General features: G+C 36.2%; 9 protein-coding genes, 1 long non-coding RNA gene, 1 other non-coding gene and 2 pseudogenes across 18 annotated transcripts; 4 read left to right on the forward strand and 9 right to left on the reverse strand.

The window, feature by feature from the left end:
* Window positions 1-29526: 29526 nt before the first annotated feature.
* Window positions 29527-29608, reverse strand: Trnas-aga (transfer RNA serine (anticodon AGA)). Its single transcript has one exon. It is a non-coding gene; the product is annotated as a tRNA-Ser (tRNA).
* Window positions 29609-56829: 27221 nt separating this feature from the next.
* Window positions 56830-58353, reverse strand: LOC143465527 (uncharacterized). The gene is made up of 3 exons (XM_076963865.1): window positions 58173-58353; window positions 57431-57677; window positions 56830-57297 (listed from the first exon to the last, which is right to left on the reverse strand). Exons 1-3 carry the CDS (start codon window positions 58314-58316, stop codon window positions 57185-57187), a joined length of 504 nt encoding a protein of 167 aa, XP_076819980.1. The 5' UTR covers window positions 58317-58353; the 3' UTR covers window positions 56830-57184.
* A 5961-nt stretch (window positions 58354-64314) lies between these two features.
* LOC143465529 (relaxin receptor 1-like) lies at window positions 64315-67432 on the reverse strand. The gene has a single exon (XM_076963869.1). It carries the CDS (start codon window positions 67223-67225, stop codon window positions 66095-66097), a length of 1131 nt encoding a protein of 376 aa, XP_076819984.1. The 5' UTR covers window positions 67226-67432; the 3' UTR covers window positions 64315-66094.
* On the reverse strand, window positions 67299-78037 carry LOC143465528 (uncharacterized). 2 transcript variants are annotated; one of them, XM_076963868.1, is made up of 6 exons: window positions 77902-78037; window positions 76257-76736; window positions 73439-73591; window positions 73197-73343; window positions 72949-73101; window positions 67299-68556 (listed from the first exon to the last, which is right to left on the reverse strand). In XM_076963868.1, the coding sequence occupies exons 1-6, from the start codon at window positions 77987-77989 to the stop codon at window positions 67460-67462; spliced, it is 2118 nt and encodes a 705-aa protein (XP_076819983.1). In that variant the 5' UTR covers window positions 77990-78037; the 3' UTR covers window positions 67299-67459. The 2 variants fall into 2 exon arrangements, with proteins under 2 accessions (XP_076819983.1, XP_076819982.1); XM_076963867.1 differs by having other exon boundaries at window positions 73439-73624.
* Window positions 78038-79079: 1042 nt separating this feature from the next.
* Window positions 79080-81914, reverse strand: LOC143466047 (uncharacterized). Of its 7 annotated transcripts, none has more exons than XM_076964624.1 (10): window positions 81672-81914; window positions 81472-81571; window positions 81215-81265; window positions 80968-81093; window positions 80749-80826; window positions 80542-80604; window positions 80178-80388; window positions 79813-79978; window positions 79530-79646; window positions 79080-79403 (listed from the first exon to the last, which is right to left on the reverse strand). In XM_076964624.1, exons 1-7 carry the CDS (start codon window positions 81886-81888, stop codon window positions 80238-80240), a joined length of 786 nt encoding a protein of 261 aa, XP_076820739.1. In that variant the 5' UTR covers window positions 81889-81914; the 3' UTR covers window positions 79080-79403; window positions 79530-79646; window positions 79813-79978; window positions 80178-80237. The 7 variants fall into 7 exon arrangements, with proteins under 7 accessions (XP_076820739.1, XP_076820743.1, XP_076820745.1 ...); XM_076964626.1 differs by having other exon boundaries at window positions 79082-79403; window positions 80749-80787; XM_076964625.1 differs by having other exon boundaries at window positions 79084-79403; window positions 80968-81075.
* Window positions 81915-82182: 268 nt separating this feature from the next.
* Window positions 82183-84365, reverse strand: LOC143466046 (uncharacterized). Its single transcript, XM_076964623.1, has one exon. It carries the CDS (start codon window positions 84015-84017, stop codon window positions 82191-82193), a length of 1827 nt encoding a protein of 608 aa, XP_076820738.1. The 5' UTR covers window positions 84018-84365; the 3' UTR covers window positions 82183-82190.
* An 8205-nt stretch (window positions 84366-92570) lies between these two features.
* LOC143464822 (nuclear migration protein nudC-like) lies at window positions 92571-98410 on the reverse strand. Its single transcript, XM_076962830.1, has 8 exons — window positions 98221-98410; window positions 98035-98112; window positions 95485-95577; window positions 94283-94408; window positions 93954-94154; window positions 93583-93777; window positions 93126-93328; window positions 92571-92746 (listed from the first exon to the last, which is right to left on the reverse strand). The coding sequence occupies exons 1-8, from the start codon at window positions 98299-98301 to the stop codon at window positions 92695-92697; spliced, it is 1029 nt and encodes a 342-aa protein (XP_076818945.1). The 5' UTR covers window positions 98302-98410; the 3' UTR covers window positions 92571-92694.
* A 1439-nt stretch (window positions 98411-99849) lies between these two features.
* On the forward strand, window positions 99850-103232 carry LOC143466045 (transmembrane protein 170B-like). The gene is made up of 3 exons (XM_076964622.1): window positions 99850-100026; window positions 100593-100763; window positions 102550-103232. Exons 1-3 carry the CDS (start codon window positions 99990-99992, stop codon window positions 102678-102680), a joined length of 339 nt encoding a protein of 112 aa, XP_076820737.1. The 5' UTR covers window positions 99850-99989; the 3' UTR covers window positions 102681-103232.
* Window positions 103233-106286: 3054 nt separating this feature from the next.
* Window positions 106287-107355, forward strand: LOC143464823 (alpha-(1,6)-fucosyltransferase-like). Its single transcript, XM_076962831.1, has 3 exons — window positions 106287-106461; window positions 106668-106860; window positions 107150-107355. The coding sequence occupies exons 1-3, from the start codon at window positions 106287-106289 to the stop codon at window positions 107337-107339; spliced, it is 558 nt and encodes a 185-aa protein (XP_076818946.1). The 3' UTR covers window positions 107340-107355.
* LOC143464824 (uncharacterized) lies at window positions 106377-107177 on the reverse strand. The gene is made up of 3 exons (XR_013118542.1): window positions 106891-107177; window positions 106653-106805; window positions 106377-106507 (listed from the first exon to the last, which is right to left on the reverse strand). It is a non-coding gene; the product is annotated as an uncharacterized LOC143464824 (long non-coding RNA).
* A 4161-nt stretch (window positions 107356-111516) lies between the features above and the next one.
* On the forward strand, window positions 111517-112313 carry LOC143465161 (phosphatidylinositol transfer protein alpha isoform pseudogene; annotated as a pseudogene).
* A 1893-nt stretch (window positions 112314-114206) lies between these two features.
* On the forward strand, window positions 114207-115007 carry LOC143465163 (phosphatidylinositol transfer protein alpha isoform pseudogene; annotated as a pseudogene).
* Window positions 115008-117378: 2371 nt separating this feature from the next.
* LOC143464825 (uncharacterized) lies at window positions 117379-118994 on the reverse strand. Its single transcript, XM_076962832.1, has 2 exons — window positions 118222-118994; window positions 117379-117953 (listed from the first exon to the last, which is right to left on the reverse strand). Exons 1-2 carry the CDS (start codon window positions 118617-118619, stop codon window positions 117776-117778), a joined length of 576 nt encoding a protein of 191 aa, XP_076818947.1. The 5' UTR covers window positions 118620-118994; the 3' UTR covers window positions 117379-117775.
* Window positions 118995-121637: the final 2643 nt, after the last annotated feature.

Below are 121637 nucleotides of genomic sequence, written 5' to 3' on the forward strand. Positions count from 1 at the left end.
ATCAAGCAACTTAGGACTGAAAATCGCTTCAATGCAGTGAATCAGTGGATGGAAATGTTTGGAACATCAAAGTAAAATGGAAACATTCTAGTGCAAAATTTCGGCAAAAGTTGTTACATAAAAGTTAAACTATTATATTGGAGAAGTAGCACTGAAAACTTCAAACCTTTTTCAGTCGATTTGAGGTTTTTTTAAAAGATTAAATCGGTATCTTAGAAAGATCAGAGAATAATTAAACACACAGAACGTATTAGGCTTGTGAACTGTTTAAAACTCAAGCAGAAGATTCTGTATCAATATCAGCTTACAAACTGAGGCTTATATGTTTGTATTTCATCCTGAGCGATGTTGTATTTAGACGTTTTATCAACGATTGTATTGATGTCGCTGAACCAATTTTCAATGCTGTGGAATGTTTGTTGGAAGTTGTCTCGCGTAATCGCGCGTAATTTGCACCAGCATGAGGGGTAAGCATTGTTTGCAAATGTCAATGTTAAGTCTTGTAAGGGTGTAGTTCTCGTGAAATGGCGCGCTTGGGACACGGTATCCATGAATGAACCGATAACTCTAAATCTGCCGCCTCGACGCGGTATAGAAAGGTTTCGTTGAAAAGTTGGTGTAAGCTTTAACTTGAGTGATTATATCGACAGACAGTCATAATCCTCTTTAATGTGTCATTTATAAGTTAAAATACTTCCCGTTTGGCAAAGTCCTTATGTCACATGACACGACAAAATATAGAGGCGAAAAACGTAAGATTTGACTTTGCGTGTCTTTTCCTGCCGCGTCGGGTGTCAATGTCGTTTCTGTTCCGGCAATCGGGAACTTTAAAGCGCTGCTTCCGCCATTTTGTTTCTATTGGTCTCAAAATTCTTTATCGCGTGCTCAGTTCATTCTAAGTTTGCGTTTTAGTCTTACGGTGTCACTGCAATCTCGTGTAAGTGCCCAGCCGACGGCGCTATATGGGGGAGGTAACGATGGTAACACATGTAAACGCTCAGGTATTGTCTTAAATCTTTGCATGTTTTGGACGATCCCATTTCAAAATTGCGTTTACCCACTCTTTCGTGGGCTTGATACCAACTTTACTTACCCGAGATTATGCGAAAATGTTCGAAGACTTGCTCTTGTATTTCACTGGATATAAATATGTGGCCTGAATAAAACCCACAAAACGATTCTAAAGGCTTCCTACAAACCATTCACTCTTTTACAAATTAAATATATTTCTATTTTTAGACATTCGACTTTCTATTTTTCAACTAAAGCACATTTTTGCAGAAAAGTCTATGATTTGCCATTTGTAGAAAAATCAGTTTTGATTTTTTTTCAGGGGATATACTGGCGTTATTATAGCAAGGGCTCTCGTCAAATTAAGAGTGGAAAAAACTTCCTTGTTATGTAAGTTATATTTGTCTAAATACCCTGTCGGCAGTTTAGGCGCGTGAATGCATTTGTGTAATGAGCGGAAGTCATTGCAAAAACGATAAGCGTCGACTTCCTTTTTAACCAACACGACAGGTTTGTTGTAAGACAATTGAGTTTCATAAATCGTATCATGGTCAAATCATTTTTTAACTTCTGGCCGATCATGCTAGTTTATCCGGTGATATATTGCCTTGCGTTACCAAATTGTTCCACTGTTAGCATGTAGTAGTTACATCTGCGTGTGTTTGTATCATAGTTAATGTCGTTATCGTTCTCGAAGTTATCGCTAGTTATTACCGTTTGTACCGGTAAGAAGTAGCGGCCAGATGGAACCGTCATTTTGACTCTCTGAGAAACTGTGATGACAGACTCCAGTAGAAGGGAACCTATTCTTAATATACTTAAATAATACAGCTTGGGTCAGCTATTCTCGGCGACGGGGTATTCCCTAAATATTATTAAATACACTTTCAAACAAAAGCAACTTTCTAACAACTCCTCCATTTTTACGGAATACTGAAGCTTAGGACAACTTTAGATGAATTTAGTCATAACATACTCTACATAGAAGACCTGGTTCTTTAACATTTTAGCTTTGTTATAAATTTCAAATCGAAACTGTGCATTCGTTCAACGAAGGCCACAAGTCATTGGTCTTCAAATTGTTAGACCGGGTCAATTTTCAATAAGACAATATACATTTGTGTTGTGGCCAAATTGTATTGATTGGTGCAGAAACAAATTTTTCCGAAATCTTTGTAATAATTTTTTCGAAGAATAAATGCGTGAAAATGAAAGCAAACATTTAAACAAGGGTTTACCTGATCACCAAACATGCTATCTGCGATAGCGATAACATAATTACAGTTTGTGATAAAACACACAACTAAATCATAGAAATGTTCATATCATAGGATCTTCACCAGAAGAGCGACATCCGATGGAAAGCAAAGCAACGTATTCACAGGTTTTCTAACAAACATCTTACAGCAACAAATTAAATATACAGTACATTGTACAACGAATACATGATTGCAGATTTAATTAACTTTCTTTGAATTTTTTTTAATATTCTTTTATGTTTTAAAATTGTTTAAACAAAATCCGATTAAATAAAGGGCAAGGCAAGTAAGAGCAACAAAGCATGAAAAATAAAACAATTTGTTATAGAAGTGACGTCTCTAATATAAACAATCTCCATAAGTTTATATGATGTAGCTTAGTTGTCTATGCTTCTGTTTGATTGGTTACTTTAAATTATGCGCATTATTATGATTGTTTTATGAGTCATTTAAAAGCAATTTTTAAAAACCGCAACTTAACTTAAAAAGTAAAGCGACGTATTCACAGGTTTAATAATAAACATGTTACAGCAACAATAATTGTTAAACAATTATACTCCAAAGCAAACATAATAAAAAATGAACATATTTTTGCAAACAATGATTTAATTATTTATTTTTTATTTTTTGGTTTAATACTTTCTAAATAATATTTTTGTTATATTTGTGATTTAAATTGTTTTTGTTATTTTTCAATTTTTCAATTTTTTTTATTATTTCATTTTTTTGTGCGAAATATATACAATTATAACGCAATGCACGCCATCTGATAAATCAAAAACGATATACACTATCTTGTCAATCCAACATATCGAATACCAATAAACAATCTTCTTACATTTCAATACAGACATCATATGTCGTTACTGAACCACTTTAAAACCGACACAAACCATTGTTACGTTGAAAGTTTGGCATCCATATTATCTTGAATAAAATGATTGTAAATTTAGGAGAGTATGGAAGAAATATAAGAATGGGGAATTATTCAACCAACAGCACAGATGACAACGAAATAATAGTAAGTCCAATCACACCAACGTATTTTAATGATAATAATTAAATAAGATATTTAAAAAATGATAGAAATGTTAATAACATAAGATTTTCACAAGAAGAGCGTTATAAGATGAAAAACAAAGCAACTTATTTACAGGTTTTCTAATAAAAGGCTTAGAGAAGCAACAATTCAAACGGATACAATGTAGTGTTAATATGAATATAATATATAACTTACTTAAGTATACTTACTGTACAAATATACTCCACAACAAATACTGCATATTTGATACGCTTTTCCTTGCTTTTTTGTTTTTTGTTTTTGATTAATTTTTTAATTTTTTTATAAATCTTTTTGACAAAATCTGATTATATACACGACAATACAAGTCATCAGTCAAAGCAACAAAACATAAGACACAAAACAATTTGTTAAAGAAGTGACATTAAAACATTTTGTGAATGTAAAAGGTTTTGTTAAATGATTTCCTCCGGCAAATAATCTCTACCAAAGAAAAGGAGCAGTTGTCTGGAAGTTTAAATTTACATATTTAGACCCTGGTAAAGAAATCAAGTGCAAAGAAGATGTTCAAGAGTCTGCCTGGTGGAATTGATCCAGTAAACTCAATACTTAGGAAGTTACGTGAAGCTCGATCGTATTTCTGTTGGGGGTTTGATTGCAGTTGGGTCGAATTCCTTTCCATAAGTATACCACTTTCGTTTCGATGTAGGGCGAGTACAAGATGGGGTTGAATGCACTGTTGGTGGGGAGGAGCACTCCTGCAGTGAATATTTCAACTTCATCTGGAAGCTTCACTCCACTCACGCTTATGTAAGCCATTATGCAGATTGGAACCCAACAAAAAAAATCAGATATAATGATGCGAGCGATTCGTTGATTCATTTTAGCATTTTGTTTCTGGGTGTTGTTACTTTTTATCGGACGTATCTTCATTTTCCAAGCGATTAAGCCGAATCCAGAGAGCACAAAGAGAAAGGAAAGGAAATTGAAGGTTATCATGACAATGGAAAAGATCCAGAAACTATCACTGCGATTTACGTACAATCGTGGCATGCACACACTTGTAGTACCATAGTAACCGATCTCGCCTATTGGGGCATATTGAGGAAATTCATCCATCAAAAAGCTTTGAACACTTTCCCAATTACTTTCATCGATATCCTGAGAAGTGTTTGTAAGAATGGCCAGACGACAAGCAAAATCTGTGACGTAATCATGAGTGGTACTACGACACCTTATCGAAAGACACTTTATCGAAAGACACTTTATCGAACGACACCTGATCGAAACGACAGTTGATCGAAAGACACTTTATCGAACGACAGTTAATCGAGCCGACAGTTGATCGAACGACACTTTATCGAAACGACAGCTGATCGAACGACACTTTATCGAACCGACAGTTAATCAAAACGACAGTTGATCGAACGACACTTTATCGAACCGACAGTTCAAGCAAGATTTTTGCGTGTTTCTCAAACATTGAAACAATGAGCCATTGTGATGTGCGGTCTTTGTAATGGTGTGCATTAATGAATTGTGATGTATATATCATAAAGTTGACGATTTATATTTTATATCTATATTTTATATTTGTATCATAAAGTGTACGATTTCGCATGGCGGCCGGCCCGCCCACATATTAATAAGATATCACAAGAATACGCACGAGAATTACTAAGTACGAGATTGTCTGTACAGTAGACTAGACTAGTCATTATAGATACAAAGAGTAAGGAATTGAAGGCAAAATTTTATAGCAAGGGGCATGTCGCTGCCTGACTTTTACACAAAGTAGCTTCTTGAAAGTAGTCTTTATCCCAGCTTGACCGACAGCGCAAAATAAATGGCTTCGATGCTTGGTAGCACGTACACATGTGAACAAATATTTTCAACAATGAAATTCACGAAAAGCAAGCTAAGATCACGCTCAGCTAATACACCGAGGGGAGAAGCCTTCGTTATCGAGGAAGACGATGAGAACGAATTCTATATGTTTGCATCTCAAAAGAATCTGGATATACTGAACAACTGCGCTAATTGGTTTTGTGACGGTACATTTGATGTTGCCCCACTTGGATACCAGCTGTACACGATACACGCGCTGGTCGATGAAAATCGCACGGTGCCACTCGTATACACCATTACCGAGAACAAATCTGAAGCTGTGTACAATCGCATCTTTTGTTTATTGGAACAACAGCGACCAGAAATAGCCCCAGAAACCGTAACAATAGACTTTGAAATGGCAGCATATAATGCTCTTTCTTCCAGCTTCCCTCGGGCAGAAATTCTCGGCTGCCTTTTCCATTTTGGCCAATGGCCAATTCCGCTTCCTTCCAAGAACGAATAATAGCATTGAAGGATGGCACAATGCGTTCAGCAAGCGTGTCTCATTATCCCATCCGACGCTTCGAAGACTCGTCAAAAAAATTAAGCGGGAACAAGGTTCCAACGAAATGTTAATTGAGCAATTGAGTGCTGGAATCGATGGCCCACCTCGGAAGAAGCGCTACGACGCTGTCAACCAACGGCTGAAGAGCATAGTTGAAAATTATGACTCAACAAATATGGACATAAAAAGTTATCTTCGAGCAATTGCACACAACTTGTAATTAAATGAATGCGATTGAAATGTGCACTTCGTCAGTTGTCGTGCTTTTAACAGTGCATGTTGTCAGTTCTTTTAATAAATTGTCGTTCTTTTAACAGTGCATATCGTCAGTTGTTTCAATAAATTGTGGATCTTTTAACCCTATCCTAACCAGGCTCGCGAGTTTACTAAAAAAACTAGGTGTGGCCAACCCCGCACACACATTTGCAATCGTTAATTACTAGAAACCTATGCGTCGTAGACGATGAGATTATTACAGGTTAGTAGAAACATCATCTGGCTTCCTGTATACATCATAATTGTAAAACTAAAGAAAGTGAATTTAGTGTAAATTAGGTATTTCTAAAAGTGACACATTTCTATAAATTCTTCTTGTTACGCCGCGCCCCCGCTGTGAAAAGAGAACGAAAAAGAATAGTTAGTCAAGTTATTGGTGCGTAAATGAGTAATACGTTTCAATGCGGAGAGAGAGCAAAATTATATAAATATCACAATATCTCAAAAATTACAAAATCCAACTTTATCAAACAAACATGGACAGATAGCTGAACATCACAATGACCCATTGTTTCAATGTTTGAGAAACACGCAAAAATCTTGCTTGAACTGTCGGTTCGATAAAGTGTCGTTCGATCAACTGTCGTTTTGATTAACTGTCGGTTCGATAAAGTGTCGTTGGATCAACTTTCGGTTCGATAAAGTGTCGTTCGATCAACTGTCGTTTCGATCAGGTGTCGTTTCGATCAGGTGTCGTTCGATTAAGTGTCTTTCGATAAAGTGTCGTTCGATTAAGTGTCGTTCGATAAAGTGTCTTTCGATAAGGTGTCGCGTCACGATCATGAGTGACTGTATCAGATGAAGAAAAATCATTAATAAAAAGAACTTTAGATTTAAAGTAATGTGTGGTGTTGGATACGACAGCAATGATGATGGAAATTATCCAAGAAAATATTGCAGCAACAATCCAGGGTTTTGCAGAAGCATGACGAGCTTTGAATGGACAGTAGACAGCATACAAGCGATAACTGGTAAGAATAGCCATGAGAAAGCAGGAAGTTTGACTGGAAATCACGCACAGACTTCCCGCCAATGAGCAAACCGTACTCGATCTCCACTCATAATCGAATACGGAATATCTACCTGCAAACTGAACATCTTTTACTAAAATAATCATCAAATATACACCCATTAAGCAGTCAGAGACAGAGAGGTTGATGATTAAAACATGGTTGCATACAGAAGCATCTTTGTTTTTCCGTTCGTTGAGATTTTTAACAGAAATAATGGCGACGTAAAAGTTACCCACAATGGTAAGTATAGTGACAAACCACAGCCATATTTTTAGACCGAGGTTGTCAATCATATTACTAGCGGAAGAGAATAACCCAGGAATAAATTCATCCGATCCATCAACACAGTCTTGTTTACCATTGAGAACTGAAGACTTTGGTATCGATACCAGATTTCCTACCTTTGTTGTGCAGTAGTACCTGTTGGTACAGTTTTTTTCGTCAATTCCATCATCACAGTTTTCCCTACCATCACATTTTTGTAAGATGTCGATGCTATCCTTGTCATCAGCTTTGCATTGAAATCGTTTTGGACAGATTTTTTCATCAAATCCTTTAGAGCAGTTTGTGTCTTGTAAGTACTTCCATGCCTCATCAATGTAACCATCACAATATCGATCTCCCATCGGGAAGTAAGTGCGGCAAGTATCATTGCAAAATGCTGGAGGATTGGGACACGATTTGCACTCATCAGAGAAGTCCAGGCATTCTGGTCTTCCATCGCACTGGACAGCAAGTGTGTCGCCCTGTTTGTTCTTGCAAATCATTAAATCTTTGTCAACTTGCAAAGAAGGCAAAATATTAAAAGTGTCATCTGACTCAATGCTCCAAAATTTGAAGAAGTTGCATTGCGATGACCTAGAAAAGACATCCAGACACTCCGGCAAAGATGGATTTTCGCAGAGACATTCGTCCGAGAGGTCAAAACAATCAATAAAATCATCACAGACTTGCTTAGACGAGATGATCAGGCGATCGTCCAGACACTTAAAGCAATGAAAGGAGCCATCACTGCTAAAACAAAGATCAGAATTATCATAACATTGTGGGATGTCGTCGTATAGATTCCATTGAGGAAGGACGCATAGAATGGTGGAGAACTTGGCAGAACACTTAAATCCAGGTTGAGAAGTAATTTCATCACTTCCGTCATTGCAGTCCTTCTTTCCATTGCAGAAGTTTTGGTCAAAGTTTATAGATTGGTCAGTACATTGGAATATCCTGTTAGGGTTGCTAAGTGAAGTTCTTTTTCCAGAACAGAAAGAAAAGCAAACCGCGTCAGTCATGTTGCAATCATAATTACTACATTCTAATGATTGTACATTTGTACAAGTAGATTTGTCACACCAAGGTGGGACACAAAACCTTTCATTTTCGAACCTATTAACATTAAAATTGCAAGAACCCAGACTTCTTTTGTCCCATGACTTGATATACTGTTCATCAATACGACTAGGGCAGTCAAGCTTTCCGTCATTGACGTACTCCATCGGGATACATCCTTTCTCCATACTGCAAGTAGGAAGGTTCTTATTGAAGCAGGAACAGGTAAATTTGTCTTTCGGACAAGAGCAGTTCATTTCATCTGATGAGTCTGGGCAATTCTTTCTTGTATCACATCTTTCTATAAAAAAGACGCAAAATGGTGATACACAATGTATTAGTTTTATTAAAATTTCTTCATGTTAAAAATATTCCAACAAATTTTATATGAAAACTGAACAAATTGTCTTTTATTGATTTGTTCTTAAGCACAATGACATTCGATCCACACATTGAATTTTAACTCATATTCTTTCTATTTGTACACAAAATGAATAAGTATGCTTGATGTTCTGGAACCATCATATATTCAGAAGTGTAGGCTGCACGTATAACTTAATATTACTTACTTACTTCTTTATTATTTGCCTAAAATTGTAATGCTTGGCACTTTTTCATCGTATTTATGGAATGATTTATAGTTTAGACTAAGTGGAGAGGAAGCCGAGTGAAGTCAACTTCCATGCTCATCTTTAGTCACGTTTATAAGTGTCTTGCCAAGACACGTCATTATTTTCTCGGTGATCGTCAAACCGACAACTTCTTGGATGTAGGTTTTCCTCTTCATTGCAAGATCACGCAGCCGACCCTGATGCACCGACTTTGAGCCGAAAAACGACACAGGAAGTGAAAATGTAAGGTTCTAAGTACATGCTTCACATCGCCCAAGGTCAAAAGCGTATTAGGTCCATCGTTGGTCAGTAATGTCGATGTTGTTTTAGACTGGAAATTACCCCACCAAACGCTATGTTCAAAATTTCCACATCGCAAAAATAAGTTAGGTGATGATGTATTTTTGACATTAATTTGCTTCCAGCAAGCTCTTACAGAAGATTTATTATCCTATAAAGTTGAATAAAGTTTGCTTAGAAACTTGCTAAGCTTAAAGTTCACTAACGGCAAACAACCCGTGACAAAGAGAAAAAAGCCTACTGTATAACTGGCGATCACTTCAGTTTGGAGCGGTGTCAAGGGTTAAAAAAATGGAGAAAGTGATTGGTTGAACGACGGATAGATTATAATTATCTAATGACAAGTTTCTAAACATCTCTATTTACATTCAAATCTCAAATAAATTTTGTTGACCCGGACATTTTATCCGTGACGCGACACCTTATCGAAAGACACTTTATCGAACGACACTTAATCGAACGACACTTTATCGAAAGACACTTAATCGAACGACACCTGATCGAAACGACACCTGATCGAAACGACAGTTGATCGAACGACACTTTATCGAACCGAAAGTTGATCAAACGACACTTTATCGAACCGACAGTTCAAGCAAGATTTTTGCGTGTTTCTCAAACATTGAAACAATGGGTCATTGTGATGTTCAGCTATCTGTCCATGTTTGTTTGATAAAGTTGGATTTTGTAATTTTTGAGATATTGTGATATTTATATAATTTTGCTCTCTCTCCGCATTGAAACGTATTACTCATTTACGCACCAATAACTTGACTAACTATTCTTTTTCGTTCTCTTTTCACAGCGGGGGCGCGGCGTAACAAGAAGAATTTATAAAAATGTGTCACTTTTAGAAATACCTAATTTACACTAAATTCACTTTCTTTAGTTTTACAATTATGATGTATACAGGAAGCCAGATGATGTTTCTACTAACCTGTAATAATCTCATCAGTCTACGACGCATAGGTTTCTAGGTTACTCTCGTACTTAGTAATTCTCGTGCGTATTCTTGTGATATCTTATTAATATGTGGGCGGGCCGGCCGCCATGCGAAATCGAACACTTTATGATACAAATATAAAATATAGATATAAAATATAAATCGTCAACTTTATGATATATACATCACAATTCATTAATGCACACCATTACAAAGACCGCACATCACAATGGCTCATTGTTTCAATGTTTGAGAAACACGCAAAAATCTTGCTTGAACTGTCGGTTCGATAAAGTGTCGTTCGATCAACTGTCGTTTTGATTAACTGTCGGTTCGATAAAGTGTCGTTCGATCAGCTGTCGTTTCGATAAAGTGTCTTTCGATCAGCTGTCGTTTCGATCAGGTGTCGTTCGATAAAGTGTCTTTCGATAAAGTGTCTTTCGATAAGGTGTCGTAGTACCCATTTTATCAACAGGCTGTCATCGTCGGACACTGTATATAAAACAAAGTCCACAATTCATTAGCCTTTAACCTTTGCTCAGCTTAAACAACTAATATTACTCAGAAACCAAACTGGGAATAGTGGGCAAGTTTAGTCTTTAGTCAGGCCCACTAAAGCTTGATAAAAAAAACATCGAATTAAAGATGAACGATGAAACTGCAAGGTCAAGAAACGACATCTGACGGAATTGTGATTGCTTATATCTACCTAGTTACAACTTAGTTTGAACCACCAAGGCCAGGAAATGACATGTTGTCATTCGTGATAAAAAAAGGAAATGCGCTGAAAGACTCCAGACTGTACAGCATATCTGTTGAAAGAAAACCGGCGACCGACAACAAATATTTACTCAATTCAAAGAAATATTTTAAAAGCACTCGTCCAATCTAAGTTCAAAAGAAAATAAAACGTCCGAAAGTGGCATTTGCTGGCTCGTAAATAAAAAGCAACTCAACCGGAAAGGAATTCATAACAACATCGACAACTCACAATAGAAAAGACAAAAGGAGAGCAAAGAGATGATTCTCCGACAACACCGGAAAACCACCAGACCTGATTAAATATTTTTTCTTCAACTCTCGCTTTTGCTCCGGCACAGTGATAACAATAATTTGATTTGAACAGAATTAGTTTCCTCTTTTTCAGAACTTAGCGTTCCATTCTTTTGGGTTAGGCCGCCATTAACACTTCTTATAATGATGAAACCTCTGCCTCAAATCTATCCACTGAGGTCGTCATACCTAAGGCTGAGTTATCGCTGATTGGCTGGTTTATGAAGACGTGCATTTGAAACGCGTTATTGTTCACCAATCCTAAGGTATTCTGAGATAGCCAATTGTGACATGGTCCTTTGGAGAATACGAGCATATGTGACGAAATGAAGCAACAATTACGTGTTTTACTGCATGTTTATTGAATGTTGATTTTATCTGTGATTAATTGATGTATATTTGCGTTATGCAGCTGTATGACGACATAAAAACAAGTCTATGAATGAACAAATAAGAGTAGCAATAAACATGAAATAATAGCTAAATATTTTCAAAGTAAATGAACCTAGTTTCTAGCTATTTATAAAGTGTGTCTTAATAAATCATTTAAAAACAAGAAATTAAACATCGTTAAAAATTAACTAAAGTTAAATTCCGTCATGTCTAAATGTTCATTATTATTTTGTCAAAATAAAGCATTTTAAAACAGGTAATTAAACATCGTTAAAATATAGCTTAATATTAAATATCGTCACGTTTTAAAACTAAAACTTCACCTACCATTATCCTTATAACATGTATCTTTTCTTTCTTTACAAGAATAATCATTAATCTTATTACAAGCGCAATTTAATGGCCGCTTTGAGGGACATGATGAACAATTCCATTCGTCGCTCCCATCTGGACAGCTTGGAAATCCATCGCATCTTTCTGTACGATGTGTTTTTAATTAGTCAGGATAATGTGAAAATATGTTTTTGTAATAAATCATAAAACTATTAATACTAGCAATGAATTTCACCCACAATCGTCCTTATAACATACAAGTCCACCTTCTTTACAAGAATAAGTATCATTGTTATTACAAGCGCAATGATATGGCCGCCGTGAAGGACATGATGAACAATTCCATTCGTCGCTCCCGTTTTGACAGCGTGCATATCCATTGCATCTGTCTGTACGATGTGTTTTTAGTTAGTCAGGATAATGTGAAAATATGTTTTTGTAATAAATCATAAAAATATTAATACTAGCAATGAACTTCACCCACCACGGTGCGTATAACAAACAAGTTCGTATCCTTTACAAGAGTAATCATCAACTTTACTACAAGCGCATTGAAGTGGTCCATATGTGGAACATGATGAACAATTCCATTCGTCGCTCCCATCTGGACAGCTTGGATATCCATCACATCTTTCTGTACGATGTGTTTTTAATTAGTCAGGATAATGTGAAAATATGTTTTTGTAAATAATCACAAAACTATTAATACTAGCAATGAACTTCACCCACCTGCACAAAGTATTTTTAATAAATCAAGATAATTTGACAAGCAAATTAACTTTTACCGTTAAGGCATAAAATATTTTTTAAATATTTATTTTACCGAAGAGATTTTATTTGCCGATTTAAGACTGTGTAGCAGCCAAGTCATTATTTACCTTAATGTGTTGCAAAAACAGTTTCACCGCATTATATGAACATAGTGTTACATGCTTTGGTCTTAGCTTTTCTAACATAATAAATTATGTCACACATTTTGTTTGACTTTTACCACTAATCTGTAGATACTGTGTTGACATTAGCGCTTTATACGTATTGGTCACAAAATGTGTCTTATTTGTGTGTTAACTGGTTTCTTCTCTGGCAGCAGGTGCGAAAGTATCTTTCATATTTCCTTGGTTTCGGCACTACAAACATTTGGAATTCTTGACCTATTTGCTTTGGAGCCAAGTCATGCACAGATACAGTTGGTTCTTTGCCCTCTGTGTGCCAAATGCAGGTAGATAGCGTTATCTTAGTGGACTTTTAAAATCGAGTGAAATATTTTCCAAGAGCTTTGTTGCTTTTATGAGATTGCAAAGAGACAAGGCAAAATACGTCCGTATATTTACAAAATTGAACAATTCTATTGTAATTAGAATCCATGGTCTGACTTGGAACCCAGCGAAATTAGGTTGGTATTCTTATTAATGAGTTTGGATTATTTCGGCGCAGGAGAAACTGGTTTGTCTTTACACAGGCTGGAAATGAGTGGAAAAGAGTACACGGCAGAGCATGTGACTTAGTTTTACCGAACTTAAACAATAAAAACTTAAACCGACTTAAACAAACAAACTAAAAATATACTTTAACATAAGTTTAATTCACAATACTGTGTTTAACTAATATTTCTAGCTCTTATCATTCTGACGTCACAATGTAGTATTGCAAAACAATGTAAACAAACGTTGTTTCAACTTAAAGCAAAAAGTAATACCGGCATTTTCATCAACATTCTTTTAAGTATTTATTCTTTCATTAAATAATCTCGTTTGACCATGCAGTTAATAATAAGTTTAATGCGTTATTGGTGAGTTAGCGTCGAATTTAAAATGTGATTCAAACAAAACCTAACTAAGCGACACATAGCTTTCATTTTAATTCCAAGTAAACAATTTAAATCTCTGCACAGAATTTAATAATTTTGTTTAATCAACGACAACAAATTCAACTTACCCTTATCACGGTAGCATCTCGTTCCATCCCCGCAAGTGTCGTTTCCTTCCTTGTAACAATCGCATGTGTGTTGTGGGCAACCATCGCAATTATCTTCATCGCTGTTATCCTGGCAATTATCATCTCCATTACACTCCTGTGATGCTGATATATATTGACCATTGCTGCATTGGAATCCTTTCCCGCACTTCTCATTATACTCATCTCTCAAATTCACGCAATCCAACTCTCCATCACACACTCTGCTGTCATTGATGCATTGATAAAATCTCACACCGACTCCATCAAAGCACTGATACTCGCCAGGATCGCATCTACAATCAATTTCGTCAGCTCCATTCGAGCAATCTAGTTGCCCGTCACAGACCCATGATTGTGGTATGCATTCTCGGGGTTTCCCTGTTGCTTTATCCTGACACCTGCAGTTGAACTCGGATGGTTGACAGCGTGGAAAGTAATAATGGCAGTAACCTAAACACAAACGAAATATTCTTGCAGGAATATCACCATGCATCGAATATTTCCTAAGTTATATTTTACTATCCTTTATTACGTCACATGTCATCAGGGCTAACGGACAAGGGAAAGACAGACGCACACCGCCTATTACGACAGTCAGTAATATGTGACGTCACATGTAGACGTTTGTGCAGATGTAACTGACAAACCGGCCTAGTGCTATCAGGAAGATATAGTTACGTTATAGATAAGTTACGTCCAATTCTTGATGTCTTGTCTTTAACAGACAGCCAAAACACGATCACTCAGCATCAAGTGAAAATGTGAAAATTTATAAGAAAAGCAAACAATTGCCGTGATAATAAGTCCTCCTGATTAACCGCCATCCCCACCTGCCCAACCAGTATGAGGTGTTCATGACGTGATCATTCTTAGTCAGCTATACGGGTTAGACGTCACATAACACTGATAATGATTACAAAATGTTGCTCCTTACACCGAACGCTAAACATCAAAATCAAGTTCGATTTATTATTACGTCATAGTTTCTTTCCTTTCAGGCATTCATTTTGTAGCACAAATTATGTACTTTACCCAAATTTAAAAAACAACAAAACAATCATAGTCATAAATTGAAATAACCATGATGCGATATACGAAAGCAACGGTACGCTTGAAATTCCAGCAAGATATACTGAAACCGAACGTATCAATTTTGCTATTTTCGACGTCGACATCTTAAATGTCATCGTCACAATTGCTACAGATTAGTCAGTGACTCAATATTCACCATCACAGTAGGCTGGTTTAAAGTATTTTATAAGTAGACTTATATACTGGTCTACTCGGAAGGTTTCTTACGTGATCCTTATATTAACCACCAATGATCCACCAAGAATATCTCGTGGTCAAAAAACATTTGAACAAATTTACGATTTAAAACAAATTACTCACGTAAATATCTAAGTTTTTCCGATGAAAGCTGAGGTCTTGCTTGTGCCGAGGCCAGAAGCATCATCAGCAATAAAAAGATCATTTTTAATCTTACCTAAGAGTAAAACGTTTTGCACCTGCACAAAAAAGATATTACTGTCATGTTGATAATGATCTTTGTAATAGCCGCTTTGTGGAGTAGCGTATACCATATGACGTGATAATCGAGATACCACGTGACCACACTTCACAGAAATGGACAAGAGTTGGCAAAGTTTCATACCAATGAGGAGACAGCAAAGCGAGCGGGTTTACAAACAGGGTTGTCAAAAATGCTGGTGTATAAAGGTCATGTAGAGTTCATATTGTTTCGTCAACGCGACTCCTCAGGACTGACTCAGCACTGACTCAGCATGGAGGTAGGACCCATCTTACCAGACATCAATAGAAACATAAGCGAAGCTAAGAAGCAATAAACTGAGAACAAAACCAAAGCATTCAGTCAATGGACAAGTTTAAGAACAAAGAAAATGTTACATTAACATCATTATATCGCACTCACACTTATACAAGTAAGTTAAAACTTCTTAAAATCTTTCTTTATCTTTTATGAAAAGCAAAGAAAATCAGAACAAAAACAGACAAAAAGTAAAAAGTAAAATATGCTCATTGACGAAAAAGTAAGTTCCAAGGACGACCTTATTGTGTTGTGCTCAGATGGTTGATTGTTTGGTTTTTCTATTCGGCTTCTGTTATAAGGAGATTATTATCGATTAATCGATTAAAAGCTAACTAAAAGCTAAACTAAATAATAACGCACGCTCATATTACAAAAGCCATACTTTAAATTAAAGTCGCCTTGCAATGTCTTTAAAACAGAAAATAAATGGCTGATCGAGAAACTTAGTCGTACTTTGGTAGATTTTCTTGTAGATATCCGTCTAACAATGTAATCTAAGTAAATATGCTTAACATGACATGTGTAAATTATAAGTGCAATAAACTTTCTAAGGCTTCGTACGTTACCTTGGTTCTTAAGTATCCATTTTTAAACAACTGAGTTTGGGTTCAATGGCGCTCATTCGAAAGGTCACAAAGTTCGTACTTTCTTACCCAATGCAATAGACGTTGTTTAATAAATTTAGTCCTTGGTCTCAACTGATTTCCAATTTAATAACGAACGGTTCATTAACCGGCGCACAGGGCCTGCCTTAGGTCAATGCAAGCGATGCGAATGCGTTGGGCACCGGGCTGCTTAGCAGCAAAACAAAAATTTAGCTTTCATTTAGCGCAGATCACACAAATATTTTTCATATATTTATGTTTCATTTATATTTATATTTATTATTAATATGACAATAAATTATTTAAAATTGGCAAAATCCAGGTCTTGCATTGAGCTCCGCGCTTGCTAAGACCGGCCTTGTTTGCAAAGCATATGACAGATTTTCTGCAAATTTCTGCGACCATTAATGCTAATTAGCGCATTAATCTAAATATGACAGAATAAAAGTAAGCAAATAAGAGTGAGCAATATTGATCATGGCTAAAATACTGTAGGCCCTGTCGAGCAATATACAACGACACAACGACAACATTCAGATTCAGCAGTATGAAACGACGCATTTATTTATGAGTTTTATGTGCTTTCTAGTTTGTCTTCGATGTTTAGATTCTGCTCGTTTTAGACGATTGACGTGAATCATCTACATATTGCTTTAAGGCGTCAAGACATTTTAAATACAAATTAATTTTTTATCATCTAAGGTCGAGTAAACAATAGTTTTGCATAGCCTTTAATTATCTAACCTAAATATTTGTAGATGATTGTTTGTATTATTGCTAGCTTGCGGGAAACACAGTTTTACGACTGTTACAATTGTTTTTACAGTTTTACAAAATTTTACGACTGCTGACAAATGTTGCAGCTGAATTTTTTTAATTTTTTGTAACGCGGTCATGTTGGCATCGTTTAAGCACAGTTTAAAACTATTAAACGAGCGAGTTTAAATTCATTTCGATGTTTTACCGTATACAACAAAAAGCATTAGCCGAAGAGTGAGTAAAAAGCGGGCAACCTTGACCGTAACAAGTGTATCGGTCATTCCACTTGGGAAGGGTCGTAACTGATGCAGTGCATCAAAGTGTTGCAATGAGCAGAAAGACAACAGAAAGATTCCAATGTTCTTTATTTGCGAACAAACACTGACATGTTTCAGACACATCTATTGCCCATCTTTAGATTAACGCGGAAGTGACGAGGTGCTTACATTTTATAAATTACAAAACACGAATCAAAATATTTCGCCGTTTATACGACAACAGTGACATTATACCAAGAAGCTGATGACGTTAAAGATTGCGATGACATAAGAAATCTCGCTTCTGCTCAATGGTCCTGGGACACAGTTTCAAATTCAGATGATGCGACACAAAAACGAATATATACAACCTGGGTTTATCAGAATTTACAGCGAGAAAGTTCGTTAACTGGGGTTCGAGTGGTTGGCAATCATCGGCTGGTAAAAGTCGAGCAAAGACTTTACCAGGCCCAAAAATAAAGGTTCTGATACCATATAAATACGACAAAAACACCTAATGCTATTTCAAATGCAATGATGTTCGCACATTTAAGTCAAACCTTTCTTTGAACACAAAAATTCATGCAAATTTTGGAACAAGGTCCAAGCTTTTCTATTGCTCTGTTTACAAACGTTTAAGGCATCTGTGCAATTTCTTAAAAACTGGCAATATTTCATCTGAATAGAATTGCTCCCTAGGACTACCACAGGGGTCAATTGACCCTTTTGCAATTTTATTTTTTAATTTAACAAGAAGTGTTTTCTGCTAGGAACCTCAAACTTTTTTACTTTTATTCTTTCTGGGTATTTGACACATCATCAACACGACAATCGAAATTTTTTTTCAATACAGGTGTTTTGGAATGAAAAACGGTGAATTACCACAGGGGTCAATTGACCCCTAAGCCGAAAATATTCATTTGTTCAGTTACATTTCGAAACAACTTTTACACACAGGTGTACTACACGTTCCACAAACAAACTTTGAACAGTTAGAACATTGTACCCTTGTTTTGTTTGACTGGCATATTTTACATTTGGTTCTTTTATTGAGTGGTAATTATTCTTCAGCATATTCTCGTGTGCGTTTCAGATGAAAAACTTGGGGAACTGTACGTCTTCTGTTTTTCTCTGCTAGGCACAGCTTTTCAGCCAGTTCGATAATAAAATCCCTTCTCTTTTTAATTGTTATTTGCACATCTATGCATATTACGTATGCATCCAGTGTCACAATGTCCAACAAGTTGAAAAATGCAGCAAGTGGCCATCTTCGTTAACCATCTTCGTTAACAGTTAGAACATTGTACCCTTGTTTTGTTTGACTGGCATATTTTACATTTGGTTCTTTTATTGAGTGGTAATTATTCTTCAGCATATTCTCGTGTGCGTTTCAGATGAAAAACTTGGGGAACTGTACGTCTTCTGTTTTTCTCTGCTAGGCACAGCTTTTCAGCCAGTTCGATAATAAAATCCCTTCTCTTTTTAATTGTTATTTGCACATCTATGCATATTACGTATGCATCCAGTGTCACAATGTCCAACAAGTTGAAAAATGCAGCAAGTGGCCATCTTCGTGATGCTGCCTTAGTAGAGTAAGCGCGGAGCATTTCATCAGCGGTATCCACCCCACCCTTACTAGCGTTGTATTCTAGAATAGCCCTTGTTTTCTTCTTGGCTTTATCATCTACCTCCATAACATTGTGAAGTGAAGAAAGTAGATACACTACTTTATTCTTCTTCGCTTTATAACTGAGAAGCATAATATTTTCTTGGGAATGTGTGAAAACAAATTTTGAAGTGTACAGTGGCGTATTTTTTCCAAGCTGAACATCAGAGGGAATTTCTCGGCGATGGGATCTGATAGTGCCAATAATTGTAGTGTTCCTCTCAAGTAACTTCCTAGCAAGAGCCAATGATGTAAAGAAGTTGTCAGTAGTTACATTGAGCCCACAGTTCTTGTAAGCTTCCATCAACGACAATACCACATGCTCCCCAAGTCCACCTTCCCGGTCTTCTTTTCCAACATAAGGAAAAGCTTGCAAAACGTAGTAGGTCGTAGCATCGCACAACATCCAAAACTTTATACCAAATTTCGCTGGCTTTTGGGGCATGTACTGTATGAATGAGCATCTAAATGTTGATACGAATATAAATTGATACAGAGAGTACAGATATGGTAATTGTATGCAACAACAAGTATATGTAGCCTTACCTTGATCTGCAAGGGAAAAGTTGCTCATCGACTGTAACATGTGAATGAGGAAAATAAGACTTTTGGCAGTTGTGCATCACTGCATTCTACAAATCTCGAATTGCCGCAAACTTGTCAGATTGTCGGCGACGCTGCCTTGAAGTTTTGTCATCAAATCGTATGTATCGAATAATTGATTGAAATTTGCTCCTACCCATAGTCTCCGAAAACATAGGTCGACCATATTCTAAATCCCAGAAACTTATTAGCGGTTCATCCCTCTCTTTCAAAACTCCTCGAAGAAGACACAGGTCAAAAAACGCATCCAAATCTTCTTTCCTGAGGGAGAATTCGCTATCCCTTTGTCGCCGAGCTTCGGCTATTGTGAATTCCATAATGTGTTCAATGTTTCTATGACCCCATAACTCTTGAAACACATCTTTTGTATTGTCTACCCGTGCAAGAATGAACTGTTTAGTACCTGGCCTTGTTTTAATTATATTTCGTTTACTTGCACGTCCATTTTGTGTTGGAAACTCAGGTGCCCAAATGGTACCATCTCTACTGACTATCTTCTCTCTGTTTGGCGAAGTAGGGACATCATTTTCCGAACTACTTTCTTCTTGCACAACATCTTGCTCTATGTCAAACTCTTTGTCAATCTCACGTATGCTTGGTTCTGGCTCATCAAAGTCTTCTTCATCTGAGTCTTCATCAACTCGAAGAATTCGAAGAACTTCTTGTGAATTATACCTTCTATCTGCTGTAAACCTAGACATAGTAGATAACTGCACACTACAAATTACAATTTAGCATTTGCCCTAACAGTAGCAACAGCGTTAAAGTCTGAAACAAAAACCGGTGTCTGAGACTAATAGCTACAGAATGTCTGTAGAACACAGTAAAGGCAGTTATCTAACGCTCAACTATGAAATTTCAGATACTTGCTGGCTAGGACTGCTGTAAGATTACTGGTATCCTTCAAGCAACTTTACAAGGCTATCAACTAGATTAGTTTCTTGCTGCTTGTTATCAATGACAAATTCCTTGTCTTCCGCAAAGTTTGCGCCGTCAAAAAGTCACTGCATTTATCTCAAAATCACGATAATCACTTCAAAAAACTAAACAAATTATTTAAATCCAGAGAACATTGACTTCACACAATGATATTGTTAGTGTGCAAAGCGAAACAATTAAAACAGTGTGAGGTCATTAAAGACAAAGGTCACAGTGTCTAATCTAATTTCTATAAAAATATATGAGAAAAATGGTGATATTTCCTTAAAAAGCCTTCATATTAAACGCAAGGGTCAATTGACCCCTTTGGTAATTCTCGAAGTAAAAAATTCTGGTAGTTCTAGGGTTGTCGGCCGACGCTTTGTAGTTGAGTTTATGAGTCTGGCAAATGTTGTTTGTCAGTTCAAAAAACCGATTGTGACTTAACTGTGCAATCCTAGAGCTAAACAGGATGTTCGTTAATGTGACTCCGATGATGTCACATTTCTTAGACCGCTAAGGCTGGTTAAGCATCACATTACGTTAACCAAGCTCACAGCGTTGATGTTGATGTATTAGTTATTCACCTTATTGCAATCACCGCTTTCAGGCCACATTTAAAGATATTCTTCAATGTCACTGCAACACTAGACTCTGATCCACAGATAGAAACTCATTGTGTGTTGTGGTAACAGCTTCAGTAACCCGGATGTAATTGGAAATGGTAAGCATCCTAAACAAGGTCCATAACATAGCACGGCGTTTGATATAATAAATTGACGTAATATATCACTGATAGTTTAAAAATATTATTAGATCTGCACAAGCATTACGTAAAAATAAAAGGACAATTTTTTTCCAATATTTTGGTTTAAAGCCACATTGATGTTCCATACAGTGTTCCCTCTAAAAATTCACACTGAGCAACAATTTGTTTTAATAAGCATAAATATTGGATACTGAATATTGGATACTACACATTGAATATTGGATATTGGATACGGATAATAAGCATATATAATCTGGATTCGTGGTCAACAAAGCATGCAACGTAATGATCAAAGTGGGTCGACAATTTGCATTGTTTAGTAAAGGCGATAAAAATATCATGAATTCTTTTCAATTTCTTTGCCAGCTTATATTTGGAAGATTTTTATCCACAAATTTTCTGAACATTGTTAACAGCGGGGAGAATTAACTGAGTGCTATCTGAGAAGGACAAGATGTACCTGAGGAGGACAATTAACTTGCCAAAACGTTTCCTCTGTTGTTTGCGTAATTACAAATCTGATTAGTTTGCAAATAATTCCTGCTGTTTTCACCAAAGTTATTTCTATCGAAACTCCAACTTTGTATATATAAGTTTAAGGTCCAAAGAGGCTTCGTCACAGTTTAATAAAAGTTATAGCCACAAAGTGTAACACTTGCATACGAACTAAAGCGAAATGTTTCAATTTGTAAAGATTGTATCATTATACCCATTCTTTTATCAAGCTGTTGCAATCGATACTATAATTGTAATAATGTTCATAGTTTTCATTTTACAAACAAGCCCATTTCCAACAATCAGCAAAACCACAATGAATACAACAGCTAAACAGAAACCCAACAACAGAATAAATTTGGTTAAGGCTTTGGTTAAAAGCAACTTGTTTACTTATATGCCGTCAGCATACTTGATGAGAAAGTTAAAACTGAACCAAAAACTTATCCTTACCTTAAGCTTATCAAAATTTATCCTTATAGTTAGAACTTATCCAAAACGATTTGGAAGCCATGTCAGCCATCTTTGAAGTCGTCTTTCGCAATGCAGGCATAGCTCGTTGGATGAAATTACGGAAAGACTCATCTGTTAATTAACTGCATTTTATAACCTAATAACTCATCTGTTAACTGCATCTTATAACCTAATAACTCATCTGTTAACTGCACCTTCTGCAAAATACCACAAACGCATTGCTTTAAATCGACTCGAGTTAATCAGTAATTTGATTGCTTTGACACTAAAATAACAGGGCTTGTTTCAGAGATGTATATTTCTAGGCTTAAGCTGGTTCCTCACCGACCAGATAAACTGTTCATGTTAACTTGTGGCCTAATCATCTTCGAAAAGCTTGAAAGCTTTAAAAAAAAGCTGTACAGTTGAACCGTTACCCGTATTTCTAAAACCGTTACTACCAATTCCCTATTGGTCACTACAAATTCAAATCAAAAAACGCTATACAATTTAGTTATATAGTGCGTGAGGTAAACAAAATGTGAAAGTTATTCTTATCGCATTCTGCGCAACTCATTCAGTGATCCCAGTAAACAACCACAGTTGGACCATTAAAGCCGCATTTGAAAAAACTGTTATCATCAACTGTTATCGTCAACAAACCGTGAAGTGCGATCTTCAATGGTTACCAGTTATTCATAAAAACTTACACTAAATGTGCTTTAATAACCCTATAACTCAAAACCACTGAGTAATTACTATTAGTGACCACACTGAAATAACAAATTACACATTTATATAACTCTTCGTTCAATTGTCTCTGTTCTCTCATAACCACTAATGGTCGTTGTAAGGGAAAATGTCGCAGAAGAATATGCCTTGTCTACTAACAACTACGCTATTAGTAGAACTTGAATCACTTTAACTTCAACAACCTACTCTCGATCATTTTGCAAGTCAGTCCACTCAAAGTGTTTGTATTGTTTGTTGGACAACCCGGAACAAAACGTGAAATTTCACGGCGGAAACTCGGCACAACATCAAACCAGCGGAAATCTGGTTCTATAAAAGAATGCTTTGGTTTTTCTACATAGACCATGTCATAAACATAAACGTCGTAAACTGCTCCCACTAGAATAAAAACTATTTAACACCAATGAAAAAAAACAGCTCAAATATCTTGGACACCTATGGAAAGGAAACTCGAAATATCTATAACTAGGTAGTCGACTACGTCGTGAACGTGCTCGCGGTGACAACGAATGACATACTTTAATAATTCCCAAGTCACAAGGGTAAAATATAGAAAATTATGGGACACCGCAAGACAACGAAATCACTGGCGAGAGTTTGAAATGTGGCAGCAAGTTCGTTATCGGTTATACGTGTGACCAGTGTGTCGGTGTATCACGTGATCAAAGCATTATGTTATGAAATACTTTCTGGCAACTTTAGAACAACAAAGTCAATGTCATAAAACTGCAAAGGCAGTCGAGCAAACATGACGATTAATCAACTCGCATCATAAAAGACAATTTCATATCGTATTAAAACTTGCCACAACTTCATAATACAACGAATCGAGTAAATCATTATTTTATGAATTACATTTTTGTCACACTATTAAGATAATATGATTGGTCAGAACGATTTAATGGATACATTTCAAGTCTATAAACAACGTCTATTCGATTCAACTATGCACAAAAACATAAACGGTTAATGCCCTTTTTTTATCGATCAGCAAAGCGTTATAAGCATCATAAACATTAAACCTTTTCTGTGTTAACAAAACTAAAAAATGAAAGCTTACAGGGACTGCAGTTTTCTGTTCTCGATAAGAAACATGCTGCTTTTAACACCATGATATTAAAGTTAATTTGAGACCATACATGTGGGTCTATCCACGTATATGATGTAATTTACATAAACAGACCAGAAAAAATAAACAAGTGTTTGTTCTTTAAAAATGATAGACGTTAACTGATTGACGGGTATACATGGACAACACCAGGTAATAGAAGAGTTAAATCAGATAAATCAACTAAAGTCAGAAATATCTGCTCCTTTCTATGCTGAAATGTCATTATACGAATTTCTTTGAGTCCGACGATAATATCTCAGTCTTTACAATATCAAAACTTGCTCAATTTTTAGGCTAACCGCTTTCTGTTATCAAAGGAACATAAAAAGTAAAAAGATAGTTACATTTAAAGCTAACTCTGAACATTCTAAAAAACAAAAAATTTAAGAATTTCAACTCGGATCAATAACAAGGAAAGTACAATGTTTTAAGCATCATATAAAAACATTAATTTACTCAAATCAAGCCAATGTAAAATTAGAATTGCTGCTGCTGCACCAACTATACTGCTCTCTGTGTAATAGAATTTTTAAAAACATGTACATAAAGCTGTGCAACATTTTCAAGCAAACCTTAAATCTTGACCCTTAGCCTTTGACCTTTGACCTTTATAATACATTCCTAATTTTTTACACAAGAAGATGCTATCAGAAGATATAAAACCAGTAGAAACACTAAAACGAATAGATGATTCCTTAAATTTAACTCTTGAAATGGAATTGATTGGCACCGAACTTTAACCAGGGTGGAAACCCAGTAAACTTTCACTCACGCGCTCTCTCTGCGAGTGAAACTTTGCGGTCGGTAACAAGCAAGCTTGGCCGACGGTTGTTATTAAGCAATCATATCCCGTTATAGTCAGATCTCATTCATGCTGTGTATTGTTTACTTAAACTAAACCAAGCACACGAGCGATATAAAAATGAGGCGCAACGGTAAAGCACAAAGCAAAGAAAATGCTCAAACCACGTTTTGTTGCTTCTTCAAATTAGTCAGACCTCGGAAAACCGAACCACTTTAATTCATGATAAAATTTCGGTTTAGGCATGACTGTAGTCGACAACTTCCCTTTCAGTCTGAGAGTGAGGTCGGTTTTCTATATTATTCTATAGGCCTTTAAAATATTCTTTTCTTAAGTCTACAATTTGGTATTACTCAGTAGGTATGTGCCGCGAAGAAGATTATTCGGGTTCGCACGAACCCGAATATCATGAAGGTCGACACGAACGAATCCCGAATCTATTCGTATTAGAACCAAGCCATAAAATTTCGTCCAAAAGTTGTCAAGTCTTGCTTCTGATCGGTAATCGGTAAACAAATCGCTTTCTTTCGAAAAATAGTGTTTAAAAAAACGATCGAAAAAGAAAAGTCGTTAGGAAAATTACCTTCATGGTAAGTACTGCTGACACTAGTTTAGCATTGTCGGAAAACTAGATCATCATTTTTAACAAAAGTCATTAAATTTATAAGTAATATTGTATTCGGGTTCGCCATTGTTGGTATTCGTGTTCGCCCAAATCTTCCATAAAGGCGATATTCGGCGAATCTATTCGGGTTTGGGTTCGTATCGGCCCATCCCTATTACTCAGTGCTTCGAATGATTTGGTATTCAAGTTTCTGCCTCTTAATATGTGACTTGTAATGCAACGTCATGTCTTTAGCGAAACTGAAATTAATTACAACTATCATGGAATTAACGTTTATATGATCAAGTCCTAGCAAATCAAAACCGACTATGGTGATATCAAAACCCTGGCGAACGATTTCACGCCTGAGATGACGCATATACACTGCAGACTGCACATCGCATGCTTTAGACTTGCAACCACGAACATCAGTCAGCTGCATGGTGCAATCTGGGCGACCCGACTCACACTTTCTGATGAATTGACTTCAATCACGATGTGACGGAGCAAAGAATAAATCTTGTGATATAAAGCGAATGTTGTCCTCAGTTTTCTGCATAATTCTGGTCAGTATGTAGTTAATTCCTGTTGTTTTCACTAAAGTTTTTCTGTCGAAACTCCAACTTTGTAAGTGCTGATACAGGGCTATAAGTTTAAGGTAAAAGGTTTAAACGCTTTTAAACTAAAATAACAGTGCTTTTATCAGAGATTTATACTTCTAATCTTAAGCTGGTTCCTCGTCCACCAAATAAACTGTTCATGTTAACTTGTGGCCTAATCAACTTAGAAAAGCTTAAAAGGCTTTAAAAAAAGCTGTACAGTTGAACCGTTACCCGCATTTCTAAAACCATTATTATCAATTTCCTATTGGTCACTACACATTGAAATTAAAAACCGCTATAGGCCTACAATATAGTTATATAGTGCTTGACAAAAGCAATATATGAAAGTCATTCTTATTGCTTTCTGCGCAACTCATTCACAGATCCCAGTAAAAAACCACAGTTGTACCAGCCGCATTTGAAAGAACTGTTATCATCAACAAGCAAACGTTACAATAAGTTCATTGTATACCTACATTTCAATGACGTAAAGGAAATAACGATATCAGTCGTGACAAACAAACATGGAAGCCACGGATGGATCATTTTTGTGTAATTTGAAGTGACTGTGTTGTACAGCGCAAAACCGTGAAGTACGATCTTCAATGGTTATGGTTTATTCACAGAAACTTACTCTAATACTGTTTCAATAACCCTATAACTCAAAACCATTAAGTAATTACTATTATTAGCGACCAAACTGAAATAATGCACCACCTCTGATGCATTTATCATGATTGAAGGCTTTACCCATTTAATTCCGGTTTCACATTGCAATATGTAGTTCAGTGTTTATAATAAATAATCGTATCATAATCATATCTTTTTCATATGAACGATTCTTCTATTTCCGTGATGTATTGTGTCAATCATTTCCTCAACTCGAAGCGACTCACTCACGACACCAGACGGTTGTTACATCGCGATGCACAGCACGTGGTAAAGTGCTTTAACTTTTGTTTGTTGTGCTGACGTCATCATCGTTTTACTGCATTGTTTAGTGATTGCCGAAAAGCATGACGTAACTTTGTGAGGATGGTTACTGCTGTGGTTTATGCTTTGCCGAATGACCACGGCTTGAAGCGCTGTGGTGTCTCTGGACGCTTGTTTTTTTGTTCCGTTGGATGAGCGTTCAGGAGCCGGTGCGGATGCGCATTAATGTTGGTTGTTTGTCACAAGGTGAAGGTTTCTTTTATATCGAGAAGATATAGATGAAGAAGAAAATAGATGTTATTTAGGTTTAAATTACTCTGTAAATGAAGTTAACAAGGAAAGGCCAGTTGAATTCGTCATCATTATTTTCCTGCGTTGGCTGTAGCATACAGCCACAATTGCTAGATTTAAAAAAAAAACACAAGAACAGAGTCATCAGGCGCATTTTCTGAGTTTGGGAATGCTGAACCTTCCAACAAACGCTCAAATATGACCAGTACCGGAAATTTTAAGGTCAGTTTAATGACAGAAGGAAATTTACTGCTTGTTTGACGCAGCAGTTTTTGAGTCTAAGGCTCCAAGTATGACAAAACATTGACATCTTTAAATGTAAATCTGTCGGCAAAGTTCCACAAGAAATGAATGCATTAGAACGAAAACGTTCATAACTTTCTAGACGGTCTTGCGGAAACATGATCATGGTGGCCTAGACGTGAGCCTGGCCAGCTGGTGGCCTAGACGTGAGCCTGGCAAGCTGGTGGCCTAGACGTGAGCCTGGCCGGCTGGTGGCCTAGACGTGAGCCTGGCCGGCTGGTGGCCTAGACGTGAGCCTGGCCGGCTGGTGGCCTAGACGTGAGCCTGGCCGGCTGGTGGCCTAGACGTGAGCCTGGCCGGCTGGTGGCCTAGACGTGAGCCTGGCCGGCTGGTGGCCTAGACGTGAGTCTGGCCGGCTGGTGGCCTAGACGTGAGTCTGGCCGGCTGGTGGCCTAGACGTGAGTCTGGCCGGCTGGTGGCCTAGACGTGAGTCTGGCCGGCTGGTGGCCTAGACGTGAGTCTGGCCGGCTGGTGGCCTAGACGTGAGTCTGGCCGGCTGGTGGCCTAGACGGGCCTAGCTAGACTCCCCGTCTAGACCACCGACCGACCCAAGTCCACCGAATTTTCACTGGGTTTGAACCGTGAACCTTCGCCGTGCTGTTCACTGAATTCTCCACTTAGCTAGTGTGTGTAACCACTCACCCGGGGGATTTCTATCTTTTAACATGAAAAGTGCGGGACTGAAATATTTTTATGTGAGTAAATTTTTACTTACTTATTACACTGACTTTCAAAGTCTTTCAGGAATACATCGTCGTATCTTAAGATAGGAACACCAGCGCTTGCTCCGGGATTTGATCCCAAAACCTTGAGTTACCTAACTGGAAGTTGGAACTATGCGACTGTATCTTCTTAGGCTAGACTTGGATGGACAGAGGTTTGAACCGAGAACCTTTGATTTGCTGCTAGCAGATGTTTTCACTGCGCCATCGTTTACTTCACTAACAACTGGTACATTTATACCTTTTCACCTTATTTTATGGTGGGACTCAAATTTTTTTATGTGAGTTAAAATCTATTTTGTGGAGTCCTATCACACGCTTCGACTTTCAAAGTCTTGTAGGATAATTTCGTTTTATTTCCTAAGAAAAGAAGACCAGCCCTTGGGCAGGGATTTGATCCCAAAACCTTCAGTGGCCTACCTTCGAGTGGGAACTATGCGACAGAATCTTCTTGCACTAGGCTTGGATGGCCAGAGGCTTGAACCGAAAACCTTTGATTTGCTGTTCTCCGCTATTTTCACTGCGCCATCGCTTATGTCCAACCTTATCGGTAGATTTATACCTTTCGACCTTTTTCATTGTGGGACTAAAATTTTTGTGTGTTACTGAACTTCAGTTTCCTAGAGTCTTGTTGCACACTTCGACTTTCAAAGTCTTGTAGGATAATTTCGTTTTATTTCCTAAGAATAGACGACCAGCGCTTGGGCAGGGATTTGAACCCAAAACATTTAGTTTCTAGGAGTGGGAACTAACTGTGACGTTTGTACGAACCTTGAGAAATAACGCCATTAACATTGCTCTATTCCATTCAAGTTCGCTTGCTGGCTAAGACTAGACGTTATGTCAGCGTTGTCGGCAGGATTCGAACCTACGCGGGCAGATGCCAACAGATTTCTAGTCTTTCACCTTAACCACTTGGCCACGACAAATGTGCTTAATGTTCAATGCAAATAGATATAATCCAACTTTTCTCGAATCACTTATGAATACGTAATTTTATGTCAGCGTTGTCGGCAGGATTCGAACCTACGCGGGCAGAGCCCAACAGATATCTAGTCTGTCGCCTTAACCACTTGGCCACGACAACTGTGATGAATGTCAAATGCAAATAAAAAAATGTCACACTTCTCGAATCAATTATGAAAACGAAAGTTTATGTCAGCGTTGTCGGCAGGATTCGAACCTACGCGGGCAGAGCCCAACAGATTTCTAGTCTGTCGCCTTAACCACTCGGCCACGACAACTGTGCTTAATGATCAATGCAAATTGATAAAATGGCACACTTCTCGAATCACTTATGAAAAAGAAAATTTATGTCAGCGTTGTCGGCAGGATTCGAACCTACGCGGGCAGAGCCCATCACATTTCGGTCAATATCACGGTCAATATCACGGTCACGGTCAATATCACGGTCAATATCACGGTCAATATCACGGTCAATATCAATATCACGCGGGCAGAGCCCATCACATCAATATCACGGTTGTTTTACTCGTGGCTGTATAAAATTCACAGATCCAAGCAACGATGTTTAATCGAGGATAAATACAACGCACCAATCCAGATTGTTTCATTCTAAATTTACTTTATAGAAGCCGTAGACGATGATGTTAACGGTTTTCTCAATTTAAGATGAAAATATGTAGAGTTAAGTGATTAGCTTTTTAAAATATTAAACAAATCATCCCTGCCGGGACTCGAACACGGAACATCTGGATTAGAAGTCCAGCGCGCTAATCCGGCTAAGCCGAGGCTAAGGTGAGTCTGGCCAGCTGGTGGCCTAGACGTGAATCTGGCCAGCTGATTTAGAGATCACTGGGCTACGGGATTACCACGGAGTGTAAATAGAACCGCCGGTGATGCTATCGTGTCTATATTCCATCTTCCAACTCCATATATTCATGTAAAATCTTCACTAAGTAAATCAGACAAGTGAGTGTAATCAATTCTTTGTGGATCATTATTCAGTGCCCTCAAGCTTGATTAATAATGGAGTGGATATCAAGTGAAATTCTTTCATCTTTTTCTCGGCCGTCAGATGTCGCCGACTCTGTTTTCCAACTTGATCATTTGCGTTAATGTTGTGGCTTGACGCCATCAACCATTTCAAGATCACAATTAACTAATAAGTTTTATAAAATAATTCTAAAAACTATTGAAGTTTGTTTTTTAAATTAAAACACTGTTCAACCTGCCCCAAACAACTTTGTGTAAAATAAGATATTTATGCACGATGTATGACTATAAAGCACTTAAAGAAATATTTTTTGTAATGTATCTGTGGTTGTTGTTTTTATTTTGCAGCGAGTAGAAAAATAAAAAATTGTTTTGTACTGAATCACAATGTTGCGCAAATCGCACAACCGAGCGTCATTTCCAGGGTGACCAGTTAACGAGTGGGTATGCGACGTACAATTTGTGCGTTTCCCCTGGGTTCAACGAACCAAGCCAACACTGGGATTTTGCGACTGCGAAAAGCGAAGTTTAAGCTAAGAAAGAAATAAATGTAATAGGACTGGTGTCACGTCCGAAATATTGTAGTTGGCGTTTCTTGTGAAATAAATATTTCGCTATGAGTCAAATGCCTTATATTTTATGTACTGGCAACTGCATGGTAAATAATTAATACACCAAAGAAAGTGTTACTGTTGTTCCTCATAGCTTAGAGAATGCCCGCCATATTCCAATGCGCTGTTTGGATTCGAGTCCAAAATCCAATTTCCAGTTTTTTTCTTGAAATGGTGTTGTGAAGCTTATAGCTTCCTGTTAACTTAAATCGTGTATTCAAGCTTTGGCTATGCTTTGTGTAGGCGGTTGAACTTTGATTAGTATGAAACAGAAAACAATCACAACATTAGCCAGGTTTATGAATTTGCGGTTGCCCATGGTTAAAATCTCGGGTCACAGAATCAATTCTGTATCGACAACTCATGACGGTCAGGGACGACAATGACCAAAATCTTGTCAGCTTTCTTTCAACCTTGCCAGCTCTTAATTTTCATATTCCGTAACTGCTAGTACTAACATTTTATTTGAAATGCTGGTTACTATATTATTTGTATTTCTTTGTATTTCTTTCAGGCCGTGTTTAATGATTCGTCGATGAATAAAAAGTGACAAAGACAGAAAGTTCTGTAACAATATCAGTTTACAAAATGAGGCTTATATGTTTCGATTTCTTCCTTAACGATGTTGTATTTAGATGATATCAACGAGTGTGTTGATGTCGCTGAACCAATTTTCTGTGCTGCGGATTGTTTGTTGAGAGTTATATAAGGTGGTGATTTTTTTCAGGCGCTATAACAAGGGCACTCGTCAATTCAAGAATGGAAAAAACTTCCTTGTTATGTAAATTATGTTTGTCTCAATACCCTGTCGGCAATTTAGGCGCGTATATACGTTTGTGTAATGAGCGGAAGTTCTTGCAAAAACGATAAGCGCCGACTTCCATTTTAACCAGCACGATGGGCTTGATGTAAGGCAATGGAGTTTCATAAATCATGTCATGGTCAAATTATTTTTTAACTTCAGGCCGATCATACCTGTTTGTCCGGTGATATATTGCCTTGCGTTACCAAATTGTTCCACTGTTAGCATGTATTAGTTACATCTGCGTGTGTTTGTATCATAGTTAATGCCGTTATCGTTATCGAAGTTATCGCTAGTTATTGCTGTTTGTACCGGTAATAAGTAGCGGCCAGATGGAACCGTCATTTTGACTCTCTGAGAAACTGATGACAGACTCCAGTAGAAGGAGACTTACTCCTAATATACTTAACCCTTTTGCAATTTTATTTTTTAATTTTACAAGAAGTGTTTTTTGCTAGGAACCTTAAACTTTTTTATTTTTATTCTTTCTGGGTATTTGACACATCATCAACACGACAATCGAAATTTTTTTTCAAAACAAGTGTTTTGGAAGGGAAAATGGTGAATTACCACAGGGGTCAATTGACCCTAAGCCGAGAATATTGATTTCTTCAATTGCATTTCGAAACAACTTTTACACAAAGGTGCACTACACGTTCCACAAACAAACTTTGAACAGTTACAACATTGTACCCTTGTTTTGTCTGACTGGCATATTTTACATTTGGTTCTTTTATTGAGTGGTAATTTTTCATCAGCACGTTCTCTTGCGTTTCAGATGAAAAACTTGAGGACCTGTACGTCTTCTGTTTTTCTCTGCTAAACACAGGTTTCCAGCCAGTTCAATAACACTGGCCAAGAAAAAAATTATGGCATAGAAGGTAATAGAGTATATCAGGGGCGCTGAGCTCGAAAATGCCATTAGTTTTTGCAAATTGGCTCTAGTTTTTAAGATATTAGCGAATTTTGATATTTTTGGTATCTTTTAATTTTGAAGCTAGGTTGCATTTTATCTTAAGGAACAGCCTTTATTACATGTTGTTGTAAGTCTGTCAGCACTAAAGACACAGTGAGATTAGCTAAATGAAGAAGTGCTGCATAAGTCTATTCTTTTCCATATATTCAACACAAAAAATGCCCCATTTAGTTGTATTTTCAACAGATTCTCCTAACATATTGCAATGTGTGAGACTAAGCTTCTAATACCACATTAAAACTTGCTTGAAGTGAACAATAAATAGCAGTAATTTGGTAATAACAAACCAAATTTGTAAAAACAGACGAAATAAACAAGCAATCAATTTTTTTTATTTGCCACGGAGTATTCAAAGCAAAACACTATACGAAGAAATATACCCATCTCAGGATGTGCATTAGTGAAGTTCTTAGATGCACTCTAGTTAATTACTCAAATTAGCTTAATGTTATCTACAGGAAAGTTTATCTTGTACGACTTTCGCCTGTAGTTTTGTTGTGGACAGCTTCGCATTAGGCGCCAGCAGTAATCTGCCATCATGTGAGTATCACATCTACCTTGATATCTCTCTTCCGTTAAATTGATATTTTGGTGAAACCTTTCGCCTTGTTCCTCACTCATATTTCCGAGGTTTTCAGGGAAGCGATCCAAGTGACTCAATAAATAGTGAACTTTTATGCTCATCCTTGATCCAAAAGCTTGAAAGTTTGTAAGCTTTACTTATATGAGATCCATTCAGTTGCTTGCTTTTGTGTTTCCAAGAAATCCTTTTACAACTGCAATGAAAGAGTGCCAGGCTGCCTTCTCAATTTCAGTCATATGTGATGGAAAAACTTAATTTTAAATTCAAAAATCAAAAATTCCTGCTTTCAGCTTTTCAATACTAAGACCAGGAAATACTTTGCACAGGTGATCAAAACAAGCACCATCTTTATCTAAGGCCTTGACAAATTGTTTCATCAAACCCAATTTGATGTGCAATGTGGGTAAAATGATGCGATCACGGCTGACCAAAGGTTCATTTACAACGTTTTTATCTTCGTGCACAAGCTGTTCACGTATGGGCCATTCCTTTTTAATCCAGCGTTGATCAGTGGCCCGACTATCCCATTAAAAAACAAAGCAGGGATACTTGGTGTAGCCGCCTTGTTGTCCTAAGAGAAAGTTGAACATTTTCAAATCAACGCATATCTCCCAGTTATGCTCAGTATAAGAAAGTTTCTTCAAGATCATCTTTACACTTTGGTAGTGTTCCTTTAAAACGACTTTAAAACGAATTGGAACACAGGCAAACTTGTTTTCGTTGTGAAATAGCACGCATTTCAAGCATTTGTTTGGAGCTGTCAATGAATAACCTCCATTCTTTTGTTTTATACTCAAGTAGACATATAGATGAAAGATATAGTTGGTCCTTCGATGTTTTTACAGTACACAAAATTATCTTCTTGAGAGAAAAATTGCATTAACATTTCTTCTTTGCCCCGGTAAAACGTTATTTTTGTTTCCGAATCAAGAATGTTATGCTATTTGTTGATGTTAAGGCTTATGTTAGTGCTTGATGGGAGATGATATAAACTAATATAAGGTCTTATTTACCTCCCAAGCGAGAAATTTGTGCCAGACAACTCAACATTTGGGCAAAACTAAATAGCTGCTTCACATGACTTCAGTTTTTATTAACCTATGTTACTCACTAGCATACATTTTTAACTTTTCCTGGTATAAGTAGGAAAAAGCAATATCTCAAAAACTAGACCCAATTCAGCAAAAGTAATGGCATTTTCGGACTCAGCGCCCCTGATATACCCCTAAATCGATCTAACATATCATGTCTTTTGAAAACATTTTTTTTTTGTTGGCCTGTGTAATAAATTCTTTTTAATTTTTATTTGCACATCTTTGCATATGACGTATGCATCCAGTGCCACAATGTCCAGCAAGTTGAAAAATGCAGCAAGTGGCCATCTTCGTGATGCTGCCTTAATAGAGTAAGCGCGGAACGTTGTAGTCCAGAATAGCTCTTGGTTTTTTGGCTTTACTATCTAACTCCATAACATTGTGAAGTGAAGAAAGTAGATACACTACTTCGTTTTATAACTGAGAATCATATTATTTTCTGGTGGTTGTGTGAAAACAAATTTTGAAGTGTACAGTGGTGTATTTTTTCTAAGCTGGACATCAGAAAGAAATTCTCTGCGATGGGATCTGATAGTATCAACGATTGTAGTGTTACTTTCAAGTAACTTCCTGTCAAGTGCCAATGACGTAAGATCTACCTAGATCTGCAAGGGAAAAGTTGCTCATCAACTGTAACATTAAAATGAGGAAAATAAAACTTTTGGCAGTTGTCCATCACTGCATTTCGCAATTTTCGAATTGCCGTAAACTTGTCAGATTGTCAGCGAGGCTGCCTTGAAGTTTTCCCATCAAAACGTGTGTAATGAATAATTTCTTGAAATTTGTTCCTAGCCATAGTTTCCAAAAAATAGATCGAACATATTCTAAATCCCATAAATTTGTTAGTGGTTCATCTCTTCCTTTCAAAACTCCTTGAAGAAGACACAGACCAAAAAACGCTTCCAACTCTTTATTTCTGAGGGAGAATTTGCTATCCCCTTGTCGCCGAGCTTTGGCTTTTGTGAATTCCATAATGTGATCAATGTTTGTATGACCCCATAACTCTTGAAACTCGTCTTTTGCATTGTCTACCCGTGCAAGAAAAAACGGTTTAGTACCTGGGTTTGTTTGAATTATATTTTCTTTATTTACACGTCCATTTTGTGTTGAAAACTCAGGTGCCCAAATGGTACCGTCTCTACTGACTATCTGCTCTCTGTTTGGCAAAGTTGGGACAGCATTTTCCGAATTACTTTCTTGATCTTGCACAACATCTTGCTCCATGTCAAAATCGTTGTCAAACAAATCTCACGTATGCTTGGTTCTGGCTCATCAAAGTCTTCTTCATCAATTCAAAGAACTTCTTCTGGATTGTACCTTCTAGCTGCTGTAAACCTAGACATAATAGATAACTGCACACTACAAATTACACTAAAGCTTTTGCCCTAACAGTAGCAATAGCACTAAAATCTGAAACCGGTGTCTGAGACAAATACCTACACAATGTCTGTGGAACATAGTAAAGACCGCAATCTAACGCTCAACTATGAAATTACAAATACTCGCTGGCTAGGCATGCTGTAAAATTATTGGTGGTCTTCAATTAACTTACTAAACACGGCAATCAACTAGATTAATTTCTTGCTGCATCATTTCAATGACAAATTTTTTGTCTTCCGCAAAGTTTGCGGTGTCAAAAAGTTTCATACTCACGAAAAGCATTCCACAAAATAAGCAAACTATTTGAATCCAGAAAGCAGTGACTTCACACAATGATATTGTTACAAAGCAAAACGATACAAGCACTGTCCAAATTAATTTCTATGAAAGAAATATGACAAAAATGGTGTTATATCCAAAAATTGCAGTCATATTAAACGGAAGGGTCAATTGACCCTCTTGGTAATTCTCGTAGAAAAAAATTCCGGTAGTTCTAGGGTTAAACAATACAGCTTGGTTCAGCTATTCTCGGCGACTTGGTATTCCTTAAATATTATTAAAGACACTTTCAAACAAAGGAAAATTTTTAACAATTCCTCATTTTTTACGGAATACTGAAGCTTAGGACAACTTTAGATGAATTTAGTGATAACATACTCTACATAGAAGAACTGATTCTTTAAAATTTTAGCTTTGTTATAAATTTCAAATCGAAACATTGCATTCGTTCAACGAAGACCACAAATCATTGGTTTCCAAATTGTCAGAGCGCGTCAATCTACAATAAGACAATATACTTTTGCGTTGTTGCCAAATTGTATTGATAGGTGCAGAAACAAGTATATTTTTAAAAATTTTTTCGAAGAATTAATGCGTGAAAATGAAAGCAAACATTTAAACAAGGGTTTACCTGATCACCAAACACGCTATCTGCGATAGCGATAACATAATTAGAGTTTATGATAAAACACACAACTAAATCATAGAAATTTTCATATCATAGAATCTTCACAAGAAGAGTGACATCAGATGGAAAGCAAAGCAACGTATTCACAGGTTTTCAAACAAACGTCTTACAGCAACAAATTAAATATACAGTACATTGTACAACGAATACATGATTGCAGATTTGATTAACTTTCTTTGTTTTTTTTTAAATATTCTTTTATGTTTTAAAATTGTTTAAACAAAATCCGATTAAATACAGGGCAAGACAAGTAAGAGCAACAAAGCATGAAAAATAAAACAATTTGTTATAGAAGTGACGTCTCTTATATAAACAACCTCCAAATGTTGAAATGATGTAGCTTAGTTGTCTATGCTTCTTTTTTATTGGTTACTTTAAATTATGCGCATTATTATGATCGTTTTATGAGTCATTTAAAAGCAATTTTTAAAAAGCGCAACGTAACTTAAAAAGTAAAGCGACGTATTTACAGGTTTAATAATAAACATGTTACAGCAACAATAATTGTTAAACAATTATACTCCAAAGCAAACATAATAAAAAATGAACATATTTTTGCAAACAATGATTTAATTATTTATTTTTTATTTTTTGGTTTAATACTTTCTAAATAATATTTTTGTTATATTTGTGATTTAAATTGTTTTTGTTATTTTTCAATTTTTCAATTTTTTTTATTATTTCATTTTTTTGTGCGAAATATATACAATTATAACGCAATGCACGCCATCTGATAAATCAAAAACGATATACACTATCTTGTCAATCCAACATATCGAATACCAATAAACAATCTTCTTACATTTCAATACAGACATCATATGTCGTTACTGAACCACTTTAAAACCGACACAAACCATTGTTACGTTGAAAGTTTGGCATCCATATTATCTTGAATAAAATGATTGTAAATTTAGGAGAGTATGGAAGAAATATAAGAATGGGGAATTATTCAACCAACAGCACAGATGACAACGAAATAATAGTAAGTCCAATCACACCAACGTATTTTAATGATAATAATTAAATAAGATATTTAAAAAATGATAGAAATGTTAATAACATAAGATTTTCACAAGAAGAGCGTTATAAGATGAAAAACAAAGCAACTTATTTACAGGTTTTCTAATAAAAGGCTTAGAGAAGCAACAATTCAAACGGATACAATGTAGTGTTAACATGAATATAATATATAACTTACTTAAGTATACTTACTGTACAAATATACTCCACAACAAATACTGCATATTTGATACGCTTTTCCTTGCTTTTTTGTTTTTTGTTTTTGATTAATTTTTTAATTTTTTTATAAATCTTTTTGACAAAATCTGATTATATACACGACAATACAAGTCATCAGTCAAAGCAACAAAACATAAGACACAAAACAATTTGTTAAAGAAGTGACATTAAAACATTTTGTGAATGTAAAAGGTTTTGTTAAATGATTTCCTCCGGCAAATAATCTCTACCAAAGAAAAGGAGCAGTTGTCTGGAAGTTTAAATTTACATATTTAGACCCTGGTAAAGAAATCAAGTGCAAAGAAGATGTTCAAGAGTCTGCCTGGTGGAATTGATCCAGTAAACTCAATACTTAGGAAGTTACGTGAAGCTCGATCGTATTTCTGTTGGGGGTTTGATTGCAGTTGGGTCGAATTCCTTTCCATAAGTATACCACTTTCGTTTCGATGTAGGGCGAGTACAAGATGGGGTTGAATGCACTGTTGGTGGGGAGGAGCACTCCTGCAGTGAATATTTCAACTTCATCTGGAAGCTTCACTCCACTCACGCTTATGTAAGCCATTATGCAGATTGGAACCCAACAAAAAAAATCAGATATAATGATGCGAGCGATTCGTTGATTCATTTTAGCATTTTGTTTCTGGGTGTTGTTACTTTTTATCGGACGTATCTTCATTTTCCAAGCGATTAAGCCGAATCCAGAGAGCACAAAGAGAAAGGAAAGGAAATTGAAGGTTATCATGACAATGGAAAAGATCCAGAAACTATCACTGCGATTTACGTACAATCGTGGCATGCACACACTTGTAGTACCGTAGTAACCGATCTCGCCTATTGGAGCAAATTGAGGAAATTCATCCATCAAAAAGCTTTGAACACTTTCCCAATTACTTTCATCGATATCCTGAGAAGTGTTTGTAAGAATGGCCAGACGACAAGCAAAATCCTTGACGTAATCATGAGTGACTGTATCAGATGAAGAAAAATCATTAATAAAAAGAACTTTAGATTTAAAGTAACGTGTGGTGTTGGATACGACAGCAATGATGATGGAAATTATCCAGGAAGAAACTGCAGCAATTATCCAAGGTTTTGCAGAAGCATGACGAGCTTTGAATGGACAGTAGACAGCATACAAGCGATAACCGGTAAGAATAGTCATGAGAAAGCAGGAAGTTTGACTGGAAATCACGCACAGACTTCCCGCCAATGAGCAAACCGTACTCGATCTCCACTCATAATCGAATACGGAATATCTACCTGCAAACTGAACATCTTTTACTAAAATAATCATCAAATATACACCCATTAAGCAGTCAGAGACAGTGAGGTTGATGATTAAAATATGGTTGCATACAGAAGCATCTTTGTTTTTCCGTTCGTTGAGATTTTTAACAGAAATAATGGCGACGTAAAAGCTTCCCACAATGGTAAGTATAGTGACAAACCACAGCCATATTTTTAGACCGAGGTTGTTAATCATATTACGAGCGGAAGAGAATAACCCAGGAACAAATTCATCCGATCCATCAACACAGTCTTGTTTACCATTGAGAACTGAAGACTTTGGTATCGATACCAGATTTCCTACCTTTGTTGTGCAGTAGTACCTGTTGGTACAGTTTTTTTCGTCAATTCCATCATCACAGTTTTCCCTACCATCACATTTTTGTAAGATGTCGATGCTATCCTTGTCATCAGCTTTGCATTGAAATCGTTTCGGACAGATTTTTTCATCAAATCCTTTAGAGCAGTTTGTGTCTTGTAAGTACTTCCATGCCTCATCAATGTAACCATCACAATATCGATCTCCCATCGGGAAGTAAGTGCGGCAAGTATCATTGCAAAATGCTGGAGGATTGGGACACGATTTGCACTCATCAGAGAAGTCCAGGCATTCTGGTCTTCCATCGCACTGGACAGCAAGTGTGTCGCCCTGTTTGTTCTTGCAAATCATTAAATCTTTGTCAACTTGCAAAGAAGGCAAAATATTAAAAGTGTCATCTGACTCAATGCTCCAAAATTTGAAGAAGTTGCATTGCGATGACCTAGAAAAGACATCCAGACACTCCGGCAAAGATGGATTTTCGCAGAGACATTCGTCCGAGAGGTCAAAACAATCAATGACATCATCACAGACTTGCTTAGACGAGATGATCAGGCGATCGTCCAGACACTTAAAGCAATGAAAGGAGCCATCACTGCTAAAACAAAGATCAGAATTATCATAACATTGTGGGATGTCGTCGTATAGATTCCATTGAGGAAGGACGCATAGAATGGTGGAGAACTTGGCAGAACACTTAAATCCAGGTTGAGAAGTAATTTCATCACTTCCGTCATTGCAGTCCTTCTTTCCATTGCAGAAGTTTTGGTCAAAGTTTATAGATTGGTCAGTACATTGGAATATCCTGTTAGGGTTGCTAAGTGAAGTTCTTTTTCCAGAACAGAAAGAAAAGCAAACCGCGTCAGTCATGTTGCAATCATAATTACTACATTCTAATGATTGTACATTTGTACAAGTAGAATTGTCACACCAAGGTGGGATACAAAAGCGTTCATTTTCTAACCTATTAACATTAAAATTGCAAGAACCCAGACTTCTTTTGTCCCATGACTTGATATACTGTTCATCAATACGACTAGGGCAGTCAAGCTTTCCGTCATTGACGTACTCCATCGGGATACATCCTTTCTCCATACTGCAAGTAGGAAGGTTCTTATTGAAGCAGGAACAGGTAAATTTGTCTTTCGGACAAGAGCAGTTCATTTCATCTGATGAGTCTGGGCAATTCTTTCTTGTATCACATCTTTCTATAAAAAAGACGCAAAATGGTGATACACAATGTATTAGTTTTATTAAAATTTCTTCATGTTAAAAATATTCCAACAAATTTTATATGAAAACTGAACAAATTGTCTTTTATTGATTTGTTCGTAAGCACAATGACATTCGATCCACACATTGAATTTTAACTCATATTCTTTCTATTTGTACACAAAATGAATAAGTATGCTTGATGTTCTGGAACCATCATATATTCAGAAGTGTAGGCTGCACGTATAACTTAATATTACTTACTTACTTCTTTATTATTTGCCTAAAATTGTAATGCTTGGCACTTTTTCATCGTATTTATGGAATGATTTATAGTTTAGACTAAGTGGAGAGGAAGCCGAGTGAAGTCAACTTCCATGCTCATCTTTAGTCACGTTTATAAGTGTCTTGCCAAGACACGTCATTATTTTCTCGGTGATCGTCAAACCGACAACTTCTTGGATGTAGGTTTTCCTCTTCATTGCAAGATCACGCAGCCGACCCTGATGCACCGACTTTGAGCCGAAAAACGACACAGGAAGTGAAAATGTAAGGTTCTAAGTACATGCTTCACATCGCCCAAGGTCAAAAGCGTATTAGGTCCATCGTTGGTCAGTAATGTCGATGTTGTTTTAGACTGGAAATTACCCCACCAAACGCTATGTTCAAAATTTCCACATCGCAAAAATAAGTTAGGTGATGATGTATTTTTGACATTAATTTGCTTCCAGCAAGCTCTTACAGAAGATTTATTATCCTATAAAGTTGAATAAAGTTTGCTTAGAAACTTGCTAAGCTTAAAGTTCACTAACGGCAAACAACCCGTGACAAAGAGAAAAAAGCCTACTGTATAACTGGCGATCACTTCAGTTTGGAGCGGTGTCAAGGGTTAAAAAAATGGAGAAAGTGATTGGTTGAACGACGGATAGATTATCTAATGACAAGTTTCTAAACATCTCTATTTACATTCAAATCTCAAATAAATTTTGTTGACCCGGACATTTTATCAACAGGCTGTCATCGTCGGACACTGTATATAAAACAAAGTCCACAATTCATTAGCCTTTAACCTTTGCTCAGCTTAAACAACTAATATTACTCAGAAACCAAACTGGGAATAGTGGGCAAGTTTAGTCTTTAGTCAGGCCCACTAAAGCTTGATAAAAAAAACATCGAATTAAAGATGAACGATGAAACTGCAAGGTCAAGAAACGACATCTGACGGAATTGTGATTGCTTATATCTACCTAGTTACAACTTAGTTTGAACCACCAAGGCCAGGAAATGACATGTTGTCATTCGTGATAAAAAAAGGAAATGCGCTGAAAGACTCCAGACTGTACAGCATATCTGTTGAAAGAAAACCGGCGACCGACAACAAATATTTACTCAATTCAAAGAAATATTTTAAAAGCACTCGTCCAATCTAAGTTCAAAAGAAAATAAAACGTCCGAAAGTGGCATTTGCTGGCTCGTAAATAAAAAGCAACTCAACCGGAAAGGAATTCATAACAACATCGACAACTCACAATAGAAAAGACAAAAGGAGAGCAAAGAGATGATTCTCCGACAACACCGGAAAACCACCAGACCTGATTAAATATTTTTTCTTCAACTCTCGCTTTTGCTCCGGCACAGTGATAACAATAATTTGATTTGAACAGAATTAGTTTCCTCTTTTTCAGAACTTAGCGTTCCATTCTTTTGGGTTAGGCCGCTATTATCAATTCTTATAATGATGAAACCTCTGCCTCAAATCTATCCACTGAGGTCGTCATACATAAGGCTGAGTTAGCGCTGATTGGCTGGTTTATGAAGACGTGCATTTGAAACGCGTTATTGTTCACCAATCCTAAGGTATTCTGAGATAGCCAATTGTGACATGGTCCTTTGGAGAATACGAGCATATGTGACGAAATGAAGCAACAATTACGTGTTTTACTGCATGTTTATTGAATGTTGATTTTATCTGTGATTAATTGATGTATATTTGCGTTATGCAGCTGTATGACGACATAAAAACAAGTCTATGAATGAACAAATAAGAGTAGCAATAAACATGAAATAATAGCTAAATATTTTCAAAGTAAATGAACCTAGTTTCTAGCTATTTATAAAGTGTGTCTTAATAAATCATTTAAAAACAAGAAATTAAACATCGTTAAAAATTAACTAAAGTTAAATTCCGTCATGTCTAAATGTTCATTATTATTTTGTCAAAATAAAGCATTTTAAAACAGGTAATTAAACATCGTTAAAATATAGCTTAATATTAAATATCGTCACGTTTTAAAACTAAAACTTCACCTACCATTATCCTTATATGTCGTTTCCTTCGTGGTAACAATCGCATGTGTGTTGTGGGCAACCATCGCAATTATCTTCATCGCTCTTATCATAGCAATCATCATCTCCATTACACTCCGATGATGCTAGTAAATATTGACCATTGTTGCATTGGAATCCTTTCCCTGCACTTCTCATTATACTCATCTCTCAAATTCACGCAATCCAACTTTTCGTCACACACTCTGCTGTCTTTGATGCATTGATAAAATCTCACACCGACTCCATCATAGCACTGATACTCGCCAGGATCGCATCTACAATCAATTTCGTCAGCTCCATTCGAGCAATCTAGTTGCCCGTCACAGACCCATGATTGTGGTATGCATTCTCGGGGTTTCCCTGTTATTGTATCCTGACACCTGCAGTTGAACTCGGATGGTTGGCAGAGTGGAAAGTAATAATGGCAAATACCTAGAAACAAACAAAATATTCTTGCAGGAATATCACCATGCATCGAATATTTCCTAAGTTATATTTTATTATCCTTTATTACGTCACATGTCATCAGGGCTAACGGACAAGGGAAAGACAGACGCACACCGCCTATTACGACAGTCAGTAATATGTGACGTCACATGTAGACGTTTGTACAGATGCAACTGACAAACCGGCCTAGTGCTATCAGGAAGATATAGTTACGTTATAGATAAGTTACGTTCAATTCTTGATGTCTTGTCTTTAACAGACAGCCAAAACACGATCACTCAGCATCAAGTGAAAATGTGAAAATTTATAAGAAAAGCAAACAATTGCCGTAATAATAAGTTCGCCTGATAAACCGCCATCCCCACCTGCCCAACAAGTATGAGGTGTTCATGACGTGGTCATTCTTAATTGGCTATACGGGGTAGACGACATATAATACTGATAATCATTACAAAATGCTGCTCCTTACACCGAACGCTAAACATCAAAATCAAGTTCGATTTATTATTACGTCATAGTTTCTTTCCTTTCAGGCATTCATTTTGTAGCACAAATTATGTACTTTACCCAAATTTAAAAAACAACAAAACAATCATAGTCATAAATTGAAATAGCCATAATGCGATGTACGAAAGCAGCGGTAGGCTTGAAATTCCAGCAAGATATACAGAAACCGAACGTATCAATTTTGCTATTTTCGACGTCGACATCTTAAATGTCATCGTCACAATTGTTACAGATTAGTCAGTGACTCAATATTCACCATCACAGTAGGCTGGTTTAAAGTATTTTATAAGTAGACTTATATACTGGTCTACTCGGAAGGTTTCTTACGTGATCCTTATATTGACCACCAATGATCCACCAAGAATATCTCGTGGTCAAAAAATATTTGAACAAATTTACGATTTAAAACAAATTACTTACATAAATGTCTAAGTTTTTCCGATGAAAGCTGAGGTCTTGCTTGTGCCGAGGCCAGAAGCATCATCAGCAATAAAAAGATCATTTTTAATCTTACCTAAGAGTAAAACTTTTTGCACCTGCACAAAAAAGATATTACTGTCATGTTGATAATGATCTTTGTAATAGCCGCTTTGTGGAGTAGCGTATACCATATGACGTGATAATCGAGATACCACGTGACCACACATCACAGAAATGGACAAGAGTTGGCAAAGTTTCATACCAATGAGGAGACAGCAAAGCGAGCGGGTTTACAAACAGGGTTGTCAAAAATGCTGGTGTATACGTGACGCGACACCTGATCGAAAGACACTTTATCGAACGACACTTAATCGAACGACAGTTTATCGAACGACACTTAATCGAACGACAGCTGATCGAAACGACACCTGATCGAAACGACAGTTGATCGAACGACACTTTATCGAACCGACAGCTGATCAAAGCGACAGTTGATCGAATCGACTGTTGCTTCTCCCGCACACAGTCATAGCAAAACGTGGCGTACCGTTGCATTGTTTGCTGTAGAAAATTAAAATTTGGTGACTTTTCATAAAAAATGTTCAGCTATCTGTCCATGTTTGTTTGATAAAGTTGGATTTTGTAATTTTTGAGATATTGTGATATTTATATAATTTTGCTCTCTCTCCGCATTGAAGCGTATTACTCATTTACGCACCAATAACTTGACTAACTATTCTTTTTCGTTCTCTTTTCACAGCGGGGGCGCGGCGTAACAAGAAGAATTTCTAGAAATGTGTCACTTTTAGAAATACCTAATTTACACTAAATTCACTTTCTTTAGTTTTACAATTATGATGTATACAGGAAGCCAGATGATGTTTCTACTAACCTGTAATAATCTCATCAGTCTACGACGCATAGGTTTCTAGGTTACTCTCGTACTTAGTAATTCTCGTGCGTATTCTTGTGATATCTTATTAATATGTGGGCGGGCCGGCCGCCATGCGAAATCGTACACTTTATGATACAAATATAAAATATAGATATAAAATATAAATCGTCAACTTTATGATATATACATCACAATTCATTAATGCACACCATTACAAAGACCGCACATCACAATGGCTCATTGTTTCAATGTTTGAGAAACACGCAAAAATCTTGCTTGAACTGTCGGTTCGATAAAATGTCGTTCGATCAACTGTCGTTTTGATCAACTGGCGGTTCGATAAAGTGTCGTTCGATCAGCTGTCGGTTCGATAAAGTGTCGTTCGATCAACTGTCGGCTCGATTAACTGTCGTTCGATAAAGTGTCTTTCGATCATCTGTCGTTTCGATCAGGTGTCGTTCGATAAAGTGTCTTTCGATAAAGTGTCTTTCGATAAGGTGTCATAGTACCGGTGTATAGAGGTCATGTAGAGTTCATATTGTTTCGTCAACGCGACTCCTCAGGACTGACTCAGCACTGACTCAGCATGGAGGTAGGACCCATCTTACCAGACATCAATAGAAACATAAGCGAAGCTAAGAAGCAATAAACTGAGAAAACCAAAGCATTCAGTCAATGGACAAGTTTAGGAACAAAGAAAATGTTACATTAACATCATTATATCGCACTCACACTTATACAAGTAAGTTAAAACTTCTTAAAATCTTTCTTTATCTTTTATGAAAAGCAAAGAAAATCAGAACAAAAACAGACAAAAAGTAAAAAGTAAAATATGCTCATTGACGAAGAAGTAAGTTCCAAGGACGACCTTATTGTGTTGTGCTCAGATAGTTGATTGTTTGGTTTTTCTATTCGGCTTCTGTTATAAGGAGATTATTATCGATTAATCGATTAAAAGCTAACTAAAAGATAAAATAAATAATAACGCACGCTCATATTACAAAAGCAATTCTTTAAATTAAAGTCGCCTTGCAATGTCTTTAAAACAGAAAATAAATGGCTGATCGAGAAACTTAGTCGTACTTTGGTAGATTTTCTTGTAGATATCCGTCTAACAATGTAATCTAAGTAAATATGCTTAACATGACATGTGTAAATTATAAGTGCAATAAACTTTCTAAGGCTTCGTACGTCACCTTGGTTCTTAAGTATCCATTTTCAAACAACTGAGTTTGGGTTCAATGGCGCTCATTCGAAAGGTCACAAAGTTCGTACTTTCTTACCCAATGCAATAGACGTTATTTAATAAATCTAGTCCTTGGTCTCAACCGATTTTCAATTTAACAACGAACGGTTTATTAGCCGGTGCACAGGGCCTGCCTTAGGTCAATGCAAGCGATGCGACTGCGTTGGGCACCGGGCTGCTTCGAAGCAAAAAAAAATTCAGCTTTCATTTCACGCAGATCACACAAATATTTTTTATAAATTTATATTTATTATTAATATGACAATAAATTATTTAAAATCGGCAAAATGCAGGTCTTGCATTGAGCTCCGCGCTTGCTAAGGCCGGCCTTGTTTGCAGAGCTTATGACAAATTTTCTGCAAATTTCTGCGACCATTAATGCAAATTAGCGCATTGATCTAAATATGACAGAATAAAAGTAAGCAAATAAAAGCGAGCAATATTGATCATGGCTAAAATACTTTAGGCCTTGTCGAGCAATGTACAATGATACAACGACAACATTCAGATTCTGCAGTATGAAACGACGCATTTATTTATGAATTTTATGTAGTTTCTAGTTTTTCTTTGATGTTTAGATTCTGCTCGTTTTAGAGTTAGACAATTGACGTGAATCATCTACATATTGCTTTAAGGCGTCAAGACATTTTAAATACGAATTAATAATTTATTATCATCTAAATTGGAGTAAACAATAGTTTTGCATAGCCTTTAATTATCTAATCTAAATATTTGTAGATGATTGTTTGTATTATTGCTAGCTTGCGGGACACACAGTTTTATTGTTCGTTTGATGCTGCACAAAATTTTACGTCTGCTGACAAATGTTGCAGCTAAATTTTTTAATTTCTTGTAACGCAGTCATGTTGGCATCGTTTAAGCACAATTTAAAACTATTAAACGTGCGAGTTTAAATTCGTTTCGATATTTGGCCGTATACAACAAAAAGCATTAGCCGAAGAGTGAGTAAAAAGCGGGCAAACTTGACCGTGACAAGTGTATCGGCCATTCCACTTGGGAAGGGTCAAAACTGATGCAGTGCATCAAAGTGTTGCAATGAGCAGAAAGACAGCAGAAAGATTCCAATGTTCTTTATTTGCGAACAAACACTGACAGGTTTCAGACACATCTATTTCTCATTTTTAGATTAACGCAGAAGTGACGAGGTGTTTACATTTTATAAATTACAAAACACGAATCAAAATATTTCGCCGTTTATACGACAACAGTGACATTATACCAAGAAGCCGATGACGTTAAAGATTGCGATAACATAAGAAATCTCGCTTCAGCTCAATGGTCCTGGGACACAGATTCAAATTCAGATAATGCGACAAAAAATGTATAAATACAATGTAGGTTTATCAGAATTTACACCAAGAAAATTTCGGTAACTGGGGTTCGAGTGGTTAGGAATCATCGGCTGGTAAAAGTCGATCAAAGATTTTACCAGGCCCAAAAATAAATGTTCTGATGTAACCAAGATTTTCCTTAGCCAGGAAACTTCCCGCTTTTACGGCTAGTCAATTAGCTCCTTTTGCTTTTCTAACTTGAATTAGCATTTCTTTGATAAAAACAACCATCTATCTTCTATCAAATCCAAACGTAAACTGCCCCAACACTTCCTAGCACTTCCCAGCCGAGCGCAACACCACACAAACACAGATTCCAGCGTTGTCACGCACTGATAAAATAAACGCGGGCGCTAAATACCAATTAGGCCATAGGGTTAGCGATGTAAGATGTCACAGACTAAAAACATGTGTACATATGAATAGGGTAAATACGTCAGCACGTGAGCAAACATAAGGAAACCTGACGAGCATGTATACGAATGAGACAATGCACAACGCGAATAAAAACAGAAGTTTACCCACACATCGGACTAAATTAACCTCCAAGAGTGGTGCGAACAAACCGTGTACAGTGTGAACAATTGACTCCCTAATTGGGTAATTAAAATGCAGTCTATCTAAAACAGGTAACAACTCACCGTACCGTAAACAAGTGACTTACAAATTTGGTGATGCAATATTAAAATGTGTTGGTTCTAAAACGGGTGCGTAAAAATAATCCCGTGACACTGATAGCATATAAATACGACAAAAACACCTAATGCTATTTCAAATGCTACTATCCACACCAGAATGTTTGTATCCTTTGGTTCATTTAAATCTTATCCGCAGTCGTACTCCGCATCTATTTTACGAAAAGCATATCATCAATGCATCTTATTAACACACATTTGATACCAGTCTCACCAAACTGCTATATTTTTAAAAATCCACGTCAGAGCCTACGTTCACTTTGTAAAAATTCTATTTTTGGGCAGAGTTATTTCACATGACTTTGGGTGTCCAGGTAGCTTAACTTATGTGGGTGCAGTCAACACTGGAAGGTTGGAAACATACCTGCACAAATGTTCGCACATTTAAGTCAAATCTTTCTTTGAACACACAAACTCATGCAAGGTTTAGAACAAGACCGAGGCTTTTCTATTGTTCTGTTTACAAACGTTTAATGCATCTGCGCAATTTCTAAAAAACTGGAAATATTTCACCTGAATAGAATTGGTTTAATGTCGGCTTAACTTTGTAGTTAAATTTATGAGTCTGGCAAATGTTGTTTTTCAGTTCAAAAACAACGATTTTGACTTAACTGTGCAATCCTGATGCAAAACAGGAAGTTCGTAAATCTGAATCCAATGATATCACATTCCTTAAACCGCTAAAGCTGGTTAAGCATCACATTACGTTAACCAAGCTCACAGCGTTGATGTTGATGTATTATTGATGCAAGTCAATGCAATCACCGCTTTCAGACCACATTTAAAAAGATTCTTCAACCTCACTGTAACACTAGACTCTGATCCACAGATAGAAAATCCCTGTGCGTTGTGGTAACAGCTTAAGTAGCCCGGATGTAATTGGAAACGGTACGCATCCTAAACAAGGGCCATAACATAGTACGGCGTTTGATATAAAAAATAGACGTAATATATCACTGATAATTTAAAAATATTATTAGATCTGCACAAGCATTACGTAGAAATAAAAAGGCTAATTTTTTCCAATATTTTGTAAAAAATATTAAATAAACAATTTAAAGCCACATTGATGTTCTTTGCAGTGTTCCCTCTAAGAAAATTTCACACTGAGCAAAAATTTGTTTTAATAAACATAAATATTTAAAGGCTGAGTTAGCAGAGTTTAAATGAATTAGAAACTTTGTGAGTTATTACAATAAGTACAATTCTTTTTAGCTATAAAGAAAAAGTTTGAAAATATGTTGCGTAATTGTGACTTTACAGCGCTTTTAATCCTACGCACTGAACTTGTTCAGTTTGATCGAAGCATGCGACGTAATGATCAAAGTGGGTCGACAATTTCCATTGTTTAGTAAGGGCGATCAAAAACATCATGGATTCTTTTCAATTTCTTTGCCAGCTTATATTTGGAAGACTTTCATCCACAAATGTTCTGATTATTGTTAACCGGGCGTAGAATTAACTGAGTGTTATCTGAGAAGGACAAGATGTACCTGAGGAGGACAAATAAATTGCCCAAACGAACTCTTTGTTGTCTGCGTAATTACAAATCTGATTAGTTTGCAAATAATTCTTGCTGTTTTCACGAAAGTTATTTCTATCGAATCTCCGAATTTGTATACATAAATTTATGGTCCATGTTAATCATGTCATGTCATGTCATGGTCATGTTAATCTTCTACCTGCAGTAATATTCGCTCGTTTTGGTCAAACCTTTCTTTAAACACACAAACTCATGCAAGGTTTAGAACAAGGCCGAGGCTTTTCTATTGTTCTGTTTTACGTTTAATGCATCTGCAAATGTTCTCAAAAACTGACGATATTTCCCCTAAGTAGAATTGCTTTATCGTCGGCCGACACTCTGTAGATGAGTTTAAGAGTCAGTAAAATGTTTTTTTCAGTTCAGAAAACAACGATTGTGACTTAACTGAGCAATCCTGATGCAAAACAGGAAGTCGGTAAATCTGAATCAAATGATATCACATTCCTTAGACCGCTAAAGCTGGTTAAGCATCACATTACGTTAACCAAGCTCACAGCGTTGATGTTGATGTATCATTTACTCGCGTCTATGCAATCACCGCTTTCAGGCCACATTTGAAGAGATTCTTCCATGTCACTGTAACACTAGACTCTGATCCACAGATGGAAATTCCCAGTGCGTTGTGGTAACAGCTTAAGAAACCCAGATGTAATTGGAAACGGTACGCATCCTAAACAAGGGCCATAACATAGTACGGCGTTTGATATAATTAAAAGATTGATTGATTGAAGATTGATTGATAACACTGGTCTACACAAAATTTCAGGTTTGGGTTTTGACAACTCATTTTAGCTAATTTTGGGGCGCTGAATCCGAAAATGAACTCAGATTTTTTCTATCACATCACGTTTTTGAGATATGAAATATCCCTAATTTTTGAAAAAAATCAATTTTTGCCCCCCCTCTGTTGTCAAAACAAGGAATTCTGATGCAATAAACACTGTTTTACCTGCAATAATCTAGCTTTAATTAGAAAACAAGCATTCTATATTATATTCACACAAATTTGCGTTGTCTTTATTAAAATTTCATGTTTTGGAATAAAAAATAGGCATACAAAAGAGCAACCATAATAACATCAAACGCTACATTATGCTGACGAACCTGTCGATAGGACAGTGACAAGGTATTATCGAATTATAGCCTACAGTTCACACAATATGCACATAGACAACGGAGTGCAGAAATTCTGAAGACACACACAGAAATAGCAAAGTGCCAAAATAAAGATTGACTCAAAGGGACTTGGACAGGGCGAGTTCAGAAACAGTCAACAAAAGAGCTTTCATAAAATATGAACTCTTCACTTATAAGCTTAAAAATGCTCTTTTGAGGGACTTTCTTTTATGAGCAGCATCTGGAATTTCTCTTTTCAAACTCCAGCAATAGTCGGCCATCATATGACAATCCCACCGACTTTGATAACGTTCCTCCATAATTTTAATATCCTGGTGGAAACGTTCACCCTGTTCTTCACTAACTTTCCCAAGGTTTTCTGGAAACTCATCCGCATGGCTCTTCAAGTAGTGAACTTTGATGCTCATCCTGCATCCCAAATCTTCAAAACTAAGCAGTAGCTCCCTTAAGAGATCTTTATAATTTTCTGCTTTTCTGTTTCCCAAAAAATGGAAGGATATAAGTATAGTTATAGTTCTGGAAGTGATATAAATACTGGCAGTGGCTTTTCATCACTGTGAGGAACTGGCCGCAATGCCGAATCCAGATTTGGATATTTCAAACGATGTTTACTCTTTTTGTTATACCCTTTCACACTAACAAGACAAAAATAACAATCGTCAACATGATTTCGTTGCTCTCGCCAAATCATGGGTATTCCAAATTTCATTTGTGAACCTTTTCCTTGCGACCAACTTCTCAGACATTCAACGCAGGTCTTGCACGCTTTATGAGGAGCCCAGCTTTTGTCCTGGTCCCCTAACTTGACTTTAAAGTAAGCAAGATATGCCCTTTTTACAAACGTGGTAATATTGCATTGTTGAGACTTCAACATGAAACATCCACAAATGTAACAAAATATATCCGGATCATTACAACATTTTCTTCTTTTGCTGGAAGCAGACATAGCTTGAGATCAAATATAAGCTTTCTTTGTTAGTAGTTTTCTAAGAGCAAGTTTTTCCACAGAAACACCACTATACCAAAAACTCTAACCGACTTGAACTCAAACTTATATAGTATGAAAATACCTTTTCCTTCTACAAACCACTTTTCAGCTTGAACTCTGATGTTGGTCTGTACAATGTACATGTGCTTTATGAAACTTCTAAATAAATCTTCCTTACTAAGCAAGAATTTATTACTAAGTCAAATCTACTCCCACCAGCTGTCTTCCTACGATATTCCAGCTGCACAGAGATAGCAGCTGACCCACAGATAACGCCTGAGAAGCCAAGACAGGGAGTTCAAGCCAGCATGGAAAAACTCTACGCGAGCAATTTCAACTATGTCCTATTATGATATCATAACAGGATGTTTTTTATTTTAGAGGAAATCTGAACCAATTTATGAATTTAGTGCAAAAATATCTCTATGTTTGAAAGTTTATAGCTGTCAGAAAATAATTATATTTGACATTTTACTGTAAAAAGGGTAAAATTGGTCAATTTCATAAAATAATGACACCGATAGAAAGAAAACTTGATGTGATAGAGAAAATCTGAGTTCATTTTCGGATTCAGCGCCCCAAAATTAGCTACAATCAGTTGTCAAAACCCAAACCTGAAAAAAAAAGTTGAAATTTGTAGACCAGTGTAATTAAAAGATTTGATAAAGACTGTAAGTTTAAAGTCCAAGTAGGCTTCGTCACAGTTTGATAAAAGTCATAGCCACAAAGTGTAACACATGCATACGAACTAAAACAAAATCTTTTAATGTTTAAAGATTGTATCATTATACCCAATCCTTTATCAAGCTGTTGCAATCGGTACTACAAGGGTAATAATGTTCATAGTTTTCTTTTTACAAACAAGTCCATTTCCAGCAATCAGCAAAAGACCAATGAATACGACAGCCAAATAAAAACCCAACAGCAGAATAAATTTGGTTAAATCTTTGGTTAAAAGCAATTTGTTTACTTAAATGACATCAGCACGCTTGTTGAGAAAGTTAAAACTGAACCAAAAACTTATCCTTACCTTAAACTTATCAAAATCTATCGTTATAGTTAGAACTTATCTAAAACGATTTGGAAGCCACATCAGTCATCTTTGAAGTCGTCTTTCGCGAAACATGCATAGCTCGTTGGATGAAATTACGGAAAGACTCATCTATTAACTGCATCTTATAACCTAATAACTCATTTGTTAACAGAATCTTCTGCAGAATACCACAAACGCATTGCTTCAAATTGACTCGGGCCAAACAGAAATTATACTGATTTGACACTAAAATGTCAGGGCTTTTATCAGAGATGCATACTTCTAGCCTTAAGCTTGTACCTCGTCTACCAGGTATATATTTCATGTTAACTTGTGGCTTAATCATCTTCGAAAAGCTATAAAATGAGCTGCACAGTTTAACCGTTACCCGCGTTCCTATAACCATTATTACCAATTCCTTATTGGTCACTACAAATTAAAATGAAAAAACGCTATACAATTTAGTTATATAGTGCGTGACGTAAGCAATATTTGAAAATTATTCTTATCGCTTTCTGCGCAGATCATTCAGTGATCCCAGTAAACAACCACAGTTGGACCGTTTGAAAAAACTGTTATCGTCAATAAGCAAATGCTACATACAGTTACAGTCACAACGGTAACCAGTTATTCACAAAACTTACACTAAAAGTGTTTCAATAACTCTATAACTCAAAACTACTAAGTAATTACTATTAGCGACCAAACAGAAATAATATATCCTACCACTTCTGCTGCATTTATCATGATTGAAAGCTTTACCCATTTAATTCCGCATTCTCATTGTAGTAGGTAGTGCAGTGTTTATAATATAAAATGTGTTTAGTTTAACACATATAGTCTTGTACAAGCAACTCAACCCTTTCGTGTTTTTCATATGAAAGATTCTTCTATTGTCGTGATGTATTGTGTCAATCATTTCCTCAACTCGAAGCGACTCACTCACGACACCAGACGGTTGTTACACCGCGACGCACAGCACATGGTAAAGTGACTTTAACTTTTGTTTGCTGTGCCCACGTCATCATCGTTTTACTGCATTGTTTGCTGATTGACAAAACGCATGACGTAAGCTTGTGATGATGGTTACTGCTGTGGTTTGTGTTTAGCCGAATGACCGTTGCTTAAAGCGCTGAGGTGTCTCTGGCCGCTAATTTTCTTTTGTTCCGTTGGTTGAGCTTGCAGGAGCTGGTGCGGATGATCGCTTTCATGTCGCCTTTTTGTCACAGGCTGAAGGTTTTTTTCACAGCAACAAGATATGATTGATAAATTGGTATCTCAAAGACTACGTAGTGTGAGTTTCGACGTAATAGACCTGTCAAAAGGCGTAAACCCGAGATGTAAGACATCTCTTCACTTCCCTCAAACAAACGCTTTTATGATTTCCCAAAGTTTTAGTATAAGCACGTTAGAAGAAACTTAAGAAGTGCACACATGAAACATTAAAAGTTACCAATAAAACTATAGTTATAGTTAAAAAATATCATAACTAACGGTTATACTAGATTACAACTACAGTTGCAATATGATAAGATAACAACGCATTAATAATAAGTTAAGCGCTGCCCGTGTCTGCAGGTGTGTGTGGAGTGTGATGTCTCACAGATAGATCATCGATAAATAGAAACTTATTGTGGGTTGTAGTAAGAGCTTACGTAATCCGGATGTAATTGAAAGGTATCGCATCCTCAATAAGGACCGAAACATAGCAGGGCGTTTGATCATATACGAACGAAATATATCATTGATAATATTAAAATATGATTAAATCTGCTCAAGAATTACGTAAAAAGACAAAAACTAATTATGAAAATTGGAACACCGTCGGTTAATTTTTTCAATATTTTGGTTTCAAGACACATTGACGTACCATATCTAACATTTACATTGATTATTATTGCGTTGGCTACTATCAGAAGTTGCTAAGTGTCATTTCATGCGTGACCAAACTGCAAACAAGCATTTCTTGTCAAGTCGAGGTCAGGTGAAGCAACAACTTAGCTGTTTGTGAAAATTCATCTCAATCGACTCTATGCAATGTCCATTGCCTGTGCAACGAATTATTAACATACTAATAAAAACGTCGTGGTTTATATCTTGTATGTGCATATATTTGTTTTTTGAATCAATTTTCTTCTATACTTTTAGCAATATTTGTGTAATTTGTTGAAGATATCTCAATAAATCCACAAGAAACTACACTCTGAGCGTAAATAGAAACCGTGTTCTTCTTATTTATTTGTTTATTAATGCGTTGTGGACAGTTCGTGTTTAAAGCGCTGCGAACACGGCAGGGTTAATTATGACACCAGCACACGCTTTTTCCCTATGAAGTAGTTTTGCGTTGATTCATTATTGTTTTAACAGCAAGAGATAAACCAAAGTTAAAAAGAAGTTCCGCTCCAGCAATTTGGATTGTGTTGTGTTGTGTTGTAAAACGTATGCATATTGAGTTGGTTTAGTTAAGGATCTTGCCTTGTGGCGAATCCTGCTACTCCAAGCGTTGTCCCGATATAAATGTTAGTTACCATGGTCATTAGATCCAAACATGTTCTTCGTCCGCGTGTTCAGAAAAATCTTTCTTAATCAAATTTGCAAAAGACGGGGAAATACCCCAAGATACATAACCTTTAAACACAAGTAGTAAGTAAAACGTTGACTCTTGCCTTTAAAACAAGTTATGAAAAAGTTAACCGACTACTTTTTTGACAACCAGAACATAGAAGTGGTAGCCTTACCATGAAGTAGCAAAGCTGTTTCTCGTTAAAAATAATTGAAAGAATTAATCTTCCGGAACAAGTTGTTGGGCAGAATTCTTGAGACTTCGTATAATAATAATAAGATGTTCCACTTCAATCCTGGATTGTAAAAACCTAATAATGAAATTTCTATAGCTCCCTGATCCGATACGAAAAAACGTTTTAAGGCGATTAACAATCAAAGTATAAATACTGAGCAGCATGCAAGAGGTGAAGATCCAGTGAAAATTATCAAACTTCGTAGAAAATAAAAATAACATGTCAGAAATATAACATTAGAATACCATATAAAGCATTAATAATGAAATATAAACAAATAAGAAACGTTTAGGGCACTTTTAGTTTACCTACCAATGTAGCCTACTTCTACTGTACATTTACTTAACTCATTGTTGGATTGAGTAGCCTAATTAGCTATTAGTTATATTATGACTGTAAAGTACCTACTTTGTGTGCCATGGTCGAACATAAATACTGCACAATAGTTGTGATGCGTAGAAACGGCCGACTGAAACGTGTTTGTTGTTTCTAGATCGGTCCCTTGCACAGATCATAGGACTCGCCATAACCTTGTGTTTGAGTGACATCTTTTCTATAATATTTCTGATTGTTGTTTGTAAATATTTAAAGCTTGTGCTTGGCGAGGAGAACTTACTCGTATAAAGAGAATAAATGTAGGACCGGAGACATCGTTTGCTTTATCTTGAATGTCAAGATTCATGTCAACGGGGTCGTGTTTTTATTTAGCCGCCTTCGGAATGCCAAATGTCGGCGTGTTTCAAATATTTTACCGAAGAGCAATGTCAGGTTTGATTGCGGTCCATGGAAGTTATTGTTACCAATCTCTCATTATAACGCAACAAATTCACTCGCTTGTGAAATGTTTTAACCCCTTGTTAGTCTAACGACGTCAAAATTATTTATTTCGTGCTCAGGGGGCAGCAGTAGAGAGAAAACCGACTTTGACGCTCGCTTTTATCATCAAGTTTTAAATCGAACAACGACTAACACTTGACAATTTAACCGGAGCACAGCAGTAGCTCAGTAGGTTTGCTCCCCGTCCAATAACTTGCTCAACAACAGTGGTAACCCGGAATGCTTTTCCTCCGCCGACGATGTCACAGCGCTGCAAGAGAGGTCAAGTTTGCACTTGTCTGTCAAATTAATCAACAATCAAGGTCAATGAGTTGTTTGCAAATAACACCAAGTTTGGACATGATTTGTCTGGTTGCGTTTTATTGGAATTTGATTAAAGATTGAAAGTTGAGTATTTAGGGATGCAGATACCTTCCACGCAGCAGATCCCCATCTTCAGACAATATTTTCCTCCAGGAGGAGTCCCTGTTTGGAAGATGAGCTTCATCATTCTAATCTCAGCTGCTTCCAACATCCCTCTCATCTCTGAGGCGTCTTCATTGGACGATGATGTCACATCACACGTAATGTCTCCATTATTGTCGTCCGGCTGACAACACAGTTTCGTTCCATAGAAATCACATCGCTTCGATATCAGGGCACGGTGATCGTCCAAACACTGCATGAAGAACGGGTTGAAACCGGAATTTTTTGCAAATAATTTTCGTTTTATAAAATAAAATAAACCATTATAGATATTTTCCAACATAGTGTAACTTTAACGATACAGGCTAACCTATAATCAAAAAATCTAAATAGGCATACAAGTTTTCTAAGTAAAATCTTCAATGACGTAGGCTAAATGTTTTGCTTAAATCTACTTCACGTAATTTTAATCTTAGAAAATAATAGCAAAGTTTCAACATTTAAAAAAAACTAAAATCAGGTAAAATGTGATGACGTAGGCTATTCTCCTTAGTATTCATTTGTCACATCATCACATAACATTTTATGAGAATAGTATATTATTTACAGCTTAAAGTAGGCCTATAATTGTAAGTAATTTATGATGAAAATATTTAGAATGGACTTGTTTACTGAAGGCAGTAACCTAACTTGCAACAAGAAATATTGAAAAAAATTGCGAGGGGTCTAACTTTAAATTTGCTTTTACCTCCGCTATCCCACGCTCCAACAGATTATCCTGAGAGGAACCGGTTTTGTCGATTGCGGAAAACATTTCCGGCAAAATTCTTTTCCCGATGTAATAGTCCTTACCCGGACAATCCACAATGTAGCAACCATCAGAATATAACATGTGCAGATACGCGACCAATAAAACCGCTCTTCCTTGTGTAAAGCACATTGCATCAAGACAGTCTATCTTATGTCACTGCAATTACTCAGAAAAATAGTAAATTAATAAAATACTGTGCACAAATATTCATTAACATAAGGTATTTAAACAAATTTCTTAAGATTGTTTTCGATTCTATTCATAAACTTCAATAGATTGTTGTTGATTGTTCGCACGCAATTAATGATTGAATCAATAGAGTCCCCACTTTTCACTGCATCTGTCCTAGCAATGAATTCGTTCTAAAATCTTTATAACCATAGGCTACCGAAGGTCGAACACTGCCATCGATTTTCACAAAGATGTTTTCCGTGTTGAAACGCGCCCAAATGAGAATAAGGCATTGACATGACTTCTCTGTGGGCCTAGGTCGACATTGGAACAAGCATTCAAGCTTGTAATTGCTAAAATTACAACTGAGTTGACACCCAGCAAGGCGCGTTGCATTCGTCTTATTATAAAGAAAAAGCTCATTGTAAAGCTGGGAAACGAGGAACGCTCAAAACACAAACAAAACAAGTGAACTATTTCATGGTGTTGTAAAAGTTTCTGCCAGTCGTTTGTAATTATTTTTGTATTAAAAAACACCTTGTTAATTTTGTAATTCTCTTTAACTACAGGTAGCTGCTTTGCACAAGCCACAAAGCCACAAATAAAAAATGCTGAAACTAATGAAGAAATTCTTTTAGTAGCTCCTAAATATGGATTAAATGGCTAAATATAGATTAAAAGTTATAGCTAGTAATGTAACCAAACTTTTTCTTAACCAAGATACTTCCCGCTTGACAGCTATTCAATTAGCTTTTTTGCCTCACTAACGTTTAATAGCATTTTCTTAAACACCCATCTGACTTCTATAAAACCCAAACGTAACTGAATTCAACACTCGCCCAGCACTTCCCAGCCGAGCGCAACACCACCCCAAAACAAATTCCACGCAATGAGACAATCAACGTGGGACGCTAAACACTAACTAGGCCTTCGGGGTAGCGATGCGTGACGTCACAAGAGATCGAATAAAAACATTTGTACATACAAACAAGTAAAATAAGGTAGCGCGTGAGCAAACATAAAACTTGACGAGCATGCATAAAAATGACTCAGTTTGAGTAAAAACAGAAGTTGGCCCACACATTTGACTACAATACTAAATGAACCTATAAGAGTGGTGCGAAAAAAACAGTGTATAATGTGATAACTCTAAAACAGGTGCATAAAAATAATCCCGTGACAGTAATACATAATCACCGGTTTCGCCTATCGAGATAAACACTAATTAATTAATGGCGTATCTGCGCCTGTAGCTGGTAAATTTATTTCAAAGTTACCAGACAATCAAAACCCTGAAAAATTGCCACAGCAAATAATTAATTGAGAACAGGCAGCCAGATAAATACATTTGGCTACGGTCAAGAAGCACATATGAAGGCTGACCTATACCAAGCTACAGAACATTTGTTCCAGTGTCTGTACTTGCAGAAATGAAAGAAATTGCTTTCTACTGCGCTTGTCTCAAACACTGGCACTTTTATGGCACGTGTTTAACCTTAAATGGATGATTCTTGTTCTTCAGTTTTGAGGTTTTCTAAAAAAATGACGCAACTAAATAAAATCTGGTGAAGAGTTGTCAAACGTTGCCAGGTGAGAGGACAGATAAAGAAGTAAATATTTCAAATACCCACAGCGGACTTTTTAATAATAGAAGCTTGGGTTATCTTTCATGGCTTTCATCTGCCTTGCGTAGAGTAAATAGCATTAATATTAAATTGACATTTTAATAGAAACTGTGCGCTGTCCTATGACGTAACAACAGCTTTATTTTGTCTGTACTGACGTGTCAGATTTCTTACATCTAGATCGAGATGGAATCAGTTTTTTTTTCAATTTTTCACACAAAGATAGATTTTTGTAACATTGGCCAGATAAAAAGATATAAATAATAGATGGCGCTTCTTAAATTCATTCATTTAATGCGTGATAAATGCCGAAATTTAAAGCTTTTCAGGGAAATGTCTGTTTCCAAGATGAAAGGAAATATCAACGTTATTCTTGGGAATGTTTGAAATATCATCTTAATATTTATAACGACATTTTGAGCGTATTTTGTAGACTTATATCACATCGGCTTATGTGTGCTGGTGTGGGCTGGGGTGTTTTACCTTCGCTATTTTGTCCAGCCATCATGGACTATGTGGATTGTGGACATCTGCAACAGGTCGACTTCATTCTATAACAGGCTGGTCCAAGACTGCAAGCATGAAGGTCCAAAGCTGCAACGTTAAGGTTTGGGGAAAACATTGCGAGCCACAAATTTTGGAAACTCTAATATTAGCAAACAACTGAGTTTAATGTTCTTATCGACTTTGTCTTGCGGTGCATTATGGGTTGAAATTATCTTAATAATGACCCACAAAGAATTGATTAAACTCACTTGTCTGGTTTACTCAGTGAAGATTTTATATGAATATCAAAGTACTGAGATCGCGCATCAAAGACACGGCCTCATTATCCCTTGTCTCCGGTGTGAAGTGATAGCAATCTAGCGCAGGACTGCGACAGCCAGTAATTCCCAGGGAGTACAAGTACCTGTGTGCAACGCGGGGAACGTTTTCCCTATCTTATAATTAATGAGACGTAGCATATACCATATACCGTATAATGGCGTATATGGCAACGTAACTTAAAGAAATATGTTTTGTAATGTTTCTGTCGTTATTGTTTTTATTTTGCTGCGAATAGAAAAATAGCAAATTGTTTTGTACTGAATCACAATGTTGCGCAAATCTCAGAACCGAGCGTCATTTCCAGGGTGACCAGTTAACGAGTGGGTATGCGCGGTACAACTTGTGCGTTTCCCCTGGGTTCAACGAACGAAACCGGCAGTAGGATTTTTTGACTGCGAAAAGCGAAGTTTAAGCTAAGAAAGAAATAAATGTAGTAGGACAGATGTCACGTCCGAAACATTGTAGTTGACGTTTCTTGTGAAATAAATGTTTCGCTATGAGTCAAATGCCTTATATTTTCTGTAGTGACAACTGCATGGTAAATAATTAATACACTAAAGAAAGTGTTACTGTTGTTCGTCATAGCTTAGAGAATGGTCGCCACATTCCAATGCGCTGTTTGGTTTCGAGTCCAAAATCCAATTTATACTCACAGTCTCACATTGAAATAGAAATGACGTCAAACAAGGAAGTGACCAACTTGATGAGTGACGATGCAGGTTAAAGTCGACATTAAAATAATTACGCGCTACTAAGGAGTAGCACCAGCAAAAATGCGCCCAGTTTTAGCTGTGTGCTATGAGGGCAAATACATGGCCGCTAACGTCCACTGAAAATTGGTTAATTATTATTTGACATGGAATGTTAATTGAAAACATTTCCAGTTTCAATCTTGAAATGGTGTTGTGAAGCTTATAGCTCCCTGTTAACTTAAATCGTGTATTCAAGCTTTGGCTATGCTTTTTAGGCGGTTGAACTTTGATTATTATGAAACAGAAAACAACCACAACCTCAGCCAGGTTTTTGAAGTTGCGGTTTCCCAAGGTTAAAATCTCGGATCTCAGAATCATCCCTGTCTCAACCACTCATGACGGTCAGAGACGACAATGACCAAAATCTTGTCAGCTTTCTTTCAGTCTTGCCAACTCTTAATTTCCATATTCCGTGCCTGCTAGCACTACCATTAATGGTTACTATTCTTTGTATTTTTTTCAGGTCGTGTTTAATGATTCGTCGATGAAGAAAAAGTGACAAAGGCCAAAAGGCTTAAAATGTGGTCAAAAATAATTAGGGTAATAATTGCTGGTAACACCTAGCACGGCCACTATTTTAGTGTAAAAATTCGGCAAAAGTTGTTCCATAAAAGTTAAACTAACATATTGGAGAAGTAGCATTGAAAATTTCAAACCGACTTTCAGACGATTTGAGGTTTTTGTAATAGATTATGTCGGTATCTTACAAAGAAAGAAGTAAGAATAATTTAACGCACAGAACGTATTAGGCTTGTGAACTGTTTAGAACTCAAGCAGAAGGTTCTGTGTCAATATCAGTTTACAAACTGAGGCTTATATGTTTCGATTTCTTCCTTAAAGATGTTGTAATTAGACGTTTTATCAACAAGTGTGTTGATATCGCTGAATCAATTTTCTGTGCTGCGGAATGTTTGTTGGAAGTGGTGTTGCGTAATTTACACCAGCGTGAGGGGTAAGCATTGTTTGCAAACGTCAATGTTAAGTCTTGCAAGGGTGTAGTTCTCGAGAAATGGCGCGCTTGGGACACGGTATCCATGAATGAACCGATAACTCTAAATCTGCCGCCTCGACACGGTATAGAGAGGTTTCGTTGAAATATTGGAGTTAGCTTTAACCTGAGTGATTACATCGACAGACAGTCATAATTATCTTTAACGTGTCATTCATAAATTAAAATACTTCCCGCTTGGCAAAGTCATTATGTCACATGACACGACAAAATAAAGAGGCGAAAAACGTAAGATTTGTCTTTGCGTGTTTTTCCTGCCGTGTCGGCCGTCAATAACGTTTCTGTTTGGAAATCGGAAAATTTAAAGCGCTGCTTTCGCCGTTTTGTTTTTATTGGTCTGAAAATCCGTTATCGCGTGCTCAATCGATTGTAAGTTTGCGTTTTTGTCTTACTGTGTCGCTGCAATCTCGTGTAAGTGTCCAGCCGATGGCGCTATATCAGGGAGGTAACCATGGTAACGCATGTAAACGCTCAGGTATTGTCTTAAATCTTGGCATGTTTTGGACGATCTCAATTCCAAATTGCGTTTAGATGTGGTCTGAATAAAAACAACAAACTGATTCTAAAGGCTTCCTACAAACAATTCACTTTTTAAAAAATTAAAAATACGCCGACTTGCTATTATCTAACTAGAGCACATTTTTGCAGAAAAGTCTATGATTTGCCATTTGTAGAAAAATCGGTTTTGATTTTTTTTCAGGTGCCATACTGGCGTTATAGCAAGGAATCTCGTCAAATAGAGAGTGGAAAAAACTTCCTTGTTATGTAAGTTATATTAGTCTAAATACCCTGTCGGCAGTTTAGGCGCGTAAATACATTTGCGTAATGAGCGGAAGTCATTGCAAAAACGATAAGCGCCGACTTCCTTTTAAACCAACACGATGGGTTTGTTGTAAGGCAATGAAGTTTCATAAATCATATCATGATCAAATTTTTTTTTAACTTCTGGCCTATCATGCTTGTTTGTCCGGTGATATATTGCCTTGCGTTACAGCACGTGAATAGATCACCAGAAGCCAGAAAAAAAAATTCGTTGAAAGATGATTTGTTTTGCGACCTTGATAAACTTTTTCCCTGATACTGCCAATTCCAATAACTTAGATAACAAGAATTTCTCAAAATCGTTGATTGAACTTTGTTTACAAAACGTCGAAATTATAGTTCTGTTCGAATGATGCAACATAGAACCATATTGTTCCACTGTTAGCATGTATTAGTTACATCTGCGTGTGTTTGTATCATAGTTAATGCCGTTATCGTTATCGAAGTTATCGCTAGTTATTGCCGTTTGTACCGATAATAAGTAGCGGCCAGATGGAACCGTCATTTTGACTCTCTGAGAAACTGTGATGACAGATTCCAGTAGAAGGAGACCTATTCTTAATATACTTAAACAATACAGTTTGGGTCAGCTATTCTCGGCGACGGGGTATTCCCTAAATATTATTAAATACACTTTCAAATAAAAGAAACTTTTTAACAATTCCTCCTTTTTTACGAAATACTGAAGCTTAGGACAACTTTAGATGAATTTAGTCATAACATACTCTACATAGAAGACCTGGTTCTTTAATATTTTAGCTTTATTATAAATTTCAAATCGAAACCCTGCATTTGTTCAACGAAGGCCACAAATCATTGGTCTTCAAATTGTCAGAGCGCGTCAATCTACAATAAGACAATATACATTTGTGTTGTGGCCAAATTGTATTGATTGGTGCAGAAACAATTATTTCCAAAATATTTGTAATAATTTTTTTGAAGAATAAATGCGTGAAAATGAAAGCAAACATTTAAACAAGGGTTTACCTGATCACCAATTTTGCTATCTGCGATAGCGATATTATAATTAGAGTTTATGATAAAACTAATCATATAAATGTTCAAATCATAGGATCTTCACCAGAAGAGCGACATAAGATGGAAAGCAAAGCAACGTATTCACAGGTTTTCTAATAAAAGTCTTACAGGAAAAACTTATATATACAGTACATTGTACAACGAATACATGATTGCAGATTTAATTAACTTTCTTTGATTTTTTTTTAATATTCTTTTATGTTTTAAATTTGTTTCAACCAAATCCGATTAAATACAGGGCAAGACAAGTAAGAGCAACAAAGCATGAAAAATAAAACAATTTGTTATAGAAGTGACGTCTCTTATATAAACAATCTCCATAAGTTGAAATGATGTAGCTTAGTTGTCTATGCTTCTGTTTGATTGGTTACTTTAAATTATGCACATTATTATGATTGTTTTATAAGTCATTTAAAGCAATTTTTAAAAAGCGCAACGTAACTTAAAAAGTAAAACAACGCATTCACAGGCTTAATAATAAACATGTTACAGCAACAACAATTGTTAAACAAACATACTCGAAAGTAAACACAATAAAAAATTAACATTTTTTTGCAAATAATGAATTAATTTTTTATTTATTTTTTTTGGTTTAACAAATTCTAAAAAAAATTTTTGTTATTTTTGTTATTTAAATTTTTTTTTTTATTTGTCAATATTTTTTATTACTTCATTTTTTTGTGCAAAATATATATAATTATAACGCAATGCACGCCATCTGATAAATTCAAAACGATATACACTATCATGTCACTCCAACATGTCGAATGCCAATAAACAATATACTTACATTTCAATACAGACATCATATATCGTTACTGAACCACTTTATAATCGACACAAACCATTGTTACGTTGAAAGATTGGCAGCAACAATATCTTGATTAAAATGATTGTAATTTTATGAGAGTATGGAGGAACAATAAGAATGGGGAATTGTTCAACCAACAGCACTGATGACAACTAAATATTAATAAGTCCAATCACACCAACGTATTCTAATGATAATTTTATCCATTATGAATAATAACCATTTTAATGATAATAACTAAATAAGATATTTTTAAAATGATAGAAATGTTAATAACATAAGATTTTCACAAGAAGAGCGTTATAAGATGGAAAGCAAAGCAACTTATTCTTAGGTTTTCTATTAAAAGTCTTACAGAAACAACAACTCAAACGGATATACTGTACTGTAAATATAAATATAATATTTACTTATAAATATACTTACTGTACAAATATACTCCACAACAATTACTGCAAATTTGATATGCTTTTCTTGATTTGTTATATTTGTTTTTGTTTAATTTTTTAATTTTTTTATAAATCGTTTTGACAAAATCTGATTATATACACGACAATACAAGTCATCAGTCAAAGCAACAAAACATAAGATACAAAACAATTTGTTAAAGAAGTGAAATAAAAACATTTTTTGAATGTAAAAGGTTTTGTTAATTGATCTCCTCCGGCAAATAAGTTCTACCAAAGAAAAGGAGCAGTCGCCTGGAAGTTTAAATTGACATAATTAGACCCTGGTAAAGAAATCAAGTGCAAAGAAGATGTTTAAGAGTATGCCTGGTGGAATTGATCCTGTAAACTCAATACTTAGGAAATCACGTTGGGCTCAATCGCATTTCTGTTGGGGCGTTGATTGCGATTGGGCCGAATTCTTTTCCATAAGTATTCCACTTTGGTTTCGATGTAGGGTGAGTACAAGATAGGGTTAAATGCACTGTTGATGGGTAGGAGCACTCCTGCAGTGAATATCTCAACTCCATCTGGAAGCTTCTCTCCACTCACGCTTATGTAAGCCATTATGCAGATGGGAACCCAACAAAGAAAATCTGATACAATGATGCGAGCGATTCGTTGATTCATTTTGGCGTGTTGCTTCTGCGCTTTGTCGCCTTTGAACGGGCGTTTCTTTATTTTCCAAGCGATTAAGCCGAATCCAGAGAGAACAAAGAGAAAGGAAAGGAAATTGAAGGTTACTATGACAATGGAATAGATCCAGAAACTATCACTGCAATTTACGTACAATCGTGGCATGCACACACTTGTAGTACCGTAGTAACCGATCTCGCCTATTGGAGCATATTGAGGAAATTCATCCATCAAAAAGCTTTGAACACTTTCCCAATTACTTTCATCGATATCTTGAGAAGTGTTTGTAAGAATGGCCACACGACAAGCAAAATCTGTGACGTAATCATGAGTGACTGAATCAGATGAAGAAAAATCATTAAGAAAAAGAACTTTAGATTTAAAGTAACGTGTGGTGTTAGATACGAGAGCAATGATGACGGAAATTATCCAGGAAGAGACTGCAGCAATTATCCAAGGTTTTGCAGAAGCATGACGAGCTTTGAATGGATAGTAGACAGCATACAAGCGATAACTGGTAAGAACAGCCATAAGAAAGCAGGAAGTTTGACTGGAAATCACACACAGACTTCCCGCCAATGAGCAAATGGTGCTCGATCTCCACTCATAATCGAATTCGGAATATCTACCTGCAAACTGAACATCTTTTACTAAAATAATCATCAAATATACACCCATTAAGCAGTCAGAGACAGAGAGGTTGATGATTAAAATATGGTTGCATACAGAAGCATCTTTGTTTTTCCGTTCCTTGAGATTTTTAGCAGAAATAATGGCGACGTAAAAGTTCCCCACAATGGTAAGTATAGTGACAATCCACAGCCATATTTTTAGACCAAAGTTGTCAATCATATTACGAGCGGAAGAGAATAACCCAGGAATAAATTCATCCGATCCATCAACACATTCTTGTTTACCATTGAGAACTGAAGACTTTGGTATCGATACCAGATTTCCTACCTTTGTTGTGCAGTAGTACCTGTTGGTACAGTTTTTTTCGTCAATTCCATCATCACAGTTTTCCCTACCATCACATTTTTGTAAGATGTCTATGCTATCCTTCTCATCAGCTTTGCATTGAAATCGTTAGAAACAGATTTTTTCATCAAATCCTTCGGAGCAGTTTGTGTCTTGTAAGTACTTCCACGCCTCATCAATGTAACCGTCACAATATCGATCTCCCATCGGGAAGTAAGTGCGGCAAGTATCATTACAAAATGCTGGAGGATTGGTACACGATTTGCACTCATCAGAGAAGTCCAGGCATTCTGGTCTTCCATCGCACTGGACAGAAAATGTGTCGCCCTGTTTGTTCTTGCAATTAATTAAATCTTTGTCAATTTGCAAAGAAGACAAAGTATTAGAACCGTCATTTGATTCAATATTCCAAAATTTAAAGAAGTTGCATTGCGATGACCTAGAAAAGACATCCAGACACTCCGGCAAAGATGGATTTTCGCAGAGACATTCGTCTGAAAGGTCAAAACAATCAATGACACCATCACAGACTTGCTTAGGTGAGATGATCAGGCGATTGTCTACACACTTAAAGCAATGAAAGGAGCCATCACTGCTGAAACAAATATCAGAATTATCATAACATTGTGCGATGTCGTCGTATAAATTCCATTGAGGAAGGACGCATAAAATTGTAGAAAACTTGGCCGAACACTTAAATCCAGGTTGAGAAGTTATTTCGTCAGTTCCGTCATTGCAGTCCTCCTTTCCATTGCAGAAGTTTTGGTCCAAGATTATGGATTGGTCAGTACATTGGAACACTTTGTTAGCGTTGCTAGTTGAAGTTTTTGTATCAGAACAGAAAGAAAAGCAAACCGCGTCAGTCATGTTGCAATCATACTTACTACATTCTAAGGAAGGTACATTTGTACAAGTAGAATTGTCACACCAAGGTGGGATACAAAAGCTTTCATTTTCTAACCTAATAACATCGAAATTGCAAGAACCCCAACTCAGTTTTTCCCATGACTTGATATACTGTTCATCATTACGATTATCACAGTCAAGCTTTCCATCATTGACGTATTTCATCGGGATACAACCTTTCCTTATATTGCAAGTAGGATAGTTCTTACGGAAGCAGGGACAGGTGAATTTGCCTTCCGGACAAGAACAATTCATTTCATCTGATGAGTCTTGGCAATCCTTTCTTGTATCACATCTCTCTATGAAAACAAAGACGCCAAATGTTGATGCACAGTGTATTAGTTTTATCAATAAATCTAAAGGTTAAAAAGTTTCCAACAAAACTTATGTGAAAACTGAACAAATTATCTTTTACTGATTTGTTCTTAAGCACAATGACATTCGATCCGCACATTGAATTTTAACTCATATCTTTCTATTTGTACACACAATGAATAAGTGTCCTTGATGTTCCGGACCCATCATATATTCAAACGTGTAGGTTCTTTTTAATTGTAAGTCTTATTGTTAATCATTTTACTTATTATTTGCCTAATGTTCATCGTGACGCGACACCTAATCGAAAGACACTTTATCGAACGACACTTAATCGAACGACAGTTTATCGAACGACACTTAATCGAACGACAGCTGATCGAAACGACAGCTGATCGAAACGACAGTTGATCGAACGACACTTTATCGAACCGACAGTTGATCAAACGACACTTTATCGAACCGACAACTGATCAAAGCGACAGTTGATCGAATCGACTTTTGCTTCTCCCGCACACAGTCATAGCAAAACGTGGCGTACAGTTGCATTGTTTGCTGTAGAAAATTAAAATTTGGTGACTTTTCATAAAAAATGTTCAGCTATCTGTCCATGTTTGTTTGATAAAGTTGGATTTTGTAATTTTTGAGATATTGTGATATTTATATAATTTTGCTCTCTCCGCATTGAAGCGTAACGTTTTCGTTTACTCATTTACGCACCAATAACTTGACTAACTATTCTCTTTCGTTCTCTTCTCACAGCGGGGGCGCGGCGTAACAAGAAAAATTTCTAGAAATGTGTCACTTTTAGAAATACCTAATTTACACTAAATTCACGTTCTTTAGTTTTACAATTATGATGTATACAGGAAGCCAGATGATGTTTCTACTAACCTGTAAAAATCTCATCAGTCTACGACGCATAGTTTTCTAGTAATTAACGATTGCAAATGTGTGTGCGGGGTCGGCCACACCTATTTTTTTTAGTAAACTCGCGAGCCTGGTTAGGATAGGGTTAAAAGATCCACAATTTATCGAAACAACTGACGATATGCACTGTTAAAAGCACGACAACTGACGAAGTGCACATTTCAATCGCATTCATTTAATTACAAGTTGTGTGCAATTGCTCGAAGATAACTTTTTATGTCAATATTCGTTGAGTCATAATTTTCGACTATGCTCTTCAGCCGTTGGTTGACAGCGTCGTAGCGCTTCTTCCGAGGTGGGCCAGCAATTCCAGCACTCAATTGCTCAATTAACATTTCGTTGGAACCTTGTTCCCGCTTAATTTTTTTGACGAGTCTGCGAAGCGTCGGATGGGATATTGAGACACGCTTGCTGAACGCATTGTGCCATCCTTCAATACTATTATTCGTTCGTGGAAGGTCATCTTGAACCCGGTGGAAGACATTCCAACACCGGATAGGAAATAGAGGTTGACGACGATTCCTGCGACACAATCGTCCAATCCAAGTAGTTTCGAAATAGTCAATGTATTCAGACAAGTGCTGCTCATCGTCGTCACTGAACGTGGCCAGGAAGTCCTCGAACCGTTGTACAACGTCTTCAGGCGGAACGAATGCCAGTGCCTGGAAGCATTTTATGCGAAGTTCTCGGTAACGGTGTATACGAGTGGCACCGTGCGATTTTCATCGACCAGCGCGTGTATCGTGTACAGCTGGGATCCAAGTGGGGCAACATCAAATGTACCGTCACAAAACCAATTAGCGCAGTTGTTCAGTATATTCAGATTCTTTTGAGACGCAAACATATAGAATTCGTTCTCATCGTCTTCCTCGACAACGAAGGCTTCTCCCCTCGGTGTCACGCGGAGTTCATCCATCAAGCCGTTTCCTTCTGGACATACGCGCTTTCGCTGTATCATCCGCTTTAATTATGTTGCTTTAGGGAGAGCACCAGCGGTATATACATCATAATTCATTAATGTACACCATTACAAAGACCGCACATCACAATGGCTTATTGTCTCAATGTTTGAGAAACACGTAAAAATCTTGCTTGAACTGTCGGTTCGATAAAGTGTCGTTCGATCAACTGTCGGTTTGATCAACTGTCGGTTCGATAAAGTGTCGTTCGATCAGCTGTCGGTTCGATAAAGTGTCGTTCGATCAACTGTCGTTTCGATTAACTGTCGTTCGATAAAGAGTCGTTCGATCAGCTGTCGTTTCGATCAGCTGTCGTTCGATAAAGTGTCGTTCGATAAAGTGTCTTTCGATAAAGTGTCATAGTACCAATGTTCATAACGCTTGACACTTTTTCATCGTATTTATGGAATGATTTAGACCAAGTGGACAAGAAGCCGAGTGAAGTCAAATTCCGTGATCACCTTTAGTCACGTGTTTAAATATCTTGCCAAGACACGTCATTAGCTCCGAACCGACAACCTCTTGGTTGTCGGCTTGCCTCTTTATTGCAAGATCACGCAGCCGACCCTGATACGACGAATCTGACCCGACTAAGAAAACGACACAGAAAGTGAAATCGTAAGGTTCCAAGGTCACGCTTTAAAGAAGCATGTTAAGTTAATCTTGGACAGTAATGTCGATGCTGCTTTAGACTGAGAATTACCCCACCAAACGCTATGTTCAAAATTTCCGCATCGCAAACATAAATGGTAATAATAATGTGACCACGTATTTTTGTCATCAATTTTCTTTTCATTAATGTACTTTAAACTTAACGGAAGATTTCTAATTCCATAAAGTTTAATAAAGTTCGTTTAAAAACTTGCTAAGTTTAAAGTACATTAACGGCAGGCCAACCGTGACAAGGAAAAAAATGCCAGCTGTACAGTATAACTGGCGATAACTTCAGTTTGGATCGGTGTTAAGAGTTAAATACAATGGAAGAAGCGATTGGTTGGACACGTTGAACGATGGTTGATGATTATGGCAAAATAGATTAATTATCGTTCTAATGGCAAATCTGAAATTTTCAAACATCTCTGCAAACATTCTTATCTCAAATAGATTTTGCTGAACCGGACATTTTATCAACGGGCTGTCATCATCGGACACTGAAGATAAAAGAAATTTCACAAATCTTTAACCGTTGCTCAGCGTAGACAATAAAATTACTCAGCAAACCAAACTGGACAGAGTAGGTAAGTTTCTTAGATCTTCACAAATGTAGCGAATCGATCTCACACGACAATGGCGCTATGGAGTAGTTGTCGGTTGATTACTCTCAGAGTCACCTGAATGAAAACTTTGCTGCCAGAAGCATAACAAGTCCAGTAACGTTTGGTAAAGACAAACAAGGAATTAAAGATGGACGTCGAAACTGCAAGGTCAAGAAGCGAAATATGACCGATCTACGACTACTCATATCTTCGTAGTTAAAACTTAGTTTGAACCACTAAGGCCAAGTAATGACATGTTGTCATTCGTGAAAAAAAAGGAAATGCGCTGAAAGACTCTGGACTGTAAAGCATACCTGTTGAAAGAAAACCGGCGACCGACAACAAAAATTCATCTCAATTCAAAGAAATCTCTTAAAAGCACTCGTCCAATCTAAGTTCAAAAGAACATAAAACGCCCGAAAGTGGCATTTGCTGGCCCGTAAATATAAGGTAACCCAACCGGAAGAAGATTTATAAGAACATCGACAACTCATAAAGGGAAGGACAAAACGAGAGCTAAGCGATGATCGTCCAACAACACCGGTAAACCACCAGACCTGATTGAATATTTTTTCTCCAGCTTTCGCTTTTACTACGGCACAGTTGTAAAAATAATTTGATTTGAACAGAATTAGTTTCCTCTTTTTCAGAACTTAGCGTTCCCTTCTTTTGTATGAAGCCGCCATTACCACTTCTTTTACGAATGGAAACCCCTGCCTCAAATCTATGCAAAGAGGTCGTCATACATAATGCTGAGTTATCGCTGTCGGACTTGCTTATTAAGACGTGCATTTGAAACGTATTATTGTTTACCAAGCCTAAGATCTTGTGGACAATAGGAGCTTATGTGACGAAATGACGTAACAATTACGTGTTTTACTGCATGTTTATTGTATGTTGATTTTATCAGTGATTAAGTGATGTATATTCGCGTTATGCATCTGTATGACGACATAAAAATAACTGTATGAATGAACAAACAAGATTAGCAATATACATCAAATAATACGTAATCATTTTCTAATAAATGAATCAACTTTCGACCTATTTTTAAAATTATGTCTAAATAAACCATTTAATAACAAGAAATTAAACATCGTTAAAAATTAACTAAAGCTAAATACCATCAAGTTTTAAAACTCAAACCTCACCTACCATCATGTTTATAACATACAAGTCCAACAGTTAAATAGCCATAAAAATAATAACATTAGTAAGGAACTTCACCCACCATCGTGCTCATAACATATACGTCCAATTCTTTTACAAGAGTAAGTATCAATCTTATTACAAGCGCAATTATTTGGCCGCTGTGACGGACATGATGATGGACAATTCCATTCGTCGCTGCCATCTGGACAGACTGTATATCCATCGCATCTTTCTGTACGATGTGTTTTTAATTAGTCAGGATAATGTGAAAATATGTTTTTGTAAATAATCACAAAACTATTAATACTAGCAATGAACTTCACCCACCATCGTGCTCATAACATATACGTCCATTTCCATTACAATAGTAATCATTATTACAAGCGCAATTATTTGGCCGCTGTGACGGACATGATGATGGACAATTCCATTCGTCGCTGCTATCTGGACAGTCTGTATATCCATCGCATCTTTCTGTGCGATGTGTTTTTAATTAGTCAGGATAATGTGAAAATATGTTTTTGTAAATAATCACAAAAATATTAATACTAGCAATGAACTTCACCCACCATCGTGCTTATAACATACATATTCAGTTCCTTCACAAGAGAAATCATTAATCTTATTACAAGCGCAATTATATGGCAGCCATGACGGACATGATGATGGACAATTCCATTCGTCGCTCCCATCTGGACAGTTTGCAAATCCATCGCATCTTTCTGTACGATGTGTTTTTAATAAATCAAGATAATCTGACAAGCAAATTAACTTTTACCGTTTAGGCATAAAATTTTTTTAAAATATTAATTTTACCAAAGATATTTTATTTGCAGATTTACAACAGTTTAGCAGCCAAGTCATTATTATTTATCTTAATGTGTTTCAAAAACATTTTCACCGCATTATATAAAATAGTGTTTTACATGCTTTGGTCTTAGCTTTTGTAACATAATAAGTTATGTCACACGTTTTGGTTCACTTTTACCTCTAATCTGTAGATTCTGTGTTGACATTAGCGCTTTATACACATTGGTCAGAAATTTGTGTCTTATAAACACCATGCAGTTCTGTTCCAGACTAATGGTGACCATGTTTTTCTCACTGAGTACCGTGCATTAGAAATTTAATCAGAGGTCAGCAAACTCCGTTATCACAAAGCTGTGTATGGACAAGTCGGAATAAAACAGGATTTGTAACGATCGCAACCGATCTGACAGGTTCATAATTCTGCCCGATCGTCTACGTGTACTTTCACTCAACTGTGCATCAGTTTGTTTGTATCTTTCGGATCCATTTCGACAAACTTGTATCTTCTCCGGCAGCAGGTGTAAAAGTCTCTTTCATAATTCGTTGGTTTCGGGCCCAATAAACATTTGGAAGGTGTCAATTCTTGACCCATTTGCTTTGGTGCCAAGTCATGCACAGATACAGTTGATTCTTTGCCATTTGGGTGCCAGATGCAGGTAGATAGCGTTCTCTTAGTGGACTTTTATAATCGATTGAAATATTCTCCAAGAGCTGTGTTGCTTATATGAGATGAGTGCTTTTAAAATTAAAAAACAGCGGCTTAATCTCTGCACAGATTAGACTCTGGGCACAAAATTTCAAAAGACCGCCAAAGGTATCTTGCATTTACGAGATGGTGTAGGCGACAGATTCTAGGATGATCGAAGTTCCTGTAAATTTCCACGAGATTACTTTTGTAAACGATGATGTTGCCCCAGAGAATTCGTTTTAAACTTTCGAGAGCATGTCAGGGACCGCATTGATGTCCTTCCAGGTTTACGAATGATTTTGTATGAATTTTGACTTATAGACAAGATCTTGCATTCTTTGTTCAATCCTACACCTCTGGATCTTGCTATTCTTGATTTTATCATTGTTCTGAAGATTGAACATGTACGCTGCCGATCGTTGAGCAGTGAATTGTTTGAAAGTAACGGACATGAGTGAACTTTTACAAACGTTCGCAAGCATCGGCTTCTACGAAAGTAGTTTTTTGTTGCAAATTGCACGAAAGTAAAACGATTAAAAAGCACATTATTATTTTGTACAAGGCTTCTATTAATTGTAGCAACAATTCTCTATCACGACTCGCAAAAGTTAAACATTTATTGATTTTTCAAACCTATCAGTCGAGTTCTGCAGTTTTAAAAATGCTTTAAATGATTCTATGATTAGAACTAGGTCGGGAACTATCAGATATATCTGGAAACCTGCGATTAATTACGCATAAGATATAATGCCAATAAACATTTTGTTTTATTTGTCTATTGTGAAAATTTACTTTAGAAAGCAAATATGCTGTTATTGCTGTTGTACACTCTGCAGCAGGTTTTGTTTCGACAACACAAAAGACGGATATTAACGTTTGCAATATGCTTAAGAGATGTGTGAAAATCTCGTGCATGTTACCAGTCACTTAACTGAGCTGTACTTGCTGAAATAATTAGATACGGGAACGTAGTTCACATCACAAACATGACTCATTGCAACTCTCGCTTCTATGACCCGGACAGCGTTGACTTCAGATGACGTTAAATCGGTTGCATTGAAATCTTCCGATGATGAAACGTGTGAAACCATTTGTGCTAACTATTCAATTAACTCTGTTCTCAACCTAGGATCTTCCTAAATTTAAGCAAACTACCTGCCACATCTGAATAGGTGGCGACATTCCCTTGCCAACACTCCAGACGCCAAATACTTCAGTATATTTACAAAATTGAACAATTCTATTCGAATTAAAATCCATGATCTGACTTGGAACCCAGCAAAATTAAGTTGGGACTCTTATTACTGAGTTTGGATTATTTCGGTGCAGGAGAAACTGGTTTTTCTTTACATAGGCTGGAAATGAATGGAAAAGAGTACACGGCTGAGCAGGCGACTTAGTTTTACCGAACTTAAACAAAAAAAAATACTTAAACCGACCTCAACAAACAAACTAAAAATATACTTTAACACAAGTTTAATATACAATACTGTGTTTGGCTGACATTTCACACTCGATAACTCTTAACATTATGACGTCACAATGGATTATCTCTAAAAACGTAGATAAATGTCGATTAAACTCAAAACAAGATTATTAACATAACTTCACCAATATATTCTCGTAAATTACATGATTATTACATGACCCCCTCCTTTACAATTTTAAGTCATGTTATTAAACGATCTCATTTGACCATGCAGTTAATAATTTTAATTGATAAGTTCAAGGCGTTATTGATGATTTAGCGTCGAATTGAAAATATGATTCAAACAAAAATCTAACTAAGCTATGCATAGCTTTCATTTTAATTCCAAGTAAATAATTTAAATCTCTGCACAGATTTTAAGAATTTTGTTTAACCAACGACAACAACTAATTCAACTTACCGTCATCATGATAGCATCTGATTATATTACCGCAAGTGTCGTTTCCTTCCTTGTAACAATCACATTTGTGTTTAGATGTAATAATATCATCATCGCAATTATCTTCATCGCTGTTATCCCCGCAATCATCATATCCATCACACCTCCATGATGCTGGTATATATCGACCATTCTTGCATTGGAATCCTCCCCCACACTTCTCGCTATAGTCATCTCTCCTATTCACGCAATCCAACTCTCCATCACACACTCTGCTTTCATCGATGCATTGATAAAATCTCATACCGACTCCATCATAGCACTGGTACTCGCCAGGAACGCATCTACAATCTATTTCGTCAGCTCCATTCGAGCAATCTTGTTGCCCGTCACAGACCCACGATTGTGGTATGCACTCACGGGATTCCCCTGTTGCATCATCCTCACACCTGCAGTTGAACTCGGATGGTTGGCAGCGTGGAAGTTGATAATGGCACCGACCTAAAAACAAACAAAATATTCTTGCAGCATTATCACCATGCGTCGAATATTTCCTTAGTTCTGTTTTACTATCCTTTATTACGTCACATGTCATCATCATCAAACACACCGCCTATTACGACAGTCAGTAATACGTGACGTCACATGTCGTTGTTTAAACAGTTTACGTCAATCAAACTTAGAAAAGAATTTGTTTAAAAGTCATTGGTTATTACAATAAGTGTCCAATAAAACGCCAGACACTAATTAACTAAACCAAGAATTTTTTCAAACACGAAACTATCCGACCAATATTTTCTAAACACGCAACTGACAAACTAGACTCTTGCTAACAACCAACAACAACAACAACAACTTTAACGAGCAGCTACAACCCGATCAATCAGCAAAATGTGTAAGATTATAAGAAAAGCAAAGAGTTGTCATAATAATAAGTCCGCCTGATAAACCGTCATCCTCACATGTCCAACAAGTATGAGCTCTTGACATCAAGCTCTAGACGTGGTCATTCTTAATTGGCTATATGTTGTAGACGTTGTATAACAAACGTTGTATTGTTGTATAACACTGATAATAATTAATCATAAAATGTTGCTCCACCTGCCCAACAAGTATGAGGTGTTCTTGACGTGATCATTCTTAGTCAGCTATACGGGTTAGACGTCACATAACACTGATAATAATTACATAATGCTGCTCCTTACACCGAGCGCTAAACATCAAAAATCAAGTTCTTTTTATTATGACGTCATAATTTCTTTCCTTTCAGGCATTTATTTTCGAGCACAAATTATGTACTTTACCCAAATTTAAAAAACAACAAAACAATCATAGTCATAAATTGAAATAACCATGATGCGATATACGAAAGCAGCGGTACGCTGAAAAATCCAGCAAGATAATGTACAGAAACCGAACTTATCAATTTTGCTTCTTTCGGCGTCGACATCTCAATTGTCATCGTCACAATATTGTTACAGATGAGTCAGTGACTCAATAATCACCATCACAGTAGGCTAGTTTAAAGTATTTTATAAGTAGACTTATATACTAGTCTATTCGGTGGGTTTCCTACGTGGTCCCTCTGTTGACCACCAATGATCCACCAAGATGTCGTGGTCAACAAACCTTTCAATAAATTTACGATTTAAAACAAATTACTCACGTAAATCGCCAAGTTCATCCAATGAAAGCTGAGGTCTTGCTTGTGCCGAGGCCAGAAGCATCACCATCAATAAAAAGATCGACTTCATTTTTAATCTTAGCTAAGAGTAGAACTTTTTGCTCCTGCACAAAAAAGATATTGCTGTCATGTTGATAATGATCTTTGTAATAACCGCTGTGTGAAGTAATCAATACCATATGACGTGATAATCGAGATACCACGCGTAACGTCCAAATTAGCGTTGTTGTTTATTCAAATTATATGATTTAAGTAATAATAATTTTTATGATTTTGCGTATTCCAAAACTCCAAATATCTTTGTCATTGCGTGTCTAGACTCATAGTAATTCGCTTTCCTTGTCTTAACTTCCTTTCTTTAGATATGGAGACCCATGACCTGCTTTGCTACCATGTGCTTGTTAATCCCAGCCAACTTAGTCTATGTATTGCAGTTGATAGCCTGACTTGTTTAAGTGATTGCTGGCATGCAGTATGGTAAGTTATTTGCCAGCAAATCTGTTTTAATGTCTATATTTGTTAGCCACGTGATTGAGATCTAATTTAATAGTATCGCCGATTATTTATATTGTGTGCAGACTCACAGGGTAGTGATCATTTCCATACTTTGGCCTTGTCTCTAATTTCAGATGATAAATAATATTACCTTTGGTTCTGTACTTATAGAAATCACCACACACACACACACACACACACACACACACACATAGACGCCCACAGATTTGTAGCTGTTCTGTCCATCTTTCGAGTGATCATTTCTTTCTAGCCGTTCAATATAAAAACCGTCGAGAAATCGGTGTGCATTTCTAAAATCTAGGGCAGGGTGGAATTCAGGCCTTGCTGGCCCGAAGGACACCCCTTAGGTGATCAGCAATTGAAAATTTTCCGGTTGCACCACGTGATCAACTTCACAGGAATGGTCAATAATAATTGGCAAAGTGCCATACCAATAAGGAAACAACAAAAGAAGCTCGTCTACAAACAGGGATTGTAAAAAATACTGGTACTGTATATAGAGGTCATATGGTTTCGTCAATGCGACGTAATTAATTATCAATTAATCGTATAAAAGCTGCCACGTGCGGTCCAGTCTTGTCCCAGATAGCACGTCGCTCGAGGGCCGACGTCGAGCCGTTAGCTTGCTTTTGGCGGCCCACAAACGATAATCGCTGAAGGGCCAACTTCTTTTTGTCCAGCGGGCCTAGGTTGGGTAGGGAGCAACAAAATCTTTGTCGGACCTCGGTCGGCGCGTTAGCTACGATCTCCTACGAGCCGACTTTGGGCCTACCAACAATCACTAACACACAGGGTTTTTATGCAGTTCAGCAAAAAGTTTATTTTTTCAAATTTGAAAGTTCCCTTACCAGCAAACACAATATTTTATTATAATTACTATCATCATCCGCTATCATCACTTGTAGAAGATGAGTCGAAATTCATGAAATACAATTGTCTGCTCGTGGCTTCATCTTTCCGCTCTTTATCTAAAACATTTTTGTAATGAAATATATTGCATAATGTTTGTTTACTATCTACAAAATTAAAAATGCAAAGTAAAACGTTCTGCAATACATGATATGAACATCACACACGCATGCCACACAGCTTACCCAATTTGTTCTTCATTCTTTTTAGCCGTCCCCCTTCCCTTTCACTAGCATTTTTTAACCATTTCTTGATCTCGCAGATACTCTCTGCTTCCTTAATACCCGATTTCTTGGCAGCATCTAAAGTATAATGACATAAAAACAAAATACTGGAGTAAACATCATCGACAGATAATAGTAAATAACACTCACAATACATCTTAAAACAATTAAGAAGCGGTAAGCAACCTAAAAAATCAAAACATGACTAAGCAAAACCATCAACACTCAATTTCGACTTATTCACCTATAACAGCTTTTGCGAGTTGTGATGAATGCATTCCTGTCTTATGAGTATGACCCTTTCCCATCCAATTACAATTGGTTGCCAGTTCACAGGTCAACAATTTGCTCAACATCATGCTGATAACATCTTTTGCTGTTATGCCACCTATTGTTTCTAGATAGGAAATCTAAAAAAAATCCTGATAAGAATCATTTGTTTGGCGGCATTATGTTACTGGTTACATGTCATGCTTTTACATGGAAGCATTATCAAAGTTGAAAAAATGTCAACGTAGTCCCCCATAGCAATTAGATAAAAGAGATGAAAATACTCAATATTCGTATTATTATCAGTAACTTGCATATTAACCTACATGTTGCACTTACAAAAACACGCGCTTGTGATTTCTCTGCTAGCAGTGATTCCACCCTATCAAAATCCTCAAATTAATCTATCGGCAAGTTGAAGTGTTCCACCGAAGAAGTGGACGGTATCTGCCCTTCCACAAATTGGCGATGAAGAGACTGGAGCATTACACTGTTTTGTTTTACTTGTCCCCAAATTCTTTCAAGTAAGAGAATAGTAGATGGTCTCTCACTGTTCAAATATTTGCGCAACATCACCAAGAGCTTGTGACACATGATAATTGGTAGCCCACCAAAGAGTTTTACAAAACCACTTTTACTTTACTCCTTTTTACATGCAATTATTCCGGGAAAATTTATTTAGTTCTGTACAACTTAAACTTACCGTTCTGTGGGCAATTGATGTGACGCACTTGCCTGTACATCAGTTTCTTGAGAAGTCACAGAACTGCAAAAAACACGAAGTGTGTATTGTTAGTATTAAATGCGACATTTAGTGAAATACGCATATTATAATGGTCTGATACGGGCACGACAAATAAAGATTGCAGTTAGTACAGTACTGGAAATATTGCATGTCAAATTTGTTTACCTTGCAACTAAAATGGGTGTTGTAAAAGAAGTATTTGCACTGCCAAAACAAAGAAATTGGTAGCATAGCTTATCACTTCTAAATTTTGAAGATAAAATACTTTCATTTTTTTACCTTAAACATTAATGTAAAGATTGGTAACTTTTATATGTAGCCCATAACTATTTTAAAAAATTACATATTATTTATAATAACAGCAATATCGAGAATAATGTATACCTTCTTTCCTGGGTGTTAGGCATTTCTGGAACAACAGGTGGTGGTGTTGAATGTTGTAAAAACAATTTTTTCCTTTTGGGTTTGGATTGGTCTGATTCCCAGTGGTTACTGCAGTAAATATGTTCACTAATGTGCAAATCACTACTTTAGACAGTCATAACATGTATAATAATAATTAATCAGGTAATTTATCAAGCATTTGCACTTTGTTTATTTCATCATCCAAGGTCAATTCTGTTTACTTTACCTGGCATCATTGTCAGAATTTGATTCTTCAAGTCGAGATGGAGGTCGAATTCTGATAAAAAATATGTATATGTTTTTGTTTCAACAAAATAATTGAAAAATGTGCGAGTTTGAAAACTGTAGACTTCATTACAAATAAATTATGTAATGTATTTAGTCACATATTTTTAGTTGTCAAATGCTACTCACAGAAAACCTATCTTCATTGCTTAAATTGCTAAGTGTCCAACCGCATAATTGGTTTTTTATCTGAGTTACTTCCTTTTACTTTCAACGTCGGTAGTGTCTAAATCTTCTGAGCAGATATGAGTTGCATTTACTGCTTTTTCACACTTTTTTCTAGCACTCTTATAATTATCTGGGAATAATTAAAAAACATGTTTAATTTAACACAGGCGATTGATCCATTGAAACAAAGCAAGTAGGCTTTGCTTTACAACAAATTTAAATATAACTACCCGTTTCCTTCAAGATTTTAGCAGCAAATTGATTCCAATCTCCACATGGTGGAATTCCTTTTTCTACTGCCCTGCAAACAGCTGTTCCCTTGATTGCACCTTTAGGGGGCCAGAAGCAAGTTATTCCATCCTTTGTAGCCTTTATCCATGACTTATGAACGACGGCGACACTGTCTTCTTCATAGAAGTGCACAATTGCAAACTTTTTATCACTCATTGTTAATAAATATTCCTAATTTCCTATGTTATAAAGAATCAACTTTGGTGAAAAACATGAAACATGACAAACTTGATTTGACAAGCACTTTTTTAATTCACCCACAAAAATTAAGAATGGTTAATATACATCATTTAAGTTTTACGCAGAAATCAATCTTTCAGCTGACACCATAAGCTATATTTTTGGTCGTACATGCAAAATAGTTTTAAATACTTAAACTATTATATCATCACGTGTCAAATACAAACCTAAATAGCTAATGAATATATATATAAGTTAATGAAAACATGCAAATAACATTACAAAAGCGGTATAGAAACAAATTGACTTTTGTTGGGTAGCAATACACATTTTGAACAAACTTCTTTTAGATTTATCACACACAGACGATTATTTAGATCTCGTACAGACCAGATGTTCAGTCTGCTTGAATGAACTGGATAGGAAAAAAAGTTATCCTTTACATAAAATGTTTGGCAAACAAGCTGGGTTGAGTTATTATAGAACAAAATATTTTGAATTAGATAAATGCTTTCCTGTACTTGTACACAGTTATCTGGACTTTTAGTACGTAAAACATAATCAGATACGTACAGTTCATGGTATTGCATACAATCATTAACATCTATGTCTGCAGGCAGAGGTCCTGTACAGTGTCTTTTTTTGTAATGTGTGCCCTTAGTTTTGTTTGCTTTAGTGAAAGGCCTATGCATTTTCTCTGATAACCGCCGAATGGCCTGAGGTAGTGGTGCATGGGGCTTCCTTAAAAGCCTTTTCAGTGACTGCAAATAATTTTCAAATGGAAAGCTGCAAAATGAATGAAGTGGTCCAAACTGCTCAGCATGCTTAGCTAGATGTGTAAGTGCGTGAACATTATATATTATTTGATCTGATCCATATAAATTACTCATGTGCTCAATAAATACAAGAAGAAGTTCACCAGCATAATTACAAAAATTAAAGCAAAGAGTGGGACTGCATAAAATGGTTATGCTTACATGTAACAGCATGAAATTGTCATATAACGAGCTAGGCAGCTTGTCACGAAAAACAACTGGGCCTGAATACAAAAGAATTGTACGAAACTCAGTTGCTTTCCAACGATCTAACTCTGAAAGCGATCTAACTTTTCGAAGAAATTCTCTGGGTAAAAACTGTTTTAGCATTTTTAAACTGTCAGAAATGGACGAGAGAATATTGCCGCCAAGTCTTGTTTTCAATGGACCACTTGTCCATAAACACAACAATTTTCTCATAACTCCAAGGCATACAAGATGCATATAATCAAGTGGAAATTGTGACACCATTCCTATGTTTAATAGCGTCAAACATGATTCTCCGTGTTGGTGATCTTCATATGCCATTTCTTTAAACTTTACGTCAGTTCTTGGAGCAGCGTCACAGCTTGGAAATGTCATTCGATGATTATACCAAACACCTCTCTGTTCACAGTAGTCACAACCATAATATCCCGTGTGTCCCTTTGTCTTTTTTACAAAAGCCCGTGCTGGAGTGTCACAAATCACATTTGACAATTTTATTTCATACACTTTTCCATCATCATAGATCACACCAACATCATCAATTTCATGCATTTCTTTAACAAATTTTTCAAGAAAAGCATTAGCATCTTTGGGTTTAGAAGTCCCTACCCAAAGACCAATAACAAAAGGTTCAGCATTTTTCTCTTGAGTTGTAAGACCTAATATAGGCCAAAATGATTCAGTACTGCTTTTAAATAATGGTAAACCATCGATGTTGATCTGATCGCACAGACACAGGTTCTGGTGTCTCCGTAGCCTAGATTTGATCCCTTTGGCTATGCCGAAGTGGTGATAATGTCCACCAGCAATTTCATTAACGTCATACGTGCGACAAGTGTGAAGAAGTGTACGACTGTCTTTTGGCAAGTAAGGAAAATGAGGTCTTAAAAGAGTCAGTAAAGAGTTTGTATGAGACAAAGGTGTCTGACTTTCAATTACCCAGTGTTTCAGAGTAGTAACAAAATCATTCTCATCATCACTAGGCCCATCACTTTCAGAATTACTGTCATCATAGTTACTCCAACCCTCATTTTGACTTTGAATTAAATGACCATTCCAAGATTCTACATTACTGTTTACCATATAAGTACGTTGGTCTGAATTATCATTAACATCAAAGTCAATGTTCTGCGAAACAGAACGATTACCGGTACATGTAGATATTGCAGATATACTTTCTGTAGTACTATTTGATTATAATACAGCAACCGGATCCGATCTTTCTTCATCGCTTTGCTGGAAAAATATGTTATGCCGTTCAGCTCGTGCTGCAGCATGCCGACGCAGTGTTCTATCAGAAACTATACTGGTATGCATGTTTTGTGCTGAAGCCATGGTTAACCTAAAAACATGACACTTTTATTAGTCAAACTAGAAACTATTATACATTACAAGTGCAAAATTACACACCTTAATTCTATTTTACACAAGTGCCAGAGAGACTCAAAATACACATGAGGGGGCTTTTTTATCCCCCGTCTAAAATACATGTTTCGCTCATGATAAAGTTACAAAACTTGGCAGTCTTGGACACCTAGCCTAGGTTTATTATTGGACCTCTTCAGATATTGACTTTGCTTGCATGACTTTGTACGTATTTCTTTCTTATAGGGCACATTTTATTTCGAGATTTTGCCTCATTCGAAATTTAGTGGATGTCTTTTATATGCCAAATGGTTTGAAATATAGGCTATACTTTTGTTGAATATTGATTTATAATCCTGAAATGGAAAACAACCTGCCTTAAGCAAATGACGCAGCAGTAGGCTTGGTCGAAAAACACACGTAGGCTACGTGACTAAGGCCATTAGCCTATACCAAACTCTTTACGTAGCCTAGCGTGCAGACAGAGATGCACATCAACCGATCAACGAGTCTCGTGCATGTGTATGTTTCATGATAAGATCTAATCGAACTGCAATTGGTGCATATAACATTTGGATTTGTATCAAATCTCTAACCACTTATCAGCAGCAATACTATATAATAAACCGAACTATAGTTTAAAATCCACCAAAAAACAATTTTTGCCTGCCTTCATATCTTTTAAATGTTACATCCTCAATCCAAACTATTGTATCGTATTGTATCGTAGGCCTATGTAAAAACTGTTAACTATAACCAACTATATCCTATCGCATTGTTCAAACTAGACGGCGTACTGGCTGGCGACGATCAATAGATAGCCTCAAAGCAGAAAAAAACATTAAAATGATATCGATTTGATAACTTAGAAATAAATGCAGTGTTTATTTAAGTGTTAAACAAAAACTCAGAATAAACAAAGAAGTATAATACGTGTTATATTCAAAATATCTGAATAAAAAAGCCAGGGGTGTTATTACTATAGGAATTACTATAATTATTATAATTGTTACCAACATTTAGTGATAAAACCTTTCCGACTGTTACGAACCTCATTAAATAATAACATTTATATTTTAAAAATATTAAATAAAACTAACTTATGTATGTTTAATCATTATTTTGTTCTAAACGGTTTTACGGCATCATCTAACATCACTAATGGACCTCCGTCGGCCCGACAAAGATCTTTTGGACAGCATAAAAACACCGTGTCTAGCTTGCTACCCATTAGCGGCAGAGGAGCTACAATCGCTATAGCGAGAATAGCTCGTTGTAGCTGTCGGGACGACAACTACGTGCTATCTGGGGTCTATCTTGCAACGGTAAATAACAACGCATGCTCATAATACAAAAACAATTCAGTAAATTAAAACCGTCTTGCAGTGTCTTTAAGTACTTAAGTAGATTTTCTTTTACATATCTATCGTAAAACGTAATCCAAGTAATTATGCTGGACATATGACTCCAATAAACTTTTTGTATGTTGTTTGCATATTATAATTTGATTGCTTTCCGCAATACCGTACGCGTCGTCACCTTGGTTCTTAAGTATTTGTTTTTAAACAACTGAGTTTGGGTTCAATGGCGCTCATTCGAAAGGTCACAAAGTTCATACTTTCTTACCCAATGCAATAGACGTTGTTCAATAAATCTAGTCCTTGGTCTCAACTGATTTCCAATTCAATAACGAACGGTTCATTAACCGACGCACAGGGCCTGCCTTAGGTCAATGCAAGCGATGCCACTACGTTGGGCACCGGGCTGCTTAGCAGCAAAACAAAAATTTAGCTTTCATTTCGCGCAGATCACACAAATATTTTTCATATATTTATATTTCATTTGTATTTATATTTATTATCAATATGACAATAAATTATTTAAAATCGGCAAAATCCAGGTCTTGCATTGAGTTCCGCACTTGCTAAGGCCGGCCTTGTTTGCAAAGCTTATGACAAATTTTCTGCAAATTTCTGCGACCATTAATGCAAATTAGCGCATTAATCTAAATATGACAGAATAAAAGTAAGTAAATAAAAGTGAGCAATATTGATCATGGCTAAAATACTTTAGGCCTTGTCGAGCAATATACAACGACACAACGACAACATTCAGATTCAGCAGTATGAAACGACGCATTTATTTATGAGTTTTAAGTAGATTTTAGTTTGTCTTCGATGTTTAGATTCTGTTCGCTTTAGACAATTGACGTGAACCATCTACATATTGTTTTAAGGCGTTAAGACATTTTAAATGCAAATTATTTATTTTTTATCATCTAAGGTCGAGTAAACAATAGTTTTGCATATAGCCTTTAATTATCTCATCTAAATATTTGAAGATGATGGTTTGTACTATAGCCAGCTTGCCGGAAACACAGTTTTACTGTTCGTTTGATGCTGCACAAAATTTTACGACTGCTGACAAATGTTGCAGCTAAATTTTTAAATTTTTTTTTAACGCATTCATGTTGGCATCGTTTAAGCACAATTTAAAACTATTAAAAGAGCGAGTTTAAATTCTTTTCGATGTTTGGCCGTATACAACAAAAAGCATCATCCGAAGAGAGAGTAAAAAGCGGGCAACCTTGACCGTGACAAGTGTATGGGCCATTCCACTAGGAAAGGGTCGAAACTGATGCAATGCATCAAAGTGTTGGAATCAGCAGAAAGATTCCAATGTTCTTTATTTGCGAACAAACACTGACATGTTTCAGACACATCTATTTCCCATCTTCAGATTAACGCGGAAGTGACGTGGTGCTTACATTTTACAAATTACAAAACACGAATCAAAATATTTCGCCGTTTATACGACAATAGTGACATTATACCAAGAAGATGATGACGTTAAGGATTGCGATAACATAAGAAATCTCACTTCAGCTCAATGGTCCTGGGACACAGATTCAAATTCAGATAATGCGACAAAAAATGTATAAATACAACGTAGGTTTATCAGAATTTGCACCAAGAAAAGTTCGGTAACTGGGGTTCGAGTGGTTAGCAATCATCGGCTTTATCGATCGATTTTACCAAGCCCAAAAATAAATGTTCTGATGTAACCAAGATTTTCCGTAGCCGGGAAACTTCCCGCTTTTACGGCTAGTCAATTAGCTCCTTTTGCGTTTCTAACTTTTATTAGCATTTCTTTGATAAAAACAACCATCTATCTTCTATCAAATCCAAACGTAGACTGCCCCAACACTCCGTTGCACTTCCCAGCCGAGCGCAACACCACACAAACACAGATTCCAGCGTTGTCACGCACTGAGAAAATAAGCGCGGTGCGCTAAATACCAATTCGGCCCTAGGGGTAGCGATGTGTACATATGTGTACATATGTGTACATATGAATAGGTAAAATACGTCAGCACCTGAGCAAAAATAAGAAAAACCATGCATACGAATGAGACAATGCACAACGCGAATAAAAACAGAGGTTGACTCACACATTGGACTAAATTAACGTCCAAGAGTGGTGCGAACAAACCGTGTACAGTGTGAACAATTGACACCTTAATTGGGTAATTAAAATGCAGTCTATCTAAAACAGGTAACAACTCACACCGTAAACAAGTGACTTACAAATTTGGTGACGCAATATTAAAATGTGTTGGTTCTAAAACGGGTGCGTAAAACTAATCCCGTGACACTGATAGCATATAAATACGACAAAAACACTTAAAACTATTTAAAATGTTACAATCCACACCGGAATTTTTGTATCCTTTGATTCATTTAAATCTTATCCACAGTCATACTCCGCAGCTATTTTACGAAAAGCATCTCATCAATGCATCTTATTCACACATTTGATACCAGTTTCACAAAACTGCTATATCTTTAAAAAACTACGTCAATCGTTCACTTGTAAAAGTGTCCAGGTAGCTTAACCTGTGTGGGTGCAGTCAAAACTGAAAGGTTGGCAACATACCTGCAATAATGTTTGCACATTTAAGTCAAATCTTTCTTTGAACACAAAAACTCATGCAATTTTTGGAACAAGGTCCAAGCTTTTCTATTGCTCTGTTTACAAACGTTTAATGCATCTGCGTAATTTCTTAAAAACTGGTAATATTTCACCTGAATAGAATCGCTTTAATGTCGGCCCACGCTCTGTAGTTGAATTTATGAGTCTGGCAAATGTTGTTTATCAGTTCAAAAACCGATTGTGACTTAACTGTGCATTCCTAAAGCTAAACAGGATGTTCGATATTGTGACTGCGAGGATATCACATTTCTTAGACCGCTAAAGCTGGTTAAGCATCACATTACGTTAACCAAGCTCACAGCGTTGATGTTGATGTAATATTTACTCGCGTCATTGCAATCACCGCTTTCAGACCACATTTAAAAAATATTCGTCAACGTCACTGTAACACTAGAGTTTGATCGATAGATAGAAACACATTGTGGGTTGTGGTAACAGCTTAAGTAACCCGGATGTAATTGGAAACGGTAAACATCCTAAACAAGGGCCGTAACATAGCACGGCGTTTGATATAATAAATAGACGTAATATATAACTGATAATTTTAAAATATTATCAGATCTGCACATTAATTACCTAGAAAGACAAAGGCTATTTATGACATTTAAAATAACTTCAGTTAATTTTTTTCAATATTTTGGTTTAAAACCACATTGATGTTCCATATCTAACATTTCTGTTGTTTATTATTGCGTTTTACTGCCATGGATTTGTTACTAAGAGTACTTTCACGTGTGATCAAATTGCAAACAAGCATGAAATCTTTTCCATTGTTTTGCAGCTAATATATGGAAGACATTCATCCATAAATGTTCTGATCATTGTTAACAGCGCTGAGAATTAACTGAGTGTTATCTGAGGAGGACAAGATGTACCTGAGGAGGACAAATAACTTGCCAAAACGTATCCTCTGTTGTTTGCGTGAATACAAATATGATCAGTTTGCAAGTAAATTCTGCTCTTTACAGCCAATTGCTACTTTTATAACCAAACCGAAATCCAAAAACAGAATAAATTGGGTTAAGTCTTTGATTAAAGACAACTTATTTATATATACGACGTCAACACGCTTGATGAGAAAGTTAAAACTGAACCAAAAACTTATGCTTTCCTTAAACTTATCAAAATTTATCCTTATAGTTAGAACTTATCTAAAACGATTTGGAAGTTATGTCAGCCATTTTTGAAGTCGTCTTTCGCGATGCAGGCATAGCTCGTAGGATGAAATTACGGAAAGACTCATCTGTCAATTAAATCATCTAAATCAATTAAAGTCAGAAAAATCTGCGCCTTTTTATGCTGAAATGTCATTATACGAATTTCTTTAAGTCCTACGATAATATTTCAGTCTTTACTACTGTATATTCAAATTTGCTCAATTTCTAGCTAACCGCTTTTTTTTATCAAAAGAACACAAACCGTAAAAAGCTGGTTACCTTTAAAGCTAACTCTGAACATTCTAAAAACCAAAAAATTTAAGAAATTCAAATGGGACCAAACACAAGAAAACTACAATGAAAGTCATCATATAAAAACATTAATTTACTCAAATCAAGCGAATGTAAAATCAAAATTGCTGCTGCTGCACTAAATATACTGCTCTCTGTGTAATACAATTTTTAAAGACATGTAGGCCTACATGAAGCTGTGCAACATTTTCAAGCAAAACTTACTTCTTGACCCTTAAGCCTTTGACCTTTCACCTTTATAATAAAGTTTGTATTTACTCTACAACAAGATGCTATCAAAAATATAAAACCAGTGGCAACACTAAAACGAATAAATGATTTCCTAAAAGTAACAGTCGAAACAAAATCGATTTGCACTGAACTTAAACCAGGGTGAAATCCCAGTATTCTTTCACTCATGCTGCGCTCTCTCTGCAAGTAAAACTTTGCGGTCGGTAACAAGCAAGCCTGGCCGACTGTTGTTTTTAAGCAATCATGTCACGTTAGTCAGCTCTCATTCATGTTTTATGCTGTTCACTTAAACTAAACCAAGCACACGAGCAAAATAAAAATGAGGCGCAAAAGTAAAGCACAAAGCAAAGGAAATGGTCAAACCACGTTTTGCTGCTTCTTCAAATTAGTCAGACCTCGGAAATCTGAACCACTTTAATTCGTCATAACATGTCGGTTTAGGCCTGACTGTAGTCGGCAATTTCCTGTTCAGTCTGAGAGTGAGGTCGTTTTTCTATTTTATTCTATAGGGATACGTACGATATGACCGACAAGACTGCAAAGAATAAATCTTTTGATAAAAAGCGAATGTTGTCCTCAGTCGTCTGCATAATTCTGATCATTATGCAGTTAATTCCTGTTGTTTTTACCAAAGTTTTTCTGTCGAAACTCCAACTTTGTAGATGCTGATACAAAGCTATAAAAGGTCCAAGGAGGTTTCGTCACAGTTTGATAAAAGTTATAGCCACGAAGTGTAACACGTGGAATCTAACTAAAGCGGAATGTTGCAATTTGTAAAGATTGTATCACTATGCCCAATATTTTATCAAGCTGTTGCAATAAATTTCTTTTCACAAACAAGTCCATTTTCAACAATCAGCAAAACCACAATGAATACGACAGCCAAACAGAAACCCAACAACAGAATAAATTTAGTTAAGTCTCTGGTTAAACGAAACTTGTTTACTTATATGACGTCATCATACTTAATCAGAAAGCTAAATCCGAACCAAAAACTTATTTTTATCAAAATTTATCCTTATAGTTAGAACTTATCCAAAACGATTTGAAAGCCATGTCAACCATCTTTGAAGTTTTCTTTCGCGATGCAGGCATAGCTCGTTGGATGAAATTACGGAAAGACTCATGTTAACCGCATTTCCCGCAGAATGCCACAAACGCATTGTTTTAAAATTACTTCAAACAACAATTTTGACCGCTTTTAAACTAAAATGACAGTGCTTTTATCAGAGATGTATACTTCTAGTCTTAAGCTGGTTCCTCGTCTACCAGATAAACTGTTCATGTTAACTTGTGGCCTAATCAACTTAGAAAAGCTTAAAAAGCTTTAAAAAAACTGTACAGTTGAACCGTTACCTGCATTCCTAAAACCATTATTATCAATTTCCTATTGGTCATTACAAATTCAAATCAAAAAACGCTATAGGCCTACAATATAGTTATGTAGTGCTTGACGAAAGCAATATATGAAAGTCATTCTTATCACATTCTGCGCAACTCATTCAGTAATCCCAGTAAACAACCACAGTTGGACCATTAAAGTCGAATTTGAAAAACTGTTATCATCAACAAGCAAACGTTACAATAAGATCATTGTATACCTACATTTCAATGACGCAAAGGAAATAACGATATCAATCGTGACAAACAAACATGGAAGCAACAGATGGATCATTTTTGTGTAATTTGAAGTGACTGTGTTGTACAGCGGAAAACTGTGAAGTACGATCTTCAATGGTTATGGTTTATTCACAAAAACTTTAGACTAAAAGTGTTTCAAAAACCCTATAACTCAAAACCACTGAGTAATTACTGTTAGCAATCACACAGAAGTAATATAACACTTCTGCTGCGTTTATCATGATTGACGGCTTCACACATTTCTTTCCACATTCCCATCGCAATAGGTAGTGCAATGTTTATAACAAATAATGTGTTTAGTTTAAAACATATAGTCTTGTACAAGCAGCTCATCAACCCTTTCGTGCTTTTTCATATGAATTATTCTTCTATTTTCGTGATGTATTGTGTCAATCATTTCCTCAACTCAAAGCGACTCACTCACGACACCAGACGGTTGTTACACCGCCACGCACAACATGGTCAAGTGGCTTTGCCTTTTGTTTGTTGTGCTTACGTCATCATCGTTTTACTGCATTGTTTAGTGATTGCCGAAACGCATGACGTAACTTTGTGCTGATGGTTTGTGCTTAGCCGAATGACCACGGCTTGCATTTTTAAGTAATTTTACTTTAAAAAACAAACAACGGTATTCGGCCTTTTACAAGCATATGCTGGGCACTAACCAGTAGTTTTTTTCCTTACACCTGACTTTCATAAAGAAATAAGCATTAACACCGATAAATGAAATTCGGTCTTACCATTCTACACACAGGTGACTCACAAACTTCTCGCCACACAACAAGCAAAATTTGACCACAAACGTCTTGATTTGTGAATATTTCGTTACAGCGAACAAATGTCACGAAATTTTGACAGACAATCTCGAATCGGCTGATCTGCTTTTCTGCAGCGCGATTGGTTCGGTTGTAGTTTAGTCGAATTCATTTTGGCAGAGTTGCAGACTTTTCAATTTATTTACAAATAAAACGTCATCACAAAACAAACAATTTAGTTTATTACGTCGACAATCTGTATTCGCATATTGGCATCAGCATATTGCGTGGAATGTGGATGTTCTTTCAACAAAACTTTGCTTTTGAAAAATCCATTTCCGGGTGTTGCTTCATAAATCTGGAACAATTTCGTAAAACGTAAGGTTTATGCTGGTTATAAATAAATTTATGTCCATGATATATTTTATATCTTTAATAGATTCATGTGGCTTTCAATACAATGAGCATTACAAGTTGGGTGTAGACATGGAGGATAAGAAAAGTTAAACTTATTTGGGGTGAAACTTTTAGCAATAAATTTCAATCGATCTTTCAATAATTGGGAAGCATCGATTGAAAACAGATTCAAATACAAGCGATCGATGTAAATGGTGTTTCAACCCAAGATTATTTAACTCACGGACGTTAGTTGGGTCGGCCTGGGTATAATTGTTCTGGTCTGAATCGTTCCAGTTGAATCGACTTGAAACCAAATGCGACTACATAAAAGAACTTACTTCTGCAGCATGTCTTGTTTCTTCTGCTCGTCCGAGGTGGGAAGCCCCATTTGCTTCTGGCGTTGGTCAAACATCATCTTCTCAACCATGCCCCTCGTCTCCCCGTCCAAGTCTGAAAGTTTTGAGCTCTCTGGGTCGACTTTTTTGGTGTTTATCTCGGGGTCAGAGGTCACCAGACGAGACCACCATTCCATCTTATTCACCTGACATGAAAGCTTGTGGTTTAAAATTTTAAGGTGTGATGAAATCGCTTTAACGCGAATTTATTGTCTTTGGAGATTTGCATTTAAGGGAGATAGAAAAGACAAAAGTTTGAATAAATCATATTGTGCTTCCAGCCAGAAGAAATTTTTACTCATTTTGTCACTGACTTGCTCACAATGCATTATTGGTACAAATAAAATTTTTAACTTTACGACAAAATATTTCCTTAGGATCATCCACAAACAAAGCCAACCTTCTCTACAGTAAGGATGAGAGTTTTCCGATCGTCTATCGTCCAGTAAGTTTCCTCAGTTTTGATTTCATTGTAAGTTTCGCCGTCAATTACAAGCGGGCGTCCTTTCAACCCTATTCTGATGCTTTTTCGTTGAACGTCGCAAATAACATCACGACCGCGAACAGGAAAGTCGACTTTAAAAGGCAATCTCAGCTTAACGTAAAAACAAGCGAAACTGTTTACTTTTTTCCATCATTCAAAAATTTGCTGTGTTTTCACCGAAATATCAGTCCAGAAAATAAAGGTGGAAAGTATAATGGAAGCCAAAGGAAATTAAAAGATTAAAAATATTAGTTAGAAAGCAAGATATTTAGAAAAAAGAAAACTACCTCCACTTCTTGAAGAGTTTGTGTCCAGGAGTAGTTTGGTAAATCTGCTCCATTTCCAGAATTTGGTTTTATCTTTCCTTTGCTGTCTTCGTCCTCATCATCATCATTTTCCTCTTTTTTCTCTTCCTCGGATATTTTCGCTTCAGGAATTGATGATGTCACATCGCCGTTAGCAACTGCTGAATCACCGTTGACTACTTCCTGTGAAACACAACTCATAACTCACTGAAAGGTGACGAGAGTTTTATGGCAACTGTTTATTAGGAATGGGAAAAAAACACGCAAGTGAAACAAATTAAGATTTAATTTTTATCAAAATTTTATTTCACCACTTTGTTTGATTCTTGCTTCTTCTCCTGAGATGCTTTGATCCTCTCCGCTTCTTCTTCACTCACCTCGACTATTTTACTCGACTCGATTTCAACTTCTCTCTCCTTCCGAAGCTTTTCTTGTTTCTGGACAATTACTATTTTCAATTTGGATTTGATTTATTTCGTGTTTATTTATTTATCATTCGTATTTATAATATCATGTGTTTATATTAGTAATGAGATATATTATTATTTTGTATCGGTTGGTCATACGACCATTTTGATCAGTCGTTGGACATTATGATCATGTTTTCCATCTTTTTCAGATTTTTCTACCAATTTTTCATGTCAATTATTCAACTTGACAGTGATAATTGTGTCACTTGCATTCCCAATTCACCTACTGACGTTCACTTTAATGTTCAGGTTCAATGTTTAACTTTAACTAAATAAATGATGAATTTGACATACTTTGTCATTTTATGCCAAACTGTATCGATCCTGGCGTGGTTTAACAGTGTTATGGCAGCTTTGGTGTTCGTGGCCATAATGGTCTGGTCCGAAAGTGGTCATTATAAGTGGCTTATACTATATAATGTTTACAACATATTTTCTACCTCGAAACATGTATTATTATATTTTATCTTGTAATTTAGATCTAACTTTATTTCAATACTAAGGTTGTTACCAAAATTTGAAACCAGCCTATATCACATACTTTCTTTGTTTAAATTTAAAGTGTGAGTTATAAATAAAAGTAAATTTGAAGAGTGACCAATACAAGGGCACAAAACATAACTAGCGAAAATTTCAAAACTAGTGAGTAGTGTAGTTGAAGAAATTAGCAGCATGCAACTGGGTAAAGTTCTCAGGTTAATCTGACCTATAACCTGCCACCAGTGACAGCAAACTTGACTAATATATTTGCAAGAGCCTTTCACTTCAATGTAAAATATGCTAAGTTGTTTGTTACTCTTTTTTCGTATCAAGTAAAAAATGTGCCAGTAGCTATAGCAACATTCTTCAAGTTAGGTTAATGATAATCACAAGTGGTTGCAAAAGGTGGCGTGAGGTCATATCTGCTCTTAGTTTGGGAAATTCCCACAACCAAAACACTCCAGTTAAGTATTTTGTAAATTCGATACTGGTAGTGAGTAAATATGTGTTTTGTTGAAAACCTACAAGTAATTTGCAAGAGGGAATGATCTACAGATACAAACCTTGATTGCTTTTTGTTCAGCTTTTTCTTTTTCTCTTTTTGCTTTGTCTTTCAAAGCCATTTCTTGGTGATGTCGGAATTTTTCTAAAGCAATCTGAAAAAAGACCACACCATATAATTTTGAAAACAACATAAACAACTAGCACATGGCATCACAATTTATTTTGTTTTAATTTACATATTTTGTTATTATCAATGTTAAGGGCTACAAAGCGTTTCGTTCTAGTTTTGAAACGATAACTCTGCATTTATAACTATGTCACAATAAAAACATCACCGTATACATATTAAGGAACATCTTGTAAAAAGAGCCAGTTGTCATGTGATGTCAATGTTAAACAATGTCTTGTTGTGTTTGACAATAGGGTTAAGTGGAAACAGGTCACAATGGTTATTGTTAAAATTATGTAGAAGGTAAGTTTGGCTCACGCTAATGCGTTTCAAATGAGAAAAGTGGTCAGTGCCACAAACAACTATATCTTGTAAAAAGAAAATTTCGCTGATCACACATAAACAAAAATATTTTGATGTATACGCTTCAGGAACACTAGCTCATCAGTCCTGACTCAGCGTTTTGTTCAGCGTTACTCAACAATCTCAGCCCGGTTTGAAGTCTAGGCCGTAAATATGAAAAACAACCTTATACACAGCGTCGGTTTAACAACCGCTACTTCCCAATTTTAGTGGTTATTATGCTTTACAAACAATCTGAATAGTTTCCCTTGACATAAGACTGTAACGAATGGTTGGACTTGCGTAAGGAATTGTTTTACAATTTTGTTCCAGTGAAAATAACCTATGTCCTACTGTGATAGTCAACAAAAGTTGAAGAAATCCAGTTATTTCAGCATTACCAAAAAGGATTAGTCTTTAACACTAGAAGGACGGGGCGCGTCAATTGACGCATTTTCAACCTAAGTGCATCTATAACTTTTAAGTGGGGCATCACACAACCGTGATATTTCCTGACTTTTCCTACATTAGTGTTAGGTAACTAACCCATGAATATGAAGTTTTTATTTTACCGATAGAGATAATTAACGTGGTCACTACCTAGAAGGACGGGGCGCGTCAATTGACGCATTGTTACTTCACAGTACAAAAACCAGTTCTCGCAATAGAGAGCAATGTTTTGTTTCTGCTGATAATTACAGGTTTATCGAATTAGGTCACAGCTGCCAGCACAGGGGTGTAACAAACGTGTTGACAAACTATGCAAGTCGACTTTTCCGCAAAACAGAGTAGTTTCGTCACAAGCGCAGCCTAATATCGGAATTTATGAAGTTTATCGAAGCGTAGTAAGAGTTTCTCAGTTAGATGAATTAGATAAATTCGTCGGGTCGGTGGTTGCTCGTTGCGTGACAGGAGGGCGCAATTTCCCTGTGAAGAGTTTGTGGGGGAATTCTTGGGGATGTCCGATGTTTTCCCAAACCATGGCAAGAGACAGGTTTCTGGAGCTCATACGATTCCTTCGCTTCGATCTGAAGACGGAAAGGCGTAGGAATCTATTGCATGATAAATTTGCACTCGCTTCACAACTTTGGAACAGTTTTATATCAATCTGCCAAAAAGCACTCATTCCACAGTGGAAGATAACTGTGGATGAGCAACTATTGCCGTGTAAGGCACGCTGCAAGTTCATCCAATATATGGCCAATAAACCAGACAAGTTTGGTCTAAAGTTCTGGCTGACAGTTGACGTCGAAAACAAATGTTTATTCAACGTCAACGATTTTCCTTACGTTGGAAAAGATGACGCAAGGAGCCCCCAAAGGAGTGTGCCCACCGACGTTGTACTGAAACTCATGGCTCCGCTTTTTCAAGGAGGTTACAACGTCACTTGCGATAATTTTTTCACCTCACTTGACCTGGCGTTGCGAATTGCGGAAAATAAGTGCAGCCTCGTAGGGACAATGCGCCAGAACAGGAGAGAAGTCCCGGAAGAGTGCAAGAAGAAAAAGGAGTTGCGTGAAACAGAAGTGTTTAGGCACAAGTGCTTGTATTTTCAATGCGATTGCTTTTGTTAATTAAAATGCACAAAGCGGACATGCGATAGAAGTTGATTTTTTCGGAGCAACAGCACAGTTTTCTCAACAAAAAACGTTAGATTTGCGCCGTTTTGACCTTTTGCGTCAATTGACGCACTCCGTCCTTCTAGGTATACGAAAATTGCCGTCCTTCAAGTGTTAAGCAGTTTGTTAATGGAAAAGAAAAAAAAATTTATTAGACTCTAGTAAGCCTTGTCAACAACGAACAAAAATAACTTGTAATGTTCATCGTTCTCGTAATTGCAAATTTGTCAGATAATTTTATGTTGCGGTATTTTGGAACGATAGATAGCACAATTTTTAGATTATATTTGGTGACTACCATGGTAAGTTCTTGGTTATGTTTTATGAAGGCTAAATATGCAAAATCCCATTTAAAATGCATTAATGTAAGTTTTTGTCATCCCGTACAAACTGTCTCCGGACAGAAATCTGGGGAATTCCCCTCAGTTCCACACAACCCGTCAACGTCTTGCGAAAACTTACAAGATGCAATAACCAACCTTTTCTGCATCTCCCTGGGTTCCACCAGTGAAGAAATCTGTTTTTCTTCGTAAAAATCCAAAGTAAGTATCCAGAAGCTGCAATAAAAAACATTCTATGAACCAATTTCACCATGAATAAAAAATCAGGTTTGCTAGTCGATCAAATTCTAGTCCTAGTCCTCTAGTCCTAGTTGTATTTTCTACCTGATGAACACCACCTTCGTGTTGCCGGGCCATGTGCATTAACATCGCATCCCACTGCTCTATTTGGTTGGCATCTTCCATATTTCAGCCGGTACAACGTTATGCTTGAAGTAATTCAGTAAATAAAGAATTCCCGTAATTATAAAGAACTTTAAGCCTTAGAAAACCTGTTTCTTATCACAAAATAAATGGTGCAGTTTTCCTCGTCAAATTATTTGTCATTTTATATATTTATTTCCTTTCTCAATCATACCATCTCTCGTTCTCATCTATTATACAAACATTTCACCATAAAATAACATTTCATACAAAAGGGTTTTATGTTAAGCTTTGTAAAGATTATTTCCAGTGCATGCCTTACCAATATGTTACTCTGCAAAAAATTGGTTAATTTTCCAGTCAGGCAAACTACAAAAGGTGCTACATGCTTAGATTGTTTTATTCGAGCACTACTTTATGTTTGTGAGACGTGGAAGTCGTCTTTGTGATTAATCATCATCAACTAAACATTGTTGAACGAATGACATGTTTTGCCAGACAGCCAAATTTGGTTGTTTTCACCAAGATCTTTGGTCAAATAACCAAGAATGACAAGTGTGGTTACACAAAAAATGCTCAAATGCCGAGTTGTAGAAGATATTTCGTGCAACTAACGTGAAATCTACCCTAGCACCTCGCCCAAGCATGATATTTTCAACCTCACTAAGCTTGTAAGCATCGGGAAAGATCTGGGTGTGGAATATCGACGCCGCCGATTAATTAATTATTATTGAACAAGGGTCGCATTGTTGCGTGAACAATGCTCTAACCACTCAGCAATCAACCCGAAGAAAATCTAGGCTACCGTAGTTTAACAATCCCACCACAGCCTAAATCTGTCCAAAATAATGCCAATAATTAATTTAATTGTACCTTCTCAAGTTTTCAGTTTATTTTTCCCTGAGAGTCGTGTGCTGTTGCTTTTCATGAGTGCTTTTTTCCCAAGCGCCTAATGGAGTTTTCTCGAAACTTGCTTTCGATTTCGATGTTTTTGTGTTTGTTCAAGATGTTACTTTTGATCAGGATTTTGCGGTGATGATATTTTAGTTTATTTCACTTTTCAAATTTATATTGGGTATTAAAAAAAAACATAAAATTAGCGGCCAGGAAAATGTTTGTGGAGCATGCAGTGGTCATTGCTCATTGATGGCTATCCAGAATTAAACAAACTTTAATTTAGAAGCAGTAAATCAACTTTTTTGTAGCTTTAGTAAACTGCAAGTAAAATATTGTGTATTCTGGAAATTGTTTTGGTGAAAAAATGTTTGGTGTGAAGTTGGAATAAAACTCAGTTTCTAAGTCTAATGTGAACAATAAATTTATCACAAAACACTTGTTATTAACATGAATACATGACTATGAAGTTAAAGTGTATGTTTATAAGGTTTTAAGCTATGACTTAAAAAAAATTTAGTGCCAAACCACAGATAAGTTTGTCGAAAATTTGAAGTTAAATTGATTATGGTTGTCAACAGCTAGTACCCTTGCCGCTTACATTAAGTGCAGGCCGCAGCATATGAGATAAAAGGGAGATCCCCATTAGTGTGACGTTGAATCATGATTATATTATTATTTTTCTTAAGCTTTTAGGCTAACGTATATAACCTATTAGCCTAGCTTGGACTAGCTTATACATGTTAGAAACCAAGCTAGGTGTAGAAATCAACTGACCCATTAAAACTAGATCGTTTTGGAAACAATAGAAGGAAAAGTATGATTTAACAAGAACAATGGATCTACCAAAGTTGCAGTTAAAATATTTTCAAGGTAAAATACTCAATTAATGAAACATGTGATCATTAACTTTTGTCTTACCGGATTGGAAAGTTTATTGTTTTTAGGTAAGAAAACACTTGCGCAATCAAGATGAAACAATAATTATTATGCGCACAATTAATTTTTTCCACTGCACACTTAGCAAACTTTCGAAACTGATTGTGTCTCAAACAATCATTTGCTACTGGTATTCTTGATATTTTGACATTAGCTGTATCGAATGAAATTATGAATTCTAATGGTTATGGCACAATAAAAAATATACTCAGCAACAACTAAGTTAATCATAATGAGCGCTATATTATGGTTGCCAACCTTGCCTTTGCTTCTGTGTAAATTTTCCAAGATCTTAATCTCTTTACGTGGATACTGAATAATTAATGTTAAGTAAGTTGTGCCTGGTATAAGTATTCGTTTGCCTATCTGTTATTGTAGTTCTGCTATCATAGTCGCAGAAGTATATTTATGTACACTAAAACACGTTATCTGTTGATTTGTTTAGTTTAACGTGCTGTACACATATGCATCGCGTTAAAATTCGTTGCATCTTTTCCCAGAAATGTGGTGGTGGATTTTTCTCAGTGTTCTCATCTCATCTGTGATTGTACACGGAATAGTCGTCTTAGCAAGTTTCTTTTCACTCCGAAAGCACAAACAGGGACGCTGGTATTTCGTGTCGGTGGCTATTATGGGAATCATCATGCCTTTGACTGGTGGAATTATTACAAGTATGTTTTTATTTTTATTTTAAAATTAATGTTAAGCTGAAACAAATTGACCTTGAACCAAAAAAAAGTTGTCAGCAATTATATTAGATAGTGAATTGGTTACTGGTTGGTTACTACTTACTTGCCGCAAGTCGACACCATACTTGACATCACATTCTAGTTATTAAGCATGTTGGATTAATGTTATGATGTCATATTGGGCGTGTACTTTGTCATAATAATGCCAAAATTGTGATACATTCCTGGCCATCACTGCTTTACCACTACAGTGCATGATCAACTCAATATGCAAGATCAAGTTTAAGATGTGAAATTCTTTCTTGTGTGTGCGTAGTAAGTCTGACAAGCCAAAAATCTTCTTTGCTCTTATGGTAACTTGTCTTTCCATGTACCCGTCCCATTAACCCTATTCTAACTAGGCTTGGCTTCTCCCGCACACAGTCACAGCAAAACGTGGCGTATAGTTGCATTGTTTGCTGTAGAAACTTGAAATTTGGTGACTTTTCCTAAAAACTGTTCAGCTATCTGTCCATGTTTGTTTGATAAAGTTGGATTTTGTAATTTTTGAGATATTGCGATATTTTCATAATTTTGCTCTCTCTCCGCATTGAAGCGTAGGCCTATTACTCATTTACGCACCACTAACTTGACTAACTATTCTCTTTCGTTCTCTTCTCGCGGTCAGCTGGTTTTCCGCACAGCGGGGGCACGGCGTAACAAGAAGAATTTCTAGTAATGTGTCACTTTTAGAAATACTTAATTTACACTAAATTCACTTTCTTTAGTTTTACAATTATGATGTATACAGGTAGCCAGATATTTTTGCTACTAACCTGTAAAAATCCGATCAGTTTACGACGTATAGTTTTCGAGTAATTAACAATTGAAAATGTGTGTGCGGGGTCGGCCACACCTAGTTAAAATAGTAAAGTCGCGAGCCTGGTTAGGATAGGGTTAAGCTTATTTTATTTAATTCCGATAATGATGATATGCTTTATTTTACTGCGTAGATATACTTGCAAACATAAGCTAACCCATACCACTCTAAACACTAAAATAAATTTAAAAAGTCACATAATCGAAGAAGTAGACCTACTAAATTTAACTTCCAACTTTGAATTTATTTTGCTTATTTTCTTGATGATAAAAGTAGACTCCTTACTAGTTGTGTGAAGAATGTGAATAGAAGGAATGAAAGAATAGAATGTGAATTTCATAAATTCAGTAGCACTATACGTGATGTAAAGTGTGATGTGATGTTCTTGAATGATGGAGACGGTAATTATAACAGTATTATTGGTTAGTATCGAACACAGTTTCACACCATTTTTAGGCCAGCACTCTAACTGCTCTGTTTCTGAGCTGGCTGAACACTGGCATATTTATATGCAGTGTATATATTTGTGTTTATTCTGTTATATTATATATTTATTATATTTCAATAAGTTTGAACATTGCATGACTACTGATACCTTTTTCTGCCAACACTGCACAAGTTGCCTTCTTGTGAAATAGTTTTATTTAATTTTCTTTGTTATATTTCTACGGTAATATTTATACATAAATTTGAGTGGAATTAACTTGTATCTGCAAATTGTATTCTATAATTGCAAATCAGATTTTATATAATGCACAGTATATACCATTTTTTAAATTTTTTTCTTGTAATTCTAAGCAGCCAAACGAATCAATTTAAAGTAGCCTAACTATGCATTTACTATGCAACTGTTAACCCAAGTTACAATTATTACCAGTGACCACATCAGCTCATCCTGTGTCGTTCCAGGTGCTGTCATTGCTGGAATATATCAGGCTTTGTCATGGGTGATGCCTGTGGAGACTGCATTAGTTTGGGGAGCAGGTCAGACCGTTGCAGTAACATTCTTGTCGTTTTCTAGACTGCTACAAACACTCTGAGGGTTAAATGCAGTGTTTTATCATTCAAATCATCCCGAGTGATGATTCCATGTGAAGAAAATCTGGCCTAGTAATGGAGGGCTTCACTGTTCAAGCAGTTGCTATTAAGATTTATTGATGAAATCCTATTTAACTAATTGAAGCAGGGTTTCTTGAATTCAAACAACTTATAAGCCACTTTTTCACTACACAGTCTGTTCATACAGGGCTTTCACTATTGTCTTAGTATATTGTCTTTTACTATTGATATAGTATATGGAGTTCTTGTTTATGCTGAAGTCATCTTCATACATGTGCAACTGTGACTAAAGCCTTCCCACCTTATTTGAAGCAAGTGAAATTTGTTTATACTGTAATCTGCAATATTTTTATCGCATATTATTTGATTTTTCCACTGAAATGTGAAAAAATGTTTTTTCCGTATGTTTCCTGATACAATAAGAATATCCAGGAAGTAACTAGTTGTAGCATTGCTTAGGTTTCTTCATTTTCGAAAATATACTTACGTTTTGATCTTTGTGCATTGAAAATCAAAATTGTCAGCAACCAGGATTTCTCGTGTGTTTTAGCAACAGACACAAATACCTTAATTTGAAGTAATGATGTAGTTCCCTCATTTTACTGCTCAGAATTAAGTAAAATGCTTCTAGCTGTATCAGGACAGCTTTTATTGAGTTGCCTGTCCAATTTTCAACCACTTTTTAATTTGAAACTAAAGGGAAACTTTTAAATCTTTACAAAGTCTTATTCACTGCGTTTTACAAAAAAGGGTAGAAAATGTTTCCAAGCGTATTATTACAAATTTGGTTAATGACAATGTTTTGTTGTCGTTGTAATGGAGGTTGAAAGTTTAGGTCTTCCTAAAGGTTTTAAAGTAAAACGTTATAGTACTGATTGTGAGATATCAATGCGTCATGTCACTGAGAACAGATTAATACCGCCAAGATGATGCCTCGTATCCTTTCCACGCTTGGCTAAAATACCATCTTTATTTGTTATTGATAAATATGATTGATTTTATTTCTTTGTGACTCCTCTAAAAAATTTATATGCGCTCTCTCCAAGTGGCGAGCTTTAACAAAGTGAAGAACACTTCGCTTATTGCAGAAGCTCAGGTTGCTTGCTTATAAGCTACACAGCTACTTGTTGAAATACTCTACCTCGCATTAAATAGAATAAATCTTTTTGTGATTGGAATATTTGCGATTGAAAACTACCCAACTGTTTTCAGAATAAAATTCATATCTATTCTGAAACCAGGTTTCAAATTTTTGACCGGGACCTGTTTAGAATTTCATGTTTAATGCTGTTGTCTTTCTAACCATGCTTCGTTGTCTGCTGGTTGCGAACCAATTACATGGCGCGGGGAATCTTCTACGATACCGGATGAACCCAGGCTTTGTCGTTGAGACCAGAGTTTATCAGGATATTGTGGGCATAAGGCTACGGCTTTGTTTACAAGTTTTACATGTGTAGTAAAGATTAATTATTATTTGAATAGTGAGGTTGGGGGAATCGAAACAAATTTTTTGCAAGACGGAGATTTTCAAATGTTGTTTACGCAAAAAAATGGTGGCGTTAGTATAAGATAAAAAACGTGCAATCATGTCACAATCACTTGATTAAACGTAGGTACGCTAAGCTTAGAGGCACACACCTGCCCATGGCAAGTATACAAAACATAAAATCGGTGCTTATGAAACTGCAGTAAATTCGGTCTTAGAATCAATAGAACCGTAAGTGCTGGAACATCAGACATCGCTTGGAGTTTGAATAATGCAAAGTCGTGCACATACATGTTTACGGTGAATGCGTTTTTATATTATTCATTTTCTGTGCAAAATATGCTTTCGTACCGAGATTTGTTTCCACTAAAATTGTCTCCCTTCATTTTGTAAACAAAATGAATCAAAATTTTGATCTGAATCGAAGCGCAGGAAGCAACAAAATAAACCATAGGCCTACAGTATGTCAGACTGCAATGGCACAATAGGCCAACTGCACGCAGTAGCGAATGTCAGTGCGCAGTTCTGCTTCAGTAGAATTATTAGAACCCATTTGTCCAAACAACGATGAAAGGCTTTTCAATTTTTGCAAAGACAGTTTTGTTATTTTTGTCAGTTTATGGAGTCATCGTCATTTTAACTGGAGTTGTTTTGCTGCAAAGGTACGAGAATTTCAAATTGAACGTATTTGTGAAATGGAAATGATCTGGATATAACGTTTTTGTGTTTGTAGTTTACTTGGCGATATTATCATGAGCTTTTTTGGATTGAACGGATGTGATTTTATTTTGACAGAGTCGTCCAAAAAGCTGCGTCAAAGGAATTCTCATTAGATCAAGGTTAGTAGAAGAAAGACGGAATCTTTAACAGCTAAAATTTTAGAATTTGTAGTTTACAAAGCACATTCACTTCAACTGAACAACGAAATCCGTACGAATACCATCGTTAGCAATAATGGTTGTTCAAAACTTGAAAGCTCCTATAGTTCAGGACAAACATTAAAGCATCTTAATCGTAGAAAGTGCCTATTTCACCATAATGTACTCATACTGATATGACTGATATAGAAGTTGCCAGCATTAAGGTAGCGCTAGATTTTCTAATTTGAAAACAGATACTAAACAGCACCTGTTGAATGTTCCCATGCACACCCCAATATTAATCTTAAAATTAATAAGAATGTTAGCTGAATAATTTCTAATTCATAAAGTACTAGTTCAAGCGGGTCTTTCAAATTTCTATACAAAAATGATTTTCACAAATGTTTTGGAGAAAAACAACTTTTCTACATTTGTTTAGACTGCGATTCTGCAAGCCAAGCAGTATGGTAAGTACTCTGAAAAGTTATCAAAAATCTGAGTGTGCGTGTTTGGGTGCCATAGTAAGGAAACTATTGTAGTTGATCAGTACATTTGCTTGTTATTGAATATGAGATTTTACACCCTTGAGAGAATCGTTTCACAAAACTTTATCGACATCGACAACACTTTCCGTGAAAATGTTTTTCTTTCTTTGCGCTTTTTTCGATAAACGTTGACTTATGACCGTTGACCTTATGACGATTAATCATGATTGGTCAATTGATTAATCGGGCCGTTTAAATATGTACACCATGTGTTTTTTTAAGATTGTAAATTTTAAAAACCATATTTTATGTTCATGTAAGCAACATGTATTTTATAATGTAAACACAATTATCAAGTATATTAGTACATTAGTTTTGACACGATGTGCAAAGCAAAACGGCCGATAACGGAAAACGATTACGTAAAACTTACAACAAAATTTTTTCCTGTAAATACAGCAATGGATCTTCGACCCATCAGAGCTTAATAGAGTTAAAAAATCACAAACTGAAATCTTTCAGCAAAGTTGTCCAAGTCATCATTCATGAAATTCAGGTAAATCACTCGCTTTGTTTTGTCAAGTAAAAAATTCATTGATACGAGTTTTTTTTTACTTTTTTTAATTTTTGTTGACAATTTAAGCGAAATTTTTTTATCTTTAAACGATTCGTAAACTCTTCAAATAGTCACGAAAAACCTGTAAAGAAAGCGCCGTTTATCACTGCACTGAACTTCGCTGTGGTTTGGGTTGTACCATGCACCAGATAGCCAGTTGTATGATGACGTCACTGTCCATGAACCGCACCCTGCTCCTCGCATACAACAGCAGGGGTTCTTTCGGTGTCTTCAAAAGCAGACGTTTACACGAAAATATTTTCTTGCCGGTTTCACCAGGATGCAATTTCGCAAACGAAACTGACGGAATCGCTGGTAATTTACAAAGGAAACGAACGTATTTGAAAGACTCATGATCAATCTGTTCATTAATAAAGACTAGTTTAAGATTTTTTACTGATTTGTAACAAAAACCTAACTTATTTTAAAAAAAATTAGTTTTCATAATTCTCATTTGTCAAATAAAAATATAGCAACTTAATTTTGCAACAATCAAAATATCAAACTTTTTTATTGTCAAGTCCACAGGCCTCCTAAATACTGGGAGTTTAACATGACAACTTTCCCAAGCTTTGTTAGAAAAGGAATCAATCAATTGCATCCACTTCCAATGTCTTGGTGGGTTGGGCAAGTGATGACGTATCTCATGAGACTTCAACCTGACGTAGAAGAAGACATAAATAGAAAATTGGAACTCGGAAAACCTTACGTGGGGTACGAAAGAACCCTCTTCAAATAACTTACATTATAGACCGTAAAAATCGCAAAGATTCAATTCTTGTGATGAATGCTTCTTCATTAATTTCTGACTTCAATGGGTTCAAGTTCACTTTTAAGATATGATTCTGAAACAAGTTATTAGGAAGTTATAAATATATTTCAATGCAGGTATCGTTTTCAAAATTTAAAATGCCGATTCTGGTGGGTTGAAATTGCTGATGAACCTTGCAACACCGTTTGTGGGTCTTGGAATTTCAAAAACCTTAATTTTTTTCATATTCAGACTTCACATTCGACGATCCGACAAGTTGTTACACGAAGCAGGATTACATGATGTCGATGGATATATGGCCGTTGTAGAAAGATGGTTTGAAAAGTACGAAACTCTTCATACGCGAGCTTACGACAGACGAAGAAGAGTTTATTTGGCCACAGACGATTTATCTGTACTTCGTGAAATTATGGAAAGGTAGGTGTAGCAGACATAATACAAAAAAATATCTAAAAAGTTTGTTTTTGACTACTTTATCTCTGAAAAAACGTTTATTCGTAATTTGAAACTTCCGATTTTGTCAAACATTTCTGTCAACTTTCAGCTTTCGTTGCATGTTTGTTTAATTTCAAACCATTAAGTGCAGTATTCATAATATTTCAGCCCATGCAAGTCTATGACGTAATTTACAGTTTTAAGGTTTTCAATTTCTAAGGGGAATCTTTAAAACGTAGTCGTTGCAAGGTTGGAACTTTGCAAACTGACACTCACTTCAACACTTGTGCTTCGTAGATATCCTGATTACGAGATTGTTTACAATAATGAAAGCATCACTTCGGCGGCAAACACGAGGGAACGTGGAAACGAAGCTTCAATGAAACTTGTTTTAGCTGATATATTTGCCTTGACCAGAGCAAATTACGTGGTGTGCACGTTTTCGTCAAACGTGAGTAGTGAAGAGGAAACATATTTTTAGAAATTATCAACTATTTTATTAAGAATCAAATGTGTTTGTTCACTGATTTCTACGTTTTTCTTTAAACACAAAATTTCAATCTAGTACGACTATTGAAGTAACTTATTTTATTTTTACTTCAACTTAGAAATGAATGTAAATATGACTCAAAAATTATTGTTTTTCTTTGCTTTCAAAAGCAACATAGATTTTTTTAAATCGTTGCTATATAACCCATGATATACTATATCTGACAACAAAGAAAATATCCATTTTAGTTATATTTATATAAATTTATTTATTTATATTTATTTTCCATTTTGAACAGTTTAAAAGCTTTTTTTCAATCTTCCTTTCAGTTTGATATCTATACAAAACCACCTGACATTCAAGATTTTTCAGTGCCAATGATTGTTAATATTTATGTTTTTATGAACTCATATTTTACACCAGATATGTAGATTAGTTTACGAATTGATGCAAACAATCCACGGAGACGCGACTAACTTCTTGTTCTCACTCGATCGATCCTACAACTTCCATAAACGGACGATGCCGACATTTCATCGAGTTGTCTTACAACACGAACCACAACAGAAATTTGAATTGGAATTGGCGGTCGGGGACAATGTGTTGCCAATTTCGAAAATATGGGCCACTAATACATGGACGGGTCGAAACATCAGAACTGGAAAAACCGGGACTTACCCCGACTATAAAGTCAAAGTTCATTCTAATGTAAATTGATTATTTTTTTATTTGATCTTTTTATGACTTGAAGAAGATTTATGACAAAGCTGCTGTAACTGTTTTCTCACAAAGAAACTTTTATGTTTTCATATTTAAAAGTTGTCTCAATAACTGTCAGAAACAAATTATAAAAGAGAACGATTAAAAAAATAAAAACTTGGAAATAAGTTAAGTATAAAATGATAGAAATGAGCAAGTCAAGTTAAATGCTTTTATACTCAACAGGTTTTATGCAAATTTAACTTAAGTTTATTAACCGTTGTAACCATTAATCTAAGCAGTTACAAAATTGTTAACGCGCAAAACATTTCCAACAGTTGTAGCCTAAATTCAGAAAACATACTTCTAGTCAGGTAATTCGTTTTGTTGATGAGAAATAACCATCGTCATAACCAATACTTAAACATAACACGCAAAAAACTTTTCGACATAATGATAATAATAACAAGATAATAGCCACAGATATAGAAAAGTGAGAAAGAGAACTTCAACAGGAACAAGATTTACCCAATTTGGTTCTCTCCCCACATCTTAAAAACAATGATTTAAGAAAGTTTTCTACATTTGTTGGAATCCGTCATCTATAGGCCTACATTCGACTTTGATAAAGTAAATGACGTAGTTTCCAAAATATTGAAGCGTTAACATCGAATTGTTTCCAAAATGCACTAATTTAACTACTGTTGTAAGTTACCAAACTTAGTTCAAGCTTCCAAACGCGCGAGCAGGAGAGAAAATAGTTTCCCACTAAGCAGACATATTATTGCAACCAGCCGGAAACGGTAACTCATAAAGTATTAAAGAAATAACTGTGTAATACGATAAAGTCTAAGTACATACTATAAATTTTAGTTGATAGCATCAGTGGCAATTAAGTTTTCATAAGTTTGAAGAGAATGTACGCTACAGTATTGACGTAACAAAGTAATTACGACATTTGTGAACAACTACAAATCGTACAAGTGATCGGGCATTAGAGTTGAAAGTACGTAATTGCTACTACACCGCAGATTTCACATAATCATATTTGCTTGCCCAGCAAGGCTTCCTCAGAGAAAACGGACAATAAATTAAACCGCATATGTACGTCATTTTGTGATTAATTAGAAATTTAGATACGTTTTTAAAGTAAAGACGTCATATTTACGATCCACTTTATTTTATTATCATCGTGAATCAGAATTCTATGAGTATAATTGTTGCTAGACTGCCTGATACTTATTGAAACTTAAATTTTTCAAAAATAACATTTCGGAAATGTGAAGCATCTACAAGTTTTACAGCAGCAGCTTTTTAGTGATCAGTAGGGCGATTATTTTTTGACTTGTCAAAAAAAGTCAAAAATTTGTCAAATTTACAGCATTAGGTCAAAAAATGTCAAAATTGTTTACAAAGTCAAAATTTTTTACCAAGTGAAAATTGTTTGCAAACTGCATTTTCGTGGTGTCTTAGAGATTGCACTGTAGGTGAACCTACATTTTACATTGTACACCTTGTAGCCTACTTTATACTGCTGTAAATGGCCCATTGTCTACTTATTGTGAATCAGCTCTTGCTTCGGTTTTGCTTTAGATAGTTCAATAACTTCAGGCATCTTTAGTTTAGAGTGTTAGACAAATGTATTGAACAGTTTCTTAGTTGCAGTTTTTTTGGCAGTGATTTATAATTAGCTCATTTCCTTTTTCAGAATAGGCTAGGTCTGTGTTCAGATTTTTGCCCTTATTTACTACAATAAATTTTAACTTTTGGTACAATAGTGCGTAATTTAATTACTTGAGTTCTTCATATGTCAAAATTTGTTTAAAAAAAGTTTTTTAATGTCAAAATTTGTCAAAATTTTCAATTTTTAGGTCAAAAACTTTCGTTTTTTAGGTCAAAAAATAATCGCCCTAGTGATCAGCTTTAATCAAAATTATTACATTGGTGTAAGTCAGTGAAAACAAGTCCATTATTTGCCATTACAACGTCTACTGTAAAAACGCGTCATGAGATATAACAAAGAATTAACAACAAGGGATATTTTGTGAAAGTAGATCTTAAAACGCAAAATAGAGGTTTTGTTAAAATCCGCCTGAATTTTTTAAAATTCAGGCTATTTCAAGATTATACTCTTCTGCTACTATGTTGCTATATGCTAATCACTAACTTTAGCAATATGCGTTTAACGTGCGACTGCTATTTAACTACTTCTACAAACTAATTATCTTAAAGCTAACTTGCCATTAGCTCTTTGCAATTGCATTTATAACCGTCATAATCTAATAAATTCTACGCAAAGCAGCGTTTTATTGTGTTGGTAAACGCCGACCTCCATAGCCCTGGGGGTAAAAATCCACATCTATTTTTGGAGACCATCATTCATTTTTAAAACAAGTTACTTCGACTTGTTATCAATGTTCTTGAAGTTTCTATGTTAATTGTAGTTTTCGGTTTTAAGGTTTTGTTACAAAAAATTATATTAATCCACCTCATCTTAATAACTTATCTTATAGACTTGTTTCGTGCAGGGTATGAGTTAGTTAAGAACACAGTTTAAACAAGAAACTCTACGTGTATGCAGCATGCAGTAAACACTCTGTTTTTAATAGGGCTACTATCAGTTAAATATGTTCATTAATGTTGAAAATAACGTAACAAGTAACGTGCATAATACAGTACATCCTGCATAATATTTCCGATATCATCATTCTTCGACATAACCAAAACAACAAATAGTAGTTGCAGTCTAAACCTACTCCTCAGCATCAGTATTTTTATGGAGGCTAATAACTTTTAAAAACTAATAGAAACAAATTGACACGATAAAGTCTTAGTAAAGACCAATTAACAAAATGTATAGGTGTAACAGAAAAATTGAAATCTTGAATGAAAGTTTGGGACAAGTTCTCTGTTGAAGGGTAAAAATTTAAAAACATATTTCATAGTTTTCGTTTTTAAACAAGGTTACTAAAGCATGGCTAGATTGCGAAAAGAATACAGGATTGTTTTACCAGTCACCGTCGATGAGTACAAGATTGCTCATCTGTGGAGCATTTCTGAAAGAAGCAAGCTCGAAACTGGAGGGTGGAATGGCGTCGAAATTATAGTCAATGAACCAAGCGAGATCGGGCAATTCACTCACAAAATATGGCACATTGCTGACAAGGTGCCTCGAGTGATTCGAGCACTGGCCCCTAAAGGCTCTATCGAAATACACGAGAAATCATGGAATACCCATCCGACCTGTAAGACCGAGCTGTCAAATCCTGAATACATGAAAGAGGGTTTCCAGGTTGAAACGAAGACAGTGTGCCACATCTTGGAGAGTCAGAAAATGTTCACAACTTGCCCGAAGATGAATGGAAAAGTGTTGAAGTTGTTCACATCGATCTCGTCAACGATCCAACCGACTCCAGAGATTACTCCCAGGAGTATGACCTCAAGCTCTTTAAATCAGCAAAGACTGGCAGAGGACCGTATGATGAGGATTGGAAAACTCAGTTGAAATCTCAATCACCGCCAACGTACATGTGCGTCTATAAGATGGTCAGTGTAGAGTTTAAATGGTGGGGTCTGCAAGACAACTTCGAGTCCATGATTCACAAAGCAACAAGAAGACTATTCACGAGTCTACATCGCCAAGTGGTCTGTTGGATAGACGACTGGCATGGATCGAGCTTGGAGGAATTAAGAATATACGAGCAGGAGACAAAAGAAGAACTCGATCGAATGCGTAGATCTGATGGAGTAAGAGGAATGGTAGAAAAATAATTCTGTTGTAACAAAAAACAAAACTTTTTTTGGAAAACATGTACAAAAATCATCGTTTAAATTCATTGGTTTAATAACAAAATTTATCAACGCTAAGTTAATATACAGTTGTAGTTATGTGAGATAAAAGTTACTATAAAATGTCCACTTGTATCTCCATGCAAACACCTGCGTTTTAAATTCTGTTGTTACATTATATGAGCATGAATATAATTTGCATGCAAGTCATGACCTGGAAATCTCCTCGTGCGAAGTTTTACTCAGTTTAAAAAAATAGTTGTTCAACTTGTATCAAATCACAGAGATCAAAATTTAAAAATGTATATTGTTCTAAGTAAGCGTGTCACTATATTTCGTAAGCAAATTAAAGAGTGTCTATTGTAATCTACTGTCTTGTAAAGTAGAAATTAGATTTTCATGCGAGTTCTATTTAAAGAATTAGTGTAAAACATGCATATTGTATATTGTTGTTTTATCAATATAAACAAAACTTACGTCATCACATAAATATACAGAAACTGCTTGCGCACATATTAGTGTAAATGTTGTATATGTTACGTATATCACAAACACTCAATGAAAATAGCAGGAATTATTGATAAGACTGCACAATTATACACTACACAAGAATGTATTCACGTCACGTTTTATTAAGATAACTAAATTACAAAGTAAGGTTGGGCCGCAGGTTGGACATCCCTGCTCTAAATGTTCACGTTAGATCGTCTTTTCGGTACGCCATGTAATTAAGTCACGGTTGATTAAGAAAATTCTTTTGGCAGTAGTATTCGCACAATATTTCGCTTTTTTAATTGTCAATATTTTTTTTATGTTTTTTCACGTACGAATAATTGTTCAATACGCCTCCTTAATAACAGGAGGGGCTGTTTTTATTCTGATGACGCACGTCTACAACATTTCGCCCATTGACATCGCATTAACGCAAACTGTTTCCATTCCCTTCCTTTTCAAACTTTTTTTATAATTTTTTTGGTTATGGTTTTATTGTTTTAGCTTAATAAGTTTAGAATCAGACTTTTTTATTCTTACATGTTCATTTCTTTTTTTATTTCAAAAGATTGCGTTAAGTCCTTTTATCCTACATCTCGGCGGATACAAAAACTCAGCTAGGTGACCGGGCTTGTTTAGTAGCAAATTCAAATTGAAAAATGGTACTTTGCATTGTTTAAGATAGGGCTTCGCATGGGCCTACAGCCCATTAAAGACTTGTTTCGTGCAGAGTACGAGTTAATTAAGAACATAGGTTAAACAAGAAACTCTACGTGTATGCACCACGTAGTAAACACTCTGTGTTAAAATAGAGCTACTATCAGTTAAATACGTTCAACGTAACAAGTAACGCAATGTCAATACGTCAGGAAAGGTGCATATAACGATAGAGTACCCATCTTGCGTGAAGTTAAATTCCAAAGCGCTCTTCTGACAGCGAGCAAAGTAAAAACATGGCAGGAATGCGAAAAGAATACAGAGTTGTTTTGCCACTCCTTTGTGGATCATAGCTGAAAGATGCAAGACCGGGACTGGAGATAGAATGATAGAGAGTGGGGTGACATGTAGCTCGAAAATTACTATGACAAACATCCTGCATAATATTTCCGGTATCATCATTTTTCGACATAAACAAAACAACAAATAGCAGTTGTAGTCTAAACCTACTCCTCAGCATCAGTATTTTGATGGAGGCTAATAGCTTTTAAAAAGTAATAGAAACAAATTGACACGATAAAGTCTTAGTAAAGACCAATTCACAAAATGTAGGTGTGATAAAGAAATCGAAATCTTGAGTGAAAGTTTGGGACAAGTTCACCGTTGAAGGGTAAAAATTTAAAAACATATTTCATAGTTTTCGTTTTTAAACAAGGTTACTAAAGCATGGCTAGATTGCGAAAAGAATACAGGATTGTTTTACCAGTCACCGTCGATGAGTACAAGATTGCTCATCTGTGGAGCATTTCTGAAAGAAGCAAGCTCGAAACTGGAGGCGGGAATGGCGTCGAAATTATAGTCAATGAACCAAGCGAGATCGGGCAATTCACTCACAAAATATGGCACATTGCTGACAAGGTGCCTCGAGTGATTCGAGCACTGGCTCCTAAAGGCTCTATCGAGATACATGAGAAATCATGGAACACCCATCCGACCTGTAAGACCGAGCTGTCAAATCCTGATTACATGAAAGAGGGTTTCCAGGTTGAAACGAAGACAGTGTGCTTGTCAGATCTCGGAGAGTCCGAAAATGTTCACAACTTGCCAGAAGATGAATGGAAAAGTGTTGAGGTTGTTCACATCGATCTTGTCAACGATCCAACCGACTCCAGAGATTACTCCCAGGAGTATGACCTCAAGCTCTTTAAATCAGCAAAAACTGGCAGAGGACCGTATGCTGAGGATTGGAAAACTCAGTTGAAATCTCAATCACCGCCAACGTACATGTGCGTCTATAAGCTGGTCAGTGTAGAGTTCAAATGGTGGGGTCTGCAAGACAACTTCGAGTCCAGGATTCACAAAGCAACAAGAAGACTATTCACGAGTCTACATCGCCAAGTGGTCTGTTGGATAGACGACTGGTATGGATTGAGCTTAGAGGAATTGAGAATACACGAGCAAGAGACGAAAGAAGAACTCGAACGAATGCTTAGATCTGATGGAGTAAGAGGAATGGTAGAAAAATAATTCTGTTATAACAAAAAACAAAAATGTTTTTTGGAAAACATGTACAAAAATAATCGTTTAACTTCATTAGTCTAATAACAAAATTTATCAACGCTGAGTCAATATACAGTTATAATTATGTAAAATAAAAGTTACTATAATGACCACTTGTATCTCAATGCAAACAACTGTGTTTAAAATTCTGTTGTTGCATTATATGAGCATGAATATAATTTGCATGCAAGTCATGACCTCGAAATCACTTCTTGCGAAGTTTTGCTCAGTTTAAGAAAACAGTTGTTCAACTTGTATCAAATCACAGAGGTATAATCAAAATTTAAAAATGTATATTGTTCTAAGTAAGTATGTCACTATATTTCGTAAGCAAATTAAAGAGTGTCTACTGTAATCTACTGTCTTGTAAAGTAGAAATTAGAATTTCATGCGAGTTCTATTTAAAGAATTGGTGTAAAACATGCATATTGTATATTGTTGTTTTTATCAATACTGTATAAACAAAAATTACGTCATCGCAAAATATACAGAAACTGCTTGCGCACATATTAGTGTAAATGTTGTGTATGTTACGTATATCACAAAAACTCAATGAAAATAGCAGGAAGTGTTGATGAGATTGCAAAACTATACACTACACAAGAAAGTATTCACGTCACGTTTTATTAAGATAACTAATGTATTTCTAAAGTATAGAAGTTTCACGATAACGGGTTAACCCGGGTCAAGATATGCTAAATTAGTAGTCGCTTAACGTGTCTCCGGTCAAATCAGTTTGCTGAAATTTAGTTTGAAATTTTTATAAAATTTATCTGTTACCCTGTAGCCAATTTAAAAGTTATTTTAATAACCCTGAAAACAAATTATAAAGACGTTTATAACAACTGCAAATTTTTTGAATTTAGACATTTTCTAAAAAAGTCCTATATAGAGCTAAAAATTATTTATCTAATTTAACAACCAGCGATTAAGTATGACTTAGATTCTAACCGTTGACCATTAATTTGATCCCAATAGCTGTTACCAAATAAGGAATGGGTGTGCTTGTTTCAGAAATTCTCTGGGGATGGCTTCAAAAGGTTTTCATAACGTCTTTGTCACCAGGTTGATATCATTCCAGTCCAGGTTGTGTTTGACTTGATGCTAATTTACTATGGTAACTCGATCGGCCTCTGGTGACCATTTCAACAATCAAGTAATTATCGTAAGAGGGCAATGTCCACATTTAATTGAGCCTCTTCAAACATAGACAAAACGGAAAGCGGAATTCGGATAAACCGTCAGATAGGAAGTTTGACTAATTTCGATATGTGTGGACCAATAACCTAAGAACCGATCGCAAAACCAAGTCTGGAAAACGGCCACTTAATCCCACTACAAAACCTAAGTGAAATTTGGCGTAAAATAAAAAGAATTTTAGTTTTCTGATATTGTAAGACCCTTTGCGAAACTATTTTTTGCAATCATTTTAAATATATCTGCACGGTGCGACTCTATACAAGGGTCGGCGGAATATAAACCTTCAAGGTTCTCCAATGATAGAGCACTGGAGCACTGGAGCACTGGAGCACTGGAGCACTGGAGCACTGGAGCACTGGAGCACTGGAGCACTGGAGCACTGGAGCACTGGAGCACTGGAGCACTGGAGCACTGGAGCACTGGAGCACTGGAGCACTGGAGCACTGGAGCACTGGAGCACTGGAGCACTGGAGCACTGGAGCACTAGAACAGTGGAACACTGAACGAGAAGTTTAACCTGCATCTGATTTCAGATGAGCTGACGCGTTTTTCTTCACAGTATTTCTCTGCTCTGACGTAGAAGCAGGTCGCAGTATTGCGCAAAAACAGATAAAAACTTTGTTTACAATCAAGAAAGAAACAATAGTTTGTGATTTTAATGTTAGCAATGAATTAACGTAACCAAACTAAGAAGTTTGTAAAAAAAATATTCAACGAAAAAGTTGAGCCACGAAAGGAAAAATAAAATCCAAAATATTCGTTACCCGCCACCTGTAGCTATAGTACATGAAGTGACGTAAAATTAGAGTCTGCAGGCATCTGACTTTTCATCGTTTTAGATTTTAAATGACCCCGGGCCATGTTCGTTCTTCAGAAGAATGCCAAAAATCTAATGGCAATTTGGTCGCATAATCACTTATCCGCGTCGTACAACGCGTCTGATGAACTTGAAATGTATTTGCTTGCTACGTGGTGAAAACAACTCCTTATCAGCGCGAATTTTTTCATCATCAAGCTCTCCATAAACAAACCGGACAATAACCTAAAAAATGAGAATTTGTTTTAAATCGCCCGTAGCCTTATAAACTGTGGTCTGCATGGGTTTGTCGGAAGATCAATTGATCAATGTTATTGCGTGTTGGACGTAATGAACTTTAATTCCATGTAGACGTCATTGATTTATGTCAACATAACAACACAATATAGGGCAGCTTGGAACCTCACTGTATATAAAGCGATTCTAAGCAACGTATGAGGAAAATAAGCTAACGTGAGCTTTTTCATTGAAACACTACCAAGCGAGGTACTACAGTATCTATTAAAGTGATCTTCAACCAAGAGAATAAAATGTTAAATGACGTCAATAACACAAAGCATCATAAAGGGCTTTCGACATGGGCTCGTGTGGAAGCAACATAGCTCTGTCTTCTCTCGTCAAATATAGGCTTGGAGTTCGAGTTGAAGTTTGAAAGTTTTTTCGCCTCTTCATAACTGGGAAGATGATCAACTGGATGCTGATGCTCCTCCTGATTGCTCTAATACTTCCTGAATGACTCCCTATAAGAAGACACCGAGCGAGGATCAAAAGGACGAACGCTCTGAGAAGAACTCGGTGTCGCCATGGTAACCAATTCAGAGATGGTGACAGTTTTCTTCCTGTTCTCCCAGAGATCATAAGAAACACGAATGTCTCCTTCCTCAAGTTCTGCTTCTCTGTGAAATCAAAGACAATATCCTGAAAGATCAACCGTACGCATCATTTACACATCATCATTGCATATCATTATCAGCTTGATCAACACGACGTAACACTCAATATAGCCTAAAGCCTTGAAGAAAAGTATTCTGTATCAATGTAGTGTTATAGGAATATAGGATTCGCCCAGCTAATTGAGTCGACGTAAATCGTATTGTGGTAAACTTGAGATACCCACAACTACTTGTGTGATCGTAAACAAAAGACAATTTTAAACTAACTTACACGTGGTCGGTCTTGTTGTACTGATGTATGCGTTTGCATATGACGCATAAGGATTGATGACTTTTTGATACCAACAACAACAAAAGAAGAAAAGCGGTCACTGCCACGCCTATGACAATGCTGTGATGCATTTCGTTACTCAATGTACTGTCTTCAACGTCAATGTTGCCTTCAAATGTCTTCGAATTGTTCAGAAATGCGTTCTTGAAAGGAAATTTCTCTTCTCCAATTTGGTCTTCGTTTGTGACTTTTAAACCTTCATAAATGTCAGAATCTTCTTTTCCTTTGCTTTGGTTTTGTTTTGAAACGACTTGCTCAACGTCAGCAGCATTTACGCTCAAAATGCAAAGACAAATAATCTTCACACAAATTCTAGGTAGGTCTATTACTACGTGCATTGTTGCCCTGTTTGCAACTATGAAGAAAAACAACTCCCTCACTAAGCGTTAATTATAACGATCATTCATTATTACTAACCTGCAGAACTAGTGATTAATCAACAACCAACCAACCAATGTCCAAACATACAAAAAACTTGCCATCACCAACTTTGAACCTATGACTCTCATACCTCGAACTGTGCGAAGAAATAATTGCCGAGTCAAAACTGTCGCACAGCCTTTGTGGTTAGCGTTACCGCCGAATAGTATGCATTTCACGGTTTTTCTCTTTCGAAAATTGACGAAAGAGTCTCAGAAATTTGTCGACGTATCTGTCGGCTGCACCTGAAATCTTTTTAACTCTGATAAAAAAGCGATCGTTTAGTTCTTTAGTTAATTTGAAACATACCAACAAGATTATATTAAAATATAGTTCGCTTTGTAAACGGTTTAAACGTTTCTTTTGATAATTTAATGAATACTGAATGGGAGAAACTTTACCCCAGGCTATTTTTGTTAAGGTCATTGTCAGTTTTTTAATTACGCTTTGCTTGACGTCACAATGACGTCATATATTTATCCTTTCTGTTGCCAGTGTTGTATTGACGTAATTTGGCCACACCACAGCAAGCTCACGTAATGACAGCTGCTTATTTCGCACAAACACAAAAACAAGTTTTAACGGTGTTGTTCTTCATATGACGTCAGCCCCAGTGTTTTCGTTGCTGTTTCTGGGCTTAGGTGACGCTTCAGCCCCAATCACCACTTCGTCCTACGAAGTCTTTAAAAGTACAAATGAAGAAGGCGTCCAACAAACTTGTCTTCTTCAAATCCAAAGGTACAAAAGCTAGGGAAAAGGTAATTATTGGGATCCTAAAGTATGTAACTTTTGTTAGGGACGTAAGGGATGGACGTAATGGAAGGACGTAATGGACTTAAGGGGTGGAACAAACTTCCAAATGTTTTCTAAGAGTGCGAGAAATTGAAAAGGTTGGACCCCATATTCTGATCTCATACCGGGAGGGAATCGAATCCCGGATTTTGAAAAGCAAAAACTCTGAAGACCTCTGGCGGCCAGAAAATTAAATTACATAGAACCGAGGCAGAGTTCAACGGGTTTTCTTCTTTTGAATTTCTTAGTAATGACGTCATCGTGACGTCTACAAATGCTTTTACGATGTACAGGTGTCATCCTTTAACGAGACAGAAATCAATGTGCATTAGGCTGTTTCTTTTGCGCGGTGTCTATGAATCAAGTTTTAGTCTAAAAGTATCCAAGTTACCTGCGAACTACTGATGCGTGTCCTTTAGTTGAAGACATCACTGGAAGAAAAGTTCATTAAAGAACTGATGTTGATGGCAGAAAGTTATTTTTGATTGCAAACTAAAATCATGAAAAGGATCATCATTAGAAGTGCTTTTAAGAAGTGAATTCAAAATTGCTACACTCATGTCTGTAAAAAAATCATTTGCAAAGTTGGCAGAATGCAGCTTACAAAGAAATATGAAAATCATGACAATTTTACCGATTGTATCATTGATCATGCACAAAATAGAAAAAAGCGAATACAGAAAATTCTGTGTTGACGAAATAAATTCTATTGCGTAGAAACTAATAATTACGAGACGCAACTACATGGGAATAAGAATAATAATAACTTTGCTAATAATGAAGTTAATCACTTAATTAAATGTAGGCCTACATATATTGCACACTCTGCAAATATATTTTAAATGACTTATTGACTTAGGCCTATAGCCGTGGTTTGCAAAATCTTCGTCTCCGTTTAATTTAAAATGGATGCGGACAAAGAGATAAATCCACAATTTTAACTTCGGAGATCTGTTTAACTCCATGCAGAAGTAGGTTGCCAGATTTCTGTAAAATTCCAACAAAACAAAAAAGTTCTTGTTTTGCAATTTCCATCTCGGCACATCTCCGTAGACCTTTGAAGACAAACATAGACAACAAACAAAGATAACTACACAGTTATGAGATGACTTTTGACAAAAATTATTGCGTTTTGTTTTATATTCGATTAGACGAAACATAAAAGTATTTGCAGTGCCCACTGGTACAGACTGATAATAATAATGATTTAGTTTAGTAGTAGCTGCGTTAACTACATAGACAACAGATATTCACTGTTAATTATGCAATACTCGAAAAAAACTTATGACATGACGTAGAACTCTGTTTAGTCCTAAGATAAAAGTTCTGATACAGTGACATCATACCTTATTTAAAACAAATTATTGTCAATGAGAGATCTGTTGTATGCTTTGCGTCTATCTTATCAAAGGAAAACACAAAATTTCATAGAAAAAAAGGTAACCAAGCTGAAAGGAATGTGGTCTTAGAATAGTCTAGTTGCAGTTTTTAATTTATGCACATCACACTATTGTTATCCAGTGCATTGTGACATGACTTATGTTGAAATGATTAAATCCAAACTTGCCAAGCGCCACTAAATTTTTTCTTTCCTTGAAGAAAATATTTAAAGAATTATGCGAGACTTTTTGATTTTGCTTCCGCCTGAGTTTTGGTGACCGATGCTTTAGGTAAAATTTTATGTAATAGATTAACCTGGTCTGATATTATTTTAAGTTGATAAATTTGTCGTTTTAAAAATTTTGTCTTCAAACTTCATTTTTTTCTTTGTTGTTACTTTTTGTCATTTCAATCATTAATTTTATCAGACGCCACCAAGCTTTTTTTGCGCAAGCTGCTACCGATACCGGTAGATTGGCTGGTTGTATTGGGCTAGCAGTGCCTAGCACTTGTATGCTAGAACCGGCCAGACGCCCTGCGGTATGTTTAGGCTATATGGTTGCTGATTATTGTAATAAATGTATTTGGGCTTTAGCCAAAATTATTGCTCGAATTTAAACCGTCGTTCATACCTCGCTTTAAGCAGGCCATGATCGGTACAAGTACAACGCCATCATAAAGCTTGGAGTTTAACTTAACTTAGTTAACTTAGCTTAGTTAACCTGACTCGCATACGCTAGGCCTAAATGCCCTGCGTATATTTT

The sequence above is a fragment of the Clavelina lepadiformis genome, chromosome 7 (genome assembly GCF_947623445.1).
Source record: "Clavelina lepadiformis chromosome 7, kaClaLepa1.1, whole genome shotgun sequence".
NCBI lineage: Eukaryota > Metazoa > Chordata > Ascidiacea > Aplousobranchia > Clavelinidae > Clavelina > Clavelina lepadiformis.

Bases quoted from the DNA above. Each gene is read 5' to 3' on its own strand.
- LOC143464822 (XM_076962830.1), bottom strand. From the start codon at position 98,301: ATGGAAGATGCCAACCAAATAGAGCAGTGGGATGCGATGTTAATGCAC. The intron at 94,155-94,282 runs GTGAAATAAAAT...TGTGTTTCACAG, and splicing joins AGCAAGAATCAAACAAAGTG to GAAGTAGTCAACGGTGATTC. The intron at 93,778-93,953 runs GTAGTTTTCTTT...TTTTACGTTAAG, and splicing joins AAACTCTTCAAGAAGTGGAG to CTGAGATTGCCTTTTAAAGT.
- LOC143464823 (XM_076962831.1), top strand. From the start codon at position 106,287: ATGCACCAGATAGCCAGTTGTATGATGACGTCACTGTCCATGAACCGC. The intron at 106,462-106,667 runs GTAATTTACAAA...TTTATTGTCAAG, and splicing joins CGAAACTGACGGAATCGCTG to TCCACAGGCCTCCTAAATAC. The intron at 106,861-107,149 runs GTACGAAAGAAC...TTTCATATTCAG, and splicing joins CTCGGAAAACCTTACGTGGG to ACTTCACATTCGACGATCCG.
- LOC143465527 (XM_076963865.1), bottom strand. From the start codon at position 58,316: ATGTTATATTCTGATGGTTGCTACATTGTGGATTGTCCGGGTAAGGAC. The intron at 57,678-58,172 runs GTAAAAGCAAAT...TTCTTCATGCAG, and splicing joins TGGAGCGTGGGATAGCGGAG to TGTTTGGACGATCACCGTGC. The intron at 57,298-57,430 runs GTATCTGCATCC...TTAATTTGACAG, and splicing joins GGGGATCTGCTGCGTGGAAG to ACAAGTGCAAACTTGACCTC.
- LOC143466046 (XM_076964623.1), bottom strand. From the start codon at position 84,017: ATGGTAAACAGTAATGTAGAATCTTGGAATGGTCATTTAATTCAAAGT.
- LOC143466047 (XM_076964624.1), bottom strand. From the start codon at position 81,888: ATGAGTGATAAAAAGTTTGCAATTGTGCACTTCTATGAAGAAGACAGT. The intron at 80,605-80,748 runs GTAAACAAATTT...TGTTTTTTGCAG, and splicing joins ACACCCATTTTAGTTGCAAG to TTCTGTGACTTCTCAAGAAA. The intron at 80,389-80,541 runs GTAAGTTTAAGT...ATATTTGAACAG, and splicing joins CATCAATTGCCCACAGAACG to TGAGAGACCATCTACTATTC.
- LOC143466045 (XM_076964622.1), top strand. From the start codon at position 99,990: ATGGATCTACCAAAGTTGCAGTTAAAATATTTTCAAG. The intron at 100,027-100,592 runs GTAAAATACTCA...ATCTTTTCCCAG, and splicing joins GCAGTTAAAATATTTTCAAG to AAATGTGGTGGTGGATTTTT. The intron at 100,764-102,549 runs GTATGTTTTTAT...GTGTCGTTCCAG, and splicing joins GACTGGTGGAATTATTACAA to GTGCTGTCATTGCTGGAATA.
- LOC143465529 (XM_076963869.1), bottom strand. From the start codon at position 67,225: ATGATTGACAACTTTGGTCTAAAAATATGGCTGTGGATTGTCACTATA.
- LOC143464825 (XM_076962832.1), bottom strand. From the start codon at position 118,619: ATGCACGTAGTAATAGACCTACCTAGAATTTGTGTGAAGATTATTTGT. The intron at 117,954-118,221 runs GTAAGTTAGTTT...TTGATTTCACAG, and splicing joins TACAACAAGACCGACCACGT to AGAAGCAGAACTTGAGGAAG.
- LOC143465528 (XM_076963867.1), bottom strand. From the start codon at position 77,989: ATGAAGTCGATCTTTTTATTGATGGTGATGCTTCTGGCCTCGGCACAA. The intron at 73,625-76,256 runs GTAAGTTGAATT...TTTGCTTGTCAG, and splicing joins CAGATGCTATCATGATGACG to ATTATCTTGATTTATTAAAA. The intron at 73,344-73,438 runs GTGGGTGAAGTT...CACATCGCACAG, and splicing joins TGTATGTTATAAGCACGATG to AAAGATGCGATGGATATACA.